The sequence below is a fragment of the Pseudonaja textilis genome, chromosome 4, assembly GCF_049901715.1.
Source record: "Pseudonaja textilis isolate UNSWEBS1 chromosome 4, rPseTex1.2, whole genome shotgun sequence".
NCBI classification, from domain to species: Eukaryota; Metazoa; Chordata; class Lepidosauria; order Squamata; family Elapidae; genus Pseudonaja; species Pseudonaja textilis.
In genome coordinates, this window is record NC_141993.1 from 23,044,181 (window position 1) to 23,187,953 (window position 143,773).

Genomic DNA, 143,773 nt, shown 5'->3' on the forward strand with positions numbered 1-143,773 from the left:
TACTGAGTGGCGGAGAGAGGGTTAGTCCAAAGCTTCTGCTTATTAGAAGTTTTAAGATCTGTATGAAATTTCTATGTGAAGTCATCTTGTTTATGTATATCTCAATACCTGCTCAACATTAGTAATGTTATCAAGATTTTGTCCCAGAGCCTGCTGGCTGTTTGAGGAGGCCCAGGAAAGACAAGACTGTATGGCTATATTCATGGTTCTTCAAATGGTTCTTTCGGTTCTCTTTCTTTAATTTTGAATGGAGTAGCACTTCCCCAAACAGAGTGGCTGCATATCTTGTTGAGGGCTAAGGAAGTCCTGTACTCAAAGAGCAGATGGCTGTGGTGACCAGAAGGGCTTCACACAGATCCGTTTGATGCATTAATTGTGTTTTGTACTGATCTGGAATTCCCTTCTCTTGATCACTTATGTCTTGGTCATCTCCCACCCGAATTCTTGAAATGTACTGACATAGAACTTTCTTTAAAGATCTTTGGAAGTCATTGAAGGTCCACAGTGTGCAAGAAATTATACATGTATTCCTATTGAACATATCTGCTACTTGAGCTGCATTGGTTACCAGTGAGCTTTCAAATACATTCAAAGGGTTGGCTATCACTTTTAAAGCCTTCATGGCAATAAGACCTGTCTCTCTCCCATTATTTTTCCATACCCATTAGGATAGGATAGGATAGGATAGGATAGGATAGGATAGGATAGGATAGGATTGGAAATAGAGCAGGAATCCCCAACCATGGACCAGCATGGGCCATAGCATGCCAGAAACCGGGCCATGCAAACCAACCAAACCCCTTGCAGGCAACACACAAAATTCCACCCCCTCCAGAAAAACTCCCCATGGAACCAGTCCGTGATACCCCAAAAGGCTGGAGGGAGAGTGCTGCTCTAGAGTTACAGATAGCTCCCACTCTTTAAATTATATCTGGAAATCTGTTTGTTTTTTTTCCCCAAAGCTTTGGGATTGGTTAGGGTTAGGGTTAGGGTTAAAATACTGTATCTGTTTTTAATCTGCCTGTTGCCTACGGTCAGTGTCAAACTGGACAGCCTTATAAATCTAAACTAAGCAAATAAGTGGCATAATTTGGATCTATATGAATTAAGTTATGGTTATTTTTGCTTCAGAGCCTCATGCATCACTATGCACTTATATTTGGCTTTAACTATTTCATGAAGTTTGAAAAGATCTTTCCATGCCGCTTTACAATCTAAATTTGGATTTTATAAGAACTTGGTGTCATCTAGAAGCATAGCAACTTCATTATTCACTCACAGTGTACTAAGGTCACTTTTCTGAATCCCTGGCCTTTAAAGGAGTTCTCACATTCAGAAACTACCAATAATTTTGCTGACCAATGCAGATTTTCCCAACCTGTTTTAAAGGTAAAGGTTCCCCTTGCACATACCTGCTACTCATTTCTGGCTCTAAGGGGTGGTGCTCATCTCCGTTACAAAGCAAAAGAGCCAACACTGTCCGAAGACATCTCTGTGGTCATATGGCCAGCATGACTAAACACTGAAAGTGCACGGAACGCTGTTATCTTCCCACCAAAGTGGTCCCTATTTTTCTACTTGCGTTTTTACATGCTTTTGAACTGCTAGGTTGGCAGAAGCTGGGACAAGTAACGGGAGCTCACTCCATTATGCAGTGTTAGTTGCTTTGCTCAAGAGTGTGATAGGCAACAGGCTTTTAAGGGGCTGCCAGAAAGAGGGGGGGGGCATGTATTTTTCAAAGCACCAGAAGGCAAATAAGAAGCAATGGATGGAAACTGAAGAAAGAGAGAAGCAAACTAAGACTAAGGAGAAACTTCCTGACAGTGAGAACATTTAACCAGTAGAACTGCTTGCCACCAGAAATTCTGGGTGCTCCAATAAGAAAAGACTGGACAGCCATTTCTCTGAAATGGTATAGGGTTCCCCACAAGGTCCCTTCTAAGAGTTACTCTGTTATTCTGACACCTTTCCCAGGACCTCCACTCAGAGTTTGGCATCCTTAGTTTTCCTGCCTGAAGAGGGGGTTGGACTAGAAGACCTTCAGGGTCCCTTTCAACTCTGTTAAACACAAATGTATTTATGCTCTGGACTATAGACATGTAAACCCTGAAAAATACCTGGGCAAAAGAAAGACAGTAACATCACTCTAGGTGTAGGGACAGTGTTAAATATTAATATATGATAAATAATGGAACAATTAAAAATAATAGCACAGAGTTTTCTCTCTCTCCACCCTTCCTTCCTATTTCCTTCTTTGTTTCTTTCTTTCTTCCTATTTCTTGTTCTTTCTTCATTTCTTTCTCTCCCTTTCTTTCTTTCTGTCTCTCTTTCTTTCTCTCCCTTCCTCTTTCTTTCTTGCTCTTTCTTTCTCTCCCTCTTTCTGTCTTGCTCTTTCTCTCTCTCTCCCTTTCTTCCATTCATTTTTCTCTCTCTCTTTGTTTCTCTCCCTTCCTCTTTCTTTCTTGCTCTTTCTTCTCTCTCTCTCTCTCTCTCTCTCTCTTTCTCTCTCTCTCTCTCTCTCTCTCTCTCACACACACACACACACCCTTCTAACCCTGCTATTCTATGATTCTCTAAGGGTCTCCTGCTGGAGCGGGGGATTGGACTCCGATGATCTCCGAGATCCCTTCCAGCCCTAGATTGCTATGCTGTTTCAGAGTCTTCTGAAGCCAGGGTTTGTGTTCTTCCTTCCTCTCCTTTTTTTCTCTCTCCCTTCCTCCCTCCCTCCCTCCCTCCATGCATCTATCCATCCATATATAGTTTATTTTATTTTGGCATGATGTAGTGTTTTATAATATAACTTTGCATTTGTACCAAGCTGCTTTTTCTTCTTTAAGAAGCTTTGATTAAATCATTAAACCTACCTGTTATTAAATCATTCTAACCTTTAAAAAAAATCAAGATGAAATTTTCACAGTTGCTAGAATCATATATATGGATGCAAATTTAATAGAAATGGCTATATGTCTTTAAAATCTGTTTTTTAAAAGTTGTGTTTTTTCCCCATGTCTTCCAGGATTCCAAGAAAACAAAACCAACATTAAGGAGTAAATTATACCTATTTATCATTGAATCAATTATGCAATTTTCACTTTTGAATGTATTTAAGTATAGTTTGTTTGTTTTGAGACAGAATGTAATAAAATTTCTGGTGAACATGACAGTAATGAAATATCTATACAAAGTTACAGATAGAAAGTTTAAGGGTTTGGGGGGTTTTCTTTCTTTTAGCCACTTTGTTTATTTATTATTTCATAATACAAAATCCCAAAATACCAAAGAAAATAGTAGGAAAATAAGGGAGGGAAAAGGGAAAGTGTAAGGCAAAGGGAAAAAAGAAAGGAAAGGCATTGGCTTCCAACTCCCTTTGGTGCAGTAGAACAAAATAATAACTTCAAACCTCGACTTTTTACTTTTACATAATAATATCAACTAGCCCTTTCTAGAACAAGGGTTTTTTTATTTATTTTTTTCATTCAAAGAGAATGGGTTGTGAGAAGGAATAATTGTGCTTTTTAAAAAAAAATGTGATAGAGCTGAGTATAAGCCAGGGGCAGGAGCAAAGAAGATGTGAAGAGAACAATATACTCATCTTCCCATAAGAATAGAATAGAATTCTTTATTGGCCAAGTGTGATTGGACACACAAGGAATTGGTCTTCGGTGCATAAGCTCTCAGTGTACCTAAAAGCTATAAATGCTAAAACACGATCATAATCATAAAAATACATTTGTCATAAATCATAACATATAACACTTAGTGGTAGTCATAGAATACTAAATAAGCAATCAACATAAATCATATTAGGAAACTAAATAAAAGAATATAAATTGCAAAAATATAAGCAACAAAGTTATAGTCGTAAGTAGAAAAGGAGATCGGTAAATAGGAAATATGAGAAGAATAATAGTAATAAAGCCTTACTAAATAGTTGGACAGTGTTGCGGGAATGGCTTGTGGGGAAAACTGTCCTTGTGTTTAGTTCTGGTGTGAAATGCCTTATAATGTCATTTTGAGAGTATGGAAGGCAGGTTGGTAGCATTTTTTATTTTTTTTTGCAGTTCTAATTATCCTTTGAAATCTGCATCTGTCTTGTTTGGTTGTAGAGTCAAACCAGACAGTTATATAGTTATTATGTCAGGAAAAGAAATAAAACAGCCACAAAACTTATTTCCAAATTTAAAGACACATTATAAGAATCAGTGAAATAAGTAGGTAAAGAATTTTATTACTGGATCTTTGGAATTTTTCAGGAATTTTATTACATGATAAGTTCATGGTGTGATTGAAGCAACTGGAGTTTGTCTTCAAGGTCAACTTTGGTTTGAGGATACATATGTCAGTCATCAAATATATTTTAGCTTGCTAGTGAATACCCGAAAACATTTTTTTAACAAGAAAATTATCTATTTTGGCACTTAAGACCACTCTCCATCTCGCCTCAAGTCAGTTAGAATCCATACTAAGTTTTCCCACTTCATTCTGGTTGCCAAGTCAAGACACAACCGAGCAAAATCCCTACAAGAAATAATTGCTCCTGAATTCAGAAATCAGTAACTGAAAAATTCAAGCAATATCCACAGAGCAATTAAGTTGATTAAGCATTTAACGCTGCTTCAAATGAATCCAATTAGGTTGATTAAGCAAAGAGAAACTATGCATTTATCAGAGTCAGCATGATGGTTAAATCTTACATCGTGTCACTCCGTCACTGTTCCTTTCATTTTCTCTCACCTCGGGTGTCTGTGGGAGAGAAGGGATTTTGCCCCGGTTATTCCCATGTATCCTTAATTTTAGTTTTGGGTTTTAATTTATTAATGTTTTAATGTAGATGTATATTTTTATGACTGTAAGCTACCAGAGTTACCTTATGGTAAGAGGAGCAACGAATAAATTTTATAAATCTATAGTTAGTTGCCAGTTTAAGAACAAGTTCTATTACTAAGATCTATCCTTACCTAGGATGTTTATGTAAGCTAGAATAGTATTGTTATATAACACAGTATATCCTTATCTTCTCATCTTTTAGATATAACCCTTATTTTTATTGTGATTTTATATTTATTATGTATGGTTTTACTTTGATGCTGTAAGCCTTGGTCACCTTGCATTGAGATCAGAGGTGGTATTCAGCAGGTTCTGACTAGTTCTGGAACCGGTAGTGGAAATTTTGAGTAGTTCGGAGAACCTGTGAATACCACCTCTGACTGGCCCCGCCCCATCTATTCTCTGCCTCCCGAGTCCCAGCTGATCGGCTGGGTCTTTTTTGTTGCCCTGCATAGGAGAATGGAGCTGGAAAGCAGGTTAGTGGAGTGAGGAGGGAATGGAGATTTTACAGTATATCCTTCCCCTGCTACGTCCACCAAGCCACGCCATGCCCACAGAATTGGTAGTAAAAAAAATTGAATCCCACCACTGAGTGAAATGGATGGCAAACAAATTTGATAGATAGATAGATAGATAGATAGATAGATAGATAGATAGATAGATAGATAGATAGATAGATAGATAGATTAGATTAATAGATAGATTAGATAGATTGAGTGAGTGAGTGAGTTATGTAATGAACTTAAACCATTGTGTATTTAACTTGAGTTATTGTATATTTTACTCATATTTTTCTATTAAAGGCTCTGTTTTTAACTATGGGTCCTCCTTAAACCAGGGTGTTCTTAACCCAAGGACTTGCTATATTCACATTCAACATTTATTTTTCATAATCCAGTGAGGATGAGCAAAGTGCTAGATTGCCACTGTCTTCTATTTCACATCCAAATAAAAACAATGATTTTCTGGCTCGTTGATCGTAATTATCTGGGAAAGTGATTCATATATAACACTCTAATGGAAAAGCTAAAAAAAGAACACACCTTGATGATGGCAGAGCATGAAATGCATAAGTCTGGTGCAGTGAAGTCTGGACTGGAGTGGATCTGTCTGCTCAAAGGGCTCCAGATGGAAATGTAGAATTTTGGAGTAGGTCATCTAAGAATATAACCAGAAAGCCATATTTCATTAGTGAACTTACAATTAACTAATGAAGAATAGGGGACAGGGACAATTTCACATTGAGCAAATCCACAGAGATTCTTTTGTTTCAGCACAAGGACAGCACATCAACCATCTCCATCTTTATTTCAGGGGGTGCAAGGTTCGAGTGAAATTTCTTTAGGGGTGCAGGGCAAACAAAAGGTTGGGAACTACTGCCTTAAGGGAACAGCTCACAATTGTTATCTAACTATCCAATTCCCATACACTGGCTGGACCGTACACCACCATCTATCTGTCTTTCATTTTGGCCTACAATTACAGCAGCCTCAGGATGTCTTGAGGTACACCATCATCTGGAGGTGTGAAAACAAGGTGTTTCTCTTTTACCCCACCTCCAGAGGAATATGGGCAGACAATGAAGGGCTTGAAGTTATCAGAATGCTTTATTTAAAAAGTTAAATAATCAATGGTACAGTGGAAAAGCGGAAAAAAGTGTATGGAGTTAACCACAACCCTGGGCATGGCAATTGGAAGAAATTTTCACAGGACACAGATGGAATTGCAGCCAAAGCAACTTCCAATCATGGCCCTTATGGTGTAGCACACTAATGGTGTATGGAATATGAGAGCAATACACTTCTATACAGGGGTGGGCTGCTGGGTGCTTGCTCTCCTGGGCTCAGACAGCCCCCAATAACCTCAAAAAGACAAGCAGCAATTAAGCCTCTTAATAAGCTTAATTGGACTTCTGGGCATTTAGCCAAGAGCATTTCACACCTCGTAAAAGTGTTGCAAGCTAGATAAACAATCCACTCAGCGCTTGCGAGGGAGAGCCATTGAGAAAATCAGATAACATAGCCACCAGCTGCCAAAGGGATTAATTTGCAAATAATAAGAATCATGTAACTCACCAGAAACTCCACTAAGATCCCGCTCACAGTCACTACTATTAAGCATGGTTTCACCCAGTTTTTTATTTAAGTATTAAATGTATGAAATAATAAACAATTTTTTGGTGTATATCTTTTTTGAGGTAATTAGGGCACAGAAGCGAGTTGGCCGCACCCACCCAGTCACATGACCACCCAGACACATCCACCCAGCCAGTTATTAGGGCAGAGAGCTCCTTGCTAAAAAAATTTGAAGCCCACCCCTGCATCTATAAGAGATACCACAATAAGAGTGGAGTATGGGGATTGGATTTAGGGTAGCATGTTTTCCTGCCAGTTCCAGGAGGAGAAGGGAAAGCATATGTGAGACAATGGGGCCAAAGACAGATAGAAGAGTGATTTCAACTTGGCAATTTGAATATGTGTGGATGTCAACTCTCTGAATTTCCCAGCCAGAATGCTGGTTGTTGGGGAATTCTGGGAGAGCTAAAATCCATATATCTTCAAGCTGCCAAGGTGGAGAAACATGGAGATAGATCGCTTTGGGTTGAAAATAATTTTTCCTTCCCATTTTACTAATTCTTCCCAAATCCTGATAACCGTGAAAGCATAGAACTATATCTCCATAAAATATATAAGGTGCTAGAAGCACATATAATCATTTACAAAAGAGAGTAAATAGAAAGAGATTCTCCTTTATTCCCTGATTATTCTGATCATTGAGGTTCACAATAAAATACAAATTCTTACAGAATGACCTAAAAAACCAAGAGTTGTAGACACAGGATAGGTATGCAAGTACAGTTGGCCTCGACTTACAAGCCCAAAATTTCTGTCTCTAAGTGAGACTTTCGTTAAGCCAGTTTTGTCCCATTTTGGGACATTTCTTGCCACATTTATTAAGTGAATCACTGCAGTTGTTAAGTAGGTAATATAAGCATATGATGAATCTGGCTTCTCCATTGACTTTGCTTGTCAGAAGGTCACAAAAGGTGATCACGTGACCCTGGGACACTCCAACCGTCATAAATCTGAGTCAGTTGCCATCACCTGAATTTTGATCACATGACCATGGGGATGCCACAGTGGTCATAAGTGCGAAAAACGGTCCTAACTCACTTTTTTCAGTGCCACTGTAACTTTGAGCAGTCATTAAACAAATCATTGCAAGTCGAGAACTACCTGTATTAACAAAAAGCAACAATGACTCATATATGCCAGTTACACCTTTTGGGAAAAGCAGCAATGAAGATATAGAGAATAGAATAAAATAGAATTTTTTATTGGCCAAGTGTGATTGGACACACAAGGAATTTGTCTTTGTTGCATATGCTCTCAGTGTACATAAAAGAAAAGATACATTCGTCAAGAGTCAAGAATCATAAGATACAACACTTAATGATAGTCATAGAGTACAATAAGCAATCAAATCATACTGAGGAAACAGTATAAATCATAAGGATACAAATGACAAAGTTCCATTATACAGTCACAAGTGGGAGAGGATGGGTGATGAGAAGATTAACCATAATAGTAGTGCAGACCTTGGTTGGACAATGTTGAAGGAATTATTTGTTTAGCAGAGTGATGGCATTCAGGAAAAAAACTGTCCTTGTGTCTAGTTGTTCTTGTGTGCAGAGCTCTATAGCATTGTTTTGAGGGAAGGAGTTGAAACAGTTTATGTCCGGGATGTGAGGGGTCTCTACAAAGCCCTTCTTAAAAGAGAATTCAGAAGGACCCTCCTTAAAATCCATAGAAAGTAAGTTTCCCAGTTATGGAGCCACTGAGAAAACCTTATTCTCTCTGCATACGTATTTCCTATTTTCATTATATCAAGCAACTCTTTGAATTTTAGTTTCTTATACAGTATGAGAGGGGTTCCCCCCCCCCACTCCTTGGTTTATGTTGCTTTGGGGACTGTGTCAATTTTCATTTTAAAGAGCACAGACACCATGAAGTCAAAATAGCTCAGAGTCCCAGGAGGAAGGCTTATGAGTTCTAAGTACTATCTTTTTTCTCTTTGGGTTGCAAATTGAAGCACCAGTTTGATGCAGTCTACCCAGAAGAAAGGAGATGGTCAAATCCAGATACAATTACAAAAATCCTTCAAGTTACCACTAGTTTTCATCCTGATCACCACACAGTCTCAAAATAACAGATTAACAGAATTGAAAGGGACCTTGAAAGTCTTCTAGCCCAACCCCTTGCTCAAGAAGGAGACACTATACCAGGGGTCTCCAACCTTGTCAACTTTAAGACTTGTGGACTTCAACTCCCAGAATTCCTCAGACAGCTGGCTGAGGAATTCTGGGAGTTGAAGTCCACAAGTCTTAAAGTTAACAAGGTTGGATACCACTGCTCTATACCATTTCAGACAGGTGGCTATCTAATCTCTTCTTGAAAACCTTCAGCGATGGGAGTACCCGAAGGCAAGCCATTCCAATGATTTATTGTTTTCACTGTTTCTCCTTTCTCCTTAGTTCTAGATTGCTTCTCTCCTTGATTAGTTTCCATCCACTGTTTCTTTTCCTGCCTTCTGCTACTTTGGAAAATAGGTTGATAAAGGGAAGGAAGGAATGCTGCATCTAGCTACTTGTAGGAAGTAGGAAAGAATATAAATAAATATATACACCAAAGGAGAGTTAGGAAGAGGGCGGGGGATGATTTTAATTTGAAATAAAGATTATAAAACTGAAGAATGCTGCTGCCCTTACAGTTTCAAATTTCCTTTATGCTACTTGGTGCAGATTGCAGGGGCTAAATTTCAGTGATATTATTATAGTGATTATTCCTTGTGAATGCTTAAAACTGTTAAGGAGGCTCCAAAATTAAATCCTTCTGCATTTGTGCACTATAGGTAGTCATCAACATACAACCACAATCGAGCCCAAAGTTTCTATTGCTAAGTAAGACATTTGTTAAGTGAGTTGTGCTCCATTTAAGCCCTTTCTTGCCACAGTTGTTAAATGAATCACTAAGTTGTTGAATTAGTAACACAGTTGTTAAGTGAATCTGGCTTGTCAGAAGGTCACAAAAGGAAATTACATGATCCTAGGACCCTGTCACAAGTATGAGTCGGTTGCCCAGTGGCTGAATTTTGATCATGTGGGGCTGCTGTGGCAAGTATGAAAAACAGCCATAAGTCCCTTTTTTCACTGCTGTTGCTGCTTCGAACGATCACTAAACGAGCTGTTGTAAGTCAAGGGCTACTTGTATACTTGGAACAATTCTTGGAGCCCTGTGACAAGGTTGGGGAAATTGTGGTCTTGAAGATGTTGCACCGCAGCTCCTGCCATTAGCCTTGATGACTAGGCCTGAGCTAGAAAAAGAAACATACTCACGGAGATATAAATCTACAGTGCTTATCAAAAACGCTTTTGTACAATACTAAGGTGGGTGGGATTCTTCCCTTTTAACCCGCCTAGTTAAAACTGTCTTTTGAAATCTTGGTTCATCAAATCCCAAAGGTGCTTTTTTCAGGAGGCAACTGGACTTCCTTGTTTTTTTCTTTGACGACATTTCGCTTCTCATCCAAGAAGCTTCTTCAGCTCTGACAGGATAGTGGGGAATGGAAGGATTTGTATTCCTTGTAGACAGCTGGTCATTTTCATCCTTTTAGAGGGTCGTTGAAGCACTTAGAGGTTTATCTGTGAGGTTTATTTAACAGCTCTGACAGGATTTCCCTACTGCCAGATCTCTACAGGCTTTTTGGTTCATCAAGCAAAACTAAATATCAAAATATAACAATGGAAACGAATTACAAAAGTAACTCTTAGGTAGAATGATACATAACCAACTTCATTCACCATGTCTATCTCAAAAATTTTCCCAGGAAATCTCTCTGGACTCTTTTCAAGCACTTTTTCTTATCCCAGCCAGACATCCACAGTTCTGCTAGGATCTTGGAAAATGATTGAGGAGTTAAGCAATATTTAACCCTCCCTTGATTTCTCCGGCCTTTCCCGCCCTCCAACTTGCATTCTCCCAGCAAATGTGTGTCTGGCAACTTGCACATGTGTTGGGCCCATCCTTCAGGGAGGGAGGCAATGAAGAAAGTCATTTGAGAACAGCAGCCCTTAAACATTTGCCAAAAACAAACGGAGAAGAGGCAAGGAAACATATTTAAAAAATGTTCAGTGGGCTATTTAAAGAAGGGTTATTTTAAAAGAAAATGAAATATCCTGGGAAAAACAGAATCCGTCCTTCAGCAATGGGTAGGAAGCATTTTTAATTATTATTATTTTTATTTAAAAAAAAACCTTTACCTACCCATAGAAAATCATTTCCCTGCATGTTGAATGTTTTAAAACCCTCCAATCAAAATATTTTAAAACTCAGCTCTTGAGATTTCTTGGGCCTCCTCCAGGAAATGTTGAACATAAAATAATGAACTATTTTGGTGCTGGAAGCCAGTTTAGCCTCCTCTCACCCCTCCTCTCCCAAATAGAGAGGTGACGAGAAAGCGACCCCAAAGGGAAAGAAATGTGGTGCTTTGTATTAAATGTTGCTGAAGAAAAACAAATAAAAGGAAAACAGTACCCTCTGGTGGGCAAAAGCTTTTCGTTATCCTGTAAGAAACTTGTCCAGTTTCCCAGGACAGAAAACTAAAATGAACCTTGGTGAAAGCTTTTTGGCAGGGTAACAATTTAAAGTCATGCTTAGCCTGGTTTCTCAGCTTATAGGCCAACCTGCTATTTTAATGGATATTTCCAGAGAAAGTAACGATTTACAGTAGAATGAATTGGAAAAAAAGGAGAAAGAGAATGAAAAGGCAAGATGTTTATAGAGGCAGTTCTCGACTTACAACAGTTCATTTAGTGACCGTTCAAAGTGACAACAGCACTTTAAAAAAAAGTGACTGGTGACCATTGTTCCACACTTACGATGTTACGGCACCCCCATGGGCACGTGATCAAAATTCAGTTGCTTGGCAAGAGGTTCGTATTTATGGGGTCGTACGATCAGCTTTTGCAACCTTCTGACAAGCAAATTCAACGTGGAGTCCAGATTCAGAATCAGAATAGAGCTGGAAGGAGACCTTGGAGGTCTTCTAGTCCAGGCCTCTGCTCAAGCAGGAGATTCACTTAACAACCACATTACTGACTTAAGAAAGGCAACGATTCACTTAACAACTGTGGCAAGAAAAGTCGTAAAGTGGGGAAAACTCACTTAAAAAATGTTTCACTCAGCCACATAAATTTTGGGCTCAATTGTGGTCGTAACTTGAGGACTATCTGTATTTAGATCTGTATTTGTGGTTAGCTGGCAGCAGGTGCGGACGGCTGAGGAGAGCAAGGACTCAGATGAGGGGCCAGGACCATTAGGGCGTGGACTGCTGCCTTCAGAGATTGTGGGTGCTGGCAGCAGCAATGAGGAGGTTCCTCAGGAGCCTGTGCCAAGTACGGGTGCTCACAGGGCTGCTCTCAGGAAAGAGCAGCTGCAGCAGTACGGGCAACTCTGGAGTAAGGCTGCAAGGTAATGGCCCCTCCTTCAAGAAGATAGAAGCCTGCTGTGAACGAATGTACTTTGCAGAAGGCAAAGACATTTTGAAACTACAGCCTCGTGAACATTCCAGTATCCTGGGTTTGTACATTTGAACATTTTTGTCTTGTAAATTATTTCTTGTCTGTTATCTTTTGGCAAGACTCGCACAATTTGGTAAGGCTTGTGCTTATCACAGCTAATTATTTAAAAGCATTACAAGGTTTTTGTTCCTTTTGGATTGTGTTTGATTTGTCAGAAAAGAGTGTGGGTCAGAACACACTGGGGCTAATCAGCCCAAACTTTTTGTGATGACAAGAGTTAGAGTTGTAACGGTTGACCAAATATTTGTAGCTCCAGAACGAACGAAAACTCCTATCTACACAATTTTAGTGGAAGAGCACAAGCAAGTAGATACAACCTTCCACAAAGAGATGCAAGTTAAGCTCCAATAGAAGAAAAGATCAAACAAATTCAAAAATAAAGAATGCTTCAAAAGGAAAAAAAAGTCCACACTAGCAGAGGGAATATTTGTGCTCTCACAGGTTGATAATCTACAGTGGCCATAATCCATCACTGGATTGTTAAAAGATAAGCAATATCTGGATGTTCATTTCATCTAAGATAGGCTCTTGAGATTCATCTTTGGGGACATTTGGGATGGTTGAATTTTGAAGATTGATTCGATGATAAAGAGATAAACATGTCACAATAACCGACCAGCAGCAACTATGTTAGGGGCAGAAAACAGTTTTGAAGCCAAGAGACTTTTTAAAAAGTAATAAATTTGTTTTTCAATGTCTGAGGTACACAGGAGACATGAAAGTGATGCAGAGATGTAACTGGAGGAACTTGACAGAATTTGCAGCTTCTGCATTTTTTTGAAATGGAGGGAAACTTTAATAATAATAAAAAGATGGATCTATTGGAGACTTAATGAACCTATCTCTTACTATTCTTTTTAACCCCCGCCCCAAACATATGCACAAAATGCCATTTTAATTCAAGTTATTTACCACCAAATTTCATATAATTTGGGGTGGCTGGCTGTGGAATTAAGAGGACAAAAGGTTTTGGGGCAGGGGTCTCCAACCTTAGCAACTTTAAGACTTGTGGACTTCAACTTCCAGAATTCTTCAGCCAGCTTCTGGGAGTTGAAGTCCACAAGTCTTAAAGTTGCCCAGGTTGGAGACCCCTGTTTTGGGGAATCTAATGGGTGCTTTGATTCCCCGAAATTAGGGGTGACATGGTAGCAGTGTTCCAACAATTCAGGAGGGGTTGTCCCAAAGAAGAAGGAGCCAAGCTATTCTCCAAAGCACCAGAAGGCAGGACAAGGAGAAGTGGATGGAACCAATCAAGGGGAGAAGCAACCTAGAATTAAGAAGAAATTTCCTACAGTTAGAACAATTGTTCAGTGGAACAACTTGTCTCCAGAAATTGTGAATGCTCCAACACTGGAAGTTTTTAAGAAGAGATTGGACAACCGTTTGTCTGAAATGGTATAGGGTTTCCTGAGCAGTGGGTTTCCTGAGCAGGGAGTTAGATAAGAAGACCTGCAAATTCCCCTATCCTGTTATTCTGCTTCCCCTACTCTCAGTAGTGGTGGAGCTCCAGATCAATTTCTTCAGATTGTTCAACATTCTGTGCAGGGAACAGATATAATCTTTATGCCACAGAGGAAGTCCGGTATGACTAATCAGATGTAATCAATCATTTTAAAAAAAACATTAAAACAAATGGCTGGGGTGTTGTTCTAAAGCTTAAGATCAGTTTTTTGATCAAAAATAAATAATGCTGCTTTTGTAACAACATTTTTTAAAAATCTGTGTAAAATGAGGGGAGGTAATTTTTTTGGTCTCCATCCTTATAGAATCCTTTGCCATTCTATTTACATTTTACTGATGCTTGGGGACTATAATGTTCTGAGTTGAAATTCCCAGAGTATCACATGCATTTTTAATAGTTTTCAACCATCTGCTATTATATCAAGCTTACCTTTTATGGTATATCACTTACAGGCCACTAACGTCCAATCCTAACCATAACATTTTGAAGGAATGCTGCAGAATTGGCAAGGCTATGTAATAATTATTTTCATGAAGATGAAGATTGCAACCCTGTACATGGTTTGTAAATCAATTGTGAATAAATAGGTTAAAGCCTATGCATAGTCTTCGGGTTGTAAGTCTTCTTCTTTTTTAATAGATTTTTATTATGTTTTCCATCAATACAACTCAAATAATAATCACATTTTCAACAGGTGTTTTCACATCTACACATAATATTATCTTATAAGTTTAATACATTTAATATACATCTATCAATAACTATTATCTATTATCTATTATCTTTATCAATAATTGGTTCTATCTTATATTCTTATATACTTTACATATTTACATATTTACAGATCACTTTCTTAAGGTCTCTTGCAATTAATCTTTACCTCTTATTTCTTGTATCTATTCGCTATCCATTCATACCATTTGTGCCAAATTGAATAATACTCGGAATCCTCTTTCTCTTTCATTTTTAACATAAGCATGTCCATTTCTGCGCATTCCATTAACCTTTGTTGGACTAATTCCTCACTGGGGGTGTTGGTTTTCCACATTTCTGCGGAAGCTATCCTGGCCGCAGTTAAAATATTAAAATTATATATTTTATTTTCTTTCGGTATTGATCTTTAATAATTCCTAATAGGAAGAGTTCTGGTTTGGATTCAGTTTGGTAGCCTGTAATTTCCTGTAACCAGTTTTTATTTTTAGTCCAATAAGTGCCTTGGTCTCAGGGCATAGCCACCACATATGATAGAAGGTACCATCATTGTTGGCATTTCCAACATTTTAGACTTGGATTGGGATATATTTTAGCCAATCTTGTTGGGGCCAGATACCATCAATAAAACATTTTACACAAGTTTTCTTTGTATGATGAGGATGTTGCTAATTTATAGTTTACACTCCATAATTTCTCCCATTCTTTTAGATCTATATTGTATCCAAAGTTCTGTGCCCAGGCTATCATGGCACTCTTCACCATCTCTTTTTCTATTTTAAATTAGAGGTTTTCAGCCGTCTGCTGTTATATCAAGCTTACCTTTTATGGTGTATCACTTACAGGCCACTAACATCCAATCCTAATCACTTCGTTCTGGATCAAATAAATAATTTATTTTCATTTTTTTAATGTAAGCAATTGGAATATATTACCCAACATGAGATGTCGACAAAATAATTTTAAAATAAAGCTAATGTAAAATTATTTTAAACTCCGGTGACTGCAATAAAGCTTTATTTATCATCTTTCTATGATTTTAAATACTTCTTTCATCTGTTGTCTTCTAGGTCCAACTGGGAAATTCAGCTGTGCTCCTGCATACTCTGTAAGACAAGAACAAGTGATATTTGGAACACAATATATTTCCAGTATCTGTTTACTATTCCTAATTGATGCAGATTGGCATATACAACATAACCTCACACATGTTTGCCTGGAAATAAATCCAGTTTCTTTCAGGACAATCTAGAGTAAAAGTAAAATGAGTTATGGTGGAACTTGGGTTTTTATTTTATCTAAGGTCAGACTGGCAATTTCATTGGTACTTTAGAATAATTGCAAGTGGTAAAGATATGGTTTTATTGAGCATTTGTGTAAGGAGGAAAAAATAAACTTTTCATTAAATTAAGGCCATCATCTAAAAAAATATCACTATCCTTTGCATGTTTTGGACTATAAATCTCACAATATTTTGTCTGTACTTTGTTGTTGTTAGTTGCAAAGTCATGTCTGACCCATCGCGACCCCATGGACAACGTTGCTCCAGGCCTTCCTGTCCTCTACCATCTTCTGGAATCCATTTAAGCTCATTTTTCTATATTAGCTGAGAGTTAAAGACCAAAACATGTGGAGAGGCTAGGTTCATTGGTTATGTAGATCAGGGCTGTCCAACTCCTGGCCCATAGGCTGGATGCGTCATGCACTGGCCCTGCCCATGCCTGATTTAGCAAATGGGAATAAAGTCCCAATACATCACGTGATGCCGCCATGATGCCATGAGTTTGACACCCCTGATGTAGATCACCTTTCCCCCAATTTCTTCAACTTCTCTCAAAAGTGCCTTCTGATAGAATATATAGTTCTGTAAGTAGACTTAATAGCATTGGTCATTGTAGGAGAAAAACTACAGGTGAAACTTGAAAAATTAGAATATTGTGCAAAAGTTCATTTATTTCAGTAATGCAACTCAAAAGGTGAGACTAATATATGAGATAGACTCATTACATACAGAGCAAGATAATTCAAACCGTGATTTGTCATAATTGAGATGATTATGGCTTATAGCTCATGAAAACCCCAAATCCACAATCTCAGAAAATTAGAATATTGTGAAAAGATTCAATATTCTAGGCTCAAAGTGTCCCATTCTAATCAGCTAATTAAGCCATAACACCTGCAAAGGGTTCCTGAGACTTTAAATGGTCTCTCAGTCTGGTTCAGAAGGAGTCACAATCATGGGAAAGACTGCTGACCTGACAGTTGTGCAGAAAACCATCACTGACACCCTCCGTAAGGAGGAAAGCCTCAAAAGGTAATTGCAAAAGAACTTAGATGTTCCCAAGTGCTGTATCAAAGCATACTAATACAAAGTTATGTGGAAGGGAAAAGTGTGGGGAAAAAAGGTGCACAAACAGCAGGGATAACCGCAGCCTGGAGAGGATTGTCAGGAAAAGGCCATTCAAAAGTGTTGGGGACTTTTACAAGGAGTGGACTGAGGCTGGAGTCAGTGCATCAAGAGCCACCATACACAGACGGATCCTGTACATGGGCTTCAAATGTCATATTCCTCTTGTCAAGCCGCTCCTGAACAATAAACAACGTCAGAAGTGTCTTGCCTGGGCTAAAGAAAAACAGAACTGGTCTGTTGTCCAAAGTCCTCTTTTCTGATGAGAGCAACTTTTGCATCTCATTTGGAAACCAAGGACCCAGAGTCTGGAGGAAGAATGGAGAGGCACACACTGCAAGATACTTGAAGTCCAGTGTGAAGTTTCCACAGTCTGTGTTGATTTGGGGAGTCATGTCATCTGCTGGTGTTGGTCCACTGTGCTTCATTAAGTTCAGGGTCAACGCAGCTGTCTACCAGGAGATTTTGGAGCACTTCATGCTTCCTTCCACAGACGAGCAGTATGTGGGTGCTGACTTCATTTTCCAGCAGAACTTGGCACCTGCCCACACTGCCAAAAGCACCAAAACCTGGTTCAATGACTGTGGGATTACTGTGCTTGATTGGCCAGCAAACTCCCCTGACTTGAACCCCATAGAGAATCTATGGGGCATTGCCAAGAGAAAGATGAGAGACATGAGACCGAACAATGCAGAAGAGCTGAAGGCCACTATTGAAGCATCCTGGTCTTTCATAACACCTCAGCAGTGCCACAGGCTGATAGCTTCCATGACACGCCGCATTGAGGCAGTAATTGCTGCAAAAGGGGCCCAAACTAAGTACTGAGTACATATGTATGCTTATATGTTTCAGAGATCCAATATTGTTCTATGTACAATCCTTGTTTTATTGATGGCATGTAATATTCTAATTTTCTGAGATAGTGGATTTGGGGTTTTCATGAGCTCTAAGCCATAATCATCACAATTATGACAAATCATGGCTTGAACTATTTTGCTTTGCATGCAATGAGTCTATCTCATATATAGTTTCACCTTTTAAATTGCATTACTGAAATAAATGAATTTTTGCATGATATTCTAATTTTTCGAGTTTCACCTGTATGTTAGTCTATGATAGCCCAAAATCAGGATGCATCTGGTAGCATCTTTTCAAAAATTTATTAAAAAGCATAAACTGTCACACACTACAGCTGATTTGGTTAATTAGTTTGAAAAGATGCTACCAGATTCCTGATGTTTAATATTGGTAAGAACGTAAGAAGCCTTTCAATATGAATTATTTGGCCTGAGTGTTATAACTTTTCCATAATCATGGCTGGTTCCTATAGCAACCATGATTTCTTTCTTAATAGCATTCTAAAGCTAAATTTTAAAATTCTAAAACATAGAATTTACTGAGTCTGAGCCATTTATCCAGCAATGGTGGCCGGAAACATTTTTTCTAGGACGTAATTGTGCAGTAATGAATCAGCCTCAGATGGTCTTGGCATATGCCAGATCTCACGTAGGCAATGTCTTTGATACGTGCCAGGCCTCACATAGGCTGAAAGCAGGTATCAGGAACAAAGAAAGTCACCCAGGTAAAACAGGTATCAGGAACAAAAGAACGACACCAGAAGCTACTAACTGGACTACAGGCGCTGATTGGTTACTTTGTATCCATTAAACACTGTGATTGGATGTTACAATGTATCCACTAAAACTTTTACTCTTATGTTATGTTGATGAAATGAAACTTTCTCCTTTGTGACGTATCCCCATGTGTATTCAATAAAAGAGCTTCCCCGAGCACGTGGTCGGGGCAGCTCACCCGAGATAGAACCAGCCTGGTGTCTTTCTTGATGCATTCGATGATTCAGTGAGAAGCCCTCCAAATGCGGAGAAAAGCCACATAATTGGTACACTCTACATTGGTAAAGAGAAACCTCTTGTTCTAAGTGGGAACTGTACTTTACCAATAAATTACAGCAAAGATCCAAGAAATTTGAAAATGTCATTGCCATCTCATGAATTCTATCTTGCCCTACTAACGTTAATGAATGTTTGACTTAGTTTGGTGAAGCAACCATAAAGACATTATTTTAGGACCTATGGGACCCAATATTTCATTTCTGATTGCTGTTTAGGGAATGGCTTTTCCTATCTAAATAATACATCACTACCTTCACAATTTTCCTTTTACATTTGGCATCCTGGGTCATGAGTCATACTAACTGCAGCGTAGAGATTGCTTGCTTTAAGAACATTATATTCCAGGTTGTGCAGCATTTCAGATTTGATTCCTAAAAAGTACATCATGGTGTGATCATATCACTGGCCTGCAACTCTTTGAAGTTGCCCTGCAATGCAAGCTGGATTGCACACTGACATTTTTTTAGCAAACTGTTGCCTGAAATGGACTTTGGAAAAAGCCAAGGTCTTGCATCTAAGCCAACTCAATTGCACTACTTTCTGCAGTACTACTTTGCAAGATGGATGGATGGATGGATGGATGGATGGATGGATGGATAGACAGACAGACAACAGATGATAGGCAGACATTGCCCTCTGTTTATTTTGTTTTGTCCATTTTATCAAACTTTGGCAAGTGTTTAAAAATATATAATAAAAACCGGGAGTAAATGCAGAATAAATACAGGTCATCTTTGATTTATGACCACAATTGAGGCCAAGATTTATGTTGCTAAATGAGAAATTTGTTGTGAGTTTTGCCCCATTTTACAACCTGTCTTGCCACCTTTGCTGTTAAGTGAATCACTGCAGTTGTTAAGTTAATAACATGGTTATTAAATGAATCTGGCTTCCCCATTGACTTTGCTCATCACAAGGTCGCAAAAGCTGATCACATGATCCTGCAACAGTCATAAATATGAATGTAAGTAGCATCTGAATGTAGTCAAGCATCTGAATGTAAAGCATGAGACCATGAGGGATGCTGCAACAGTTGTAAATGTGAAAAATAGTCATAAGTCACTTTTTTCAATGCTGTCGTAACTTTGAATAGTTACTAAATGAACTGTCATACATCAAAAACTATCTGAAAATAATAAATAAATAAGCCAACCATGTGCATAATACATAAGTCAGAAAAGGACTTTGCGATTCCTATAGTTGATGTCAACATTCAAAGGTTCAATGGAAACATCAAGAAAGTAAATATCTTTACTAAAGTGAACCAAGTATAATAGGATAGAAACCTCCTTCAGTGTCTTTTAAACATGACCTAATTTCAAGTAGGAAAATCTATGATAAACTCAAGCTGATTGTATGCTGGTAGCATGTTCCCTATTTTCTCCAAAAGAATAGAAATTTAATTTAAGTAACATTTAGTTTAGTGTTTAATGTTTTTAGTGTAGCTTACTTCACTTCATTTCGCTTCACTACTTGACTTGACTTGACTTGACTTGATTTGACTTGACTTGACTTGAGTTTGATTTTTGGTTCACTGTTGACTTCAGGCAACTGTCTGGACCAGACACTGCAGTTGTCTTGAGAACATTTTCAGAAGTGTCTTTCCTTTGCTATCTTCCTAGGTCTGAGAAAGAGTGAGCGGTCCCAGGTCACTCAACTGACTTTGTGCTTAAGGCAGAACTAGAACCCCCAGACTCCCAGTTTCCAATCTTCTCTCTTTAATCATTATACCAGACTGGCTTTCTGCATTCTTGATAATAGCCTTCTAAAAACAAAACAAAGTCCAACACCATCTGCTATTTATATTTGTCATCCTTGTTCCTATTTGTCTATCTTTGCGATGACTTACAAGTGTAATCTCGTATAAATTGAGTGATTTAAAATGTCACTCAGGAAGAAGTGATGACAGGTTTTATGCCGAGCAAATGAACACTTAGGCATAATGTGGCTTAGTCTTGCTTTCTCCCTCTCCCTCTCCCCCCCACTCTCTCTCTCAAACAAACAAACAAACAAAACCCAATATTTATTGCATTAAAAATGTGACTAGTAAACAGTCAAGGCACTTTCATACATTTTAAAATTGAGTGGAATTTGCTGAAATTTGTACTCTCCATGTGTGTGCATTGAGATAAGCACATACACACATATTTTATTGCTAGAGCTAAATTTGGCTGCATTTAAGTGGCACTGAGATGAAGATGATCGTGCCAAGACAGTTGATGTCAAATACTTTCCTACAATAAACTTTCTCATGCACCATAACATTCAGTAGCTTTGATAGATTTATGAATGCAAGATAACATACCAGAAAAATACTCATATGTCCTGAGCTATCATAAAATATATTTCCAGTCATTAAAATAAAATAATAAATAAAATAATAATGATTGACACAGATGGTTTGTGCTAAGTTGGAAACAGGACTCAGTCACACAGTTTCTAGCCTGTGCCTTTAATCACTACACCAAAATGGTTTTCTAATTTAAAATAGCACTCTGTCCCACAAAATAATAGACAGGAACTACTTATCCATTGTCATTACCATATTCTCAAGAATATAAGATAGCCATCATACTTCAAAGAAAAAGAAAGTTTCTTTAAAATATATGGCTATCGTGTTCCTTTTAGGTAAATACAGTGTGACATCTTGATATCATTTTAAAACATTTTTTAAAAATGGCCTATCAACTTTCTAGCTGGTTAATACATTACCAATAGGATAAAAAAATTCAGAGTTTTTTTCAGAGTTGTCCAGATTCTATAAACAATTCCAGGTATTTGAAGAGCAAATTCTAATCCTTTCTCCCCTGCTTGTGGCATTTCAAAATCAGAATAGAAATGTGGGATACAGTGCACAGGAAACTTACTTATTTCATGAAAATATTTTCCTATAAGTTATGTTTCCTATTTGGTATATTGGAAATGTTGAGAACAGGACTTCTACATAAGCAAGTAGAAGTATGGATCTCTATGATATTTTGCTCTGGTGCTAAGTACTGAGTTAAATTCATATATACTCCTATGTTTCATTATTTCAATATTGTTACCAAATTAAGATCAATCATATGCATTTGGGTCCTTGAATTTTAATCTCTCTCAGGCTCTGGAAACTCTGGAAATATACAAAGGATGCTCAAGACACTTTCCTTCATGTCCTTATCCTATTCATGTTCCTAAAATCTTGGAAGCTTTTTTTTTTCAATCTTCAGAAGCTGCACATTCAATGTTTCAACTTTCAAACATTAAGAACATCTCTTGAGGTGAATTACCTGACTCAATAGCAGTAACCGCAAGATGGATCGTGGACTTCTAGTGCAGGGGTCACCAACCTTTTGGACCTCAGGGACCACCAAATTCATAATTTTAAATCCCACAGACCAGAGACCCTGGGAAAATCCCAAAATAAGTCTGCAGGGAAATTTCCCATCCCGTTTTCCTACCGATCGATCATTCTTTATTTGGGATCGCAGGATACCATCTCCGGTTCCATTCTCAGGGGGAGAGAGAGAAACCTTTGGCTTCATGCAAGGAAAGCACTAGAAGAAGCAGAGTTTTTTTTTTCTCTTCCCCCAAACTCCACCAGAATGGTGCAGCCTCTTGGAGCAGGATGCCTTGCCAGGTCCCAAAGATTCATTTCTGGCGGAGTTTGGGGGAGAGAAAGAAAGACTTTTGCTGCTTCCCTTGTGTGCAGCCAAAAGCAGAAGAAGAAAGAAGCAGTCTGGTGGCCGGGTGAGGCGAGTGGGGCAAGTGGCCTTTCTCCCCTCCCCTTCACCACCTCTTATGCACAATGCAAGCAATGCAAGCCTCGTGTTCCCACAAGCCATGTGGGGCAGTGCAGCCTTGTTAATTAATCCACCCAGCCTGGATTAATTGCTTCAGGGGGTGCTTTGGGGGTGACATTTCTCTGTGGACCTCTGAAATTTTCTTGCGGACCACCAGTGGTCCCCAGCCCACAAGTTGGCGACCACTGTTCTAGTGGACAATCTCTTAAAAATGAGCCAGCGGTGTGCTGCAGCTGCCAAAAAAGCCAACACAGTCCTATGCTGCATTAATAGAAAGATAAAATCCAGATCACATGAAGGGTTAATACCACTTTATAATGCCTTGGTAAGAACACACTTGAAATATTGCTTCCAGTTTTGGTTGCCACACTCTAAAAAAGGTGTTGAGACTCTAGAAAGAGTGCAGAGGAGAGCAACAAAGATGATTAGGGGACTGGAGGTTAAAACATACGAAGAACGGTTGCTGGAATTGGGTATGTCTAGTCTAATGAAAAGAAGGACTACTGGTGACATGATAGCAGTACTCCAAAAAAGAGAGGGTCAACCTATTCTCCAAAACACCTGAAGGTAGGTCAAGAAGCAATGGATGGAAATTAAACAAAGAGAGAACCAACATAGAACTACGGATAAATTTTCTGACAGTTAGAAGAATTAATCAGTGGAATAAATTGCCTCCAGAAGGTGTGGGTACTCTAACTCTGGAGGTTTTTAAGAAGAGACCATTTATCTGAGCAGGGGATTAGACTAGAAGACATTCAAGATCCCTTCCAAATCTGTTACAGGTTGTCCTGGACTTATGAATATAATGGAGCCCAAAATTTATGTTGCTAAGTGAGAAATTTGTTAAGTGATTTGTGCCCCATTTTATTACATTTCTGGGCACATTTGTTAACTGCATCACTGCAGCTGTTAAATTAGCAAAACAGTTGTTAAGTGGATCTGCCTTCTCCAAAGATGGTCACATGACCCCAGGACACAGCAACAGTCATAAATAGGAACCAGTTGCCAAGTCTCTGAATTTTGATCACATGGCCATGGGGATGTGGCAACATTTGTAACTGTGAAAAAAAGGTCATAAATCACATTTTTCAGTGCCATTGTAACTTCAAATGGTCACTAAATGAACAGTTGTAAGTGGAGAAGTACCTGTATTCTGTTCTGTTCTAGAACAAAGTACGATATTGGTTCTTGATGGACTATTAAGACTGACTAACTTCATGCCTGACGCTCCAATTTGGATTGTAAGATGCATTTTTTTGCATATATTGTTTTTGGCACATTTGTAATTAATGCTGACTTATTTTGTAGATAATTTTTCTAACTTGCTGTTCTTTTTGTCTCCCTTTATCTAAACATGAAAACCAGTCTGGTATAATAGTTAAATCTATAGTAGAGATCAGAAGACCCTGAGTTCTGGTCCTGCCTTAGGCACAAAACCAACTGTGTGACCTGGGACCATCACTTTCTCTCAGCCCTGTGAGGAACTTCTGAAAAACTTTGCCAAGAATACTGCAGGGACTTGTCCAGCCAGTGTCCGAGAATGGGACATGAATGGAATGGAATGGAATAGAATAGAATAGAATAGAATAGAATAGAATAGAATAGAATAGAATAGAATAGAATAGAGAAAGAATGGAATGGAATGGAATGGAATGGAATGCAATAGAATAGAATAGAATAGAATAGAATAGAATAGAATAGAATAGAATAGAATAGAATAGAATAGAATAGAATAGAAAATAAGCATAACATTTCTTCAAATCATTTTTAAGTTAGAAAACTGCTTGAAAAATCTGGGAATGCTTTGTTATTTAATTTAGTTCCCCTATTGGTTGAATATTTATTTTTATTTATTAATTTTATTTTTATTTATTAATTTTTTTTATTTATTTATTTTGATTTGTCAATCACTTATAAGATAATTGGTATAAGTATATACATAGATATGAATACATGAAATGGGTACATATAAGAAAAATAAAAGAAACAATAGGACAGGGACGGTAGGCACATTGGTGCACTTATGCATGCCCCCTACAGACCTCTTAGGAAAGGGGTGAGGTCAATAGTAGACAGTCTAAGGTTAAAGTTTTGGGGGTTTGGGGAAGAAGTATATGTGCAAAGTAGATAAGTCTGTCTGAAAAGGCAAACAGAAGCCAACTCTGTTCCATTTTATCATGTTCCTTTATTCTTCCTCCTGATCATAAAAATAGCCTGGGGCATAATAATGTATTTTCAGAGAAGCTGTACACAGGTTATGCTTAGAAGTTCCATGTCTGAGGTGCCTACGGCAATTATGGAGAGTTACAGATCCAAGAGCACCAGGATATCTTCTCAGTGCATATGAGAGGACTGAGAGCCTACCTGTCTGTCACTATCTGAGACTGCAGAGAAGAGAAATCAAACACTTGCCGGAAGAAGTGGAGCCTTGATTTCCCATTCAAAATTCCCTCTGAAAAAATAAAGGGAGATCACTTTACAAGACAGAAGCATTTAGACATTACTCATGCTGTAGCTGCAGTTATCCATTTATGAACCATGCCAGGAAATCTTTTATGTAGCTTCAGCTAAACGTTCAAAATACTTCGGGCAGGGAAAGGTGTGATGGTTGGAATCAATGAACTGGTCCACAGAGAATTCTATTTCCTTTAAATTATCTCCCATGTCCCAAAATACTTACTATTTCTGCTAACCTGCCATGCATATGGCGGTATTAAGTCTGTGCAGAACTTGGATTTGAAGGAAGCGATGAACAGAATTATCTGTCTGAAACTTAAAGCAATTGTTTCTTCTCCTGGGATTGTACAGCTGCCTCAAAGTCTTGGAAAATATCATAAACATTTCTTAAAACTATCTCCAGAGATTCCAGAAATGCTTTGATGCCTAGTTGGCATTTAACTATTGTGTGATTTGAAAAACAATCTATTTTGTTCATGTTTAATTTTGGCAGCACTATCAATGGGCATAAAACAGAAATACACAAAACCCACTCTGAATCAGGATTCTATTTATTTATGTATTTAAACTTTATTTATTCAATTTGTATACCTGCTCATCTCACATGTGTGACTCTGAATGGTTCACCTCATTAAAAACAATCAAACAGCATAACCAATAAACAAAATGCAACAATCAACAAAAAAAACCACCCAATCACCCCTATAAACCTAAAATAAAACCAAAATGCACCGGCCAGGGCAAGTCATGCATCCATCAATAAAGCCATTTGGCTGGGTCCAAATTAAACATTTAAGGGAGTGCAAATAGGTTTACATGGACTAGAAAGTTTTCCAGGATTTCAGGCTTGGTTATGATTCTCCTGCAAGAGTATATGCTGCAATCTGTGTTTCAAAAGTTTTTGAGACTGGAAAAATCAGAAGGAATGAGATACCATACAACTGAAAAACGGAAAGGAAGAAGAGAAATGAAAGAGCCAAGGTGAGTGAGAAGTAAATGTGAAAAAAATACATTTTTACATGTACATAATCCTGATTTAGTTTGGAGAGCTAAGTCACAAATTTCACACAAAACTAAAGACAAGTTGAACATGGTAACAAAGGTAAAACATTCAAAGACTGTGATTTAGATCCATAAAGTAGCAACGACCTAAGCTGGCAGGTTCTCCAAAGGTTTCTGCCAACTCAAACAAAACCTCAAAAGAGTCTTGTAATACAAAATGCAGAATTACAAAAGATGAACCTTGTCCCCTTCTAGTATTAGTCACTCAATGACTTTGGAGGCTATCAATGAGGCATTTTTAGCTGAAATTTCAAAGTAACCTAATGACACCGATGGCACCAAAGAGGCGAGGTTGATGTCCTGAAACCCCTTTTTTCTTTAAAAACCAATTTGCCATTTACTCTGATGGCAAATTGGCAAACTATTTGAATTTAAACATTTGAATTAATTTGAGTTGGAAAAAAAAGAATGGCTCAGAACATTTCCTGTATAAAATATAAGTTAGGAAAGTATACCCTCTTTGACAAGTTTGACGGCCAATGTAAACCAAATGATGCCATTGTTGCGTAGGTGATTATCAAAGACAGAACATTGACGCTCCTGGATCGTGGTTTCATGTTGAGGCCAGAGTGGATAGAAGTGGTTCTTTGATTTCATTTTTGCTCTTTTTATTTCTCAGAAGACTGTTGATTGGTCACTCAAAATATATAGATTTTCCTCTTACAGCACCCCTTCAAGTGACAGTTGCCAAGATTTGGCTGCCACTAAAAGGCAGCTTGTACAGAAAGCAACATAAATGGCTTTTAATGAGGATAAGGTTGCCTAACCTTGAGGACAATATATGTAGGAAGAGAAGTGGAGGAGGGATAGGAATTGGACAATATGGTTTTAATAATGAGCCTACCTCAGAAATATTTTTTAAAAACAGTAAATTATTTGGCTCACAAAAGGCTTACTGAGCACCTAGCAACAAGCCTTTTTGTATTGGAATAATAATAATAAAAACTCTGAATAAAACTGCTTTTAATAATCACTGTTCTATGTATGATATTTCTTGGACATTCTTTTCACTGACAGAAATTCAGATTTGCACCAACCATGAAGATTCCAAGTGCCTTTGATCATCTTCTACTTATTAAGGCAGGTCTAATTCTCTCCCTTTCCTCCCCAAATAACACCTGTAGGTACAAGGGCCTCTGTATAAGTCTCACAGTAATTTTAGCAAGCTTTGGTGAACTGCGCTTCATGAAATGGGCATGAAAGACTTACTTATGAAAACAGTCATTTTTAAATCAAGGTGCTTCTCCAAATCCCACCGCAAGCTCTTTCAGTGGAATTCAGTAGCTGGCATGTTGCAAATTGCAGTCTGGCTTTAGAGGAATGGAAACACGGCTAACAAGCTTCAAGTCAAGTGAATGTTTGGGTATTCCTAAGAATTACGTTACGTGGGATATCAGGGTTAGAAAATGGGAAACATGACCAACTGAGCTTTCATCAACAATATTTCATTTAACATTTGTTTTTTTACATTTTATGCCATCCATTAAGCCCATTAAAACCAGGTTCCCAGGTTTTAAAATGAATTGCTTTGGGCTAAATGACATGGAAGAGTTGACTCTTTTCTTTAAAAAAAAAAACACAATATGAATGACAGTATAGTAATTGGGTAAGGACCAAATTTTCTTTCTTCTTTCTAGGTTTTTTTTTTTTTTAATTTGGGGGAATTATTTTTCACTCATCAATTTGTCCGTTTGGAGAAAAGCCATGGAGAAAAATATGGATTTTTGCTGTGGAAATAGGGAAATTTTTGCAAAGGGCCTTGGTGACTTTGTGGTGTAGATTTTTCCAAATGGTCTTCTTCTTCCTATATTGCATATATGTTGGGGCCCCAGCTCCTGTGAAGTTGGAGAACTGTAGTTCCAACCCAGCAAGAAGGTTGCACTTTAGGAAAGCCTACTTCAGCCTATTACATTTAAGATATGCAATACAGGGTCTTGCTACTTCATCACTGATGGACGTACATCCTAAACTTAAATCTTCTGTAGTGAAGCAGAAGATGCTATCCTCTGTTTCACCAGAAGTTTTTGGTTAGCTGAAATATGTTTCTTTGTGTCACTCCTATGTCACTCCTGCTCATCAAAATGATGGATTTCTATAGTCTTTCCATTTATAACTGATGTTATTTCAGTTAGAAATTAGGAAAATGTGACACATTCCACATTTGTAACTTCCAGTTTTTAGCCTTTGGAATTGGAAGAAAATAGTGCAACTTGGTAAAGTAAATGAACTTTACCAATTGGGCAATTTTGCTAATATTTTTTGACCAGTTTTTGCCTGGTCAACAGAGGCTGTTAACCTCTTTGCACTTGAGCCAGGAAATATATACTTCAGATCTATTCTGGTGGCATTGCTCATTCTCAGAAAGTTTTCAGTGGAACATTGGTGCCTAGAATTTTAAAATAATATAGAGTATATTTTGTATTATAAGGAGTGCAGTATTTGGTTATTTCATTGTTTCTGTAAGTCCTAGAACAAATGCATGATACAAACTACCATGCTGATACTGAAGACCAAACACAGCTCATACCTATAAGTTGTTTTTCAATGAATTGCTTTGATGCAAAAGTCTTTTTTATAAAATGAGACACCTGGAGGTTGTTTATAAGAAGAGGGTGTTAAAATTATACCAAAGCTTTATTATTTCATAATTTCTCTTATCTAGATTTAGAATAGAAGTTCTTGTTATAACTGGGTGATGTGAAGAACTTTGTAAGGATATCTGTGTGGAACCTTTCCAATTCAAACTTTATAGAGTAGAATCAGAGAGCGCTCCATCTGCCAAAACTCAGCTGGAGCTCCAAAATCAAATAAAGACAAAAATGCTGCTGAGTTTTAGACATATTTCAGGCAAGCTCTCAGTTCAAAGAAAGCAAACCTAGCAGGCAGTAAGGGGGAAAATCCTATACTTATAGATCTCCTCAAAAGTATTCAGTCCCCTTTTCTTAGTGTATAGTGAATGCTGAAAAGGATATTATTAGACGTGATAGATTGCAAGAATGTAACTTTTCAATGCTTGCATTGTGTTACTCTGGCAGCATTTACAAATGAAGATGAAGCAATTCTGGAAAATGAGCAGCTTCATGTGAAAACAGAAACTGATATAAATCTTTCAGTGTTAGGCATCCATGTTGCACTATGCACTGATCAAATACAAAGAGTTATAGCTGCATTTGGTTGTAAAATTATTAAATATGCAAGTTTATTTATATATTTCAAATGTTGTATGGTTCTTCGAAGTTTATAAAATGGCAAAGCTGCTCAATACTACAAACTCATTAAAATAGAATAATCCAAACAGCATCTTTGGTACTTTACTTCCAAATCCTGAGAGTGATACAAGCTTCTAAAATCTGAATAGATAATAAAAGATTTAAGAAAAAGGCCATGTCTTCCAATTTTCTTTGCAGCAAATATAACTATGGTTATAAATTTCTGTCTTATTCCATGATTACACACAAATAACCCCTTACTTTTGCCTATTATTCAAAAAATAATCATCATCAAAACTAAAAGTCAAAAGTACATTTGTTTCTGTTTCATGCAAAAAAAAATCTATCGAGATTCTAATCAGCCAGAAATGGAAATATTGTCTTTTTTTCTTTGATCAAAGGTATGAATTAAACCAACTCTGGAACTTCCATCATTGTTCATCCATTGTTAGTAATTTTCACTTTTGAGGCTATAATACTCTCACTGCAGCTGTCATACATAAAACTATGAATTCTTCCTAGTTGTTTATCCAAAAAAAAAAGTCTCTGGTTTAATTCTACCTTAGTCTTTAATATCTTCTGAATAAATTAATATATTTTTATACCTTTTTTTTTTTACTTTCTTACATGTTCCCCAATCATATGGTTCACATTTCCCAGAAAGATTCAAAATACCTTTATACATTCTAGTCAATTTTTCTGGTGAGAAATATCAAGGAAATATCATTTTATAAAAATTCTATGCTAGAACGTAATATAAATTTCAGCCTTTTCAACAACATATTTTCTTGTTGTTCCATTTGTATATTATAGCCAAAAGGTTTAGGCCATTTGATCATACATTCTTTCATACACTTGATCTTCTTCAGTCTCATATTTCAGCAAATGTTTTTATATTTTACCAATAATATGTTTGTCATTCGTACCCAATTCTGTTTCAAACTCAATCTTACTTTATTCAAAACTGTAAAAGAATATCCCCTTAAACAATTGTCCATAAGAAAACAATTGACAAGTATATCCTTCTGTTGTCAAAACAATGATGGAAGTTCCACTCTTGTTTTCATTTTGCAATCAAGTGAAAGAATCAAAAAATATAGTTGGAAAACTCTTTTCAGGTCTTACTCCCTTTAAGCAAATTGTATCTGGCAAAGGTGGTTTGTAATCAGAATATAAGTATAAAGTTTGTTTTTTAATTAAAAAATAAACCTAAGAGTCAGAAATACCCTTTGTGTATAGATCAGAGGAATAAGGCATAACCACAGATTAAATACATATAAACTTCAAAAGTAGCTGAAAGGGAATGACAACTTGTTTTATATAAGGGGTTAGATCCAGATTTAGTTAGACCAGACTCAATCAAATCAATGAAACTTGTCCCGGAGTTAGTCATGAAATTAGCCATAGTTAATTTCAGCACACTCTTTAGAACTAAACATCTTCCAATTCCAATTTCAGTACTAATTCTATACTTTTCTGACAATTATTTCTAATGAAGAAATAAAGAAAAAAAATATTTGCTTGTATGTAGCTCTCTTCTCTTGGCTGGTTTAGGTTCTTTCCATCAGTTCCACGATAATTCAGCTCTCCTTCCTTCCTTCCCTCCTTCCCTCCTTTCTTCCCAGAACAACCTCATGGGGATTTCACTATGTCCACAAAAAGAAGAAAATACAAGCTTAGCATTTCTATAGAGTGAAGGTGCCATAGCAATTGACTCTTGACTTTAAAGAGATGCAATTATTCTTACGGAAATTAGAAATTCCATAGCTTAAGTATCTCCCACGATCAAAAACTATGATTAAGATTTCAAAAATAATGCACACGACATTTTCTGAAATATGAGCAATTTTTAGTTTTCAATCATGGAACCATTAGAAAGTCACTCATTCTCCTGGGGTTCAGAAAGCTCTTAAGACCTGGCTGTATTCCCAGACCTGAAATTAATTTGTTTGTGGAGCCCTTGTTGTCTTTCTATTGTTAGCACTGTTTTTATTTCAATGTGTCTGTTTTCTTCCATATTTATAATTGTTTTTACTCTATTTTTTAATTTTGTAAGATCCCAACAACAATCTGTGAAGAGAGTGACCATAACAAATTATTATTATTATTATTATTATTATTATTATTATTATTATTATTATTATTATTATTATTATTATTTCTTCTTCTTCTTCTTCTTCTTCTTCTTCTTCTTCTTCTTCTTCTTCTTCTTCTTCTTCTTCTTCTTCTTCTTCTTCTTCTTCTTCCTCCTCCTCCTTTTTTCTTCCTCTTCCCTTGCTCTTAGGAAATTTATATAAATGTGTGTGTGTGGGGGGGGGGGGACGAGCGGTCTGCCACCTCCAAGTGGTGTCCCCTGGATGCGCGAAGCCGTCAAACGCTGACCGTAACTGAGAGCAGCCCCTCCGACGACAGGCCCACGCGACAGGCCGGCTGGAGTACTCAAATGCCGCATCAACATGGTGGAAACGTCCACTACAAAACACACGTCCAATGCTACCGCGTTCGGGGGAACCGACGGGCGCAGACCATTGGCCTGCGCCAAAAATCAACGAAATGGTCCACGCGGAAAGCACGGCGCACCTGCACCGTGTGAGAAAGCTATGGCGACCGCGTCCGGGTCCGATGCGCATGGAGACTACCCGATCCGTGTGAAAAAACGCAAGCGGGGAACAGAGGACTGCCAGACGCTCAAGGTGGCCACCTGGAACGTGGATTCGCTGACTGGACGCTCGACCGAGATCGTCAGGGCCATGCGGGACAGGAAGCTGGACATCTGCTGCCTCCAGGAAACTCGCTGGAAGGGCAACAAGGCTATGACTATAGACGGCTACAAGATCATATACACCAGCTGTAAGGAAAACCGCGGCGGTGTAGCTGTGGTTGTCAGTCCAAGCTGGCAAAGTTCCGTCGCAGAAGTTAAGCGCCTCACAGAACGACTGATGATAATCGTCATAGCGACCGAGAGGCAGCGCCTACACATCTTGTCCGCCTACGCCCCTCAGACCGGATGTCACGAGGAGGAGAAGGATACCTTCTGGGAACTGCTCGACATCCAACTCAGGCAGATCCCACACGAAGATGACATCATCATCTCGGGCGACCTGAATGGTCATGTAGGGCGGGACAAAAACGGACACCAGTGCCACGGCGGGCACGGCACAGGCGATACGAATGAGAATGGCCAGAGGATCCTGGACTTTGCCGACTCCCATGATATGACCATCACGAATACCTGCTTCATTAGGCGAGAATCTCAACTCCTCACCTACCATAGCAGAAACGGGAGCCACCACACACAGATCGACTACATCATCGTACGACGAAGAGCCGCTAAAAACGTGCTCAACGCCAAGGCGTACCCGCATTTAATCGAGCAGTCAGCACAGGCCGCTGATGGCGAAGATCAGGATCAGCAAGCCCAAGACCAGGATTGACAAAAGGAATGCAGACCAGCCACGAATCAAGTGGTGGAACCAGAAGAAGATGGCGGGACCCCTCATCAAACCGGAGCAGTTCCTGCAGATGGTCGACGGGCCACAGGAAGCGTGGTCCATGCTGAAGAGCACTGTTCACACTGCCGGCTGCCAACAGCTTGGTTGCACCAAGCCAGGATGGAGACGCATCGAACGAGATACATGGCTCTGGACACCGGAAGTACAAGATGCCGTACACCTGAAGAAACGGCTCTACAAGGCCTTTCTTCAGGACAAGACCAGCGAGAAGCTCTGCGAATACAAGGCGGCCAAAAAGGCAGCCAAGAAAGCAGTAGCGACAGCCAGAAGCTCCCACTACGATGACATCTACGAGAAGCTGAACACGCGAGAAGGCGAGAATGAGATCTACCGCCTAGCCAAAAGCAGACACAGGAAGACCCTGGACATTGACCAGTTTCATGGGATCAACGACGAAAGGGGAAATTTGATCGTCAACCCCAGAGACGCTGCGGAGAGGTGGCGGCAATACTTCGAGAAGATCTCCACCGAGGAGTTCCCACACCCACGAACCCCGCGAGGTGACCCAGTTGAAGGCCCAGTCTCAGGCATTTATGCCAGCGAGGTCGCCGACGCCATCAAGGCCATGAAAACGGTAAGGCAACAGGACCAGACGACATCCCTGCCGACTTCTGGAAAAAGGCACTACCGGGCTCGGCATTGTGGCTGTGCGAGCTGTTCAACAACATCGTCTCCACGGGAAAAGTGCCACACGACTGGTACCGCAGCACCACTGTTCCGATCTGGAAGGGAAAGGGCAGCCCAGCGGACTGCTCCAACTACAGACCGGTCAGGTTACTGTCACACACTATGAAGATCTTTGAACGCGCCCTTGATAAGCGCATTCGGGACATCGTCGACATCAGCGTCAACCAGGCTGGATTCATCAAGAACTGCGGCACCACCGACGCCATCTTCGGTGTGCGGATGCTGATGGAGGCTCACAGAGAGAAGAAAATCCCACTCCACACCGCCTTCCTAGACTTGGAAAAGGCCTTCGACCGAGTCCCGCACGATCTCATCTGGTACGCACTGCGAGACCACGGCGTGCCTGAGCTGCTCGTACAATGGGTCCAACTCCTATACAGATGTCACAAAATCCGTAAAAGCGGCAGCTGGGATATCAGAGGAGTTTAATATTACCGTCGGCGTACACCAGGGCTCTGCTCTCTCACCACTGCTGTTCATTCTGGTGATGGACACAATTACACACGACCTGTACACGCCCGCCCCATGGACGCTGCTCTACGCCGATGATGTGTTCCTGGCCAACCTGTGCAAGGCTGAACTAGAGCACCGAGTCCAACAGTGGCACGACCGCCTCGAGCAGTTCGGGCTCGGCTGAACCTAAAGAAGTCCGAATACCTGACCACTGACAATGAAATGACAGGCTCCATCCACGTGAACGGGCAGGAGCTACCACGCGCCTCCACCTTCAAGTACCTGGGAACTACTCTTGGGGAAGAAGGCCTACTACAAACTGAGGTGGCAGCCAGGATCAATGCAGCGTGGGGCAAATGGAAGTCCGTCACGGGCGTCCTCTGTGACAAGAAGATGCCGATGCGCCTGAAGGCGAAAATCTATAACTCTGTGGTGCGCCCGTGGCCATATATGGCGCAGAGTGCTGGCCGACGACCAAAGAAGTCGAAAGCAGACTCCAGATAATGGAGATGCGAATGCTCCGATGGTCGGTAGGCCTCACCCTACTCGATCGCGTCAGGAACGAAGAAGTGCGTAGACGGTTCAACGTCGTGCCCATCCCCACGGTCATGAGGCAGTCCCGGCTATGATGGTTCGGCCACGTGAGCCGCGCCAAGGAAGAATCCATCATCAAATCTGTAATGAAGGTGACTGTCGGAGGAGCGAGACCGCGTGGTAGACCTAAACAACTCTGGATGGACACGATCAAGGCCGATCTAGAGATCGCGAAGGCAGACCCGACACACGTGGCAGACAGAGAGGTGTGGAAGCAGTACTCAAGGACATTAGCGGACCTCGCCCGAGCGCAAGACAAACGCTGAAGAAAAAGAAGAAGAAGAAGTGTGTGTGTGTGTGTGTGTATGGGTATATGTATATATTCTATATATATTCTTATGTTTTCGTAGGTATTTATATGTATGGTATTTAGGTTTCTTCGGGTATTTTCTCACATCTTAATATTTGTGCTTTTAAAATTATAGCGACGTTTCTACAGAATCTCATCTGCCATCCTCAGGCTTGTGTAAAACGTCACTATAATTGGAGTTTTTTGTTCTACTCCATGGGATCTACACATACATATGCATTTCTGAGACTATAATTAAATATTTAATTGGGGGGGAAAGCAAAAATCGTTGCCCAATAATTTTGCCTATCAGATGCTAAAATATCTGTCAGAGCCAGCTTCCTCAATCTTTATAAAAACTAAATGTCTATGGAGATTCTCAGTCATCCAGGTCAAAGATGCTTTTTTCAAGGGGCAATTGGACTTTCTTGTTTTTCTTTGAAGACATTTCGCTTCTCATCAAAAAAGCTTCCTCAGCTCTGATTGGATGGTGGGAAATGGAAGGATTTATACACCTTGCAGACAGCGGGTCATTTGCGTTCTTTTAGTGGGTTCTTAAGGTCACCTGGAAGTTTATTTGTGTTATAGGAATGTATTCAAAGAAAAAATAGAAAGTCCAGTTGTCTCTTGAGAAAAGCATCTTTGGGACTTCTAAAAACTATTTTCTAGATGGATTTTATAGGAAATGAGATTCTGAATGAACACAAGAAGTTTATTCAATGGTTGAATTAGCACTATTTCATAAGACGTTGAGGAAAGGGTTGGAAAAAATACAGACGTAGCTTGTTTTTTTAAGTAATTTTTTTTTAAAGGAAAGTTTGAAGATTTAAGTTTGTCTCTTTTTAAGTGGTTTGTTTTACAAGTCAAACACTTCAAAATAGTAGCATTTTCCAGACATCCTCAGACTATACCTAGATATAGGTATAGCCAGGGCAGTGGAAGCAAAATACCAATAATTCTAGAACTTGCATTAAAAGGTTAGAAAGGTCTTTTGATGTTATGAAGATTCAATAGTATTTCAGTGTCACCTAAACTGATGAACATTTTTAAAGCAAATATTGAGGTTGAAAGTATTAAAATAGAATCACCCTGGCCACACAAGAGGTGAGTTGCTCCATGTCTTGCCATATATTATGTCAAATAATTGCTATACCAGCAGCACAAGAACATGTCTAAAAATAATTATCACTGCTTTTGCCTCAAAGCCATTTTTTTACAATGAAGCTAAATCCAAAATAACAAATCAGTCATTCTCCTGAGCCAGTTGTTTAACCTGGATCACAGACAATTTCAGATCACATTGCCTTACTTCTATCAAAAGACCAAGACCTCCAGGTACTCTGTTCAATAATATTTGCTTCAATACCGTAAAAACATATAATCCTGAAATAAGCAGGTTATTAAAACCAAGGGATAAAATTGAACAAATAAAACTCTGCAAAATTCAAGAATCAGTCTTTTCTTTTTCCAGGAATATCCTCAAGACATTGCAACTTAAATCAATCACAAATATTTAGTAGTTCTTAATTCTTTGAATATGTGATACTTCTTCAGTCACTATTGAAAAAAAACAATGTAAAGCAGTACTCAGTATATTTTGTTTCAAAAAAAAATTAAAAATGAACAAGCCTAACAGCAGAGATAACTGTAGTAAATCAGAAGTAAACATTCTCTAAACCTGAAAACGTTCAAATCACATTCATGTCAGAAGCACAAAGTCACCTCTGGGTTGAAAGGATTAGCCAATGACATCACCATTGCCTGGGGGACACCCAGTTGGGGGCTCCATTCATGTTCCTGGCAGGCACTGGAGCAAAGAATGACAGCTTACCCCATCTCGTGGCAGCATTCAGGTCTCAAACACAGGCCTGCTAACTTCCAATCCAGTGTCGAAGCCATGCGAGCCAAGAGCTCCTTAACTTTCAAATTTTTAGGACAATATTACAACCATTTACAAAAAGAACACTGATTTTCCTATCTTGTGAAAGAACAAACATATAAGTATTACAATAAGTTTTCTGTAAGTTTTCTTTTTCCAAAACGTTTTTAAAATTTTTTTATTCTTACACATCTCTTCATGTGAGCAACATGAATCTGGATTATAACACTTGTACATAGTGATGCTTTCATTTCCATCAATCTTATATAATATAATCTCATATCATTATCCATTTCACTCATCTTTAAATAAGTTTCCATTTCATATTTCAATTCATTAATTCAATATCAATATCATTTCGTCCACACATACATTTTCAATTTTTTAACCCCTATTATTCCCATTTTCAGCTTACCATCTATTTTATTTTACATTCCACATCATTATGTTTTCTCTAAGTATGTTAATATATATGCATAACTTTTAATGTTAATATATAAAGTTAATATAAATGCATAACTTCAACCTTAAACTGTCTACCATGGACCTCACTCCATTCCTAAGAGGTCTGTAATGGGGCGTGCATAAGCGCACCCCCATGCCTACCGTCCCTGTACTACTGTTCCCATTTATTCGTACTCATTTATTATGTATATACTTATACCTGTTTATACATATATATTTATATGTTATGTTCCTATGTATACTTGTTTTCTCATACATGCTTAACAAAATAAATAAATAAATAATAAAAACTTATTCTATGTAAAAAATGCTACCTGCATTCAGATTCTTTATCTTATTTAGGGAAACAGTACTTGTAAAATCAGTCACTACTTCTTTTCCTTCGTTTTCCTTAATGAATTGAAATGTAAAAGAGAAACTTCTTAATGCAGTTACTAACATAGCAATGACAAGTGGGGAATATTTTTAGGGGAATAAATCTAATGTTAAACTTTCTCAGGAAAAATAATTTAGTCATCTGTGAATGTGAGTTTTGTGACTAGCTGCAATCGTCAAACGAAGCATCTTGTGAATAGTTGCAATAGGCGTACCAAATTAAATGAACCTACTTCTAACTACTGCAAAGGGCGAACATTAATCTAATCTTCTGTCACCTTCAGGAATTTACCCAGTCTTGAGCTGCTGTGTTTCAAACAGTTCCCTCCGCTCTGAAGCAAAAAATTGTTACTTGACCAAGTTAAATACTTTAAAACTGCTGAAGAGAAAAGAAATCTGTAGCTCTATGTGCACATTTGCCGAATTACAAATATCTTCAAACTGACAATGTTACCTAGTTAGGGTAATGAAACATCTGCACTAAAACAAGCAAGCTCAGAGAGCACAAAAGACCCCTTATTTCAACCCTGAGCCACAAATATTCTCCTTTATTGGTATCTCTAAAGTGTTTGCCTATATTACTGAAACTGATGAAAAAATAAACGATTTTACTTCGCTTCCATCATAATATTTTCCTCTACAATTCATACAATAATTACCCAATTTTGCATGTAACAGTCGATGGAGAGAATAATCACATGTTTGTTCCTAACTGTGCAATGCAAATCTGGCCTTGTACGTTTGTTCAGAAGCCAGTTCCACTGAATTTAGTGAGAAAGACACAGGTAATTTTTAGAAGATTGCCTTGTTTTCATACTCCACTACATCACTAATGACATGTCGATAAGTCTAAACAAATGGTATCAGTCAAGGAGGATCTTAACCAAACTGCAAATTAAAATACAAGACTTCATCCTATGCACAAATAGCTTTTTCCCCTCCAAGGAGTTGGAATAATAAGCAGTCTTGCAGGAAACTGGAAGAAAACTTTACGAATATCCTCTCAAAATTAACCTAATGAGAATTTGTCATTGTGTATAGTCATAGAATGCTAGATGCTTACTTGAAAGCTGACTGGAAGTTTAAATAGGAGCACTGTAGATAGTAATTCCTGAGCTTATTTCTTTTCTTTTCTTTCTTTCTTTTCCTTCCTTCTTTTCTTTCCTCTTCCTTCCTTCCTTCCTTCCTTCCTTCCTTCCTTTCCTTCTGATAAGAAGAATCAGTTTGGTGACAGTTCTTCCAATATTAGTCCAATAATCAGCTTGTTGTAAGTGAAAATGATAATAATAGTCATAATCCTGTGTAAACTCCACTTATCTATTGAATGCATGGACAAGTAGCTCTTCAACAATGGCCAAGCTCCAAGAGAACAAATGGATTTACAGGCCATATTGCTACCTTGACTCTTCCTGGCTAGCCATGAAGATAGACTTTCTCCTCATATAAAGAAGTGAAGGAGACCTGATTTGTTATCATACAGGCATTATGCAAGACACTCTAGATGTCTATGGAGATTCTCAGTCATCCAGGTCATGGTTGTCCCAAAGGTCCTTTTTCAAGAGGCAACTGGACTTTCTGGTTTTTCTTTGAATATGTTTGCTTCTCATCCAGGAAGCTTCTTCAGCTCTTCTTAAAAAAAGCACCTTAGGGAAGAGACTCAAGACTTATATTGCCACAGTTCTTTTTGTTCTTTCTAAGCAAACTGTTGTAAGTCAAGAACTACCTGTATTTGTCCTTGTTATGCAGATTTTTAATTGTAGGTTCCTCTTACTCCAGAGTGCATTTCAAGATTCAGGACCTTGCTTTTGTTCCCAACAGTGTAAGACCATACAAGAACTATAATCTTCTGTATGTAGTCCTGAACTTACAACAGTTCATTTACTGACTGCTCAGCGTTACAATGACATTGAAAAAAGTGACTTATGACCATTTTTCATACTTACAACTATTGCAGCACCCCCGTGGTCACGTGATCAAAATTCAGAAGTTTGGCAACTGACTCATATTTATGATGGTTGGAGTGTCCCGGGGTCATTGATCCCCTTTTGTGACCTTCTGACAAGCAAAGTCATTGGGGAAGCCATATTTATTTAACAACGATGTTACTAACCTAACAACTGCAGTGATTCATTTAACAACTGTGGCAAGAAAGGTCATAAAATGGGCAAAGCTCACATAACAAATGTTTCGCTTAGCACAGAAATTTTGGGCTCAGTTGTGGTCGTAAGTGGAGGACTATCTGTAATCCATAAAACCTTATACTTCAGGGTCATCTGACTAAGCTTATACAAAAACCTAGCAGCTATAGGCCCAAAATATTTATTTACCCATTGTTATCTGTCTTTTATATCATTGCAAAAGTAAAATAAGCCAATGAAACAAATAGCATCAACTTAAGATGCTAGACAACTCCTGGCCCTGGTGACAAATGAGTAAAACACAAATAAGTAAATAAAAATATTTGCAAAGTTCCAGATGTTCTTTCTCACATAGTTTTTAGTTAATTACACAAGGTCTATCAGAGGGTTTCCAGGCATCAGTCCAAATTCAGTCCAGTTAATAAGTGAATCCTACTCTATTTTAATAATTTTTAAATACAGAGGGTCCTCAGTTAATGAATGTTCGTTCATCAACCATTCAAACTTACAACGGTGCTGAACCAGTTCTTGAAGTTCTGGCGGTCCCAGCACCTCTGCAATCATCGGACCATGATTTGTGTCTATGAACCCCATGCCGATATTCAGCGGTGGGATTCAATTTTTTTATTACTGGTTCTGTGGGCATAGCTTAGTGGGCGTGGCTTGGGGGGGCATGGCAGGGGAAGGATATACTGCAAAATCCCCATTCCCTCCCCACCACACTAACCTGCTTTCCAGCTCCGTTCTCCTGTGCAGGGCAACAAAAGAAGACCCAGCCTATCAGCTGGGACTCAGGAGGCAGAGAATAGATGGGGGCAGGGCCAGACAGAGATAGTATTTGCCGGTTCTCCAAACTACTCAAAATTTCTGCTACTGGTTCTCCAGAACTGTCAGAACCTGCTGAATACCCACCTCTGCTGGTATTGATGTTCACTGTTCTTGAAAAGTCTGAGAATCACTAACTTTAAATCATCTTGCTCTAAAGGAAGCATTTATGAACCCTGTGTCCTGATAACTAATTAAGACTGTGTCCTGTTTAGAAAGCATAATATGAGACATGAACAAAAGAAATTAGATTGCTGTCCGAGAACAAAAATAGACGCTGCGCTCTTGGAGTTTCCATTATCTAATATCCCTACAGAAATTAGCCTATTTCTCTGAAACAGCTGAAATAGAAACTAGATGATAAGTCTTTATTCCAAGATACTGCTACTGATTATTACATTTCCCAATGTGGCAATTACCAGGCATTTTCTCCTATCTAAAATTTTACATTTTTGAAGTCTTATAATTAAAAAAAGGGGGAGGGGTAGAAGCTGGCATGTACCAACAGAGCAGCCTTCGGTGTGACCTTTATTTCCAAAAATACCTCTGAATCCAAATTAACTCCCAAATTTGTATTAGGGGGAAACAATAATATGAGTTTGGCTGTTTTGAAATATCCTCACATATGCAGGAAAAAAGGGCAAAGGTTGGGAGGGGAGCAGAGTTATCGAAGATGGAGGTAGTTAAAAAAAAAAAATCAAGATGGCGGTGGCTGCAATTGAAAAATTGAAGCTCTACCCATTCTGTTCTGTTCCAAAGAGATGAACCATCTCACCAAGCCTCTAAGCAAGGTAGAGATATTCAAGACAAAAAGAAGCTTTAAAAGAAGAGGGGCTTAGCCAAAGAAGAAAATATTGCTTTGCTCTAAATCAAGGGTGTCCAATCTTGGCAACTTTAAGACTCATGGATCATGCTGCCTGGGCAATTCTATCCACAGGTCTTAAAGTTACCAAGACTGGATGTTCCTTCTCTCACTGGTCTTGTTCATCATGTTGAAATTAAAACGTATAGTGGCTTAGCGGGGCGTTTCCATAGTGTAGCCAGTTTATTAAATGTGTTTAATCTGATTGGTTTCTGTTACTACAATAGCAGATTGTGTGTGTGTGTGTGTGTGTGTGTGTGTGTGTGTGTGTGTATTTGTGTGAGCACTGAGACCACATTTGTTGGAAGAATCGGTATAAAGAGATGATAAGTATTAGTGTTAGGAAACAAATTACTTTGATTCATTGAAAATGAAGTCCTTAAAACAATCCAATAGATATTTGTTAGCCACAATACTTTTTTTATGTGTATTGGATGGAAAGTACATATAAAACCAGTGCTTCACTCACATAGGCATAGGTGCCATCTTGCCTTTTTTCAATCTCCCTCCTCTCCAACATAATAGTTTCCTATGGGAGGGTATGTTGGAGAGAATGGCAATAAATCTGATTAATTATTATCCCTTAGGCCCACTGCCATTTGCAAATGGACAAGTCCTGCAACATTTATTTTGCATAAACCCCCAGATACGTCCCGAATTCCAAATGCTCTCACATTTCCTCAAAAGTTGTGGATTCCTGATTAATAATTAGTATGTATATTTATTTTTCTTTTCATTACCTTTTGAGTATAGGGTTATAGCTATGAATGTGTTCAATCATAAATATGCAATCACAAATTCCATATAATATTTTCCACTTCTGTAACCTAAAACATAGCCATGTATTGATGGATATTCATTTGAATAACTACATTAGTATTATTCTTGAACTTAAGAGCCATTCCTTGCTTTTTAAAATAATTATTTCAATGAATAGCAGATGTCAAAACAGGTTCATAATGTAATAGATGTATACTTTATAAACATACAGAAAACATAACCTTGCTAAAGATTTAAATCAATGGTGGGATTCAAAAAAAATTTCTACCGGTTCTGTAGACATGGCTTTGTGGGCGTGGCATGGCTTGGTGGGCATGGTTTGCTGGACGTGGCAAGGCAAGGTTACTGCAAAATCCCATTTTCCCCACCCCACCCAACTAACCTGCTTTCCAGCTCCGTTCTCCTGTGCAGGGCAACAATCAGCCAATCAGCTGGGACTCAGGAGGCAGAGAATAGTTGGGGGTGGGGCTAGTCAGAGGTGGTATTTGCCAGTTCTCTGAACTACTCAAAATTTCCACTAATAGTTCTCCAGAACTGGTCAGACCCTGCTGAATACCACCTCTGATTTAAATGGAATTCAAGTAATCTGGGAAGGATTATGATTTGCTTTGTATTTATTTAAAATACTAATATTTAAATATTTAAAACTGTCATATTGATGTTTAACATGGTTTTTCCCCCTAGGGGAAAGGTTTTTCATATTTTTCAGATAGATAGATAGATAGATAGATAGATAGATAGATAGATAGATAGATAGATAGATAGATAGATAGATAGATAGATAGGCAGGCAGGCAGGCAGATAGACAGATGGAGAGATAGAGAGATAAAGATAGAGATAATGATGATAGAAATCAAGGAGAGAAACAGAGAAAGAGACAGAAAGAGAGACAGAGAAAGAGAAGTAGTCTACTTTTCATGAGACAGAATAGCAAAGCTTTTAAAAAAGAAGGAAGAAATGTTGATTTTGGCAAAAGTAATTACCAAGGCTTCACAAATCTTTTGGAAGAAATGTTTTGTAATGTTTGGGAGTGTGTATAAGGCATCTCTCTTGGAAAACTCATTAAAGCAGCTGCATCTTTATCTCTTTATCCAGAGCTGGGTAATTGCTTCAGTAGTGTATTTGTAGTTATACACTATGTGCACTCATATGTGAAATGGCCCATGTGTTATGAATTGCTTCTTTTGAAGATTTTGCATAGCTTTACTAATGATCTACTATTACTCCAATGATCTACTAATCATTGGAGAATTGCTGTTTTTTTCTTCTGCAAAAATTTATTCACTTAACTTGACTGTACATAGAGTATAGAATTTTCAGTGAAAAATTTCATACTGGTCTAAAAATATTTTTTGTTACAGATTCATTTTTCTTTGAAATTATGCACTTCTGCTTATATTTCATATCCTTACCTATCAACACTGGCAAATGCCTCCTCACCATATGCCAATATGCGCCTTACTCCAAATTGTTACCTAGGATAAAATTGAGTTTACAAATTAGACATTATAATGATCTAGCTCCAGGGATTTTCCTGAAACTCTGAAGACAGTCCACAGGGAGCTATTCTACCAATAAGATAAAATTAGTTTGGGGTAAAGTTTTGTATCTGAACATTTTCCCAGGTAATCTAGCTGACCAATTTTAAAATGATATCCTTCTCACCTCATAGACATTTATTCAGGTCCACCATTAACTTCTGTCTTGTGGATTTTGTAAACAGTTTTTGTAGACAATGAGCAGGAGTGACCTAGCTATCTGGTCAAAGGGCTGCACAGAGTAGAAAGATAGGGCAGTTAAAGTTTAACTTATAGAACTGTAAACCAACTAGGGGTTTGCTGAACCTTTGGAGCTTCATATAATGATTAGAGAATAACCAGAGTGACACGTTGCAAGTTCGACATAATCAAGGAGAACTTTTCCAGGTGGTGGTCTCTGAAATTGTTCAGGTATGATGTATGCCATTTACCACCATAGGCTGGGGTGTTGGTGATAATAATAGTATGTAGCATTTTAGTTGATCAATGGATTGTACTGTCCACTACTAGAGTCAGTAAAGAAGATCTTGATATTACTTTTCTGAACTAGAAAGTTTTCAGATGTCAAAATCCAATTTTTGGAGTCTGTAGCTCCTAAGTTTATTATCAGTCACAACTGAAATGGGAATTTCCCCATGTATTGTTCTGTAAAGTTAGTATCACAGGCAATTCAATGTTATTTTTCCTCATTTTTCAAGGTGGGCAGTTGTTGAGAGGGTCATGGGATTCAGTTAGTAAATAACTACATTTCTGCTATTTAACTGGTTAGATTATTGTATTTTTACCTTTCTATCAGCAGAATGAAACATTTATAACAGGTTTATACGAACAGAAATTAAACAATCAGCCAACAATATATTGCTTTAAAAGAGGCTTTTAAAAAGAAAAGTTCTAATCATTCCTATTCTGATAATTTAGATTTGTTAAAGCACAACTTGCTTGGCTAATCATTATATGTGTCTTCATTTTTCCTTTACAAAACAGCCCTTCATTTTAATACGTTTTCAAATAGCAGCTTATTTGTTATTTAAAGTTTGGGTTTAGATTATTTTTCCAGAAAAGATTTTGAGGGGGCTGTTTTCAGATTTTGAAATACCTTGCTAAGTGTCATTGAACAGTAATAGCAATGAGATAAAAGAGTCCACATTAAATAATCTACGTGTCAGTATTTAATGTAAAACAGATTAATAACAGCCAATGTATGTGTACCAGTGTTCTCTTCATTCATTTTTAAAATATGAAATTTTGTAGGTGAGAAAATGGAAGATAATAAACTTTGTAGATTGCTCCCCTCTCCTTGTTCTTATCACAGTTTCCTCTATTCAGGATCTTCTCTGTCCAAAATACTATACAACCCAATTTTCCAGGGTTCTCAATGGCATGATAGACAACAGAGTCCTCATTGTGCATAGTAACACCCAAACTGAGAGAGCCTATTCGTAGTGTGTTGTCCCTATATAAGATGACACTCTTCCAAAATATGAATGCTTCACATTTCTGTGAGAATTATAGCAGGCAGATCATGGCAATGAACCATAAATTTATGTAATTGTTCAGCCAAAGCCATTTATTATCTAAATAAATTTTAAGAGTGTTTTCCACTAAATGAGAAAAAGTCACTTTTTGACAATGGTATTATCCTGTTTATGTTTGAGGTAAGGACTAAAAGTCAATAAAATATTTACACAGTGTAGGCAGAACCATTATAATAATAGTTGAAAGTTTGCTATATATTTGTATGTGAGAATGTGATGAAAGAATTCATATATTTTGTATTAATGTTGCTTTGTATACTATGGATTGTTTCTTGTCTCAACTCACCTACATTTCATTATAATGTTACCATCACTCATTTATGCTTAACCCTTTAAAAAAAAGGCTGTAGGTTGTTGCTTTGACTTCATTTTAAAAATTTGGTATTTTAGCCCTTTTGAAAAGAACATAGCACAAAAACTGAAGTGCCTGGAACTGTAAACTATAGTGTTTTTTCCCTTCATTCGGTAATTTTAGGTTGTTTTCAAATACAGGGTTTACCAATTCAATATGGCTTTGTTTTAGGTGTCTCTGGTAATGCAGTACTTTCCAGTGAGTTGCTCTATTGATCCGCAAAAAACAAACAGCATTTTTTTCTTATCTTATTCATGTAAACAGTAACTAAGCTTCAAGAGAGTGCTGCTAACAGGCAACCTCAGAAGGCAAAGCACAGATGGTGGGAAAGTAATCCAGTAGCAACCTGTGTTTCCATCAGATTAAGAAATTCCAGGTTTTTGTTCTTTGCAATGAAAAGGAAGACAAATGTGTCAGCAAAGATGGCAGTGAGATGTCAGGGAGGAGGAGGGGTTGAAGATAGATTTATTTGGTATAAGAAAGTGAATATTGTAAAAATTCTCAAAGTGGTGGAAAGCAGTTATCAAAATGAAAATGTGTTGTTAACCAATTACATGTTCATAGGTAAGAGTTTCAGGGATCAGGATGTTAGAGTAAATAAATATATATTTAAATATTTCCTATTATTGTATTTATTTATTTAGCATATGGGTCCTATTATTGTACAACATCGCAGCCCAATTATTTTTACAAGAAAATAACCATAAGAAAACTCTGTTATGTCCACAATCACTTTTACAATATCCTTAAAAAACATCTCCCTGTTAGTGTCAAGAAAATCTACCTACTGCCAATCAGAAGGAACTACTGGTAGTTCTCAATTTACAATCATAATGGAACCTGTCCATTACAGTCCTAAGCTGTGACAGTCGTAAAACAGATTATCACATGGCCAAATTTTATGATTTGTTTTTGTGGTGGCCATTAAGCAAACCCATTGATTACTGGGAGGCCTTTTTGCCAAAAAACAAAAGTAAGGCCTGGTTTTAGATAAAAATGTTGTAAATTGCTGAGCAGTCAAAATGCAGTCAAGTGACCATGGGGGACATGGACCATGGGGGACATGGACCATGGGGTCCATTGTAACTTCAAGTGGTTTCCAAGCAACCAATTGTAACTTCCAAACTAATTTACTACACTGAATTTAAGAGGCATCATTTTTAAATTTTATTTTGGATAGTGTTTCATATTGGAATATGACACTGCACTCAACTGAGTGATGTTTATAGATCAAAAAGGTCTTTCTCTTTGCAGTCTTGAAATTTACTTTAGACTTTATATGGAAGAGAGAAGATACCTCAGTTTCATAGAGAAAGGGCAAGATAAAAATAAGCAAACAAGACAAAATAAAAAATTATATCCCATTCTCTTTAAGTCAGGAATTCAAGAACTGTGCAAAACAGTCCTCCACATAAGAACATATTGTAATGTGAAAACTGTACATTAAATAGCACTTAATATTTAAATAATTAATATGTACTCCACCTTTTATTGTTTTTACAAATAACTCAGGGCAATAAACATATCCAATACATCTCCCTCCTATTTTCTCCACAGCAACAACCCTGTGAGGTGAGTTCCTGACCCAGCTGCTTTCATGGCTGAGTTGGGAATGGGACTCAAACTCTTTCTACCCTTAACCAATAGACCAAACTGGCTTTGAAATAATAATGCATATAGAAGAACTAATTAAATCTGGCAACATAGATCTTTGAAGGATTTCTTTCCTTCAAGGAGCAAGCCAAGATCGGAGTCCTTCAAAGGGAGCCAAGATTGGAGTCCTAAGCAGAAATATACAGCATGAAAAATGAGTCTTACTCTCTATTTCAGTATTTCTCAACCTTGGCAGTTTTAAGATATGGAACTTCAACTCCCTGAATTCCCCAAACAGCAGATCCCCAGAGTTGGAGCTCACACATCTTAAAGCTGCCAAAATTGGGAAATACTACTCTATTTGAAAAGACAGTTTTTGTAAGATGTTGGGTTGTTGTTCGTTCATTAAAAAAGGGCTCTAGTGATCAGATTTAGGGAAATTATTCTTCAGATGATTTAAGAGAGTCTGTAAGGCGCCTCTTTCTCTTGCTGATCCAAAGATGCTAAATTTGCAATGTCATTTTGACATTGCCGAGGATTATCTGATTTCCCACTGCTGTTTAAAACTCGTACATTTTTAGCAAATGAAATTGAATGGCCTTCTAGAGACTAAGACAGCTTCTATTCTACTTATTTTTTTTAAAAAAAATCTTGTTTTCTGTAAAGTGTTTATGTTTACATCAAAACTATATTTAAAAGGAAAATGTAAAAGTCTAGATCAAAAGACCTAGTACTGAAAGTCTACATTTTGAAACTGCTTTTGATTGGGAATGGAAATAAGATGCAAATTGAACTGACAATATACTTATTTTGAAAAAGTACAGAGAAGAGCAAACAGGATGATTAGGGGACTGGAGACTAAAACATATGAAGAACAGTTACAGGAACTGGGCATGGCTGGTCTAGGAGAAGGACCAGGGGAGAGAAGGACCAGGGGAGACATGATAGCAGTCTTCCAATATTTGAGGGGCTGCCACAGAGAGGAAGGGGTCAATCTATTTTCTAAAGCGCCTGTAGGCCAGACAAGGAATAATGGATGGAAACTGAACAAGGAGAGATTCAATCTGGAAATAAATAGAAACTTTCTGACAGTGAGAACAATCAACCAATGGAACAGCTTGCCCTTGGAAGTTGTGGGAGTGCCATCACTTGAGGCTTTCAAGAAGAGATTGGACTGCCATTTGTCAGAAATGGTGTAGGGTCTCTGGCATGGGCGGGGGGTTGGACTAGATGACCTATAAGGTCCCTTCCAACTCTGATTATCAGTTATCTGTGATTTCCTTTTTCTTTTTGAAATGGTACTGATAGTTCCATGCCATAATAGAATTAGGAAATAAGATCCTTGCAGTATTCTGATAGTAGATAATACTTATTGTGAAATGAGATCCCTCTCCAAATTTAACTATATTAGAAGCAAATATATCTTTTTTCCCCTATAGTCTTCTGCAATCTTATAGTAAGGGTATAATCCTACAGCATATTAGTTTGGGTCCAAAAATTTGTAGGTTTTGTGGGATTGCCATTTGATTCCTTCCAATGTTTAGAAGCCCTTGCAGAAAGGTCCACCAAGAGGGATGAGCCTTCCATGTGTAGAATTGGAAAGATCTTCATTTGTCTACTTTCAGAAAGTTTCTCAAAAATTATACCTGATAGTACAGACTAATAGTTTTGCCTATGATGGTCTCATCTGCTTGTCACAAAGGTGCTTTTTCAAAAGGCAACTGGGCTTTGTATATTCTTGAAGATATTTCACTTCTCATCCAAGAAGCTTCTTCAGTTCTGACTAAATGGTGGAGGATGGAAGGATTTACAATCTTTATAGCCATCTCGTCTTGGATGAGAAGCAAAATGACTTCAAGGAAAAACCAAGTCCTGTTGCCTTTTGACAAAAGCACCTTTGGGACAACCATGACTTGAATGACTGAGAATCTTCATAAATGTATCATCTTCTGCTTCATTGGAGTTTATAACATGACCTAGTTTGCATATATGAACAATGAAATTTCTAGTGAGAGCTTGGAAATATAGGTAGGCCTTATTTAGCAACCGCAATTGAGACCAGCAACAGCGAAACTGTAACTGCACTTATGATCTTGCTTCAGTTTTTCTTTGCTTTACAAATTCACAAAGATAATCAATGTGAGGATTGGTCATAAAGTTATTTCTTCATCACCATTATAATTTATAACTGGAAATGTCCCTAAATAAAAACTAGCTGTAATCCAACTCTGCTGCTAGAAATAATGCCAAAATGGAGTAGATTATTTCAGAGAATATAATTAGAATAGAATAGAATAGAATAGAATAGAATAGAATAGAATAGAATAGAATAGAATAGAATAGAATAGAAGAACAGAGCTGGAAGGGACCTTGGAGGTCTTCTAGTCCAATCCCCTGCTTAGGCAGGAAACACTATACCATTTCAGATAAATGGTTATCCAATCTCTTCTTAAAAATTTCCAGTGTTGGAGCATTCACAACTTCTGGAGGCAAGTCATCCCACTGATTAATTGTTCTAACTGTCAGGAAATTTCTCCTTAGTTCTGGGTTGCTTCCTGCCCTCAGGTGCTTTGGAAAATAGCTTGACTCTCTCTTCTTTGTGGCAGCCCCTGAGATATTGGAGCACTGCTATCATGTCACCCCTAGTCCTTCTTTTCATCAAATTGGACATACCTAATTCCAGCAATCGTTCTTTATATGTTTTGATTCGAAAGACAAGTTGAAAGACAATTATGAAATGAGAATGTCCTTCCTGCAGAATCACACATACCGTGATTCTGCTAGAGTGAAAAGCCTACCACTATTTTTCTGCCAGTTCTCTCAGTTTTGCCTTGTTTAGTTTTGTGGGGAAAGGAGGTGCAGAGAATCCTGGTCAAAAAAGACCACCATGGAACAGAAAGCAAAGTTAATTGATTACTCATTGTCAAACATGAGCCTCAACTATGTAATTTGGTTTAGGATTCAAACCAGCAATTTGGAAACTGGCTGAATTCACTTTGATTAGGGAGACCAATCTCAGTTTGGTATAAGTGGAAGCAGATACGAGGCTAATTTTGAAATGGGTGCAGATAGCCAATTATTAATCCTGCCAATGATGAAATGAATAGGCACAATGGTTCTGGTCTATTTTTTATTTCATTAAACATTCTTCCCATTTAAAGGTGTTACTGAAATCTACCTTGGAATATACATAGATAAGCACCTCATTTACTGCTTCAAATTAATCAAAGCAGGAGGATTTGTGCAAGAATAAAAATCTAAATTTCAGATGTTTAAAAATGAATGCATGTATTTTAGTGGACAGTGGTTATAAAAATGGCATACAGATTAAAAATGGTTATGAAGATGGCCAAAATAAAATAACCTGAGAATGTTCAGACAGATAGTATCAGGAAAGTCGTTTGCTTCTCCCTCTTTCTCCACTTGGCAATTTAGAAGAAAATGATGGACATCATAATATCCTTCTAGACCAGAAACCTAAAAAAAGAAAAATCAGTTCCTTTAATGAATGGCAGACAGGTGCTGTGCTCAGGTGAGGCTGAATGCAATGGCGAACAGGTGTGAAATGCAATTATCAATTGTGAGGCACCTGTAAAGCAAACTGTGCTCTTTCAGGAACACTTTCAAAAGTAAACACAACTGTGAATATTTAAAAACAGGGGTTCATCAGGCTGGAAATCCACTCACCGCTTACCTTCTACACATTCTATACTTATAAAAATGATACAATGCCCTTTTGCAACATTTTCAAACCAGTGTACTAATCGATAAATCAAAAGAGACTCCCCGCCCGCCCGCTTTCTAAATAAGAGCTAAGTTGGAAAACAATCGCTTTTATGACCAAGGTTGAAGAAGGGGTGAAAACTTCATTCAGAGTTGTAATGCTCATTGCAAAAGCGGGTAAACTTACATCATATCTGAAAAGTCAGCTGTCAAGTTAATGACAGGGAAAGGTCAGCACAAGCTATTCACAGAATTGTCTGGTTGAATAGCACTGGGCAGCATTGTATGCAGCCTATATTAGACTCTGTAGACTTGCAGTTACTATCATGCGCACGCTAGGAAATATTTTGCAGTACAACTGGAAAAAGAAACGGATGTTTAAGAAGAGATTAGGCAGCCATTTTTCCAGAATGGTATAGTTCAGGGGTGTCAAACTCAATTTCATTGAGGACCGCATCAGGGTTGTGTTTGACTTCAGGGAGCCATATTGGGCATGGCCAGGGTGGGTGTGGTCAGCTCGACGTCACTTGTGTTGGGGGCACCTGTGGAGGCCCGAGCATCCTGCCAGTGAAAATGGGCTGGCGAGCTCTGTTTTCAGCTGTGACAGTCTCCTGCAACCCTCTGCCAGTGAAAACAGAGCTCAGGAGGGCTCCATTTTCATGGGCAGAGGCATCGTGTGCCTGTCCTTCACTGTTTCCAGAGCAGCCCTGTCAGCACTTTGTGGGCTGGATCTGGCCCCCGGGCCTTGAGTTTGACACCCCTAGTATAGTGTCTCCTGCTTGAACAGGGGGTTTGACTAAAACAACAACCCCCCCCAACCTCTTAGGGACCAGGGACCAGTTCCGTGGAGAGAGGTTTTTTCCACAGTGGGGACGTGGTTTTGTATGCTCCCTCCATCCGGTGGATGGAGCTTCATTTTTGTTTGCGTGGATTGGTTTCTGGCATGCCGTGGACCAGTCCACGGATTGGAGGTTGGGGACCCCCTGGACTAGAAAACTTCCAACTCTGTTATTCTGTTATTCATAAAGCATGAATCAACTTCTTTGAAAAAGATACAGAATGTGAGACGTAATCTTGAAAGAATCTGTCTTGTTGATCCCTGAAAAGCCAAGACCTCAATAAAACAACATTTTACTCCATACTATGAAGGACTATGGTGGCACAGTGGTTAGAATGTAGTATTGCAGACTAATTCTGCTGACTGCCAACAGCTTCATTCTCACCAGCTCAAGGTTGATTCATCCTTCCCTCATTCTGAGGTCAGTGAAATGATTATTGGGGGAAATATGCTGACTCTGTAAACCACTTAGAGTTTAAAGCACTATAAAACAGTATATAAAGCTAAGTGCTATTGCTATTTGGTTAATGACGATTTGATGGACTATGAAATAGATAGGAAAGATGAGCTGGGAGAAACACTGAGGAAGCACCAGTTATGGATACAATAAGGAAGTTGCTACTATCCCCTTGAAAGAAGTTGCCAAGTTTGAAAAAACACTAATATAAAATATGCTTTCTTCATTCAACCCAGAAGCAAGTTGTAAAACTATAATCGTGGTCATCATGCAGCCCTGGACCAATTTTTCAGTGTATTATGTCAAGAAATGAACAGAAAGTAAAAAGATTAGTAACTAAGATCATTAGCCATGCAGGCCCAAAGATAGCCAGGAAACGGGCCCCTTGTCGTTAAAAGAAGTGCTGAATTGCCACCAGTTTATCAGATACTTAGGAACTGGTGGGTTGGCAGCACAAGGAAACAACAGCCAATGACCAACCATCAACACACCAATCAGCCAATAGGAAGGCACCGCATAAACACAACTCACAGAACAGCCCAAAGCACAGATTCCAGTAAAGAAATTCTCTGAGGATGGGCTTCAGCATAAGTCTGAAAGCTCAGAAGCAGTGGTGTATCAACCATTAAACAGACAAAGCACGTGCTTAGGGCACCAGGCCCAAAGGAGGCACCACATAGTTAAGAATATGGCTTCGTTTGTACAGTATGTACAAAGGAGTGGGGCACTAAGATTCGTCAGTGCTTAGGACACCAGTGAGTCTAATTCTGCCACTCCTCAGAAGAGTAAATGTCTGGTCCCAGTGACCAATCCAAATTCAATTTTGCGATAAAAATATTGTGTTTCTATTTGGAAATAGAGTAAATGAAGGAGAAAAGTCCTCATGAGACTTTTCAAGCTGAGGAAAGAGATAATTTTTTACAGCAACAAGGCAAATAAAGGCACTTTGTATGCTTTCAAGTGGCTTGATGAAATCTCTTACCCTAGTGATATATTCAGTGCTCTGAGTAGCTTCTACTTTCACTTCGGGTTTATAATAACTTTTTTATGCAAGATGTGATTTCAGCATTTTTCTTCAGAAGTATGAATTAAGAACAGACGTGGTTTGTCCAACAATGATTTGATTTTTTTCCCTCTCCATTTGTGATGATTTATTTCATTATTATTCAGAAAACATCAATTAACTTTTATTTAACATTTATTAAACATTCAAAATCCACTCCCATGCTGCAGAAGATAATTAAGGAATATGGGATATTAGGAATGTTAAATAATATTAGAATATTAGATAAAGAATAGAGAATATTAAGAAAGGAATGCTTTTGAGTCTATTCATCAGTGTCTCTCAAGCTAAATCCTTTGATCTTCCCACTCATAATACAATACTGTAGGCTTGATAATTTAGCCTTGGACAGAGTTCTGAAAGTCATCTTCAATAAGAAATCCCTTTTAAATTTCTGGCTTTGCATACATGTTGAATAACTAGGATTTTTCAACACTACTGTCAGATGCCTATTGCCAATTCTTCTATTTATAAATATTTCATATCTAATAGAAATGAAGAAGAATAAAAGGAACTATGAGTGGGAAATCTGACAAAGTTCAAACTATCAGATATTAAGACAAATATCAATCTCTTATTCATATTTAGTAATATTTCTGCTTGAGAGAGGGGGGGTTGCACTTATAATTGCTGCAAAGACTATCAGTAGCCACCTCTTTTCTATTTTTTCTTTCCTTTCTACTTTTCTTCAACTTTTTTTCTTTTTTACACTTTTTTTCTTTCATTTTTTTATTTTTTCTTACTTTATGTCAGTCTGTTTTAGTTTTCATCTTCTTGTTTAAACTTTTTAACGAATGTTATGTACAAGAAAGAGAAATATCAATCTCTTGATCTGAGCTAAAAACATCTCTTTGGCTGATATGAAATATTCACTACTTGAAGATTTTTGCTAAAGAGCATTTTTGACCAATAATTTTGTGCTGAGAACTATTTTTATAACATGGTATGGAGTAAATTAAAATTTTCAAGTACTAAATAAATATTTGATTGATTGATTGATTGATGATGATGATGATGACGATCCATAAAGGCAGCATTAACTTTTATCAATCACACAGAAACATCCTGAAGATGATGTGTCCCAGTCCATTTCTTCAGATCTAGCAACTCTGGTGCTGGTTATTCTTTTCTCCTCTTTCTTTCATCATTCCCAGCCTTATTGCTTTCTCTAGAGAGCTAGATCATCACATAATATGTCTAAATCATGATAATTTGAGTCTGGTCATGTGTAGATCATCTGGTTTAATTTATTCAATTTATATGTTCATTTGTTTTCTTGGCTATCTGTGGTATTCTCAGGAGTCTTCTCCAGTGCCAAAATTCAAACATTTCAATATTCTTTTTAGACTGTTTCTTCAAAGACCAACTTTCATTTCTGTTGATTGTCACAAGAAAAAACAAAAATGCATTGTGTCCCTTGGCTTTTTGAAATGGCATTCCATGCAGGTTTCTAACCTGTTTTGGATGATCTAACAAGTTTTTGCTAGCGTGTGACATTAAGGATACTGGACAATAGTTTTCACACTCTGTTAAGTGTTTTCACACTCTGTTACCAACTACCTTTGGTAGACTCTTCCAACTTGTTGGCTAATATGTCTGTCCAGATTTGCAGGCATATTCAAGTAGAATCTGCACTTCTTTTGTTGTTTTCCATATTCCTGTCCATTTGTGTAGCCTTCCAGTTTGGTAGTGATCAGAGTGCCAATCTAACTTCATCTTCTACTCCTAGAGTTTCTTGTAAGTTTCGGCTGCAAAATTTAAAAGGCCTATTTTAAAATAAGGATGGGAGAACCTACATAGAGGCAAACAACATTACTCGCAAAAAAAGTAAATTCATGTGACAATTAAAGAACACTTAAGAAAAATGTGTATAAGGAAAACATTGAGTACAATCCGCTTCTCATTTTATATATTCACTGAATTTCTGAAGATGACCTGAACTGAAAGTGTAGATTTGGTTTTTGTGCAGTCAGTTCTTCCATGGGTATTAGAATAGAAATCCTTTGCTCAGCAACTATCTAAATATTTAAAAAATAAGGGGTATTTCATACATGTGTTAGATAATTTAAGGTACTTTTTAAATATCGTGTTTAAGTGTGCAGCAAGTGAAATGGCTTGAAATGAAGTTCCCATACATTTGGAGTACCTGTGAAGTCAAGCTTAATTCCTGGTGTCTACATTTTGATAGATCTCATAACCATATTTTTTTCATTCTTCAGTCAGGGTGGATAATGATGATACTGTTTACTTGGTCGATGTTTAGGCCTGCAACAGAAAAAGAGGCTTGGGTTCAATAGTGGTCTGTGAGAATAACCTTGAGAGATAAGGGAAGAGGCTGTCCCACAAAAGACACCACAGCCTACAAAAGAAAAAGGGGCATGGGAAGCATCTCAGAAGAAACTCTCCCTAGTTTTTTGGAGAGTAAAGTAAAGGGAGGGGGAGAAATGGTTTCAGACTTGCAAGATTCTGTTACTGTAATTTTACGATAAAGATAGCATTAGTATTCATGGTTTGTGCCTCTTTTCTAGACTACCTTGAAGGACAAAAAGGGTCTGGTTAAGTACAGTGATCCATAATATTGAAGTGGGTAAGAAACATTGCCCACAAAAGAGTGATGAGTTTCACTCAGGATGTTTGAAAATCATTTAAAGCAGGGGTGTCAAATTCATTCATTGAGGGCTGCATCAGGGTTGTATTTGGTCTTGGGAGGCCAGAGTGGATGTGGTCAGGGAGGGCATGGTCAGCTTGACATCACTCATGTCAGGGACACCTGTGGTGGCCTGAGCGCTCTGCCAGTGAAAACAGACTCCCGAGCTCCGTTTTCAGCTGCGACAGCTTCCTGCAACCCTCTGCCAGTGAAAACAGAATTCGGGAGGGCCATCTGTGGTCCTCCTGAGCTCTGTTTTTGCTGGCAGAGGCACCATGGGCCAGTCCTTTGCTGTTTCCAGAGCAGCCCTGCGGGCCAGATCTAAGCACCCAGGGGTGGGATTCAAATTTTTTAACAATTGGTTCTGTGGGTGTGGCTTAGTTCATGGGTGTGGCTTAGTGGTCATGTGACTGGCTGGGCATAGCCAACTCAATATCACTCACACTGAGGCACGCATCTCCTCGCTTGGCCTCTCATGACTGTTGGGATGCTGCAACATTCATAAGTGTGAAAAATGGTCATAAGTCACTTTTTACAGTGCCATTGTAACTTTGAATGTTCACTCGACACAGGCAAAGTACCAGCAAAGGAGGAAAAAAAACCTCCAGAGAAGTTCCAGAGATAGGAAGTCTAGTCCTGTCAAGAATGTAATAAGGGTTAACGGAGAAGCAGTTTCTATAAGCAACACCAGAATGTTTCCTTCCTGCCTTCCTTACAGGATTAGGCCAGTAATTTCTTCTAACAACCGGTTCTCCGAACTCAGTTCTAGAGAATAGGTGCGAACCTGTAGAATCCCACTACTGTAAATACCCCACAAGCTAGATTCGGCCCCCGGGCCTTGAGTTTGACATCCCTGGTTTAAAGGAATACAGGCCATTTCAAATACCTAGCTAAAGCCAGGCATTGCTTTACATGAAAGCTTTATACCAGGGGTGTCCAACCTTGGCAATTTTAAGACTTGTGGACTTCAACTCCCAGAATTCCTCAGCAGCTGGCTGAGGAATTCTGGGAGTTGAAGTCCACAAGTCTTAAAGTTGCCAAGGTTGGACACCCCTGCTTTATACCAAGGGTCCCCAACTCCCGGTCCCTGGACCAGCACTAGGATGTGGCATGCCAGAGACTAGGCATGCAAACAAGTGAAGCCACATCTGCTGGATGCAGGCAGCACATAAAACCATGCCCACTCTGGTCTGCGGAAAAAACTCTCTCCACAGAATCAGTCCCTGTTGCCCAAAAGGTTGGAGGCCGCTTGCTTTATACATTATTTTGGCGTGGACATCTGAACAATTTCTTGCCTCAAAGTCCTCACAAATCTTCTGGAATAAGACGACTCTTAGCCTGATTCTCTGTCCTTTCTGAAGGTGTTGGATTTCCAGTTCTGTTTTCTAATTACTCAGACCTTCCTCGTTACTGTGATGGAAATTTCCTTTACAGAACTATTTTAATTTACTTAATTTATCTTAAATTTGATTGCAGTGAGTACTCCTAATTAACCTGATTTTTTGGTGGTAATCACACACAATGGAATCAAATAAAAAATCCGGGGATGGATTGACCGGCACGCAGAAAGAAGCTGCCCTACGCACTTTAATTCAGCGCACAGGATATAGTTTGATTCAGGTAGGAACTTCCCTGTCACATAAAAACAACTTTTAGGTTGCTAATTTGAAAGTAAAACAAGGAGATGGATGTCTACTGCACTTCCCAATGGCTTTTACCAGAAGTTCTTCCCTAATATCTTTTGTTCCTTAAGGAGGATCAGATGCTACGTGGATTTTCCAGTGCCAGTGGTTTCCATTTTGATAATCTTGTGGCCAGAGTGTTTCCATGAACTGTCAATTCACATTGTAGCCCTGCATTCAACGTAACAATATGAACTGAGGATTCAGCAGAGGGACAACGAGGTCATTGATGATTGGTCTCAGATTTTTTTTCCAATCAGCTGCTCATTCTCTTACCTTCCATGTAGGTTTATGACTTTAAACTCCATGCACACAAAATTGAATATGTTCTCATGCACTTTTTTCCTAAATATACTGTATGCATGGGCTTATATATTTCCTTAGACTATGCTTTTTACATAATACACCTAGATTTCTAGGCAGCTTCCTCTAATAATGCATTGCAACCTAACATAATGAGATGCAAATATACACACAGAGAGACACAAACACGCACACACACACATTTAATTTACCATGATGCAGAAAGTATATATTTGCAATTTAAATGAGACAATGAAATACAAAATGAACCAAGTTCTTCGTCATTCTTGCACAATTCCAGTCATCTTTATATCCTCTTTCCTTATGACTAGGTAAGTTCCTTAATCACTTGAGATGTAAACAGAGGTTCTAAAACAGATCTAATGGAGTCAAGACAGGACCAGGAGCAAATAAAAAGAGGTTAAAGTTTAAGTGAAAAAGATGTAACTACAGGAAGACAATTCAGTAATATGACTAGGGATATCAGCAATGTTGAAATTCATACAATTCCAAATTTTGTTCTTCTTTCATTAAGGAAAACGGTCAACGAAAATATGGAGGGCCACCACCAGATTGGAATGGGCTGCCACCAGAACGAGGCTGTGAGATTTTCATTGGAAAACTTCCCCGAGATCTCTTTGAAGATGAACTCATTCCATTATGTGAAAAAGTAATGATATCATTTAGTACGTTTTCTTTTCTTTTGTGTATATTCAAGGAATGATGTTATTGGCAGGACTCGTATCTAAAACATGTAACGTTTCTGTGTGGTGCCTGGATTTAACAGGAGAAATTGGAGATCATGAATGTATTTTTGTGGATGTGTGGATGCAACACATTTCTTCGGATATATTTTTTTCTAGAACAGCACTGCATGTTAGACAGAGAGTCTGCCATAGCAACTCAGATGTTACATTTTCTAACATCTCATAGCTCATAGTCAAACCATTGTTGGGCTCTCCAGAGCAGTTGGTTGCCAGGTGTAAATCTTATCCTTCAATTTATCCATTGTTGACACAGCCCTGCTCTGTCTCTGTCTCATTCACTTTTAATAATTGCACAAAATATAACCCAATTTAAATATTGACTGGAGGTAGCCAATTTGCAATTCCCAGTTAGGCATCCTGTTTTGTAAGTCCATGTGTAATCTACAAAAGTGATTTTACAAGGGCTACTTGTAAAATCACTTTTATAGATTACACATGGACTCAAATATCTTTGTGGCTGCCTCTATCATTTCTAAATATTGTCCTGGAGACATAATAATCTTCAAGATGACACAGGATGTAGTGCTGTTCTTAGACAAAGATGTCTACTATTTTGTAACTTACCTATATTTCAGAGGTGGTATTCAGCAAGTTCTGACCAGTTCTGGTGAACCAGTAGCGGAAATTTTGAGTAGTTCAGAGAAACAGCAAATACCAGCTCTGAGTGGAGATTTTACAGGATCCTTCCCCTGCCACTCCCACCAGGCCATGCCCACAGAACCGGTAGTAAAAAAAATTTGAAACTCATCACTGCTATATTCCCCAAAGCCTTTTAGAAACTCTTGAAGTGGTTAAAATATTACAATGACTAATCCACATCTATTTAGAAACTGGTAATTCCTAACTAAAATGGTACGCACCAAAGCAGATCCAACTAAGGAAACATATCAGAAATAACTAAAAATCCATATTTTTGGGATCCTTTGTAACAAGTATAGTGATCACATGACCCTGGGACACTGCAACCTATCATAAATAGGTGCCAATTGCCAAGCATCCAAATTTTGATTGTATGACCACAGAAAGGCTGCAAGAGTTGGGTTTTTTCAGTGTCATTGTAACTTTGAATGGACACTAAATGAATGGTTGTAAGTCAAAGACTGCTTGTAGAACAGTCATCTACCTCCTGAATTTATTAATTATTTTGGTACTTTTATCCTATGTGATATTTCTCATATAATTTACCTTACATATAATAAGACATATAAAGAGGGTTTCTGTAGGCCCTGGGAAATTGGTGTTTTTAAACCTCACTTTTCTGTGTAAGATAAATGCTGTCAGAATGGAAACAACACCCAGGATACTTGATATCTAATGTGGAATTCTTATATCCAGAAAATGTTTTCAAAACTCAGTACTTTTATCTGTAAATTCATATGGAGAAGATTCTTCATTTCCAAGAAGACATTGATATTCCTTTTTTATTTTCTTTGATGTTTCTCCTTCAGCCTATCAGTTTAAATTGTAACATATTTAAAAGCTAAAGACTGAAGATATTTTACTTTCACTTAGTGTATTTTACAAGATGAACCTACGAGCCAACACCCTTGTGTTCAATGGAATGCATTCCAACAGAGGTGGTATTCACCAGGTTCTGACCAGTTCTGGAGAAGCAGAAATGTTGAGTAGTTCGGAGACCGGCAAATACCACCTCTGACTGGCCCTGCCCCCATCTATTCTCTGCCTCCCGAGTCCCAGCTGATCGGCTGGGTCTTCTTTGGTTGCCCTGCACAGGAGAACGGAGCTGGAAATCAGGTTAGTGGGGTGTGGAGGGAATGGGGATTTTACAAGTATCCTTCCCATGCCACGCCCATCAAGCCACATCAACCAAGCTGTGCCAATCCCACCAAACCACGCCCACAGAACCCATAGTAAAAAAATTTGAATCCCACCACTGCATTCCCAGCTTACACAAAATTTGCAATTCTACTGTAGAATATATATTTCATTTGCAATTGGTGACTTTTTTCTTTTACAAATGTTTCCTTGCTTGGCTTTATTTTTAAAAATTAGTCTATTCTTCCGTGAATCATTATTCCATTAGTAGATTTGCCACAGTTCCAGTTCCAATCACTGCTTGGACTGAGTATCTCATATATGATTCTTCCTTGCATGTCCTGCAATTGATTTCAATGCTACAGGCTCTGAAATTATGTGCTCTTTTAACTCTGTTCTGAAAGAACATTCTTACAGCTTTCATTTGCATCACTGCTGCCACTCACATCTGTAAAATTATTTGCGACTGCAACAATTACAAAGGAAATTTTGATGTCAGGGGTCAAAAGCAAGGAGAAAAAAGATAAAAATCAACAGTGATCAAATGTCCATGGAGCAAAGATCACAAGCCTTTGAAAACTGTGCGATATATATGTTTAATTGATTAGCATGATTGAGACGGCTGTCTGTGAGAGAAGGAGAGAATAAGATCTGCATGTTATAAGGTACTTACAGGTCAGACTTACAACCACAGTGGAGCCTAAAATTTCAGTTGCTAAGCAAGACAAATGAGTTTTGCCCCATTTTACCACCTTTCTTGCCTCCGTTGTTAAGTGAATCACTGCAGTTGCTAAGTTAGCAACCCGGTTGTGAAAGTGAATCCGGCATCCCCATTGACTTCGCTTGTCAGGAGGTCACAAAAGGGGATCAAATGACCTTGGGATGCAGAAACAGCCGAAAAAATGAACGCCTGAATTTTGATCACATGATTATGGGGATGCTACAAAGGTCATAACTGCTGAACTGAACATAAGTCATATTTTCAGTGCCACTGTAACTTTGATTGGCCACCAAATGAACTGTTGTAAGTCGAGGCCTACCTGTAGCAGTATCATTAGTCTTAGTCTCATATAACGGAACAGCTCTTTACATTATCCCATGCCCGACTTAATGGAATCAAAATAGCAGCAGTAACTCACAGGATGATATTTACAATATAGGACAGGGGCATCAAACCCAGATCCGGCCCGCGAGGTGCTTAGATATGGCCCATGGGGCCAGCCTGGAAATATCAAAGGACTGGCCCACAGGGCCTCTGCCAGCCAAAATGGGCTATGGGAGGGCCGTGCATGATCTCCACATGGCCTGTTTTTAGCCTCCACGGCCTCCTGCAGCACCATTTTGGCTGGCAGGGTGCTACAGGATGCATCTGTCCTGTCTTTCCCCTACTCCACTCCCCCCCCCGCCCCCCGGTCCATGGAGAAGAACTAAGGTGCTGATCCAACCCTTGAAGAAATCCAGTTTGGAAGGGGGCAGGGTGTAATTTTTTTCCCCTCAGAATTCCTCCTACATTAGGGGTGTCAAAGACTGAAGTGAGCTAAGAGTATGGTGGTCTGAGCATCTTGATAAGAATGAAATTCAATCTTAATGTTGTTTGGGAGCAAAATGGAAAACTGGGAAGGAAGGAAAATGGAGTAAAAACAAAAAGAAGGCTAAGCAGAAACATTGCAACTGCATCATTTTGGACACAGGGACCATGTGTCCAACTGCCTTTTAATATCCGGAACAACTTTGCAGATTCCAAGACATGGAAAAATTTTCATAGTTTGTAGCTGTTGGTTGCCTCTGGTTCATAATTTGATAGGAGTGTGTTTGTAGGGTAATCACTAGAGATGGTTGATCTGTATTATTATATTGCCTGCTGTTGCTAGAGCTTTGCGCTAATCAAAACTCTGGCTGTCTTTAGGATTGGAAGCATTCATAAACCTTGAAAAGAAGAGTTATAATCAGGGCCTACCAAGCTGAGCTGCAATCATCTCTGTGACCATTAGATGACAGCAAAACGTTAAGAGTTTTGAATCTACTTGGTGCCATCTAGAAGTTATTTAGATTTAGGCATCAGGAATATAAGCAAAGGCTTGGATCACAAACAACAGAAACCCCTCACTTGGTGGCAGTGGACAGAAGGCTTGCATACATATAGTGTGGATCAAAAGATCTATCAGGTCCATCCTTGTGTGTAAGGCAAAAAATTGACTAGCCATATCTTCATAGCCTGTGAGGTCAATATTCCATCTGTCTCTTTCCACCCCAATAACTTCCACCCCAATAACTTTAATCACCATGGCCACCGGCCACTGCTGGCTGGGGAATATGGGGAAGCACCAAAGCACCAGAAGGCAAGACAAGAAACAAAGGATGGAAACTAATCAAGGAGAGAAGCAAGCTAGAACGAAGGAGAAATTTCCTAATGATGAGGATAATTAACCAGTGGACCGTCTTGCCTTCAGAAGTTGTGGATGCTCCATCACTGGAGGTTTTTAAGAAAAGACTGGACAGCCACCCATCTGAAAGGGTATAGGATATCCTGCTTGAGCAGGAGGTTGGACTAGAAGACCTTCAAGGTCCCTTCCAGCCAGTGGTGGGATTCAAAAATTGTTACTATCGGTTCTGTGGGCATGGCTTGGTGGGCAGGGGAAGGATATGTAAAATCCCATTCCCTCCCCACCCCGCTAACCTGCTTTCCAGCTCCGTTCTCTTGTGCAGGGCAACAAAAGAAGACCCAGCCAATCAGCTGGGACTCGGGAGGCAGAGAATAGATGGGGGTAGGGCCAATCAGAGGTGGTAATTGATGGTTCTCCGAACTACTCAAAATTTCTGCTTCTCCAGAACTGGTCAGAACCTGCTGAATACCACCTCTACTTCCAGCTCTGTTCTGATTGATTGGAACTGAAAGCAAACATATCTGGAACATAACAATTCTGAGAAAATTGGTCTTCAATGTCTCAGTGTAGTCTATATATACAAAAGCAGCCACCTGTCTATTTTACTTAGGCGCATATGTCAATTCATTCATAACCAACTTTAAATGGACTATTTAATGGGGAGTTTTAGTTGTTAATGTGGAAATACCCAAAAAATTTCATGCTTGTACTGCATTGACTAGGGAGCTGTTTTTCTGCTATTATTGTCCTGAAGTATTTTTCTCAATGTAACAATATTAACCATACATTTTATAATATATTCATAATCAAAATTTAGTATTGATTTTTAACATTTATTATTACAATTTACATTAAAAACCAAGAAGAAACATATTGATTCAAGATAATATGACAAATTTAAATCAGTGTTTCTTATGGTAGGGAGGTCTCCCCATTCTTTCAGGAGCCCTCAAAAATCAAAATTATTTGCCATAGAAAAATAATACCATATTACCAACCACGATAAATGGTAGTGGCAGCAAATGTGTTCATTTTAATTTTTAATATGATAAATATCAAATAATACAACCCATACCAAAAAAAAAGTTCTTTTGGGGTCCTTTGTAATTTTTAAAAGTGGGAAAGAGGCGTGAGAAAAAAGTTTAAGAAACACAGAGATTTCCTGAAACAAGTCTATTATTATTGGAATGGGTTAATAAAGGTTTTTACTAACTTCCTGGAGTTTCAGTATATGCCTCTTGGATTTGTTTTATTGTTTGTTTCAAATGTATACGTGGGTCAGAAAATAGATCTCAAATAAAATAGATCTCAAATAAAGTCTATTGTAAGGTAACCTGCCCAAACAGGTAATGAAACAGGCATACAGTCAGAATTGTAAGGACCTTGATAAACTATAATGCAGGCAATAATTCCTTTTCTTTAAAAAAACCAAAAACTATGGAATTTTGTGCTTGACTTTTCTAGTTTGGTAAAATCTATGAGATGCGGATGATGATGGATTTCAGTGGAAATAACAGGGGATATGCTTTTGTGACATTCTGCAACAAACAAGAGGCAAAGAATGCAATCAAGCAACTGAACAATTATGAAATTCGGTAAGCTGACTTAAGCTAATTTTTATTTAACGGATTGGCATTTTGCCTTCAAAGGCTATAACATTTAATGAATAGTGTAAAAGTCAATGCCTGGAAACACACACAAAAAAAACACAAAATAAAGCAACATTTGTTTAAAAAAAATGGACGGATGAAACAAGGCTATATCTTTCTTCAAATAAGACTTTGTAAGTCTGATATCTTACTACAACCTGCTGCTGAAAATGACAAAATTGGAAGACTTTTACAGAATTCCAAATATTAGACAGACTGTCCTACATAAACAAAAGCTGGAGTTAGTATTGAGTTTACTTGTCTTTTCTTCGTTCTTGGTTCCTCCCAGTCGTTTGTTATTTTTCCACAAACAAGAAGGGTTGACTGTGTACACCTAAGCTGAAACCACATTTTTGGACTTACTTTTTCTTATACCACATAACTGATTCGTGAGAAGCATGCAACTTATATTAAAGTCAGTGTTATTAGCAAAGCCACTTGTCATCTTCATTTCTAAAACAACATACAAAGGAACAAATTTACAGTAAAGATCAATAAGTAAAAATCTCCAGATCAAGTCCTGAAGTCTACAGATTTCAAGAAAACAATATGAGCGTGGCTGGGACGAGCTATTATTTGTGAGAAAGAGATTTTGAGAAGTCAAGGGTAGAGATTGACTTTTTTCATACTCAAGAATTTAACATTTTGTTCCCTACCTATTTTAAATAATTTTAGACAGAGAAAGATTGTCAACTGTCCAACTAATGAATCCAAAACAAGGAAATATTCTCAGGAGCTTTGAATTCCCCAAAGTGAAACTTTATTGGATACACCATTTTGGTACTGAACAATCAAAACCAGCTCTGGTTTTCATGCACAATTGCTTGCCTGAAGAGGGTAAAACTTGCCTTTTCAACCTTCTTACGTTACCTACCATTAATTCCACCTTTTTTAAATTTACACAATAAATATATTTAAAGAGAGGATGTTGGAATTATGCTCCTAGATGTCTCCTAGTGATGGCACTATAAACCATCTATCTAGAAATTATCTTAATTTAACAAAGGAGGAGTAAAATAAGCTTCTGTATAAAACTATCTTGCCATTTATCCATTTGTATGAATATGTTTTTGTTAGGGATACACCCCTAGCAAGATCTGCAGGGCAGTCAGGCAGGCAGGCAAAATATGTGTGAGATAAACGTTGTGTAGCTTACACACAGTAAACCAGATACACAGTGCCTATTAAATAGTTTTATTCCAGCAAGAGTTAAAGCATAGTCAAAACAGTCCATATATCATTCACTTAGTTCAGTCCGTCCAGGGATTATTCATTTGCAAATTCCAGTGTCGAAAAAGAGAGGTCAGTACACTTACAAATATCAGTCCGGTGATATATCTTCTCGCAGTAGAGAGATATGAAGAAAAAACTCCTCTCTTCTGTCAGCAATTCTTCAGCAGGGGAAAGACACAGCTAACAAACCATCAACGTAATCCAATCCAGTAATTGTCAGTAATTGCCAGCAAACTGTCAGCGAATCGTCAGCAATCAATCAGGGTTCTTGCTCCCTCTTATGGTGGTTTCACACCACACCCAAAATTACATGCTTTGCAGTTAAAGTGACACACACTTAACCTAACAATCATAGCTTATATATATTATTTTACCCAAACTACGTTAGGTGACTTATGTTATACCTAACAGTTTTCATTAAGCTAGAGCTAAAATAGTCATTTCTCCCATAAAAACTGCATTGTTAATGAAACATTTAGTAAACTATTGATCACTTGTCCCAAAGGTGCTTTTTTCTTGGGTTTTTTTTTGTCCTTGAAAACATTTCACTTCTCATCCCAGTAGTTTCTTCAGTTCTAGAATTGAAGTTCAATTCAGAACTGAAGAAGCTTCTGGGATGAGAAATGAAATATTTTCAAAGAAAAAAATATCCCAAGAAATTCCAGTTGCCTTTTGAAATATATATATATATATATGTGGATCTTTGGTTGTTCGGGTTTTCTCCCGCGTAAGATTCGAAGTATCTAGGCAACGTTTCGATGAAGTCTCATTCATCATCTTCAGGCTTTTGTCTCCGGCTCTGTGCTTCTCAGAGTAATGTGAGATTGCAGCTGCTTCCTCCTTTTAACTGCCAGTGGGGGTGGGACTTGATTGGGTGGGGGCTTGGCTGTGTTCTCATTGGTAGGGGGTTGGCTGTGTTCTGATTGGTTGGGGGGTTAGCCGTGTTCTGATTGGTTGGAGGCGTGTTCTGTTCAGGTGGGGGCTTGGTTGTGCTCAGGTTAGTCTTAGTTGCTGGGGGATTTGAGCTGGTGAGTTGTGATCTTGCTGTTTGGCTTCTAGTACGTGGTCCTGCTGCATCTTCATAGTGGGTGTCGGTTTGCTTCATGTATGGCTCAGAGGGGTTTGAAGTGGGTAGTGATGCAGCTGCAGTGCAGCTTCTGGTCCATGGTCGTGTCTCATTTTCTGAATGGGTGGGAGTCTGTTTTCTATATGGAAGTGTGATGGTGGTATCTTGTGTGGCTCTCATGGGTGTGGGTCTGGTGTCCTTCTTCATGTTAGGTACTCGTCTGTTCATGAGGGCAGGTTTCCAAATGGCTGGAAGGCGGGAGGTGTCATCTCGTTTGTTCATGCTGTGTGGGCGTTTTTCTATCTCTATGGCTTCTCGGATTATTCTGCTGTTGAAGTGTTCGGTTTTGGCGATGGTTCTGGTATTTTTAAAATCAATTTCATGTCCTGTGGCTTTGAGGTGTTGGACCAGGGAAGAGGTCGTTTCTTCTTTTTTGATTGAGTTCTTATGTTCTTCAATGCGTGCACTTATTCTTCTGTTAGTTTGTCCAATGTATGTGGTAGGGCAGGCAGTGCAGGGGATTTCGTATACTCCTTGGTTTTCTAATTCGATTTTGTCTTTGGGGTTTCTTAGTATGGTGGATATTTTTCTGTTTGTGCAGAATGCTGTTTTGATGTTGTGTTTTTGGAGGATCTTGCTAATTTTGTCTGTAGTGCCTTTTATATATGGGAGGAGGGCTTTGCCGTTTTCTTGTTCTCTGTCTTGGATTTTGGTTGGGGTTTCTTTTTGGATTAGGTGGGTAATCTTCTTTCTTTGGAATCCATTGGCTGTAAGTACGTTGGTGAGAGTGTGTAGTTCGGTTTTTGGTGTTGTTCATCGGCTAAGCATTTTGTTCTGGAGATGAGTGTCTTGGCTACGGAATTGATCTGTGCTGGGTGGTGGTGTGAGAGTGCATGTAGATAGAGGTTAGTATGTGTTTTCTTCTGGTAGATGGTGTGTCCTAGGGAGCCATTGGATCTTTTGTATACCAAGACATCTAGGAAGGGAAGTTGATTGTTGGCTTCTGTTTCCATGGTGAATTGTATTTTGGGGTGTAGGCTGTTGAGGTATGTGAGGAAGTTGTTCAGTTTTTCTTTCCCGTGTGGCCAGATTATGAAGGTGTCATCTACGTATCTGAGCCAGAGTTTGGGTTTGTGGTCGTATTTTTCTAGAGCTTGTGTTTCAAAGTGTTCCATGTAGAGGTTTGCGATGACAGGTGAGAGGGGTGATCCCATGGGTGCTCCTTCTAGAAAAATACGACCACAAACCCAAACTCTGGCTCAGATACGTAGATGACACCTTCATAATCTGGCCACACGGGAAAGAAAAACTGAACAACTTCCTCACATACCTCAACAGCCTACACCCCAAAATACAATTCACCATGGAAACAGAAGCCAACAATCAACTTCCCTTCCTAGATGTCTTGGTATACAAAAGATCCAATGGCTCCCTAGGACACACCATCTACCAGAAGAAAACACATACTAACCGCTATCTACATGCACTCTCACACCACCACCCAGCACAGATCAATTCCGTAGCCAAGACACTCATCTCCAGAACAAAATGCTTAGCCGATGAACAACACCAAAAAACCGAACTACACACTCTCACCAACGTACTTACAGCCAATGGATTCCAAAGAAAGAAGATTACCCACCTAATCCAAAAAGAAACCCCAACCAAAATCCAAGACAGAGAACAAGAAAACGGCAAAGCCCTCCTCCCATATATAAAAGGCACTACAGACAAAATTAGCAAGATCCTCCAAAAACACAACATCAAAACAGCATTCTGCACAAACAGAAAAATATCCACCATACTAAGAAACCCCAAAGACAAAATCGAATTAGAAAACCAAGGAGTATACGAAATCCCCTGCACTGCCTGCCCTACCACATACATTGGACAAACTAACAGAAGAATAAGTGCACGCATTGAAGAACATAAGAACTCAATCAAAAAGAAGAAACGACCTCTTCCCTGGTCCAACACCTCAAAGCCACAGGACATGAAATTGATTTTAAAAATACCAGAACCATCGCCAAAACCGAACACTTCAACAGCAGAATAATCCGAGAAGCCATAGAGATAGAAAACGCCCACACAGCATGAACAAACGAGATGACACCTCCCGCCTTCCAGCCATTTGGAAACCTGCCCTCATGAACAGACGAGTACCTAACATGAAGAAGGACACCAGACCCACACCCATGAGAGCCACACAAGATACCACCATCACACTTCCATATAGAAAACAGACTCCCACCCATTCAGAAAATGAGACACGACCATGGACCAGAAGCTGCACTGCAGCTGCATCACTACCCACTTCAAACCCCTCTGAGCCATACATGAAGCAAACCGACACCCACTATGAAGATGCAGCAGGACCACGTACTAGAAGCCAAACAGCAAGATCACAACTCACCAGCTCAAATCCCCAGCAACTAAGACTAACCTGAGCACAACCAAGCCCCCACCTGAACAGAACACGCCTCCAACCAATCAGAACACGGCTAACCCCCAACCAATCAGAACACAGCCAACCCCTACCAATGAGAACACAGCCAAGCCCCCACCCAATCAAGTCCCACCCCACTGGCAGTTAAAAGGAGGAAGCAGCTGCAATCTCACATTACTCTGAGAAGCACAGAGCCGGAGACAAAAGCCTGAAGATGATGAATGAGACTTCATCGAAACGTTGCCTAGATACTTCGAATCTTCGCGGGAGAAAACCCGAACAACCAAAGATCCACATACAAATACCCGGAGAACCTCAGAAAACAAATATATACATACATATATATATATATATATATATATATATATATATATATATATATATATATATATATATGTGTGTGTGTGTGTGTGTGTGTGTGTGTGTGTGTGTGTGTGTGTATATATATATATATATATATATATATATATATATATATATATATATGTATATATGTATATGTATATGTATATATATATATATGGCATTCAGCTTTGTTCGATATTTTCCACGTCATTGTAGTTGTGCTTTTAAAGTTGTAGCTACAACTTTAAAGTTGTAACTTTAAAGCTACAACTTTTAAAGTTGCTACAACTTTAAAAGCACAACTACAATGACGTGGAAAATACCCAACAAAGCTGAATGCCATACATGTAAGTACCCTGAAAACTTAAAAAACACACACACACAATATATATATATATATATATATATATATATATATATATATATATATATATATATATATATATATATATATATAAATAATCTCCATAGACATTTACTGATCATTTGGTTATTCGTGCCGCTCACACCATTTGCAAAACAACATAGGTTCTACATCATATTCCCAGCTAAGATTTTCTAAGGAGTTTCACCCCCTCAATGAAATTCTCTTTCCACATAGGAACGGTCGGTTACTCGGTGTTTGTGCCAGTGTGGACAACTGCCGCTTATTTGTAGGAGGAATTCCAAAAGCCAAGAAGAGGGAAGAAATTTTAACCGAGATGCGGAAAGTGACAGAAGGTGTGGTTGATGTCATTGTGTACCCCAGTGCAGCTGATAAAGCCAAAAACCGGGGATTTGCATTTGTGGAATATGAAAGCCATCGAGCAGCAGCTATGGCAAGAAGAAAACTGCTCCCAGGTAGGACCCAAAAAAATTCCCTAATATGTAGCCAAACCTAATCTCAAGCTGCAATTAGGAGAGAGGGGGTCATGAAAAAGCAGCAAATTGCTACGTGTTGATTTTACTAAAGGGTCTGTGGGCTTATCCTCAATACCAGTATTCACTATAAAAATAAAAATCCCAAAGATTGCTCTCCAGTTCAATGCAGTAACACTGGATATCATTCCTAATACTTTTGTCAAGTTTCATGCAAGAAACATGAGCCAGAGGTCACAGAGTTATCCTTACTCCTTTATCTTCCTTCTCAGTGTACAGAACTCTCTACACCAAGGGTGTTGAACTCAAGGCCTGGGGATCGGATCCGGCCTGTGGGGTACTTAGATCTGGCCAGCGGGGCCACCCTGAAATAGCAAAGAACAGGCCCACAATGCTTCTGCCAGAAAAAAAGAGCTCCATGTCAGGTTCCAGGAGATGAAACCATCATCAAACAAACTCCAAGGCATTATGATTCCTCAAAGAATAAATTTATTGGATTACACATCTTTGCACTAACTTGTGGAAAGTCAGTACTGAACATTTCCTAGCTTTCCACGGCACTATAACTAGAATTCTTTCATTTTTCCAAAACAATATGTCACATTCTCCAACCAGGATGTGAAACAGTTTCCTGGCAACTTCACTCCTCCTTCCCCTGGCCGAGCAACTGTTGGAGCTCATTGTCCAGCTATATTGTTTTGGCTGGAGCTCCATCCACCTCAATTCTCCCCGCTTCCAGTTCTCAAGTGTCAAGATGAATTTGTATGAGTCCACCACCTAACTGAATTCAGGCTTGACACTCTGTTCTCACTGGCAGAGGGTTGCAGGAGGCTGTGGCAGCCGAAAACGGAGCTCAGGAGCCTATTTTTGCTGGCAGAGCGCTCGGTCCACCACAGGCACCCCAACATGAGTGACTTGAGTTGGCCACGCCCACCCTGGCCCCCAGAGGTCAAACACAATCCTGATGTGGCCTTCAATGAAATGGAGTTTGACACCCCTGCTCTACACTGACCACATTAGTTTGGCACCTGAGGCAGTGGAGAAAAACCTCACATGCTTTGAACAGTGGAAAACCTCTCTCCCTCCATCCCTCTTTTCAATATGGCCTGGCAGCTTGCTAGCTGTTTTGCATCTTTGGCTGCCTCTGGGGAAGTGTGTAAATCTGTGTGGGTTTTAAGAAAAGAGGAGAGAAATTGACCAGAATAGACACTAAGGACAGGACAAGCATTATTAAAATGGTTAAGAAACTAGAAAGATTGAGTTTACTCTACATCACTGTTTCTCAATCTTTGTAACTTGAAGTTGTGTGGGCTTTAACTCCCAGAATTCCCCAGTCAGATTGGGGAATCTGGGAGTTGAAGTCCACACATTTTCACATTGCCTAGATCAGGGGTCTCCAACCTTGACAACTTGAAGACTTGTGGACTTCAACCCTCAGAGTTCCTCAGCCAGCTTTGCTGGCTGAGGAACTCTGGGAGTTGAAGTCCACAAGTCTTCAAGTTGCCAAGGTTGGAGACCCCTGGCCTAGAGTGAATGATACTGTTCTATGTAGTAAACTTGAGCAGGCATTCGGAAGGTCACGAGTTCTAAACAGTCTTCTGATACTTTGGAGATCCCCAGCAGGATGTCCAGGAACCACAAATTGGAAAACAGATTAATTTTTCAGTTTGTTTATGTTATTGTTGTTACTGAGGTATGGGTGAGAATGACATTTGGAACCTCTTTGAGGCTAACTCTTCCCAACCAATCTGTAAAACATCTAGCCCTGATAACAGCTTGAAATCATCCTGTCAAAATTCACCCATATTTTCCCACTGAATGTTGGTATCTCAGTGAGGGGGGGAAAAACTGGATGCTAAATCTGATTCAAGGAAATCACACTTTCCTTTAATGTAAGATGCGAAGCTAATTATAATAGCAACACACTAACAAAATCCAGTTCATAAGGTGAAGAGTCACAGAAATGTATGTTGCTAATTGAGACATTAAGTGAGTTGTGCTCCATTTGATAACCTTTCTTGACACAGTTGTTAAGTGAATCACTGCAGTTGTTAAATTAGTAACATGGTTGTTACGTGAATCTAGCTTCCTCATTGACTTCGCTGGTCAGAAGGTTGCAAAAAGTGATTACATGACCCAAGGACATTGCAACCATCATAAATATATTCCAAGAGTCTAAATTTTGATCAAATGACCATGGAGATGCTGTAATGGTTGTAAGTATGAAAAATGGTCATGTCACTTTTTTCAGTGCCATTATAGCACCTAGCAAGAGCATTTAAACTTATATACTGCCCCCTATTGCTTTACAGCACTCTCTGGGCAATTTACAATGTCAGCATATCATCCCCAACAATCTGGTTCCTCATTTTACTGACCTCAGAAGGATGAAAGGTTGAATCACCCTAGAGCCAGTGAGAATCGAACTGCTGGCATTCGGCAGAATTAGCCTGCCATACTGCATTCGAACCACTGTGCTGCTACGGCTCTTATCAACTTGAATGGGCACTAAACAAATGGTTGTAAGTCAAGGATTGCCTGTATGAATTCCAGGAAGATTCAGATTGATGGTTAAACTATGAACTATAGTGAATGTAAAAAAATAATTAAATCCTAACCTGCTTTTTCCTTGTCCTTTTCAGTCAACATTATCTTTTACAACAGCATATATTCAGTTTACCATGCATCTCTTCAACAAAAACCTTCTTACCTCCTTCTATAAAGTTACCTTCACTTTTTACATTTATTTTCATTCCAATTACATGGCAGGACGGATACAATTGTGGGGACATCCGATTGCTGTAGATTGGGCAGAGCCAGAAGTTGAGGTTGATGAAGATACAATGTCATCCGTTAAAATCCTCTACGTGAGAAATCTTATGTTAACTACTACTGAAGAAACAATTGAAAAAGAATTCAACAACATTAAGCCAGGTAAAAAAAAAAACTAGCTTGGCCAATAGTTTAGTAAGTTCAAAAGTTTAACAAACGAATCCACCATTTATCTAGAAAAACACTAATTCCAACTGAAATATGTTTAATTTGTACGAATGTCAAAAAACTAAAAGTAAGAAAAAAACTTTTATTATCCACAACCAATATTTGTGTTGAAATAAATTACACCTTTAGTTGAACAGGCTGACATATTTGGATTAAATTAATAATAATAATAATAATAATAATAATAATAATAATAATAATAATAACAACAACAACAACAACAACAACATAATATATATTGCATAATAATATTACATAATAATATTATGTTACATAATACATATTACATATGTTACATTAATATGCTACATTAATATGTTACATATTACATAATAATAGCTAATACAGTCAAACATATTTGGATTAAACCAGGGTCAGAATGTAGTTAACATGGATCTAAAACAGCACTAAGGTTTGCTCAAATGAACATCAAGACCAATTTTTAAGTGATGCATTTCAGAATTCTTAAATAAACCTGTTCTTTAAGACTAGCCAACCATAATTTTACTATGAAAAACTGAGGTTCATTAACCAGCCACAGCACCAAGGAAATTATGTGCATGATTTACCCTTTCAAATCCTCACTCGCTGGGAGATGTCAACCCCAGATAAACTCCTAGTCTAACCAACTTCATAGACATGCTGTATGGATTTTTAAAAAGTGCACTGTTTTGATATTCATGCAAGAACAATAGATAATCAAGCTGTCAATCAATACGCATTATTGTAAATTCCCCAAATCCTTAACAATTATGGTCCAAGTCATATTGTGGAACATTTGCTGCCCCAACAAAAGTGTAGTGATAAATCACAGGATCAAGCTGAATTGTGCTCCTCACTGATTGAAATAGCAGAGCCAGAGGCATGCCACTTCAAACAATTTGGAAATGTCCTTATGCTAGAGAATTTGTATGTACAGATACACTTTCCAAAAACCAAGTCCTTTATTTGTGAATCTTTTTTTTTACAGTTGCTCACATATCCAGTGAAACCCTGGATAGTGAACTAAATAAAAACAACCAGTCATGAAACCCTTCAAAAGAAACCCAAAGAAATAAGTCAAGCCTCCACCCACCCACCTCAAAAAATCTCAGATCACATAGAATGTGCATTCACACAAACCAGAACACCCATAATTAACATTATGGCATCAAAGCCTGAGGGAAGATCCAGGGTTTCCCGGACTTCCCAAAAGCCAACAGGATTGAGGCCTCCGTATTTCTGGAGGGCAGGTGCCTGCTGCTTCCTGGGACTCAGCAGGTAACACTGTTTCACCTGGGGATGCAACAACCAGAAAGATGGATAGAGACCATCAGGGATAATTGGTCCCTCAGGTAACCTGACTCCCTACCATGTGGGCTTCACATCTGAAAACGTACATCTTGAATTGCATCCAGAAGCATGTAAAGTTCAGCTTCCACAATGCCAAAGTTTACAAGAGTGAACAACAGTGTACTCAATAGTGGAGACTGCACAAACTTAGACTTCGATGGAAATATGTCTTTCTTTTAGCATTTTTTGGATTTAAATAGGAGCCAACAGTGTGCAGCCGCCACCAATGAAATCCTAAAGGAATAGAATCAAGATTACGTGAAGTGTTAGTACCACTTTACAAAGCCTTAGTAAGACCATGCATGGAATACTGAATCTAGTTCTGCTTACTATAATATATAAAAAACGTTGAAACTCTGGGAAAAGGTGCAGAGAAGAGCAGGAAAGATGATTAGGGCTCTGGAAGCTAAAACATAGGAAGAATGATTGCAGAAATTGGGTGTGTCTATTCTAGTAAAAAGAAGGACTAAGGGAGATAAGATAGCACCTGTTCTAATATTTGAGGGGCTGCCACAAATTTGAGGGGGGCAAACTATTTTCCAAAGCATCAAAAGGCAGGAAACTAATTAAGGAAAAAAGCAACCCAGAGCTAAGGAGAAATTTCCTAACAGTGAAAACAATCAAGCAGCGGAATGGCTTCCCTTCAGAAGTTGTGCGCGCCCCATCAATGGATGCTTTTAAGTAGAGACTGGACAGCCATTTGTCTGAAATGGTATAGGGTCTCCTGCTCGAGCTGGGGGTTGGACTAGATGACCTTGAGATTTTCAAGAAGAGATTGGACTGCCATTTGTCAGAAATGGTGTAGGGTCTCCACCGCTTGGGCGGGGGGTTGGACTAGATGACCTATAAGGTCCCTTCCAACTCTGATTATCTGTATCTGTACCTCCTACGTCTCTTTCAACTCTGTTATTCCATGTTCAATGTATCTGCAGTTAAATTTCAAGCCGGTTCCCCATAATAACCACTGTCTGTATAGCAACTTAATCCTGAGGCCTGCATTCACTCTCAGAGTTCAGAAGCACAAAAGCGTTTTGTCCACACGGCCATATAATGTCTGAAACCATATTGTTGTGTTTCGAAGGAAAGGAGAGGCTAGACCAGGGCATACGGTTAACAATGTTTATTTGATGAACCGGTGGTTGTCGCGTCTGCCGGTGACGGGCAGACTGGCGTGCGAACAACGGCTGGCTTGGCTTGACAGCCGGCTTTTTATATGCCGGCTGTCAAACGGCGCCAGCCAATAGGAACGGTTGTTGAATCTGCATAAAGAGCGGACCCGGTTGGAGCCCCAACCGGTTCCCAAGACATAACACCCCTTCCCCTAGATGGGAACACATATAGTCTTTGAGATACGCCGGTGGTCTGTGTTGGCGACCCGAGCGACGTAACTCAGGAGGGTCATTGGGCGAAGACAAGTTCGCGGACCCCTGGTCCGGGTACGTAGGGGGCGAATAGGGCTCGGTGCAGGAACTGGAGCCAGGGAAAAGTCTCTGCCTTCGCTGGGGATAAACGGTGGCGCTCCCGGCTGGCAGTCCCGGTCTACTGCCTGCTCCCTCTGCTCCGTTGGAGAAGGTTGGTCCCTCTGGGGATCCCCAGCTGGATCTTGGTGTGGAGCCCGCGGCTCATCTGGTGGAGACGGGTCTGGGCCGGTCAGGCTGCTCCGTCATCCCCGCAGCTGGTCCAGGTGCCTTCGCCACACACGCCCGTCTTCAAGTTGGACCCGATAAGATCTCGGACCTGTGACGGCCACGACCTTCCCGGACAGTGGGTCCCCCGCGTAGTTCCTAGCAAACACTAGGTCCTGAACTGCGAAATTCCTGGCCAGACTGTCGGACCCCAAAGGGGTGTCTGGACAGTAGTGGGGTGCAGCCTGTCTAAGGCAGTCCTCAGGCGTCTCCCCATCAGCAGCTCAGCCGGGGATTTGTTCGTAACTGTGCACGGTGTGGTATGCTGGCTTAGGAGGAATTGAGACAGTTTAGAATGCCAACCCACTGGGCCGAATCTGGCTAACGCCTCCTTGGCTGATCTGACTGCCCGCTCCGCCAACCCGTTGCTGGCGGGGTGGAAAGGGGCCGTGAGGACGTGTCTGATGCCTAGATTTGTGACATACCTACTAAATTCGTTCGAGGTGAACTGGGGGCCATTATCGGATACCAGTGTGTCAGGGAGTCCGTGAGTTACAAAAAGGTGAGTCAAGGCTTTAACAACTGCCTGTGTGGTGGTCGTGTGAAGTAAGGCCACATCTATCCATTTTGAATAGGCGTCCACGACCACCAAGAAGGTCTTGCCGTGCATTGGCCCGGCCAGGTCGATGTGAAGCCGTGACCACGGGGCATTGGCACTTTCCCACTTTGTGGGTGTGGCGGTTGGCGGGCTGCCCTAGATTCTTGACAGGGTCGACACGAGCTTACCCACTTGGCGATCTGATCGTCCATCCCGGGCCACCAGACGTAGCTTCGAGCTAACGCCTTCATCCGCACGATTCCTGGATGGCCCTCGTGCAGCATCTTCAAGACGGGTATGCGAAGGGTGGTTGGTATGACCACTCTGGTACCCCACAATAGGCATCCCTGCAACTTAGAGAGCTCTAGCTGGCGAGTTTTAAATGGGGCGAAATCAACTGAATAGTTAGTTTCCGGCCACCCCTCCCTACCCAGTCCAGAACCTGGGCGATTGTTCTGTCCTTCTTGGAATGTGATGCTATGTCGCCTGCAGTCACCGGCAGCTTGAGTTCGTTTACATCAAAATGGCATGCACAGGAGCTGGGTCCTCGACTGGGGCTGGCAAGGGGCAGCGGCTGAGGGTATCAGCGTGGTTTAGATTTTTACCGGGACGATAGACCAGTTTATGCACGAGTAAGCCGCCAGGAATAAGGTCCATCTGGTCATTCTAGGCGACAATATCTGCGGGTTTGCTTTTCCCTGATAATAATCCTAAAAGCGGCTTGTGATCAGTAATAAGTTCGAATTGGTGTCCGAATAGAAATTCGTGGAATTTTTGACTGCTGCTACTGCAGCCAAGGCCTCCTTATCAACCTGGCTGTAATTACGCTCAGTCGCTGAAAGGGTTCTTGAAAAGAAGGCAATTGGTGCCTCGGAGCCATTGGGGAGCCTGTGACTTAAGACAGCTCCTATCCCAAAAGGGGATGCGTCTGCGGCTAGGACCAAAGGAAGGCGTTGGTCAAATTGTATTAAGACAGCCTCAGAGGTGAGTAGAGATTTGACTGCCACAAATGCTTGGTTTTCTTTGGGTCCCCAGTGCCATGGTGTGTTTCTGTCTAAGAGCCTGTGCAATGGCTCAGCAACTGACGCCTTGTGTGGGAGAAATGAAGCGTAGAAGTTCAATAACCCCAGGAAGGCTTGTAACTCGGTTTTGTTGGTAGGCGTGGGCACTTCGTGGATGGCCTTGACTTTCGATTCCACCGGGTGGATGCCTGAGGCGTCTAGCCTGTAGCCTAGAAAGTCCACCTGTCTAGTGGCGATGGTACACTTCTCCCGTTTTAGTTTGAGGCCATGCTGCCTGAACTTCTCTAATACTGCCCTGACTCTCTGGATGAGTTGGGGTCTGTCCCTGGCTGTGACTAAGATGTCATCGAAATATGGCACTACGCCGGGGAGACCTTAGAGGATTCGCTCCATCAGTGATTGGAAAATACCTGGGGCTACACTTACGCCAAACTGGAGACGCTTACATCTGAATGCCCCTCTGTGTGTAACTATGGTCTGTAAGTCAGCTGTTTGGTTATCCACGGGAACTGTTGGTATGCCTGTGACATGTCCAGTTTGGCGAAAATGGTGCCAGGTTCGAATGTGTGTAACAGGTGCTGGATGACTGGGACTGGATATGCGCTAACCTGTAGATAACGGTTGATTGACGTCTTGTAGTCAGCACAAATTCTTAGATTACCGTCTTTTTTAGCGGGTGACTATTGGGGTCTCCCACTTAGCGAAATCTGTGGGTTCTATCACCCCTTGTTTTAGTAGTTTGTCTAGTTCCGCGTCCAATTTGGGGCGGATGGCGAAAGGTACTCTACGTGGTTTTAAGCGAACGGGGACTGCCTGTGGGTCTACTGAGAAGGAGATGGGAGTGCCCTTATAGCAGCCTAACTCACTACTAAAAACGTCAGAGAAGTCTGTAAATAAGGAGTCAACATCAGAAGTTGAGACAGCATGGACTCCTTTTATACTAAGGCCGAGAGAGGGGAACCAATCCAACCCCAAAAGACTAGGGAGGGCACCATTAACAACCACTAAAGGCAAATGGCCTTTAAAGGTTTGGAATTTCACGAGAAACTTGCCTTTCCCGAGGACGGGGATGTTCTTTCCTTGGTAGTCTCTCAAGGTGAGATGGCACTTTTGAAGCTGGTTCTTTGTCAGTCTGGGCTGGATCTTCTTAAGCGTGTCCCAAGATATGATTGAGAGCGCTGACCCCGTGTCTACCTCCATGCGGCAGGGATTACCTTCTAGTAAGACAGAAAGTGTAATTTTATTGGGGTGTAAAGTGTGTGGTTGGCTTGGTAACAAGTATGGCATTTTTCTACTTGCCTTCGGGAACAGGAGAGGAAAGAGATCTTTGTGGAGAGGTGCGCGCTGCCTGGCAGACTCTTGCGAGGTGACCCTTCTTGTGGCAATTGTGGCAGGTGGCGTTTCTGAACCTGCAAGATGCCCGGGAATGGGAACCTCCACAGGTCAGGCATAAAAGAGTTTGTTTTGGGCCACTGTTGTTTCTTGGCCTCGCTCCTACCTGCGGCTGTCTCGTTGGCTTGAGGCGATGCACATCAGCGTATTCTGCAGGGTCATCCTCACTTACCGCTTCTTCAGAGTGTACGGAGGAAGTGCTGGGTCTGGAAGCGGTGCCCTGGATCTCAGCTGCGGACTGTGCTGCAAGTTCTGCAGCTAAGGCTTCTTCAACTGCCTGGGGGAGGTTGAGGTCTCTTCTAGCCAGCAAACGCCTCTGGAGTTTTAGATCCCTCACCCCACAGACGAGTTGGTCGAGCAGCATGTCGTCCAAATAGTTTTTGAACTCACATTGTAGAGCTGCTGTCCTCAGGGCTGCCATATATTGATTTATGGATTCCCCCTCGGCTTGCTTCCTCATCCTAAAGGCGAAGCGCCTAGCAATCTGAGACGGTTTTGGTGAGTAGTGGTTGGATAGCATTTCCACCAGCTCTGCCCATGGGACATTCCCTATTTCTCGTGGGGCCAGGAGTGCTGTGGCAGTGTCATATACTACAGCCCCACAGTAGCTGAGGAAGTAGGATTTCTTCCTCTGCTCTGAAGCTTCAGCCAGTCCAATAGCATCGATAAAGTGGTTGAAGCGATTCTTATATGAATCCCACTTTTCCTCATCAGGTTTGAAAGGGGGGAATACTGAATTGACATTCATTTTGGGTCCCTCAGTCTCTTGGTAGACTGGTCTGCCTCACTGGGTGCTCGTGGTCTTGGATTGATGCTGCTTGAGAGCGCTGGCGGCTGTGGCTACAGTGCCCTAGTCTCACTCAATGACTTCGGCTTTCCTGAGGCGCTTGAATTTTCGCGCTCTTTTGCGAGCGTTAGGCGGCTGTGGCTGCGGTGCTGTACTGACAGCGCTTTAAAATTCGAGCCTTTTTTATTATTATTATTATTTTTTGGGGGGGGGTGGAGCGGCTGAGGCGCTCTCAATTTCACTTGGTGGCTTCTGTAGTGACCTCTATTGTAATTTGCGCCCTTTTTGTAATTGAGGCGGCTGAGGCTCTCAGCGCCGTAGCTTGCTCTAGTGGCTGCAGCTCAATGACAGCCGTTAGAATTTTTGCGCCCTTTTTCTGCGTGCGCGGGCGGCTGCGGCTTCAGCGCCCGACTCTCACTATCTGTGGTGCTCTAACCTTTGTAACTTTTACTGACAGCACCCAGCCTTCGCTAACCGCGGCAGATCTAACCTGAGCGGCTCTAGCACTTTCACTTCTGAGCCCGATGCTCGGTAATCCAAGCGGCTGCGGCTTGCTCGGTAAATCAAACGGCTGCGGCTTCCGTTCCTTGAGGAAATGCTCCTGACTAGCCTTCCGATCCCATCCTCGTCGCCAGTGTTGTGTTTCGAAGGAAAGGAGAGGCTAGACCAGGGCATACGGTTAACAATGTTTATTTGATGAACCGGTGGTTGTCGCGTCTGCCGGTGACGGGCAGACTGGCGTGCGAACAACGGCTGGCTTGGCTTGACAGCCGGCTTTTTATATGCCGGCTGTCAAACGGCGCCAGCCAATAGGAACGGTTGTTGAATCTGCATAAAGAGCGGACCCGGTTGGAGCCCCAACCGGTTCCCAAGACATAACACATATAATTCAAAAACTTCAAGTAAGAAATTTCCTTATATTCACACATTTAAAGAACACCGACAAATCAGCAGTTAAGAGCATTTGAAATTTTTAAGATCCGATGTCAATACTTTTCAAGGACTTCTTAATAAATGGTTGGCACCAGCGTCCTTTTGAATAAAAGTCAACAAACAAGTAAAGTGCCCATTTTTGCTGGCAAGCGTAAATTGCCTGCAAATTGGTTGTTACTCAAAAAGTAAAAACAAAAAGCAACAGAATAAGCCAGCAATTATAAGGTAGTTATGTTGGGTGATTTTTGCTTATCCCTTGGACTATTGTTATATAGAGTTCAGATCTATGCACACCATGCTGTTTAATAATCTACAGGAACGGCCGAAACGTTCTCAGATGGAGATTCAAACTTCATTGCCATCAATATATGGATTGCATCAACCTCTAACCTCTTCTGTCCATCACTTGCCAGGAAAGCTCTGACATTTCCAAACTACCTAAGAAATCAATAAAGCTTTCCTACTACTCAAGTTTCTCTCAAATAAAGGGCTCCTAGTGTTATCAAAAAGCTGCCATGTATAACTACAGGAGGCCTTCTTTCCACCTTTATTAGATGTTTTTCTGGAAATAAAAATGACCCAAAAAGTGATGAGAAAATTTCCAAACAGAATACAACAGTTTATGGCGCCCTAATATCAAGTGAATCAGTGGTGGAATTCAATTTTTTTTACTACCGGTTCTCTGGGCGTGGCTTGGTGGGTGTGGCAGGGGAGGATACGGTAAAATCTCCAGTCAGAGGTGGGATTTCCCAGTTCTCCGAACTACTCAAAATTTCCACTACCGGTTCTCCAGAACCGGTCAGAACCTGCTGAATGCCACCTCTGGCGTGAATGACACAAAACAATTGACTATCCTAATAGGCACAACACAGCCTGGTACCAATGACTTTTCAAGGACCACAGGTATTCCCCAACTTATGACCAACCCTGAGCCCAAAATTTATGTTGCTAAGTGAGACATTTCTCAAATGAGTTTTGCCCCATTTTACAACTTTTCTCACCACCATTGTTAAATGAATCACTGCAATTGTTCAATTAGTAACATGGTTGTTAAATGAATCTGGCTTCCCCATGGACTTGCTTGTCAGAAGGTCACAAAAGGGGATCATATGACGCTGGTACACTGCAACCGTTATAAATATGAGTCAGTTGCCAAGCGTTTGAATTTTGATCACGTGACCATGAGGATGGTGCAGTGGTTGTAAGTCTGAAAAATGATCATAAGTCAATCTTTTCAGTGCCATTGTAACTTGAACACTCACCAAGCAAACTGTTGTAAGTTGAGGACCACCTGTACTAAGCTTTAGCACTGTTCCCTAATGCATCCTTGGGGGGAAAAAAGATTGTCATCCCCATCATTTTTTAATTTTGTTTTGGTGCATTATATATTAATATAATATATTAATATTATAATATTCACTAAAATATTTATTTATTTATTTTATTTGTCAATTGCTTACAAGATAATAGGTATAAGTATATACATAGTTATGAATGGGTACATATAAGAAAAATAAAAGAAACAATAGGACAGGGATGGTAGGCACATTGGTGGGCTTATGCACTCCCCCTACAGACATCTTAGGAAAGGGGTGAGGTCAATAGTAGACAGTCTAAGGTTAAAGTTTTGGGGGTTTGGGGAAGAAACCACAGAGTCAGGTAGAGTATCTCAAACATTGACCACTCTGTTGCTGAAGTCGTATTTCCTGCAATCAAGTTTGGTGCGATTAATCTTGAGTTTGTATCTATTGTTTGCTCTTGTATTGTTATGGTTGAAGCTGAAGTATTCGTTGACAGGTAAGTCATTGAAATGTATGATTTTATATACTATACTTAGATCGGACCTAAGGCGGTGTAGTTCTAGATTTTCTAGGTCTAGAGTTTCAAGTCTGGTGGCATAAGGTATTCTGCAATGAGTAGAGGAGCGGAGAACTCTTCTTGTGAAATATTTACATACATTTCTCATCCTAAAACCACAAAAATAATGAACAATGCTGTAAAAAGGAGTTTCCTAGTTAGAATTAGTCCATTGAAAAGGCAAAGGTTAGCAGAGGTCCTGGATGCAAAATCTAATAAAACACACCCTTTGTCAGGGCTCCAATAAATCCACCCTCAATCAAATCAAAAGTCTCTAGTTGCATCTCAGAGAAAAGAAAATTGATTTATTAAAAGTTGCCATGTTGGCGTGTGGCTTACAACATACATTTCCCCTTTGATCCTGTCTTTCCACCATTCCCTGGATGTGACTTCTCCAATGGGACACATTCATCTCCAAGAGTCATCCATCATGCTCTCCAGTAACCTACCCTACACCACCAGGCTTGAGATTTTGGGCTTGAACAACCTTGAACTACGGTGCCTATGGTTAGATTTAAGTGTAGCACACAAAATTATCTGCTACAATGTCCTACCAGTCAATGACTACTTCAGTTTCAACCACAACAATACAAGAGCACACAGCAGATACAAACTCAATGTAAACCGCTTCAAACCTGATTGCAGAAAGTATGACTTCAGCAGCAGAGTGGTCGATGCCTGGAATGCACTACCTGACTCTGTTGTTACATCTTCTAACCCGCACTCCTTTAACCTCAAACTAACCACTATTGACCTCACCCCATTCCTAAGAGGCATGCATAAGTACACCATCGTGCCTCCCGTCCCTGTCCTATTGTCCCCATTTATTCATACCTATTTCCTGTATTCTTACTCATGTTTATACTTATACCTATTATCTTATAAGCATTTGACAAATCAAATAAATCAAATAAAAAAATAAAACCTTTTTATGCTCTGACAACTTTCAGCTGTCAGGGTGATTATCTAGGCATTTAAGGAATGCCTTGTTTTCCCCCACTCCCTTTTTCTGGGAGCTAAAAAGACCAAAGGAGTATCTTTTTAGTTTACACCATTGCTGAATCATCCTGAAGGCAGGTCATTCTATAAAACAGGTGTCATCCTTGGGAGGGCCTTGCTTCCATTTCATCGCCTACCAGCAATCTGCAGGTTACATCTGGAACAGCAGCATTTTCCTGCCACCAATAACAGTAAATGCTCAATGAATGATGTAACCAGAGATCTATTTGCTTTTGAACTCTTTTCCTACTTTCTCTCTTTTTTTTAATATTATTATGTGCGTGTAGGATGGTGTAACTTATTTCCCTATTTGCACAAGCCTCATTAAACCAAGCTTTTAAATATGTTAAATAAACCTATGAACAGTCAAATTAACCTAAGTGCTGCATGGATGAAAAACTATATTTTTCTGGGGGAATAAGACCAGTACTTCAACTGGCATGTTAAAAGATGGTAGTCTCCAAAATAATCTCATTAAACCATTTAATAAAATATTAATCAGTGACCAACCATTGTACTTGGTCATTAAAAAGGAGCACAGCTGTTCGCTGCAGCAAATTCAGACTACAAATTCTCTGGCAACATCACAGTCCCAGAGCCGAAACAGAGAAGCAGAAATACAGGGAGGCTTAAAAAAAAAAAAAAGCTACACATTGGGCTTAAATGTATAGTAGCTTCTCTCAAAAGGTTTTGGTTTTATCTTTAGTTTTTCCAAAGATGCATGCACAATTGTTCAGTGCAAAATTGTTATTTCTATGACTTGCTAACTCTATCACAGAATAACAGAGTTGGAAAAGAGTTGTATAGGCAAGAAATCCTGTACCATTTCAGACAAATGGTTGTCCAATTTCTTCTTACAAACTTCCGTTTTGGCGCTTCTACAACTTCTGGAGGCAATTGTTTTAATGGCAGAAAATTCCTCCTTAGGCCTATTTTGGTTCTCTCCTTGATTAGTTTCCATCCATTGCTTCTTATCCTGACTTCAGGTGCTTTAGAGAATAGATTGACTTCCTCTTCTTTAGGGCAACCCCCTTAGATATTGGAATACTGCTATCATGTCACTTGTAGTCCTTTTTATCATTTAATTACTAGACACACTCAATTCCAGCAACCCTTCAGAGGTGATATTCAGCCGGTTCACACCGCATTGGGCAAACCGGTAGCAAGAATTTGGCGTGGGTCGCTGAACCAGTAGTAACTTCTGGCTGGCCACGCCCCCGACCCAGTTGCCCTCCCGCCCAATGCTCGCTCACCCCGCCCACCCGATGTTCGCCTAAGGTAATTCTTCCTTTTTTTTCCCTCCTGACAATCAGCTGTAAATAGATCAGCTGTGCCAGGATGCCCCTTGCTGAGGCCCAGGAAGGCAAAAAATGGCTGAGCCCCCCTCTCCATTTTTTGCCTTCCTGAGCTTCAGAGGAGCCTTAGGGGAGCAACCCCCCCCCCCCAAGGTTCTTCTGAGTCCCAGAAGGCCCCCAAAACAGGTGGGGGCTGCAAAAAAGCAAAGCAAAAAAAAAAAGCCACGCCCACCCAGTCACATGGCCACGCCCACCAAGCCATGCCCACAGAACCGGTAGTAAAAAAGTTTGAATCCCACCACTGCAACCCTTCATATGTTTTAGCCTCCAATGCCCTAATCCAGCCAATAATTAATTCTGGGCTTGTATCAAGAATATATCATTAGGCATCCATTGAAATAACTTCTCAGCACTCTTCTGCAAAGCTTCAAGTCCCCATATCATGTTTCTTTTCCTTTTATCCTGTAATTTGGGTAACTATTAAAATGTTTATCAGTTAGATTGAATGCTTTTTTAAAAAAAACATTAAGTCCTGGCCTTCTTTAAGTCTCAGATCACTATGAGTGACTGAAGCCAATGAAGGCAGCCAGAGCGTACCTCCATGGGCATCCATAGACTCCAGACTTCAAAATGGACCAGGCTGAACATTTTTGACTGGGGAATTTGTTTTGGAGATGCTACAGGCCTTTTAAGACTTGCAAAGGATTAAGGCATTAGAAAAACCATTGAACAGCCACCCGTTCTCCTAAAACGGCATTATTTATGCATTTGGACAGAGATGTTTACAGAGGGAAACAATCCCTATTGGACATTTTTATTTTTAATACATACAACAATTTAAAAAAAATGAAAAAAAGAGGTCAAAGATTTGCACTCAGCTTACTCCAGTTATGTCACAACTCTGTGAGCTGTTTTTCCTTAACAAAAACAGGAAATGGAAATTTCACAAGAAAAAAAGGTTGCCCATCCATGACATGTACAGAAATTGCTGATATAGCAATAGCACTTAGACTTATATACCACTTCACAGAGCTTTACAGCCCTCTCTAAGTGGTTTACAGAGTCAGCATATTGCCCCCAACAATCTGGGTCCTCATTTTACCCACCTCAGAAGGATGGAAGGCTGAGTCAACCTTGAGCCTGGTGGGATTCGATCTGCCAAATTGTAGGCAGCTGGCTGCAGAAGTAGCTTGCAGTACTACACTCTAACCACTGCGCCACGGAGGCTCCTCATATACTTTACATGCCCAGGTAGTCCTCGACTTATGCCCAAACTTTCCTCTGCTAACCAAAGCAATTGTTAAGTGAATTTGACTCCATGTTACGACCTTTCCTGCCACAGTTGTTAAGTGAATCACTGCAGTTGTTAAATTGGCAATACAGTTGTTAAGTGAATCTGGCTTTCCCATTGACTTTGCTTTTCAGGAAGTCGCAAAAGGGGATCATATGACCCTGTGGACACTGCAACTGTCATAACTACGGGCCAGTTGGCAGGCATCCAAATATTGATCATGTGACAATGGTGATGCTGCATAAGTCATAAAAAGGTCATAAGTCACTTTTTTCAGTGCCGTTGTAACTTTGAACGGTAAATGAATGGTTGTAAGTCAAGGACTACCTGTAACAGGATTCACATGATGGCATGCTGCTTCTTGCTATGCAGAACAGGACACACAGAAGGAAATTCCTTTCTGGAGGCAGCTACTGCTAAATACACTAAAGGGGGAAAATATGTACAATACCTCTACACTAGTAGAGATTCAAACAACGCAATTATGGTTTATATTATCAGGATTTAATGCAGCACAAAAACCATAATTTAAAATTAAAGTGCGAGATCTAAACTTAAAATAGAATAGAATAGAATTACACAATAGAGTAGAGTAGAGTAGAGAAGAGTAGAGAAGAGTAGAGTAGAGTAGGTATAGGAATAGGAATAGAATAGGAAAATAGAATAGAATAGAATTACAGAATAGAATAGAATAGAATAGAATAGAATAGAATAGAATAGAATAGAATAGAATAGAATAGAATAAGAATTCTTTATTGGCCAAGTGTGATTGGACACACAAGGAATTTGTCTTGGTGCAAATGCTCTTAGTGTACATAAAAGAAAAGGTACATTTGTCAAGAGTCAAGAATCATCAGTTACAACACTTAATAATAAAAGCGGAGCATCGGGATATGCCTTTTATTGTACAAAATATGCACTCTATTTATCCTCCAAATCTCTTCCACAGGTTCAGTGGAACGGGTAAAGAAAATTAGAGACTATGCATTTGTGCACTTTAATAATCGAGAAGATGCAGTGGAAGCCATGAAAATCTTAAATGGGAAGGTAATGATGGATTAGTTCTGCACTTTCTGGGAGGCAAACAGAGAGTTGCATGCATGTTGCATAATATGATTCATAATGTTGGTTCTAATACTGGTAATGTTTCTGTTGGAGTAGGGTGGGGGTATGTACGTGTCAAATAATGTGCACTATAAAAGGCTTGGCAGAGAGTTTGAAGGGAATTGCTTCATTTTGCTCTCCAGCAGTTTTTCTACTATGAAATATGTGGTTCATTGTTGTTTGGATTTTGAGCTGCCTGATAAATCATCAGTCAACCCAAAGCAACTGTATTATTTATAATCCCATAAATAAGCAAAACAAGCAAAATACCAGTCTAAACTCGTCCTTTTTAATGGTGTGCAATTTGCTTTCAAAAATACCAAGTGGGCTGTATGTGCGTGTGTGTGTGTGTCTGTTTGTGTCTGTGTGTGATGACCTGAGGCATGGCACAAAGGCAACACAGTCAGATAATCAATAAGAATCCCTTTATTATCTCCAACTTTGCCCCCAATGTCCAGGTTACCTTCTGGCTGGAGAAAAACTCTCCCAGGAACAGCCTTTAACTTCAGAAAATTAATAAATTGGTCAACACAAACTGTAATTTAAAGTCCAATCAAGCCAAACTGAAGAAATTAGTTTGGCAGGGCAGGAGCAAGATAAAATCATGTTTGCTCCCAGCAGCCTGCCACACGCAGCCTGCCTCTCTTATAAACTGTCTTCTCAGCTGTGGCTAATGAAGGGAATCAGGGCCCTTTTCTCCCCCATAAGCCATGAAACCCATGTTGCTTTCTTCTCTGTTCCTCCCTGCGTGCCCTAGGATGAAGAGGGGGTGGGCTTGGGTCTTCCTCTGAACTCCCTCTCCCTTGTTCTATCTCTCCCCTGCTCTGCCCAGCCAGACTTTGCCCCTTCCCAATTTCCTCCACAGCCAACAGATCCACACTCCCACTCCCTGTCAGCTGTTCATCTTCCTCCTTAGATTCAGATTCTGACAGAGACATGACACTGTGTCTCTGTGTCTGTGTGTTTTGATGTACCTCTCCTGCTGGTCTTCAAACATCTCTGAAAGTCTTGTCCCACTTGTAGACAATTTTCATACAGGGATGCCAAGACGGTATGCCAGCAAATTCAGATTTACAGTACCGGTAACCCTCGATTTATAATAGTTTGCTTAATGACTATTTGAAGTTACAATGGCACAAAAAGTGATTTATGACCATTTTTAATACTTAACTCTTGCAGCATCCCCATGGTCATGTGATCAAAATTCAGACACTTGGCAACTGACTCACATTTATGACAGTTGCAGTGTCTCAGAGTCGTGTGATTCCCCTTTTGAGACTTTCTGACAAACAACATCAATGGAAAAGCCAGATTTGCTTAATAACCAGGTTACTAACTTAACAACTGCAGTGACTCACTTCACAACGGTGACAAGAAAGGTCATTAAATGCGGCAAAACTTACCTACCAAATGTCTCCCTTAGCAATAGAAAATTTGGGCTCAATTGAGGTCATAAGGTTTTCAGAAACTATCATTGCGAATGAGCTACTCCCCCAAAGAGACATTTCTTTAATTCCTGTGATCCGTTGGTATAGGTGTTCTGACCCAACCGGGTTCCCAAAGAGCAAACACAGACAAAGGCAGCAGCCCCCACCTTTCAAGGTTTAATAACGAATTCTGTTCTGAAGGCTGCTTTCCACTAATTAGCTCCGACAAGAAAGAGCCAAGTTGCTTGTCAAGGCTGCCAAAAACCCAGAGATAAGAAGATTTCTCCAAACATGAACTAAGATGTCCACCAGTTGAGCTTAAGAGCTTCTTTGCCCTCTGCAAAGAACGCTTTTCCAAACCCAGCTTTTATCCTCTTGAGGGAGGGGCCATTACCTTGCAGCCTTACTCCTGAGTCACCTGTGCTGCTGTAATTGTTCTTTCCTCCGAGTAATCCTTCGTGCACGTGCACTTGGCACAGGCTCCTTGGGAACCTCCTCATCACTGCTGCCAGCCCTCACAATCTCTGAAGGCAGCAGTCCACTCCCTGATGGTCCTGGCCCCTCATCAGAGTCCTCTCTCTCCTCAACCATCTGCACCTGCTACCGGCTAACCACAACAATAGGTGTGCATGTATGGCTTAGTACCTAGTATTTTCTAAATTATTTATTTTTCTCGTCCTATATCTCATTTATAGGATGAGACATAGGCTCAATTGGCAAAAGAAAGCTCAAGACTGTATTGGTTGGAAATATGCAGAAGAGGCCTTCACCTTGCAATGGATAGACAATGGCAAGGAGGAGGAGGAGGAGGAGGAGGAGGAGGAGGAGGAGGAGGAGGAGGAGGAGAAAGAAGAAGAATGGTATCTCATATATATTCCTTGTGTTCTCTTCCGCCCTCAAGGTGTTGGATGGCTCTCCCATTGAAGTCACCTTAGCAAAGCCAGTTGACAAAGACAGTTATGTGAGATACACCAGAGGTACAGGAGGACGAGGAGCAGCGTTGCCAGAATTTACTTACACCTTTGGCCATGTCTACGATCCTGCCACAGCTTACCTAGGAGCTCCAGTTTTCTATGCACCACAAGCCTATGCTGCCATTCCCGGCCTTCATTTCCCTGCTGCTAAAGGCCACCTCACCAACAGAGGCATTATTAGACCTTCGACCATTAGAGGTAATTCTATTGAGCAATGCAGAATATATCAATGTTCTTACTTGGCTGGACTGTCCTTTATTATTATTTTTCTTTTGGACAGGTCTCTTCTGATATGGAATGGGTCACTTTAATAAATACCCATGTTCTCTTACCCATTTTAATTAAAGATCTTTAATGAAACCTGCATTACTCTTCAAAATAAAATTAGCCCAACCCATTGGCTTTTATGAGAATGAAATATCCAACCAAAAGAATCTTAGGTGATATGATTATGACTTTTCTCAAATCTAGTATATTTAAACTATATTAGAATATAGCTCCCAAATTTCTAGTCAATATGCCAGTGTCAAATGGCTGTTATAAAAGGTTGTAGTTCAGTATATTTGAAAGGCACAATGGCACAAATTATAGAGAGAAGGCTAAAATGTGTGGTTGAAATTTAATTTAAAAAGCTTATTTCAGTCAACATTCAGCGTATAAGTTAACTTGTTTACAGAGATATTGAATGAAAATCTGGTCCATGAAGAATTCATAACAGAATTCTTTTGCAACTCTACAAGCAAGCAGTATTGAGCAAGAGCATTTAGGCCCTTTTCATTACTCTCTGGAAATAATGTTGAAGCATTATTTGCATATTGACCCCAGCTCTCTGAATCCCCATTTTGCTGACCTCAGAGGAATAGAAGAGTGAATCAACCTTGAGCCACATCAGGACTGAACTTCAGGTTGCGGGCAGAGTTTGCCTGCAATATTACATTTTAACCACTGCCCCGCCAGGGCTCCTTCTTAGATTTGGGACATTTGATAGAGCATGAAGCTTTGTTTAAATAAAGGAATGGAACAGACTGTTCAGTTTTGAACTAGAGATTCTCAGTAGCTCAGTAGTTTTATAGTTCAGTAGTTTTGAACTACTGATTTGCCTTTGACAGAAACCTTGAGGAACTAAAAAATGCCCATAGTTTGAAACCAACTATGCCTATAGTTGGTTTCACAAGTGCAGCATTCAAATGTGGTAGTTTTCAGCAGACACATCTCTTTCTGCAAACTAATAAATTCAGCAAGGAAATATCAAAAGTGAAATACTTACATGCATGTGTGAACCATCCTAAATGTTTAGAGAAATGAGCTAATTCCAATGTGTGATTGGGATGACTTATATCGTGTCAAAATTACACACCAAAACTGAAAAGCTTAATCTTAAATCTCTAAAAAAAAAAATCAGTCTGTATAGCAATTGTGGCTTTGGAGCCCCTGCTCTTTACCTATAAATGATAATCCTCTTAGAATTGGCATCAAAAATTGAATTAGAATTGAAAATAATAACTGCAGAGAAAAAAGGAGATAAGAAAGTGATTTAGTGCAAGATATTCAGTCAGTGAGTCTTGGGGCATTTAATGAAATGGAAACTGGAAAGGCCCGTGTTACATGAATAATGACATAATTAGAATGCAATGTAGAAAATGTACAATGTATAAAATAATATTTTGATTGCTCCTTGCAGCAGATTGCAATTCCCACATTCAGTGGTGTGTGTGTGTGTGTGTGTGTGTGTGTGTGTGTGTATGTGAGAGAGAGAGAGAGAAACATGTTTAAGTAGAAACCTAGAAAGCCCAATATCTGTGAGGTGAACTTACAAATACTAAAAATAATTAGAAGCTCACAGGATACCTCCCAGATCACAATAAAATCTTATTGGTAGCTGTGCACATAGCTGAGAATTATCACTCTTCATTTCAAAGGCAATAAACAGAGGTTGTGCTTTGGGTACTGCTACTACTTCCCAAGGAAGTATATTCTATTAACATGGCTAAAGAAATGTTAATGTCAGGAGTTGAAACCCTCAGTGTTGTAGTAGATGAAGAAACTAATGTAATACCTATTTGTTTGGAACTAAAACTCTGCTGTGTTCTGCAGAATTTTGCTCTCTTGAAGTATGCATCAGATTGTATCTCAATTGTGTCAACTTTAAGATGGATGGATTTCAACTCTCATAATTCCCTTGGAGAATTCTGGGACTTGAAGTCCACACATGTTAAAGTTGGCATGATAGAGAAACACTGGTCTAAAGAGCTGAAGAAGCTCCTTGGATGAGAAGTGAAATGTCTTCAAGGAAAAAACAAAGTCCAGTTGCCTTTTCAAAAAGCACCTTTGGGACAACCATGACCTGGATGACTGAGAATCTCCATTGACACTGGTCTAAATAGTTTATAGATCTACTACCTAATGTTGCAGATATTTGGTTCTTCCCCTTACCTCTTTGAGACTCAGTAAAAAGTGACCCATAGGGGTGGGATTCTAACGATTCAGACCAGTACTATAGAACTGGTTGTTATGATTCTGCACAGTTCGGAGAACCGGCAAATTGTGCCCCTGGCTGGCCCCGCCCCTCTCCACCCTCCCCTCCCTGTCCAGTCAGTTCTAAAGGAGGGCTGCATCCTCCCCCACCCAGTCACTCCTTAAGGTATTTCCCCCCTTCCAACGATCAGCTGTTCCAATGATCAGCTGTGTTGGGATGCCCCTTGCTGTCTTACTGCTTCACCCAGGAGGCTTCCCTGAAGTCCAGGAGGCAAAAGGGGGCAGAGGGGTGCTGCTCCCCCCATGCTCCATTTTTTTTTGCCTTCCTGGGCCCCAGGGAAGCCTTCTGGGAGCAAAAATGCCCCCCAGGGGGCTTCCCTGAGACCCAGGGGGCAAAAAAACATGGGGGGTATTGCTGCAAAAAAAGAAGCCACTCCCACTCAGTCACATGGCCACACCCACCTAGCCACGCCCATCTAGCCATGCCCACAGAACCGGTTGTTACCAAATTTGAATCCCACCCCTGGTGACCCACTTTTCATTCTCACATCAAAACTCCACTTTAAGCCTGTGTGTGCAATCAAGCCTTCCCATACTGTAAGAATCAGGAAGATTTTCCTGTGATTTGATTCAGTTCAATGCCTTCTTACATTCCTAGAAATTTACATGAATGTACCTGTAGGGGCTGCTGGAATTAGAGGAGTAGGAGGTCGAGGCTACTTGGCTAACCCTGCCCTGGGTCGCGGATACCAGCTTAAAGGAGAAAAAAGAGGGGAGGACAAACTCTACGATCTTTTGCCTGGAATGGAGCTTACGCCAATTAACCACGTCAGTTTAAAGCCACAAGGAATTAAACTTGCTCCACAGGTGGGTAAAACAGATCTAAAGGAAACATTTCAGCTCTTGATTACTGCCTTCCCTGTTTCTATAATAAATCCTTGCAGACTGGACATTTGTTGTTGTTGTTGTTGTTGTTTATTCTGTTTGGTTTCACTCCACACAGTTTTGACACGAAACAGCATTCCTACAGTAGTAATATCTTTTCACAGCTCCCTTCATGAACTGGTGCCACAATGAGATTATGCTGGATTTACTGTCGGATTATAGGAAGTCATCTGTGAAAACGCATCGTTTTCTGTACACACAATGCCATGTCGTTAGCTGAGAACCCAAATAACTTGCAGGAAATTATAGTTTGTACAGATCTGAAAACTCTTTACCAAGAGTCAAGATATTTGTGCTTGGCAGAGAAAATGGAGCAAATGTTTATAAGGTTTTTGTTTCATTTTGTTCATTGAATCGATTTTGAATCCAAGTGAATTTATGGAACAGTCCATGCACTTTTCTTGCCAAGATTGCAATGGTGGCTTTGCTACTGCGTTGCCTTCTTCCAACTTGCTTTCTGATTTCCCAGTTTAATGTTGAAACAGAGTGATTGGCCTAGGTCATCCTGTTGGTTTCCATGCCTTATGGAAACATTGGAACTGGAGTCTTTCTCCCCCAATCCAGCATCTTAACCGCAACAGTCTAGCTCTTAAGATTAAGCAAGTGTCTTTAACGCAAATGATGTGTTTTAATTGTATTTTTAAAATGTGTTTATTGTAAGCCACCTACAGTCACTTTACTGTGAGATGGGCAACTATATAAATATGATATATTAAATAAAATAGGCAAAGTTGTGTATCTTGATAGAATATTTTATTAAAGATGAGAAAATGGATGGAGGATTGATAGGCTGCAGATAGTATGTAGCCTTCTGTATGTAAGGAATGCTTATACGGCTAGGAATAAAAGTATGCTTCTACCCCCTTTGTTATATGGAAGTGAATCTTGAGTGTATCAGGAGAAGTGAGATGGGAATAGGATCTTAGGAAACATATGTGATAAAACAAAATGAGGTCCCAAATGAATGGGAGCTAAATGAAAGTACACGGAATACAGAAGAGAATAATCAATACAAGAGAAGTAGGTTGAAATAGTTTGGACCAGAAAATGATTGAGGCTTGAATTTCCAAGCAAATATATGGAGGAATCAGAATTTATTAGAGCTGGAAAGCAATGTAGGAATCAATGTATGGATGAGATGGAAGAAGAGTAGCTTGCATCTCAACATATAGTCATGCTGGCCACATGGATCATGTCCTTGGACAATGCTGGCTCCCCCAGCTAAGAAATGGAGATCAGCACCATTCCCTAGAGTTGGATGAAACTGGACAGGGAAAATCTTTACCTTTACCATTATCTCCTGCCTGGCATGTCTATGGCTCCGTACTTCTGTGATCTGCATACTGTCAGTCTGTAAGTGATGATTATACATGTATGGAAATATCATTAGATTCATTTTATCATTATAGATATTAGAAGAAATCTGCCAGAAGAATAACTGGGGACAACCTGTTTATCAACTTTATTCTGCCGTTGGACAGAACCAAAGACAACTCTTCTTGTATAAAATCACTATACCTGCCCTTGTCACTCAAAATCCTACAATGTAAGTAGCCACGGGGCTTCACTGGGGTTGAGGGGCCTTTCTAAGTAAGCCATTACAATACCTGGATAATTTGAAATTGCAGAAGAATTAGAAGGATGTGGTAGAGCAGCTACAGCATCCTCTATATTGAAATTCCATGAAAAAAAAAAACCCAAAGATTTAAGATGTTTAGGTTTCAAAATAAATAAAAATGAATTTTGGCACATCGAGGCACATACATGCATCTACAATATTGTATGTATGTGTACAAACACACATGTAGTCTTGGACAAGAATATAAATGACATTTAAACATAAACCAGATAGGGTGTGCCTTTTAATAGCCCAACCAGCATGGCCAAAGATGAACGATTCTGGGTCCTACATCTCACCAATATCTGGAGGTCCATATGTTCTTCATAAAATCTAAAACCTACACAGCCAAATGGCTTCTCAATGAGCCAAGAATCCTACCATGCTAAATTAATTCTTAACAGTTTGATATCTGTGCCTTGTAGCCAGATAAAGTGAGGCATATGGATTCTCCAAGGCTATTGATGTAGAAATAATAGCTTAGTCTAAGACTCCTGTCTGAATGGGAAAGTTTTCTCATCATTGTTGGGATTCTGGCACCTAATCTTATATTGTATCTAATTTTACTGTTCAGTGCAATTCCTAATCCCACTAAATGCTACTTTTATGATTAAAATACCGTACAATGAACTCTACAAGCAGATTCAGAAGCCACAGAGGATGAAAAATAAGCTCTGACATACTATCCCATTCCCACTAACTCTTTTCTCTGGTGAAATTAAGGATTAACAAAAAGCCACAACAAAAAGGCTTTGAAAGCAGCAAACACTGAGAAGAGAAACACTTACTAGAAGTGCCAGTGTTGACTCAAATCCAATCTTCCTTTCCTTAGTGACATTCCAAAAGTGTACATAAAAATATACAAGATTACATTTAAATTTTATGGTGAAATAATTTACAAATTGATATCTGTATCACTTCTTTTGCTGGTACGATTGATTAATATAGGATTATATTAAACTAGCTCTATACCCTTGCTTCACTACGAAATTATGTGAGTGGGCTTAGTTTTGGGGGAGGAAAATAACGGAGGGGAGCATCCATCAGTATTTATCTGGTTTGCATCCTGTCAGTGTGTGGGAGAGCTCAGTGCTGTTTGGAAACTGAAACAATATTTGCTGTGTGAGCAAGAAGGAGACAGCAAGGAGCCTGGGCGTGGCTTAGCTGAACTGTTCTGTACTAAAGCTGGTTGCTGCTGTGAAACTAAATCTGAAACTGCTCTCCTCTGTTTGTGTTTGCATTTGGAATAGGTTTCTTTTCAGGTGGGGAGGGGGAGTAGAACTCCTCAGCATCAGAGCGTGTTAATAATAATATAGGAAATACTAATGCTCTGATGGTCATTTTGAAAAATCCTTTCTTAGTGAGCATCTAGAAGCCAAGAGGAACATACGTGCCAGATTTCAAGTTTGTAGGCTTTACAGTTCTGGAGATTTTGTGATGATGTGTGAGTGGATTTCGCTTTTATATATATATATAGATTACATTTACATTTCATGATGAAATAATTTACAAATTGATATCTCTATCACTTCTTTTGCTGGTACAGTTGATTAATATAGGATTATACTGAACTATTAAATTATTTTACAGGCTTCCCTTCACACCACCAAAGCTAAGTGCATATGTAGATGAAGCCAAAACATATGCAGCAGAACATACTCTTCAGACACTGGGGATTCCCACTGAAGGAGCAGAAAACTCTGCCACTAATGTACCATTTCCTGGTATGTAATGGTTGTATTATGCATCGGACTAACTTAAATGAAACTAACACAGTTTAGCAAAGAAGCCTCTGCATAAAATCCTCTGAAATTCTGGTGACTCCTGAATATTACAGCATGGTGGGGCATGAAGAAAGGAATTGATGCTAAAGTTTCTTTTTGTGACATGTAACAATCCAAACATTTCCCCTTCAAGGATAACTAAATGTGATCCTATAAATTGTTTATTCATCAGAAAATTCAAAGGAATTTGCTTTTAGAAGAATGGGTACAAGTTTGCAGTCAGAATACGTATTTAAAGGTAGCAAAATCACAGTCACGTTGAATTCTTGCACCTTTGCAAGTCTTTAGCTGCTTCTCATTACAATAGTTCAGTTTTTTTAAAAGAAATGTTTCTTTTGCCAATTAACAGCTTAGCCAGACTGCTGTGTACTTAGCTACAAATAGAAGTAACTGCACATAATCAAAATAAGTCTTGACGGGAGAAATGTATACAACTTCTCTGAAATGCAGAGCTTGAATTAACAGTTTTGGTTTATTCCAGTAAATGGCCTTTTTGCTATTACACATAATTTTTTTTCTTTACATTTTGGCAACCAGTGGCAATAACACCTACAAAGTGTGGGAGTGGGTTTTTTTTGGGGGGAGGGGGGTTGAATCGATTGACTCATTCTCCAGTTTTGCAAGTCACCATTACACATCACAAATAAGAATGAGTGCTGATATGCAAACAACGGGTTTCAGTGTTGGGGTACTATTTTTTTCAGAGTGAATTCCTTACCCTGCTTCGGTGATTTCAATGAAGCCTGAGAAATATAACAGAGGAACATGGATAAACGCAAAGCTTTGAGTCATTTACAATTTTGAACAATTACTGGAAAGCTAGCTAGAGACTTGGAGGAAGGAGGAATCTTATTTCAAAATACGAAATACCCAGCAGTCCCCCACAGCAGTGGCCTCCAACCTTTTGGGCACCAGGGACTGGCTTCATGGAGAAAGTTTTTTTCTGCGGACTGGAGGGGGCATGGCATTGTATGCTGCCTGCATTCCACGGATGGGGCTTCACTTGTTTGTGTGGCTCAGTTGCTGACATGCCACAGACCGGTGTTAGTCCATGGACCAGGGATTGAGAACTCCTGCCCTACAGCCATAGACATGCAAAGATACATACACACATTAATCAGGGCAAAATGATAGTTTTAATCAGTAATGGGAGTTCAAAACATTTACTATAGGTTCTGTGGGCATGGCTTGGTGGTTGTAGTCTGGCTTGGTGGGCGTGGCTTGGTGGGTGTGGCAGGGGAAGGATACTGTAAAATCTCCATTCCACTAACCTGCTTTCCAGCTCTGTTACTCTGTGTAGGCAGGAGTGGGATGCTACTGGTTCTGCCCGGTTCTAAAGAACCAGTAACTCTGAAGAGCAGCAGACACCAAACCAGTTCAGTGTCTGCTGCTGTTTGGCCCACCCGCCCACCTAGGCTCTTACCTGTCCTTTATTTCCTGCTTTTTCAACCTCAGCTGCTTTGCGCGGCACAGCTGAGGTTGAAAAAGCAGGGGAAAAAAGAGGCTTTTCAACCCACACGCAGTGCTTTTCACCTGTCCAGGTGACACAGCTGATGTTTTTTTTTACACACATGCACAGCAAAACGTAGTCACTGAATCGGTAGTAACACTGGTTACACGCCTGTGTGCAGGGCAACAAAAGAAGACCCATCCAATCAGCTGGGACCCAGGAGGCAGAGAATAGATGGGGGCGGGGCCAGTCAGAGGCGGTATTTGCCAGTTCTCCGAACTGCTCAAAATTTCCGCTACCGGTTCTCCAGAACTGGTTCTAATGCTAATATATAACTACAGGTAGTTCTCAACTTACAATCACAATTGAGCCCAACATTTCTGTGGCTAAGCAAGACAGTTGTTCAGTGAGTTTTGCTCCATTTTACAACTTTCCTTGCCATAGCTGTTAAGTGAATCCCTGCAGTTGTTAAAGTTAGTAATATGGTTGTGAAGTGAATTTGGCTTTCCCGTTGACTTTGCTAGTCAGAAGGTGGTAAAAGGGGATTGTGTGACTCCAGGACACTGCAACGGTCATGAATATGAGTCAGTTGCCAAGCATCTGAATTTTGGTTGCATGACCATGGGAGTACTGCAAAAGTTGCAAGTGTGAAAAATGGTCGTAAATCACTTTTTTTCAGTGCCGTTGTAACTTCAAACAGTCACTAAATGAACTTTTGTAAGTCGGGGACTACCTGTAATCCTCAGGTGGTTATTGAGCAGTAGTATGGGGAGGCAGGGAAGGTGGATAGCCAAGATGACAGCTTTCATCAAAGAGCCAAGGCTGCCATCATGATTTTTTAAACCCTCCCAGATGTTGGGATCTGGTCCTTTATGTTACTTTCTAAAAGACCTGGAATGATTTGATGGGGAAGAGACATGCAGAGAAAATTATTGTACAGTTAAAGTTACCTTGCAGTTATGTTGACTATGATAAAGAGTACAAGGTAATGTAGAAAACCAATTGCTAAATTCATTATTATTTATTTTGTTTATACTATTTAATACATACGTGCACTTAATGAGAACCAAAAAAGGGACACAGTGGCTTAGTGGCTAAGACGCTGAGCTTGCTGATCAGAAAGGTCGGCAGTTTGACAGTTCAAATCCCTAGCGCTGCATAATGGAGTGAGCTCCCATTACTTGTCCCAGCTTCTGCCAACCTAGCAGTTCAAAAGCATGTTAAAAATGCAAGTAGAAAAATAAGGGCCACTTTGGTGGGAAGGTAACAGCATTCTGTGTGCCTTTGGTATTTAGTCATGCTGGCCACATGACCATGGAGACGTCTTCGGACAGCACTGGCTCTTCAGTTTTGTAATGGAGATGAGCACCACCCCCTAGAGCCAGAAACGACTAGCACGTATGTGCGAGAGGAACCTTTACCTTTACCTTTAATAAGAACCAAAACTTTCTGGATTTCACTTATAGACAGTATATCTTTCACATTAAATTGCCCTCCCTCCCTCCCTCTCTCTCTCTCTCTCTCTCTCTTTCTCTCTCTCTCTCTTTTTCTTTTTTACATTACTGGAAACACAGTATACATATCAGTCAGTTCTTTTGATTAATACCTGTAAGGAATCATTCAGAAGCATCAGGGCTTTTAAAAAAATTTAAAATCCATCCCGTTTCCTGCCACAAAGAAAAATCAATTTGTCTAGGCTTATTCGAGCTTCCGCATTATGTAAGATACACTGATGTTTTATTGAACTCAGCACCATTTACTGCTTAATTACAATGACCTTCCACTGTCATTGTTCATTTAGTTGGAAAGCTTTGAAACATTTTATCCTTTCAATCCAGGTGAACCTTATAGTCCAATAAAAATGGTATCTGTTAGGCTCATCAAAGCTGATATAAAATGCATCATTATGAACTACCTCACTCTCTCCAGCTGCCCTTGAATAGGAGAGTGTCTAGGCAAAATAAAAGACATTTGTAGAAGGGAAAGACATGTAACAGAATAACAGAAAAACAGAGTTGGAAAGATCTTAGAAGTCTTCTAGTCCAGGGGTCTCCAACCTTGGCAACTTTAAGACTTGTGGACTTCAACTCCCAGAATTCCTCAGCCAACAAAGCTGAGGAATTCTGGGAGTTGAAGTCCACAAGTCTTAAAGTTGCCAAGGTTGGAGACCCCTGTTCTAGTCCAATGCCCAGCTCTAGCAGGAAATCCTACGCCAGGGATGTCAAACATGATTTCATTGAGGGCTGCATCAGGATTGTGTTTGACCTTGAAGGCACCGGGGGGGGGGGCATGGCCAGCTTAATGTCATTCATGTCGGGGGTGCCTGTGGTGGCCCGAGCATTCTGCCAGCGAAAATGGGCTCCCGATCTCCATTTTCAGCTGCAATGACTCCTACAACCCTCTGCCAGAGAAAATGGAGCTCACAAGGGCTGCACATGGCCCTCCCAAGCTCCATTTTTGGCTGAGATAAACCTCTTGCAACCCTTTGCCAGCAAAAATGGAGCTCATGAGGGCCGCACACGGCCATCCCAAGCTCCATTTTTGGTGGCAGAGGCACCGTGGGCTGGTCCTTTGTTGTTTCAAGGGTAGCCCCACAGGCCAGATCCAGCCTGTGGGCCTTGAGTTTGACACCCCTGCCCTATGCCATTTCAGTTGCTATATGAGGCAGTCAGTAAGTGTGGGCTATCTGTGCATATATAGCATTGGATGATATTGGCATTGCTGATTAAAAATGCTGGAACTTGTTGAAGAAAAGGCATAACAGTTCTGTGTGTATCAATCACTGCAGTTGATCACTAGTCAGCAAACACCAGTCAATATTGCACATTGCTGTAGATCAGTGGCCCCCAACCTTTTTTGTGCCACGGCCTGGTACCGGCATCACAAAATGATCCGCGGCCCGGTACCGGCATCAGCACGCATGACAAGGCAAGCCAAGCCAAGCGACCGGCCAGCCAGCCATCCCCTGCTTCTCCACGCCACCTTCAACTCCTCCTTTGTACCTTTTTTGTGCTTTTTTGATCTCCTCCGCCATCGGGACGGCTCTTCGTTCGAAGCCGCCGCCCCCCTTTTGATGAAACTAAGGCGCGAGGATTCCTACAGGACCCAAACGCCGCTTTCCAACCAGAAAAGCTCACCCGGAATCACTTTCTGTCAAAACAAGATGGTGGCACCCAGCAAACTGGCAGCCCGGTAGAAAATGATCCACGGACCGGTACCAGTCCAGGGCCTGGTGGTTGGGGACCCTTGCTGTAGATAACGTAGGAGTTGTAAATAGGACTGACAAACTAGGCTAGAAAAATCCAGATGACCACTAGATGGCCAGAAAAAGATCTTTGCTGCCAACTAGTGGGCATCTGAATGTTTGCATCCCAGTCTGATATTGTAATGATTTACTTCCTTTACTAATTAGCCAAGAAGGGCCAAATCCATGCATTCTGTTTTAAAAGCGCACTTAGGAAACAATGTTTTGGTGTGAATATTATTGTAGACTAAAATTATGCATAAAGGATTTTGTCAATCTCCTCCGTTCTGGTAAAAATAGTTTTCTTTCTGAATTTTTCTCCAGGATATATTGCTAACACAGCTGCCACTGTCGCAGCTACCCAGCTAAAGCAAGCAGTGAATCTAGGACACGATTTGGGAACCTACACAGCTTATGAAGCTTATCCAGCCTTTGCGGTAGCTACTCGTAATGATGGTTATGGAGCCTTTTAAATATATATATATAATATCTATATATTTAAATATATATTTACATGTACGTGCATATGGTACATACCTCCAGCTTTATTTAAATATCTCTTTTTTTATTTCTTAAGCTGTGACTGGAATAGGAGCTATTCCAGGTTAATTATAAGTCACCCTTAATTATTCTCAATTAATGGTAAGGCATAATTCGATATGGCAAGAATTCTTTGCTTTAGTTTAGCAAGGTAAACAGTGATTGACAATGTTGTACTTTTTTAAAAAGTGGGGGGGAATTATCATAACTAGAAAGGAAAGAAAACTTTTTCAGAGGGCATGTTTGTCTCTCTGGGTGCATTTATATGTATCCTTGATGGCAATTTTCAACAATTACCACTTTCAATAATACTTTTAGTAGTATTATTGAAAGTAATAGCTTGTAATAGCTTCATAACTTCAAAGGTCTTTACACTTTTAGGAGTGGAAAGATCTTTGAAGTGATGAAGCTATTACATTTCTGCTTTTCTTGTCATAAAACATTTTGTACAGCTACAAAATTGGAATAGCCGGATTGCCACAACTCTAGGAGAACATGGTAGAAAATATATGAATGCATTTACAACCTTGCTGCCAGTGTTAGGCTGGTCTTGGGCAAGGTGTCCTGTATAGTGAAGACAGGGACACACAAACACAGTTTCAGGCACTTCTTTAATTGTTTCTTTCCATTTTCCTCTCCTAGCACCATTTTTCTCTTATTTCTCATTCAGTATAATGCATGTGCATATGTACTGGTAAAAGAGTAGTACATTTTTACTAAAAGAACACCCCCCTTGCAAAAAATGAATTCAATTTCCTTTATCCACGTGCTTTGCAATTATCCCTCTTCTATAATTTTCCTTTTTAAAGAAATATATTATGTGCAAAAACATAGTTAAGGTCACTTAAAGTTTGACTCTTAGCAGTTAATCTAACTTCTGTTGATAAAACTGTGCTTGTAGCCATCTGCATTTGTCACAACCAATGACAAAGAGTACAGTCCTATACATATATTTGCAGATATTCATCCTATTTAATTCAAAAAGGCATGCTCAATATCAATGCATTGAAATTAGGGTTTTTAAGTGCAATTAACTTTGAGTTGGGTTGGTACCACTCTTGATTAGCAAATTATAAGTTCTCACCTAAAAATAAGCTGCGGTGAATTCAGTTGGACCTATTTCTAAGTAGACATATCTAAAAAACAGTTTCTAAGATGTAGTGGTAAACTCAGCCATTACAAAGTATAGTTTTCTGTCTGAGTTTTGAAACTATTTTTTTTTAATCTAAAAATAATGTTTCTGCCATTATCTTAAAACAAAAAAAATATCTGAGCTTACAATATGACAACAGAACTGAAGACAAATTGATTCTAAATATTCATAATTATGTTTTGGACTAAACCAAAAAATATTTTGGAATCATAGTTTGAAATTTCTAAGGAGGTGACACAAGTGCATTTTTATTCCAAAGCAAATCCCAAGTAATCAGTTATAGTTACTAGAAAGGAATTATATCAAATTTCCATTTAGATTGCCATTACAAGTTATCTTTTGGTTCAGTTTTGGAGTATGTGTTTCATTTTAATATTATAGTAAACCAGATGAAAATATTTCATCAACTAAACTGCATATCTGATATAAAATAGTTCTATTTTCAATCTCATTTAGCTACCGGTATTTTATTTGCATATGGATTTCAAGGAAAGTAAAAATTTCTGTATTCCTCAGAGAAAACCAAAGCAGATCTGAAAAAATACCAATACATATGAAATTAAGGTTGAATTTTGATGTGAATTATAACAAACATGATTCATACATACAACCGACACCTTTCCAAATTTAATACCTAATTTGGCTCTTTTTTCTTTGTTCATAAAATATATTCATGAAAAGTTGCAGATTATAAAATTTATTCCTTTCTGATGTTATTGCGAATCATATGAGAATAGAACTTGATGGGTTCTTAGCAACTCTGCTATGTCAAAGTGATTTTTCTAATCAAAGCTCCAGCAATGCTCTTTATTGCTTGTTTGGCACATATTCCCAAGTTCTTGGCTCATTTCAGTTTCTCATCTTGTAAATGATTCTTCTTTATGATTGAGTTTGAAGTGTATCTCTCTCCCTTCCAGATGTGTGGGTTACAACTATTATCAAGCTAATTGGGGAATCTGAACTTGTATCTCGACCTTCTCAAATCAAAGGTCAACATTAACAACTACTGATACATAAATATAGTTTAGGCTAGGGATATCCAACTTTAACAACTTTAAGACTTGTGGACTTCAACTCCCAGAATTCTCCAACCAGCATGGCTGGCTGAGGAACTCTGGGAATTGAAGTCGACGGGTCTTAAAGTTGCCAAGGTTGAACACCTCTGGTTTAGGCTGTTTACTATTGGACAATAGCTTTAATTAAAATGGACCACGAGATAACTAGCTATTGTGAATATTCATTTAATGTGGGTGACGAACCATCGCAGGTGCCTGTTCTAAGTGTGACGATGCCAAAAGGATGAAATGTGTATCATAACATTGCAACACATTTCATAATTGCTTTGCAACATCTCATGCAAATAGATAAGGATGGGCATATCACAATATTATAATGACCATTTCATTACTAGCACACCACTACCAAGACATAACACCCCAGTCAGCATCTTGTAATGAGATCTAGTCTTCAGGTTCCTGTTGTCTCTATATTGTAAAATACTGACATTCTAGCCAATAGGGTTCAAAAGAGCTTTTATTGTCCTTCTATAGAAGAACACAAGAACTGAGAATTTAACTGGCTTTCAAATACATCCAGTTTCTGAGCCAGAAGCATACTAGTAGAGAACAAATGGCATGAAAAGCACAGTATGCTGTGCTAGCTCATTTGATTTCGTATTGTCTGCATTTATAAACTGTGATTCTCGGAGGTGTCACTACCTGGTTATGGCCAGGAATTGAAAAGCACAAACTTTCCTGTTCCTACATCTCTACGAGAGCTTTATTCAAGAGATGCCAGGATTCCCTACATCTAACTGTGTCAGAGTACATTTTAATCAGGAGGAGCTTCTGTCACACTCCAAAGTAAATAAGGGCTGCTGCCTGCAGTGTATTTTGATGGCTTGCAACTGTTAAGGCCACAAAACAAAATCATTTTTCAATTAAAAAGACATTGTCTTAGCCACAACATGAGACAATTTTAAAATGCCCCATTTCCTAACTACAGAGAATCTGTTAGATATACTGATCATACTGAGCAAATCAAGTCTTGGAAGACTTGAGTTATTTGAATTTCTTCCCACAGGAATATGAAGCCCATTATAGAAATTTTTCTAGTATAAATTTCACAAATAAGCTTATGAATCCGTGGAGGAATGGCCAATAAAACATGAGTCATGCTAGGACATACTAGACTGATGTGGGAAAAAGAAGTTCCATTCATCTAGCATGCTTCTTTGCTACACAGGTAGTCCTTGAGTTATGACCTTGAGTTAAGTGAAACATTTGTTAAGTGAGTTTTGCCCCATTTTACGACCTTTCTTGCAACAGTTGCTACGTGAATCATTGCAGTTATTGTTAGTAACCCAGTTGTTAAGTGAATCTGGCTTCCTCATTAACTTTGCTCATGAGAACTTTGCAACAGCTGATCATATGACCCCAGGACAATACAACCGTCATAAATATGAGCCAATTGCCAAGCATCTGAATTTTGATCATGTGACCAATGGGGATTCTGCAATGGTCCTAAGTGTGGAAAAATGGTAATAAGTCACTTTTTTCACTTTTTTTGAATGGTCACTAAACAAATTGTTGTAAGTCGAAGACTACCTGCACTCATCTGCTACAATCTTTAATCTGCTCTTGTCCAGATCTCTTCTGATTATAAAACCCAAATTTTCCAGGCTGGCTTATCTGGATCCCTTCTCAGCTTGACATTATATCTGCAATTGACTTTTTTAAAATGTATGCACAGGTAACCTTTAGATATTGCATATAAGAGCTCAATATAAACAAAAGGGGGGGAAAGATAAATGGCAGGTCTTCAGCAATTCCTAAATACAGTAAATAACTCAATAAATATTGCATTTAGAAGTAAGCCTTTCATTTGTAATGGAATAAAGGGAATGTTGTGCAGTGTAGAGCAGTGGTCGCTAACCAGTGGGCCGGGGACCACTGGTGGTCCATGAGAAAATTTTGGTGGTCCGCAGAGAAATGTCACCCCCAAAGCAATTAATCTAGGCTGTGTGGGAACACAAGGCTGCGCCATCCACATGGACCAGAGGAACACAAGGCTTGCGTCGCTTGCATTGAGCACAGCATGAGGTAGTGAGGGGAGGGAGGAAAGAGTGGAGGGGGGAACTTGCCCCACTCGCCCCACCCACCTCGCCTGGCCACTGGGCTGCTTCTTTCCGCTTCTTTCTTCTGCTTTTGGCTGCACGCAAGGAAAGCAGCAAAAGTCTTTCTTTCTCTCCCCCAAACTCCACCAGAAATGAATCTTTGGGACATGCAAGGCCTCCTGCTCCAAGAGGCTGTGCCAGCGTGACAAGTCTTGCAAAGACTCATTTCTGGCACAGTTTGGGGGAGAGAAAGAAAGACTTCTGCTGCTTCTGCTGCTTTCCTTGCATGAAGCCAAAAGTCTCTCTCTCTTTCCCCATGAAAACGGAGCTGGAGACAGTAATTTGGGGAAATTTTCCTGCAGACTCTTTTTAGGGATTTTCCCAGGGTGTCTGGTCCACGGGATTTAAAATTATGAGTTTGGTGGTCCCTGAGGTTCAAAAGGTTGGCAACCCCTCGCATAGAGTATAAAGATATATTTTAGAACCAAAATGTAAGCAATGGTGAAGTTCTTGCAAGTGATGTGATATCTCTCTCTCAATACGTATTCTTGGTGCAAGCAGAAATTGGCCTCAAATATATGACTGCCATTGGTTGTATTATCAGTGTTATCCCAGTGCTGTAAAAATTACGGCTTACTGGTTCCTTGTTCATGCTTTAAAAATATGCTCACTCAATGTGCATGACTATGCTTAGTTGCATTGATTAAATTTAATGATTTAACATTCCTTTTCTGGTTCCTGGTTCCAATGTGGAAAAATCTGTGATTTTATATTTGCACAACAGACAACAGAGGGACAAATGTTCAATATGACACCAATATGTTGAATGGCTTCAACTGCATATTTTATTTTGCTTTAATCTTGCTCTCAAGGCAACCTTGAGCTATGATGGTGCAGTGGTGAGAATGCAGTGCTGCAGGCTAATTCTGCTGACTGCCAGGAGTTCAGTCCTCACTGGCTCAAGGCTGACTGAGCCTTCCATTCTTCCAAGATCGGGAAAATGAGGATTCAGATTGTTGGGGACAATATGCTGACTCTGTAAACCGCTTAAGAGCCTTGGTGGCGCAGTGGTTAGAGTGCTGTACTGCAGACCACTTCTGCTGACTATCGGCTGCCTGCAATTTGGCAGTCAAATCCCACCAGGCTCAAGATTGACTCAGCCTTCCATCCTTCTGAGGTGGGTAAAATGAGGACCCAGATTGTTGGGGACAATATGCTGACTCTGTAAACCGCTTAAGAGCCTCGGTGGCGCAGTGGTTAGAGTGCTGTACTGCAGGCCACTTCTGCTGACTATCGGCTGCCTGCAATTTGGCAGTCAAATCCCACCAGGCTCAAGATTGACTCAGCCTTCCATCCTTCTGAGGTGGGTAAAATGAGGACCCAGATTGTTGGGGACAATATGCTGACTCTGTAAACCGCTTAAGAGCCTCGGTGGCGCAGTGGTTAGAGTGCTGTACTGCAGGCCACTTCTGCTGATTATCGGCTGCCTGCAATTTGGCAGTCAAATCCCACCAGGCTCAAGATTGACTCAGCCTTCCATCCTTCCGAGGTGGGTAAACTGAGGACCCAGATTGTTGGGGACAATATGCTGACTCTGTAAAACCGCTTAGAGGGGCTGGAAAGCTGTATGTAAGTTTAAGTGCTATTGCTATTGCTTAAAGAGGGCTATAAAGCACTGTGAAGCGGTATATAAGTCTAAGTACTATTGTAAGTGCTAGTGCTCTCTCTTATCAGTTCTTAACATGTCAACTTTTCAAGTCATGCCAATGCTGCCCTTGCAAATGACAATGGTTTTTGTAGCTCTCAGATAAGAGGGTTCTTTTTTTTTTTTGAACCAGTCCATGGTTTAGAAACCTTTTATCCCCAAAAAGGAAGAGTACCAGTGATGTATTTCAGATCTTAACCTTTCCTATATTGATATGAGACATTATGAGCATGAGAAAATGGTCATGATCATAATGACTCGTGCGTGACAAAACTGTCTAACCTGGTTGGTGATTCATCAATGGTAGGTTGCCATTCTGTCTCCACATGTATTTGCGGTATGGAGCATTTATAGCGGTCTGAAGAACATTTCCCCCAGCTATTACAACACATCAGTGTATGGACAAAATGCAATGTGGATCAATCTCAAAGTTGTTTTAAATCAGTCTTACTAATTATACACTTATCAAAGCTTCCAAGGATTACTGAATTCTCACATCTGATGTGTAAACATGAAATAGTTTTATTGAATTAAAATTGCTTCTTACTTCTGTGAACTATATTATTCATCAGTTTCCCCATGCACATTATTTATATGCAGTAAGATAAAGCTGATACCAACAACATAGAAACAGTATTAAAAAGTGTATATGTAAAAGCACTTATATTTTCATATTTGTATTACAGTCTTTGTATAGAACTATAACACTGTAAAACCATACATAATTACTTTGATTTGACATAACAAGTTGTTTTAAAAACAGTTCACAAGTTACATGTTGAAGTGTAAATAATTAAGAAAAAAAACCTGGTCAAATTACAATCTATTACTTTTTTGTTTATCAAATGGATGTTAAGAAATGATTAAACATTCTTATGTAGAAGTGTTAAACTCTTTTATACTGTGTGATTAGAATAATATTTCAGTATTATCATCCTTGATGCTCTTCCTATAGATGGATAATCAATCTATATCTGGTCCATGACAATTTCTTGTATATTTATTATTTCATTCTCATAAATTTTTTGTTCCAGTCTACATTTGTTAAATCTAGCCATGCATTCACACACACCCATTTCTTTAACCCATGCATTTAGAACACAAAATTATATAACCTTTTTTCTGTATACACATTTTGCCAGTTTGTGCATATTTTGTTCACAGGTTTTCTTAATTTATACGTTTTAATCAGGGGTAGGATTCAAATTTTTAACAACCAGTCCTGTGGGCGTGGCTTAGTTGGTGGGCATGGCTTGGTGATCATGTGACTGGCTGGGCATGGTCAACTCAACATCACTCACATCGAGGCATGCATCTCCTCGCCTGGCCTCTCATGACTGTGGGGATGCTGCAACAGTCATAAGTGTGAAAAATAGTCATAAGTCACTTTTTTCAGTGCCTTGAATGTCACTCCACACAAGCAAAGTACCAGCAAAGGACGGGAAAAAACCCCCAAAGATGTTCCAGAGACAGGAAATCTAGTCCTGCCAAGAACGTAATACGGGTTAACGGAGAGGCAGTTTCTGTAAGCAACACCAGAATGTTTCCTTCCTGCCTTCCTTACAGGATTAGGCCAGTAATCTCTTCTAACAACCAGTTCTCCAAACTGCTTAGAATGTTAACAAGTGGTTCTAGCAAATAGGTGCGAACCTGTAGAATCCCGTCCCTGGTTTTAATGCAATTTTCAACAGGTCCATACTGCAAGATTTGGAAAGGATGCAAACTATAGAATAAGAAGTTCTGATCTGCATATTCTAACATTATTGTGTTAGCTTATTTAAATCAAATCCTTCACCTCTCTAACCTCAACCATATTTAATCTGTAACATCAAACTTTAGCATTTAGTGTTGTCTCTTCTACTTCCATGGAAACCATTTGTTCATCTGCATATAAACTAGGATTTCTTTTCTGACACTTGAAACCATGCCAGCCAACATTTGACAGAAGAAAACAGGAACTCTTATTTATTAATAATGTACTCATCTTAGATCAAAGATCACAACCAAGCTTTGTTCTTTCTCCATTATTACCTAGTGCTAAAGAGATTCTGGCTACTTAGGCTGAATTCATTTACAGTAGTCTATTCCATTTTGGCTTTTAAAACACATATGCTACTAAAACGTCTTCTTTATAAACATAAAAAAGAGAAAGGAAGCATACTTTTTGGAAGGCTTAATACAGAACTAATTTAGATCTCACTTGCTAGAGCAGAGCTGCCATTTTAAAATATTTGAATTTCCAATAGAATCTTAATACATAAACAAAGGGGGCCTGTATAGAAAATGTTTTATCTGATACATGCCTTTTAGCTGTTCTTGTTCATTTGATTTAGGTTAGAGCAGCGACCCGTGACAAAAACGATCCAGATATAGCCACATATTCTCAGTGGAAAAATGCATAGCATTTTCTGACGTAAGTTGGAAAAGAGAAGCTTTGGAGGCTGGATTATGATTCTTTCTGATCAGAGTGGGCAGCATTTCAATTCTGGCTGAATTCAGTTTTGCATCCCTAGTTCATATGAATTAGTCCTGGTCTTCAACCTTCAGTCCTACCAAGAAACTAGAGTTTGTATTTCATAGATTGGTATACCTAAAATTGAATTATAAGCCAATCAAATCTACCTAGCTTGGAAACCTCATGGAAAAATACATATAGTGGTAACATTATAGTCCACAGGGATGAAAACATGGTTACCGTATTAGTATATAGTGCCTACACAACTCCACAATCTGGTGCATAAAAATCCAGGAGATCTCTAGTCCAGTTAAGCTTTCATGTGGTGCTTCAAGAGAAGAGCTTGTTGCACAAAGAACTCCAAACAGTGAAAGCCTTCACATGAAACACAAGAGCTACTTCACAAAATTATTTAACTACAAAAGGGTGTGGTATTTTTTTTGCATTACTTGCTTGAACCAAGTATCAATACCCTTTAGTAGTTTAAATGGTCTCCTAAAGCAGAACTTTAGTAGGTCCAATATTTCATGGGAAAGTTATTACTGTATGGAGTCCTTTGTGCAAATGGCTCTTCTCTTGAATGACCGCATGAAACTGTTGGGTGACCAGTAGCAGTTGGGAATCAGAAAAGAGTGTATTGTCTTTTCAACCCCAGTTAGCCTTGTCTGCTGTATTCTACTGTGGTCTCACTAGAAAACAAAACATAGCAATCCTATATAGTGCTGTATCAAAACTGCACAATAGTATTAAACCACACCTCTAGCAGTACTGTGTTTTATTTCAGTGCAAGGCTGGACTAGAGTTACAGTAGATTGATTAGATAAATTCTTTCCCTGCCTCTTGAATAGTGCATGTAAGAATTTGGAAGTTGGCATTTGTTCTTGTTAGAAATTCTGTTTATATAAAGCACCACACAGTGCAAAAAAAGTACAGTCACCATGTGCTTTACTGCTCAACTATTTAACTGTAACAGGAAACAAGAACTCTACTCAGAACAAAAGACCACATAGAGTATATACCATGGATCCAAACTGCCATTTGATGGCTCAATAGTGCTGTAGTTGTTGAATAGAAATACATTCCAACAATGAATCCCAACTGTTATATATGAAAAGGGAAGGGAAGGGAAAGGAAGGAGAGGGGAGTGTCAGGCTATGGGCCTGACAGGGAGGGGAGGGAAGGGAAGGGAGACAAAATTCTAAATAAATGCTACTTCTGACTCACCTCTCCTCATGGCTCTACATTCTTTTATTTTTTTTATCTTTGCTTATCTTGGACCATGACAAAATGTATGGGATGCATGTTAAAGAGACTAGAGTTGGCAGACTCCTGCATCCAAACCCGCTTCATTCCTGCAGCAATGTTGTGGCTGGGGAGGGGGGTGTTTTATCTGCCAGTTGATCACATGTTGAAGATGAAGTGTAGCAAATACAGAGGAATTGTTCACTGAGCTTTCTGAATACAGTACCCGCTCTATATGGGTATAGTCTGGAAGCACCATTTCACTGTGAGTGGGACCAAAAGGACAGCAAGGATTGGCAATGAGGACAGCCCATTTTATTCTGGTATAATTTTTTTGCCACTTCAAAAAGATGGGATAACTGTTCAGCAGTATGGAAAGGGTCTAAAATATAACCCTTTAACAAATAGCATGGGATAGTTAGGTAAGCAGCAGCCCATACCTCCTATATATGATAACTTTCTGCCAAACCTTTGAAAAGCCTACTTTAGCATGAAAGCAAGTTGGATCAAAGTGGGATTTCATAGAATCATGGAAGTGACTTCAGAGGTCTTCAAGTCCAACCTGCCTTATACCATCCCAGTCAAATGGTTGTCCAGGATATTTTTGAAAATGTCCACAACCTTAGGAGGTAAGCGATTCCATTGATGAATTGCTCTCACTGTCAGAAAGTTTCTCCTTACTTTTAAGGTTGGATCTCTGACAAACTTCTACCCATGATTTCTTGTCTTACCATCTGGTGCCGTAGAGAATAGGTCAATCAATCCCTTCTTTAAAAGGCTACCATTTAGCTTGGTTTTGACCTGTACATTCCCTTCATGTTGTATTCCACTTTAAATGCCAAGGAGCATGATTCACTTTAGACTTTGTAATATAAAAACAATCTTAACCGCCTCTGCTTACCGTCAAGGCTTCTTCAAAGCGTGAGAAAATTGTGTTAGAATTCTACCCAGCTCTGACCTCTTTATGAACCTGGAGTACAAGAAACCTCTCTTAATATACTGTTTGGCTTTTCATGAATAACCAAATAACATAACTGTGGTGTTTTCTAAGGTTTCCCCGCACCCCCCCCCCGCAAAACTCTTTCTAACTCAGCCATCCAACCTTCTTTGTGTAGCTCAGACAATAGACTAACAATAAGATAAGATAACCTTTAGTGTCACTTTTTTCTGTGAACACACGGGCACACGTTAAAAAATGAAATTCTGATGCCTGCTCTCAAAAGAAAATACACACAGAGAGAGACACACACACATTAATCACAGTCCATTTTGAATACCTAGAGTCTTGCAAGTTAACAAGGTTTTATTTATTTATTTATTTATTTAATTTATTTGATTTGTCAATCCCTTACAAGATAATAGGTATAAGTATAAACATGAGTAAGAATACAGGAAATAGGTACGAATAAATGGGGACAATAGGACAGGGACGGGAGGCACGGTGGTGCACTTATTGATACTATATGGTACTAAGCTATTACAGAATCAAGTGGTTCTGCTTCAGCTATTGCAAAGCTTCCTCCCAGAAGGTAAGAAAGAAAACTGGTCAAGGAGAGGATATGTACTGTCCCTGACAATACTGCAGACCCTGGTCAAGCATCACTTATATGCAATGTCCTGGATAGAAGGACATGAATTTTCAGTAATATTTTCTGTCATCCTCACCACTCTCTGCAAAGCTTTCCTGTCTGAAACAGTAATATTTCCAAACCACACAGTAATACAATACGACAAGGTGTTTTCAATGGTTCCTCTATAGCAGGGATGTCATACTTATGTCATTGCAGTGGCATCATGTGATGTATCGGGACTTTTCCCTTTCATTAAACTGGGCGTGGGATGCATCTGGCCCACAGGCCACGAGTTTCACAGCCCTGCTCTATAGAAAGTGGTAAGGACAGAGGAAGCAAGATGTGCTCTTCTCATACGATGCAGAAAATGCAGGTGCATTTTGAAGAGTAAACATTTTAATAGTTTAAACATTAGCTAAAAATAATGTATACATCGCCACCATCATCATCATTTTAGCCGTTGTCTATTTATTGCAAGATGAAGTTCTCTTCCTGCATTTTTCCAAATCAATAAAGTCCTGAGTTTTCCTTTGCCAACTGGGCCCAAAAGTTATGTATTAAGATAGCTTAAATAAATGAACACAAATTTATTAGGCTAATACTGTCCAGATTTGTTAGTCTATAACAGGGGTCCCCAAGCTTGGCAACTTTAAGACTTGTGGAGTTGAAGTCCACAAGTCTTAAAGTTGCCAAGCTTGGGGACCTCTGGTCTATAAGTATTTTACAATAAAGACTGGATAAATGGAAAGGGATCTGAAGGCCACCAGAATAAGGAAACTTCCAAAAGCTGGACCAGATATGTACAAAAATAAATATCAAAATAGACAACCTCACCACTCAAATCCTAAATGTTTTATTTTAAACTCAAACTGATATGTAGCTTGTATAAGCTTATGTTTTTCATCAAAAAAAAAAAAAAAAAATCCCAGAAAAGCTTGCTAATAAGCAAGAAGAAAACAGTCCCACTCCAGGGTCCCTAAAGTGACATGATACAACAAGGAGGGGGAAAAAGTATGCCAGGAAAGAAGGAAAAGCCAAATCAGACACCAATTCAATTCTTAGAAAGTTCAGCTACGAATAATTCAGAAAGGAGGCATCAAATTGAAGTTTAAGTAGTTTTGTTAATATATCTAACTCAGCTTTATCCTATGAAAACGGGGCACGAGGGGAATGTGTGCGCCCCCCCCATGCCCCATTTTGGCCAGCCGGCCTGCAGAGGTTGATCCAGTCCCCAAAGACATCTGGCTGCTCTGACCTCAAAGAAATCCAGTTTGACACCTCTGCTGCAGACAGATGTCTTTATACCTGATACACATGAATTCCACTTAAAACTTTCTCGGCATGTGGCCCCTCCTTGTGGAAAAGTTCATTAAGTCTTATTTCAACATGCTTTAAAAATATCCTCATTTAAAGGGCCATCTGAAAGGCACAAGAAATAAAAGAGGACAAGAATGGTCCTAAACAATAGAGAGGCAGCTGATGAAAGCTTGCACCACCAGTTTTATATTTCTACTCTTGATAGGATAAGTAAATTTTTTATGTGGAATCAGCCCATTGATTTATCATATCCCTCACTGGCTATGCTAACTGGCAGCAGCTCTTTAAAAGAAGAGTTCTTTGCTAGCATGCTACTCAAGAGACATTAATTGAAAAAGTTCCATATTGATTCTGGTCCTTCTTTGGCTCAAAGAATTAATAATAAGTTATGGTACCTCAAGAAGGTGCAAGTGTGACCTGCAACCAAATATCACAGATTTATCCTCATCTTCTAACTGTAATCTTCCATTCAAGGTTCCAGACAGTCTAAATTGTTAACTCTCTTTTTTTTTATAGTACTATGTTTTCTTTCTGGGAAATACATTAAAACAAACTTGAATACAAGAGCTTGTGTAATAATAAAGTAACAATGGAGCCTTTAAAAGTCTCCTTTGAGCTGCGCTCAACTCCTATGGATTGTATGGATTTGTTTATGCAGGCCAACAGTGGTGGTTTGGCATTCACTGGGATTTTCTGATGCTCTCTATCGAAGTACTAACCAAGCCTGATCTTGCTGAGCAGCAGGTAGCATAACATATTCCAAAAAGGAAAAATCTTCTAAAAGGCTGACCTAAAAAAAAAACTCCTACCCCCACCCCCAAAAGCAGAATGCATTTCTGGTATCTCCAAGCTATTTTCAGGTGCAGCCAGTTTGCACAGATCTCAGCAAATTTCTCAAACTTGAGTATTCTTTGGTGAAGGCAAGATGTCTCATGGATCAGGGTGTTTTGGAGCCCAAATATTTACTAGATGTTTAGAAAGATAGCGGCAGTCATTTGTATATGCTGAAGCAACAAAGGTGACAGATTTAAAAGTTAGTTTTGCCTGTAGTTCCATGGTATAAATGATGTGCCTCACCCCAATGGGATTGGCCCACCGCACTCATTCCATTGGATAAGGCTTGCTAAGGACCTAGCTGTCAAGGATCTTCAGCTGGCAGGGTTGAGGAGAAGAGCCATTTCTGCTGTGGCCCCCACCAGGTTTGGGCTGCTACTGGTTCTCCCCGTAGCTAATTTTATGGCTGGTTCAACAAACCAGCAAATCTGCCCAGCCTGCCCAGCCCCTCCCAAGAGTCTCCACGTGGCCCATTTTGGATGCGAGGTAAATGCAGGGCCTGCGCGGAGGCTCAGGGAGGGCGAAAAACGGGCCTTCTGAAGGTTCCGGAAGGCTGGAAGCAGGTCCATTTCCAGCCTCCAGAGGGCCTTCGGAGCCTGAGGGAAGTTGTTTTTGCCCTCCCAGAGGCTCGAGAAAAGCCTCCAGAGCCCAGTGAAAGTGATAAATGGGCTCCTGGAAGTTCCAGAAGGCCTCCGGAGCCCAGGGAGGGCAAAAATGCACCCCCACTTAGTGCAGGAGGCCGACTAGGCCATGCTCACCATGGCCACGCCCACCCAGCAACTGGGCAGAGAACCGGTTGCTAAAATTTTTGAAGCCCACCCCTGGCCCCCACCCTGGGGAATGTTCTGCCATCAGAGGTGAGATCTGCCCCCATCTTTTTTGGCCTTCCAAAAGGGGCTTAAAACCTGGTTTTGCTGGCCAGGTTGGGACTCTTATGGGGATACTCTTTGGTCGAGGAAGTTATCAGGGTAATAGAGAAGATCCCATCGGCATGTCACTCATCCCTTTGGTTTTTAGTTCTTTAAGTCTACCGATTTTAACTTTCTATATTAATCTTTTTACTATTTTGTAAACCACCTAGAGTGACTTTAGAGGTGACATGAGCGGCATATAAATGAAATAAATAAATACATTTTTAAAATGTTGTATAGTTGAATTTCTCCTGTGTTTTTAGTTATCCCAAATAGAGGAAGCTATATGGTTTCTACCAATCAGGCAATCCAGTAGGTGTGTTCAAATCAAGCACCCTTCATAGAGAAAGTTCTACAGAGCTAAGGTGTAATATTACAGGATTTCAGGTTTCATGCATGGTGGCCTAGTGGTTAAGAAGCTGGGTTTGTCAACCTGAAGGCTAGTAGTTCGAGACCCAAGTACCACATGAGAGAATGGGCTTCCATTCTTGCCCCAGGTCCTGTCAATCTCACAGTTTGAAAGCATGCAAATGCAAGTAGATAAATAGGTACCATTTTGGTGGGAAGATAACAGCATTCTCTGCACTTTGGCATATACTCATGCCAGCCACATGACCACAGAAGTGTTATCGGATGACACTGGCTCTCTCGACTAGAAAATGGAGATGACTTCTGCGCTCTAGAGTTGGATGACACAACTGAATGGGGGAAATCTTTACCTTTTAAAGGATGAATTCATTTACTATAGCCTACACCAGCAAATAACAATGAATATTCGGGAATACAATACATAATAAAGCCCCGGTCTTAACCTTAGCATGAAATCAGTAAGAGATTTTACACTACAACTTGGGAAAGAGCAGGATTAACACTTTTGCTAACAGCTTCTGATTATAACTCTCTATGCCACACATTTCTTTTGAAAAAGTATCTCTGTTCAGAGAAGGGGGGAGGCTATGGGAAACAATTCAGAAGGGACCCTCCCTAGTTTTCCAGGGAGTAAAAGGAAATGGGGGGGGGGAGAAACACTTTCAGTTTTGCAAGTATATTTTAATATATCTTTACAATAAAGAGTTTGTACCTCTGTGACTTCCTTCCTTCTGTCCCCCAAGGTCATTCCCACATATTATTACAAATAGTTTGATGACAGGATGCACACAAAAGCAAAAGAACATTAAATTACCTACAGCTATCTCTATGCAATCGATACTGCAGTTTCTACATTTCAGACATGGAGTGCTATTTCTAACTATTTGGTCTTGCCCTGGATCTTCCAGTTATTTGAGACTTCAAGCAAAGAAATTTTGTCTTCTGATCATTAGTCGGACAACTGTGATCACTGAACTAAAGAGCAAGGGAACTTCACTGTTCTCCTGAGACTAACAGCTCATCTACATTAGGAACAATTAATGAACTATTTATTGGTTTGATTACATATTTATTATTTATGTATTATCTATGCTGCCCGACTCCCCTACAAGGTGACTCTGGGTGGCTTATGAATTATAGAGATCAGTGAAAAATAATTCAAAGATTAAAACTAACCAACATTAAAATATTAAAAGCTGTGTTAAAACCACACCTGCAAGAGCAAAGAGATGGATCAGATGAGGATATATCTTCTACCCTGTCAGCCACCTCCAGCAGTGAGCTCCCCCGACCCCAGGGCCTCAGGTCAATCAGCAAAATCAGGTTTTGAAGGCCAAAACTGGGGGGGCAATTCTCACCTCCACAGGTAGAATATTCCATAAAGATGGGGCCACAGCAGAAAAGGCTCTTCTCCTTGATCCCACCTGCTTCAACACCTTAGCTTTTTCCAGGTATTTAAGATCAGTGAGTGTTCAAACCAGTGATGGTTTTCAAATAATTTAACAACTGGTTTGCCCAGGGTCAAGTTGGCTGGTGTGGGAGGCGTGGCCCATTCCCATCCTCCAGCTCTGCCACACGTGCAGAATGAGCCTCCCGCCATGGGCAACCTGACCCTGGGCAACCGGTTGATAAATTCCCACCACCACCCCCGCTATCAAAGTGGACCCTGGGTGGGGCTGCGCTGCAATGGAGAAACAGGAAATGGAACAGCTGGCACAAGGGAAGGAGAAGGAGCAGGGAGAAGAAAGAGGGAAAGTGGCCTTCTCCTTCCCTCGCGCTGGCCACTCCGTTGCCCATTTCTCCATTGCGCAGCGCCCAGGATCCACTTTGATAGCGTGGGGAAGGATAATTTAACAACTGGTTTGGCCAAACCGGTATGAACTGACTGAATCGCATTGCTGGTTCAAACCATATATAATAAAAATTGAAAAGCGAAAGGCCTTATCAACAGCTCTGCCTAATTCTTTTCCAAGTTGGTACTATTTGTAAGTAATTCTATTGGGCTGCATCTTACCTAGACAATTTTTGCATATATCTTATACATATGGATAGGAACAGATGTATACCTATCTGAAGAACCCTAGAGCATCTCACACAAGGTTTCTCTGGAGTTCCAATCAAAGCTATGTTTTAGATAAATTGGATAAGTGCTATCTATAGCACTCATTAGGGATTACTACGACTTTCAACCATATGTTATAAAGCTGGGCAGGCCAAGGTAGAATGTCCAACTCTGAAGACCGCTTGTTTCTCAGCCAGAAAGCTCTTCTGCTCCAATCCATCCCAAAGTTTCTAAAACAGATGCAAAACATCATTCTCTTATAAAACTCTCAAGAATTTTATGAGGCAGTAATTAGCAGAATCCACCTTATTGCCTTTGGAAAACAAGGATAACAGCTAATGAGCACCATTTTACGGATGGAGGTGAAAAGCAAACCCAATTTTTGCCTTATTTAGCATAGCTGAAATGTAAAAATAGAGGGTTTTGCCAGCCAATTTATTAGGTTTTGAAGCTTGGAAAGTGAAACAACTTGGCATTCAAACAAATGACCCTTAAATACATTTGTGGTCATCATGGACTCATTTAGGTAGCAGTTTCAAAAATCTGCTGTGGTAGATAGGCAACTGGACAAGCTTCTTAGGGACTCCTTGCAACAGTTACAATAGAGGATAATTAGGACTGCAGAAAAAACAATTACTACTAACCTGCCTTCAATCGAGGACCTGTATACTGCAAGTCAAAAGGAGGGCTGTGAAAATATTTACATACCCCTCACATTCCTGACATAAACTGTTTCAACTCCTTCCCTCAAAACGATGCTATAGAGCAGTGGCCCCCAACCTTTTTTGTCCCACGGACCGGTACCGGCATCACAAAATGATCCACGGACCGGTACCGGCATCAGTCCGCACGACCAAGGTGAGCCGAGTGACCGGCCAGCCAGCCGTCCCCCGCTTCTCCCCGCCACCTTCAACTCCTCCTTTGTACGTTTGTTGATGGGCTTTTGGGGCTCTTTCTTAATCTCCTCCTAACGCGAGACTCCACCGCCATCGGGTCGGCTCTTCGTTCGAAGCCGCCCCCCCTCGACGAAACTAAGGCGCAAGGATTCAGCACCCAAACGCTGCTTTCCAACCGACGGCCGACAAGCTCACCTGGAAGCACTTTCTCAAGTGCCGTCAAAACAAGATGGTGGTGCCCACTTCTTTGCGCCCTGGTAAAAAATGCTCCATGGACCGGTACCAGTCCGGGGCTCGGTGGTTGGGGACAACTGCTATACAGCACTGCATACCAAAACAATTAGACACAAGAACAGTTTTTTTCTGAAAGCCCTCCCTCTGCTAAACAAATAATTCCCTCAACACTGTTCAACTATTACAAAATCCGCACCGCTATTACTGTTAATCTTCTCATCACTCCTTATCATCCACCCCCTCCCACTTGTAACTGTATGACTGTAATTTTGTCGCTTGTATACTTACGATTTATATTAACTGTTACCTAGTATGATTTGATTGCTTATTGTACCCTATGACAATCACTAAGTGTTGTGCCTTATGATTCTTGACGAATGTATTTTTCTTTTATGTATATTGAGAGTATTTGCACCAAGACAAATTCCTTCTGTATCCAACCACACTTGGCCAATAAAGAATTCTATTCTATTCTATTCCAACAAAGAAGAGCAGAAACCTCAGAATTGCAGGAGCAATTAAAAATACTGACAATTGGAACAAGGAGCTTTAGATGCTACTGAGTATATAATAGGCATCTTAACAGCACTTATACTGCAGATTTAACTTCTGTATCTGAGCACAGAAAAGTGAGCTCTCACGCAGGTGGTTGGTATATCTGTTGGTTGTCTCCTAATGAGTAATGCCCCAATTAATACCAAGGTAAACAGATGGACCAAGGAGGTTCCTCAAAGATTTGCCTTAGCTAGAATTAGTGTTAGAGGAATCTTAATGTCTTTGCTTAATTGCATCCTAACTTTTATTATACTGAACCAATAGAGATTGAGTGAGGAATGCATGTTATTGTTTTTAGGAAGTTTGATTAGAGTTACAGGTAGTCTTCGACTATTGATCACAACTGACCCCCAAATTTTTGTTGCTAAATGAAACAGTTTTGCCCCATTTTATGACCTTTCTTGACACAGTTGTTAAGTGAATCACTGAAGTTATCAAATTAGCAATAATCTCTTGTTTAATGAAAAGGATTGCGGTTGACAGTGTAGTGTTAGCAGTGTTCCAAAATCTCAGGGGTTACCACAAACAAGCTATTCTTCAAAACACCTGAAGGCAGGACAAGAAGCAATGGATGGAAACTAATCAAGGAAAGAAGCAACCTAGAACTAAGGAGAAATTTCCTTACAGTTAGAACAATTAATCATGGAAAGAATGGCCTCCAGAAGTTGCTAATGTTCTAACACAGAAGAGATTGGACAATTATTTGTCTGAAATAGCACAGGGTTTCTGTCTGAGCAGGGGGAAAACTTCCAAAGTCTCTTCCAACTCCTATTCTATTCTATTCTATTCTATTCTATTCTATTCTATTCTATTCTATTCTATTCTATTCTATTCTATTCTATTCCATTCTAATTCTAATTCTAATTCTAATTCTAATTCTAATTCTTTGTTAAGTGAATCTGGCTTCCCCATCAATTTTGCTTGTCAGAAGCTCATAAAAGGTAGCCACATGACCCCAGGACTGTGATGGCAAACCTATGGCATGCCATTTGTGCAAGCACATGAGTCCCAGCCAAACTTACCTGCACTGTGCATGCATGCACCTCCCAGCTGATTTTCGGCCCAGTTGAGGCCTTTTTCACACTCCTGGAGGCTCGAGGGAAGCCCCTGCAGCCTTTGGAGGCCAAAAAATGGGCCTGCTTCAGCACTTCCGGTATTTCCGGAAATACCGGAAGTGCTGAAACCAGAAGTGCCGAAACAGGCCCATTTTTTGGCCTCCAAAGGCTGCAGGGGCTTCCCTCGAGCCCCTGGGAGGGCAAAAACAGCCTTCCCCAGGCTCCACAGGCCCTCTGGAAGCTGAAAATGGGCATTTCCAGTATTTCTGGAAGGCCCGTTTTTTGGCTTCCCAAGACTACAGACACTTCCCTCAAGCCTTCGGAAGGCGGAAAAACGCCTCAAACAGGCTGAAAATCAGCTGGGAGGTGCACACATCCGCAGTGCAGGTAAGGGGTGAGGGGTTGCGTGTGCATGCGCAGGGGGGGTGGGATGCATTGCATTGTGGGTGCTGGCATGCGCGCACTTTTGGCACACCACAACAGAAAGGTTCATCATCACTGCCCCAGGACATTGCAACCGTGATAAATAGGAGTCAGTTGCCATGCATCTGAATTTTGACTACATGACCATGGTGATGTTGCAACAATTGTTTAAGTGTGAAAAACAGTCATGTCGCTTTTTTCAGTGCCGTTGTAACTTTGAACAGTCACTAAACTAACTGTTGTAAGTGGAGGACTACCTTTACACACCTGAGAACCATATAGCATTGCATCTGAAATGTTGGCTTTACGACTTGGGAGCTATGAATGATTGGAAATGGGATTTGTGTATGACAGCAGGCAGACCTGCTACATAACAAGTCAACCCTGGGAGTCCAGAGATAATATGCCAGAATAAGGGCTGAGACTTTGGTCTTAACTACTTCATTGCTAATATGTTCATCTCTCTTTTCAAACTTTAGGAGATATATAGATGTTCTTTTCATTTTTAGGAGTTCTGGGGGAATGACAACAACTAACCTTAAAAGCTTTGCTGGAACTAATCACAGAGTTCTGAGGTAGCAGCTCTTTTATTTAAATCTATGCAGATACAACTGTCTGGTGTTTTCATTTGTATTAATTAGGTACTCCTATAACCTCCAAATCATATTATAATGGTCTATAACTGAATTTCCTAGTGCAGACCAAAAAAATTAATTCCCAAACTGTCAGAAATTCAGACAAATGGAACAGATAATATATCTGGATACTCGCTCACTCCATTTAACCCACCCAACTCCAGCTGCCATCCCAATAACAAGCTGAAACAGATTTGACACAGATTTATCTCTTGGGAGAGACTAAAAGATTATTCCTGTCTTGACTTATGCCCACTTCTAATCAACTAGGTGAATTTCTGAACAGTAACATACCTGCAAATAATCAATGACAAACATTTATGAACCTGACTCACAAGTAAATTCCATAGAACGGCCATTTTGAGTTGCTCCAGTATAGAAGAATATACAGGTTAAAAGTTTTTTATCATTAGGAAATACAGAACAAGTAAGAATTGTTGAAACACAATCTCATTCTTTGGCCTAGTACAGACATTTTGCTGCTTAGCTGGTTTAGATGATTAGTTTATTACCAGTGTATTTTTTCAGATCATGCCATGTTTGCTTAATTTGCAACCATACACACTGTGGAGAAGTGTGTGTGTGCGTGTGTGTGTGTGTGTGTGTGTGTGTGTGTGTGTGTGTGATGTTTAGACTTATTTAGACCCACCACTGCCCAGTGGGCATGTCAGAAATACATTAAGTACATCTACTTGGAAGCAAACACATCCAGTGTACCATTTATTCTGTTATCTGTGTTACTAAGCACAGTATTTAGTTTTGAACAGTATCCATCAAGATTTATCTTATTGATTATCCATGTTTCTGATGGGAAACAAAACATTATGGTTTATTAAATAGTTAATAAAGGCAATCTCTAACGGATCTATCAATTATTGTAGAGCCGATAACTTCCAACTCTGGAAGGTGCTTTTCAGCTGCTCAACCAATGATACTCCATGAGCTGAAGGAGCAAATAGATCAAGACTATAAACCTCACCCTAAATAATGTTGTTTGTTACAGAACTCAGCTGTATGCCCGATTTGCAAGGGAATGCATAGGAGAGCAAGAAACGTTCTTGGGAAACATTATAACATGATAAATTGCTAGCAAAGAGAGCCCATTTAGGTACTTAGTTGATGGGACAATGTGCAGATAGGAGCTCTGCAGAAAAGTAGAACGTCAGTGCATTTTGTTCCCAAAGAGAAGAAAACGCCCAGGGAGTAGTTTTAGATCCACGCAGGGGAATCAACAAAACTGCAAAACAACTCCCAGTTCTACTCTCTCTGTTCTTTATAAGGTACAGAACCTCTGTGGTGTGATCAATGCAATCCAAACTGTACCCCCTTGCAGGTGTCCTAATGCAGCCATTTACTGATATTCCCTAATGGAAGAAAATAGGACAAAGACTATTCTAACCTACCTGAATATTTATAATTTCCCATCTTGCCTTAATTCCAAATTCTACAGAGATCCATGCTGTACTTCTATCTCTCCAGAGGGAGGAAAATATATCATGAAAATGTAGGTTTTGGCTGCCTCCCTAATGAGATATTTTTATTTATAGTAGATACATATATCGTTCTCTGTCAAATAGGGAGACTCCAGTCACGTCTACCAATTCTCTGATTGGGAGACTTTAAAAAGCAGAAAAACTGGGGAGAAAAACAAGCAAGGACCTACTGTTTCCAACGGGCAGAATGAAATGTGTCTATTTATTTAAAATGTACCTATAGACACATATCTTAAAGCCAAATTCTGGGTGCCTTCCAACCCAAATATTCCTGCCTCAGCAGCTAGAAACTAGGAAGTTATTTAATTTATTTCAACAGTATTTTGTTAGACGGGATTGGGTTCTTGGGGGATTTTTTGACTAAAACAACCTGATAAATTAACTGGTTTAGAAACACTTGATTTTTAGGGTCTAGATATCATGCCTTTTCCTTAGGACTTCAGGTGGCTACCGTGAAATTCTTCTTTCCTTTTTCTCCATTTGAAAAATGTCGGGCTAAGAGAAATCACTCTTATAAATCACGTAGGCCTCAAAATCACTCCATGAGCTGCCACATCTGTGGTAAAATTGACTGTGCAAAGTTACAACAGCAACTTTGCCGTTGTAACTTTGAAAAAAGTGACATGACCATTTTTTCACACTTATGACCATTGTAGTATTCCCCCATGGTCACATGATCAAAATTAAGATGCTTGGCAACTATCTCATATTTGTGACGGTTGCAGGATCCTAGGGTCATAGGATCCCCTTTTGTGAGCTTCTGACAAGCAAAATCAATAGGGAAGCCAAACTCATTCAACAATCCTGTAACTCACTTAACAACTGCCATGATTTGCTAAACAACTGTGGCAAGAAAGGTTGTAAATTGGGGCAAAACTCACTTAACATCTGCCTCATTTATCAACAAAATTTTTGGACTCAATTGTAATCGTAAGTCAAGGACTACCTGCATTGGGAAAAGCTGTTTGCTGTTTTATTTCAGGTAGCAACTTCCTTCTCTGAAATGTTCTCCAGACTTTGGTCCTAACTTGAAATAACTAATATGGGATGGCCATAAATCTATACAATTTGGCATGATATTTCCTGGAAATGCTTATAATAAAATCACTGGGACTAAAATGTCTCCTGCCTATTTCTCTTTCAACTGCATGACGATCTCCTGGTGTGGGAAGAGATGTCTCTGAAAGCAATTCAATGGAGAGAAAAGTAAGGCTTTACACTTAGGCAAGGAAAACCAAATGTACATATGCAGAAATCTGGCTCAAGAGCAGTAAGTGTGAGAGGGATCTTGGAGTCTTAGTGGACAACTAAGTGGACATTTAAATATGAGCCAGTGGACATTTAAATATGAGCCAGCAGTGGGCAGGAGTAGACCAAAAAAGCCAATGCAATCCTAAATTGCATTAACAGAGGGATAGAATCAAGATCAATGAAGTACTAGTACCACTTTATAAAGCCTTAGTAAGACCATAGATAGAATACTTCATCCAGTTTCAGTCACCATATTATAAAAAAGATATTGAGACTCTAGAAAGAGTGCAGAAAGGAGCAACAAAGATGATTAGAGGACTGGAAGCTAAAAGATATGAAGAATGGTTGCAGGAATTGGATTGTCTGGTTTAGTGAAAGGAAGAACTAGGACTGACAGAAGAGCAGTATTTCAATATTTGAGGGGCTGCCACAAAGAGCAAGAGGTCATCCTATTCTCCAAAACACCTGAAGGCAGAAGAATGGATGGAAACTAATCAAGGAGAGAACCAACCTAGAACTAAGGAGTAATTTCCTAACAGGGAGAATAATCAACCAGTGGAACATCTTGCCTTCAGAAGTTGTGGGTGCTCCATCACTGGAGGCTTTTAAGAAGAAACAGGACAGCCACTTGTCTGGAATGGGTCTCCTGCATGAACAGGGGGTTGGACTAGAAGATTTCCAAGGTTCCTTCCAATGCTGTCAAGGTAGCAGTAGAGTTCTGTCAAACTGAAACTTGACAATCTAATTGAGAGAAATCTTAAGACACTACTCAGCAGAATGACTAGCCAGTTTACCATATTTATAAGGAAAGGAAGGGAAGGGAAGGGAAGGGAAAGGAAAGGAAAGGAAAGGAAAGGAAAGGAAAGGAAAGGAAAGGAAAGGAAGGGAAAGGACACATTTTCATTCTCCCCTTTTAGCATATAGTCTACTGGCCTAAAAACAACACTAAACTGGAGCCATATCCTTGCATAGTCTCTTTTTAGTTTAATAGGTCTTGTACTAAAACCTTTTCCAGTAGACCATCTACAGTATTTAGTATTTACCCTGTTTCTCCAACAATATGGCCTCCCCCAATAGGAAGTCCTAGCATGTTTTATAGGCATGAAATGAAATTAAGCCCCCCAAATTAAGGCCTATATTAAAACATGTGAAATGGGGGGGGGGAATGGTGGGGGGGGCTTGCAGTTAGGAAGTACTTTTGTTGCACACCCAAATATGGTGCTGCCTGCGTTGACCCCAATATGAAGTGCCCCACCAACACTGAGGTCAACATCCAAGCCATCACTGCCCACCCGCCCGAAGATGCAAGGGGGGAATTAAGTCACCCCCAAAAAGACAGCCTAGCCATTTTTTCGGGTCCCCCCAAAAAATAAGACCCGGCCTTATTATATGCAAAACACGGTAGTATTTATTTGATTTGTCAATCGCTTACAAGATACATGTATAAGAATAAATATAGGTTTGAATACATGAGATACATACTTATAAGAAAAATAAAAAACAATCGGACAGGGATGGGAGGCACAATTGGTGCGCTTATGCACGCCCCCTACAGACCTCTTAGGAAAGGGGTGAGGTCAATAGTAGACAGTCTAAGGTTAAAGTTTTGGGGGTTTGGGGAAGAAACCACAGAGTCAGGTAGAGTATTCCAGACATTGACCGCTCTGTTGCTGAAGTCGTATTTTCTGCAATCAAGTTTGGTGCGGTTAACCTTGAGTTGTATCTATTGTGTGCTCTTGTATTGTTATGATTGAAGCTGAAGTATTCATTTGCAGGTAGGACATTGCAATGTATGATTTTATATACTATATTTAGATTGGACCGGAGGCAGCGTAATTCTAGGTTTTCTAGGTCTAGAGTTTCAAGTCTGGTGGCATAAGGTATTCTGCAATGAGTAGAGGAGCAGAGAACTCTTCTTATGAAATATTTCTGGACTTTTTCAATTGTGTTAATATCAGATACATGATATGGGTTCCAGACTGATGAGCTGTATTCAAGTATAGGTCTAGCAAATGTTTTGTATGCTCTAGTTAGTACTGTGATATTACCAGAGAAGAAGGTACATAGGATTAGATTAACAACTCTTAATGCCTTTTTGGCTATGTAGTTACAGTGGGCTCTAGCACTTAGATCATTTGAGATGTGTACTCCAAGGTCCTTGACAAAGTTTGGATCCTCAACAAGGTCTTGACTATTTAGTTTGCATTTTATTTTCTTATTTTTTTCTGCCAATATGTAGGACAGAGCATTTATTTGTTGAGATTTGAAGTTGCTATTTGATTGACCATCCTGATACATAGTCAAGGTCTTTTTGGAAGGTAGTAGTATTGTCTGTGGTTTTGAATAGCTTTATATCATCAGTGAAGAGAATGCAGTTGCTCTTAATATGATCACAGAAGTCATTTATGTAGAGTATGAAGAGAGTTAGTCCTAAAACACTGCCTTGGAGGACACCAAAGTACAGAATTTGATAGGATGTATTTTACCATTATTGTATAAGTAAATGCATTCAGGGTTTAGAAAATTAATGGGAAAGCTCAAGATGTGTGACTTTGCTTTGCTAATAATTTGTTTTGTCATTTCTTATGTTCTGCCGCATTTAACACTGATCTTCTGTAGTAATGCATTTAACGAAGAAAAAAATATATGGTTCGCAGTTCAGTGCTATAGCTTCCTTTTCATTTGTGATAACATAAAATATGGTATATGAGTCAAAAGTCCCAAATTCAAATGTAACTGAAGCTAGAAACTTCAGTAAGTCTCTCCTAATGTCACCTAACTAGGACAATATGGCGAATCAACACTGATAAAGCACCCCAGCCTTAACAATTGACAATAAGAAAGATGGGAAGACATAATAAGTGGATAAAAAGGCCAAATCCAGCCTAGATATCTGGTTGGCCATATGACCAACCATAATATAAACAAGAATAGATTAGTATGTATGTTGGGTATAACATTGATACACCAACTAAGTTTGGGTGAATAAATATATAAAACCAAGGTTTGGGTGTTTGTAACTTGTAGCTTTAAGCACCAAACTGCTTGTAATTAACTAATTAAGGGTGCGGTTACAAACGGCAATAAAAGGCAGTAAGAGAAACGTAACCTCTCTCTGCTTGTTTTGTCTGCTTGCTACTGTTTGTTTGCTACTGTTTGCTACAACTGTTTGAATACCTGAACGAAAGGACTATTTCATTGATGTGCTGATATCCTGTGAATACTCAGCGTTGTCTTCAAAAGGAAAGGTATCAGAGGAGAAGATATCTTTACAAGCAGATAAGGATATAGAACTGACTAGTGAATGAACTAAGTTACTGAATGGATATATTTGTGAATGACATATGGACTGATTGACAATGTTTAAACTCTAATTGGATTAAACAACTATTTAAACTACAAAAACAGTGTTTGTCATCAGTGTGTGTAAACTCTAGGGCCCTTCCTCTCTCATTTGGCTGCCTGGCTTGACTGCTGCTGCACATTCTGTTTGGGGGTTTGTCCCAATCACTAACATTGGTTATGGGCCCAGTGCGCACAGTCTAACTAACGAGGATATAGCAGTGAGAGTTGGTGTGAGTTGCACATTACTGTAAAAACAAACTGTTTTTTTTTTCAGTAGTTTTTTAAATAGCTACATATCTGAAGAGCAATGGCACAAGTAAATTTGCCAAATCTGTCCATGATATCCAGACTAGATGGAACGAACTATGTTTCATGGTCAATGAAATGTAGTTTACTTCTACGAAGAGAAGGTTTGTGGGACATAATAACAAACCCACCAGATGTGACTAACTTAGATCCTAATGTTGAAGAGGATGACAAAAAGATACAAGACTATAAACGAAAGAATGAGCAGGCTTTATGCATCATAGGACTGACTCTCTCTGACCAGCAACTTATCCATATCCGTGGAGAGGAAAATGCTGCAAACTGCTGGGAGAACCTCAGGAAGATATATGTTCGGGACAGTGTAGGAGCTCATATATATCTTACACGCAAACTATTTCGAACACATCTTCAGAAGAATGGAGACATGTTAACTCATTTAAATTGTATGAAGAGCATTTTTCAGGAATTACAAGAAAAAGAGCTTATATTTAATGAGTTGCAACAAGTATACATCATACTGTCTTCATTAGATCAAAGCTATGATGATTATGTGACTGCTTTAGAAGTATTGCCAAAAGATAGTTTATCATTAACCGAGATTACCGGCTGGCTATTAGAAGAAGCCAGAAGAAGGTGTGAACGTGACCAGCTGAGAGAAGATAAACCTAATAAAGAAGAGAAATTATCTTCAAAGCTTGAAAGAAACCAACTAAGTAAATTAAAGCACCGGAAGAAGAGAATTTATCTTCGACGGCATACACAATAAAAAAGTGTTTTAATTGTGGAGGCAGAGGACATTTGGCAAGATTCTGCAGAAAAGAAAAAACCAGAATGTAAAAAAGCCAAAGAAATTTTTGAACTAGCCACGTTTAGCAACTGTGATGTGAAGAATGATTTATGGGTGGTGGACAGTGGTGCATCCCACTGCATCACGAGAGATAAGAAAAAATTTATAAAACTGTCTACAAGCTCTCAACATATATCACTTGCTAATGGCTGGAACCTCAAGGCCAAGGGAGAAGGTATTGCATACTGTCCATGCTTAAACCAGGATATAAAAATGTTGTATGTACCACAGTTAAAGGTGAACTTGCTTTCTGTAAGGGTATTAGACAAACTAGGTTATGTAATTACATTTAAGGATAATAATTGCATAATTGAAAAAGATAACAAAAGAGTAACTGCAGCTTTAAATGGAACATTGTATGTATTACATGATAGTAAGAAAGGGGAGGCACAGACTGTATTTAACAATATAAAGCCTCATAATGAATGTATCCATTTATTGCATAGGCGTTTGGGGCATGTAAATTTTAAAATGCTAAAACGTACAGTAGAGTTATCTGTTGGAATAAGGTGAAAACCTTGTGATAAATATTTGCGTTGTAATGTCTGCTGTGAAGATAAGAGTAAAATATTGCCTGCAAATAGGCTAAATTGTTTCAAAACTAAAGAACCTTTAGAAGTAGTATTTGCAGACATTATAGGTCCAAAGAAACCCAGTATGGGGGGTGCTCAATATATACTGAGCATTATGGACCATTATTCTAGATATGGGTTTTGCTACCTAATGAAAAGCAAAACTGAAACATATCAACATTTCTTCAACTGGTTAAAATTTGCAGAAAGAAAGACTAAACGGCAACTGATAACCCTGGTGACAGATAATGGTACGGAATTTGTTAACAGCAAATTCCAGAATAGATTAAAGGTAGCTGGAATAGAGCACAAGAAATCTGTACCATACAGACCACAACACAATGCATTTATTGAGAGAAGAGGCCAAACACTACAGGCAATGGTTAGAACAATGTTAACTGATTCTGGATTACCTGATTCTTTGTGGGGGGAGGCCACAATGTGTGCTAATAACATATTAAACAACGTTGTTAATACAACTACTGGTGAAATACCATTCACCATGTGGCATGGCAGGAAGCCTGATCTGAGTTACCTGCACACATTTGGTGCACCAGCATGGGTGCATATCCCTACACAACTCAGGCGTAAAGGGAAGAGCTAAACAATTATTCTTCGTTGGTTACCAAGCAAACCATAGGGCATATAGATTTTGGGAGAAAGGCACATCTAAGGTGTTATGTAGCGCCAATGCCCAATTTCTAGAGCACGTAGGATGGGATAAGTTAGAACAGGATAACAATAAAGAAGTAATTATTGAATCCTATAGAAATCCCATTAATTATCCCTGTAACTTTAAGAATAAAGTAAAGAGACAAATACAGGCAGAGATAGAGCCCATAAAGGAAGAAATAGTACCAATAGCTGAGCAAGCTGAGGAACATGAACAGGTAGTAATTCAAAAAAGTCCTCATACTAGCCCAGCAATTCCCAGAAGAACTACACGAATATCTAGACCGCCTGATAGATACCAGGCTAACACAGTGTGCCAGATTAATAAAGTTCCATATACTGTAGATGAAATAAACATGTATCCTACTAAAGATAAGGAAAGTTGGTATGCAGCAATGAATAAGGAATTGAAATCCTTAAAGGATATGAAAGTATATGAAAATGCGAGATTACCTGTTGATATAAAACCCATTGGCTGCAAATGGATTTTTAAGATAAAAACTGAAAAAAGATGGTAATATAATCCATAAGGCACGATTAGTAGCCCAAGGTTTTAGACAAGATGCCAATGACTATGATGAGGTATTTGCACCTAGCCTTAAAGCAGCAACATTAAGGGCAGCTTTAGTGTGGGCAGCAAGTAAGAAATATATAGTCAACCATCTAGATGTAGAAACTGCTTACTTGCACGCTCCACTAAGACATACTGTATACATGAAAAAACCTATTGGATTTAAAGGTGAAAATAATAATGATTATTGGTTGTTAAAAAAGAGCCTCTATGGTCTTAAACAATCAGGCTATGAATGGAACCAGTATATTGTAAAGGAACTAAACAATATAGGGTTTAAAGCTGGTTTAGCTGATCCATGTCTATTTAAAAGGGAGACAAATGGGAAAATATCATTATTACTATTATTCACAGATGATATTGCTTTGATTACAGAAACTAATGATGAAACCAATAAAATAATAGCATCATTAGCTAAGAAAATAAAAATCAAGCAATTAGGGGAGATAAAGAAATATCTAGGTGTGAATATACTGAAAACACAGAAAGGTTTTAAGATATCTCAGGAGGATAAGATATCTAAATTGCTAATAGATTATAAGATGGAACTTTGTAAGACTGCAAAGACTCCAATGAGTCAGGATATTTGCAAAATGGATACTCAAAGTCCCAAGTTTGATAAGGTAATATATCAATCTTTGATTGGTAGCTTATCATACATTAGCAATTGGTCAAGGCCAGATATTGCTTATGGTGTTAATCAACTGGCACGACATAATAATGATCCACTTCAATGTCATTGGAAGGCATTAAAGAGAATTTTAAGGTATCTTAAAGGAACATTACACCATGCACTGTATCTAGAACCAAAAGGTGATCTAATACTGAGTGCTTATGCAGATGCTAGTTTTGCATCAGAAAGAGACACAAGAAAGTCGACTTCAGGAACAGCCATAATGCTGGGTAAGACATTAATAGGTTGGAAGTCAATAAGACAACAGCATATAAGTTTGTCTACTATGGAAGCAGAATTCTCCTGTTTGTCGTTATTATGTACTGAATTAATCATGTATAAGCAGATGATGAATGACATGGGATTAACTGTAAATTATCCTATAATTGTACATGAAGATAATCAGGCAGCAATTCAAATGGCCACAAATATTGCAGTAAAAACTAGGAGCAAGCATACAGATTTAAGGTATTTAAACGTTAGACAATCTGTAAAGAGTAAAATGATACAGCTGGAGTACTGCATGTCGGAGGACAATATAGCTGATAACTTTACTAAAGCCCAAGGTGCCATTAAGCACCAAGAGAGTTGTGTAAAGTATGGTTTTAGATTGTAAGGGTATTGTATATTTATATCACCCAAAAGGGGAGAATGTTGGGTATAACATTGATACACCAACTAAGTTTGGGTGAATAAATATATAAAACCAAGGTTTGGGTGTTCGTAACTTGTAGCTTTAAGCACCAAACTGCTTGTAATTAACTAATTAAGGGTGCGGTTACAAACGGCAATAAAAGGCAGTAAGAGAAACGTAACCTCTCTCTGCTTGTTTTGTCTGTTTGCTACTGTTTGTTTGCTACTGTTTGCTACAACTGTTTGAATACCTGAACGAAAGGACTATTTCATTGATGTGCTGATATCCTGTGAATACTCAGCGTTGTCTTCAAAAGGAAAGGTATCAGAGGAGAAGATATCTTTACAAGCAGATAAGGATATAGAACTGACTAGTGAATGAACTAAGTTACTGAATGGATATATTTGTGAATGACATATGGACTGATTGACAATGTTTAAACTCTAATTGGATTAAACAACTATTTAAACTACAAAAAACAGTGTTTGTCATCAGTGTGTGTAAACTCTAGGGCCTTTATTCTCCAACTGATGCACCCTCTTGACTGCTGCTGCACATTCTGTTTTGGGGTTTGTCCCCAATCACTAACAATGTAGAAGATTGTATTAGCTGTTGCAGGCACATTTATTAGAGAATTATAGGCACCATGGAGCAGTTAAAAAAAAATACGTACATTAGATTGCATCATTTTATAATGTATGTGATGTGACTTATTCTTCTGTGCACGCATTGAAGAACACAAGAACTCAATCAAAAAAGAAGAACCAATCTCTTCCCTGGTCCAACACCTCAAAGCCACAGGACATGAGATTGACTTTAAAAATACCAGAACCGAACATCGAACCAAAACCGAACACTTCAACAACAGAATAATCAGAGAAGCCATAGAGATAGAAAAACGCCCACACAGCATGAATAAACGAGATGATACCTCCCGCCTACCAGCCATTTGGAAACCCGCCCTCATGAACAAACGAGCACCTAACATGAAGAATGACACCAGACCCACACGCACGAGGGCCACACAAGATGCTACCACGACACTTCCACATGGAAAGCAGACTCACACCCACACAAAAGATGAGATACACCCACGGACCAGAAGCCGTACTGCAGCTGCATCACTACCCACTTCAAACCCCTCCGACCCGTACATGAAGCGAACTGACGCCCACCATGAAGATGTGGCACGACCACGAACGCGAAGCCAAACAGCAGGATCACAGCTCACCAACTCAAATCCCCCAGCAACTAAGACTAACCTGAGCACAACCAAGCCCCCTCCTGAACAGAACACACTCCCGGCCAATCAGAAAACAGCCAAGCCCCCACCCAATCAAGTCACACCCCCACTAGCAGTTAAAAGGAAGAAGCAGCTGCAAGCTCACATTATTCTGAGAAGCACAAAGCCGAAGACACAAGCCTGAAGATGATGAATGAGACTTCATCAAAACGTCGCCTAGATACTTCTAATTTTACACGGGAGAAAACCCAAATAACCAAAGATCCACATACAAATACCCGCGAAAACCTCAGAAAACATATGTATGTATGTATGTATGTATGTATGTATGTATGTATGTATGGGATGATGATGATGATGATGATGATGGCAGATGAGATTCTGCCGAAACATTGCTACAACTTTAAAAGCACAACTATAATGACGTGGGAAAATACCCGAACAAAGCTGAAATGTATATGTATATGTATATGTATATGTATATGTATATATATCTGCATGGTCAAAATAGAGTTGTAATCCAATACATGCGAAGGAGGAATATTGCAGAATTTCAGTTCATTATTTTGTGATGTCCCATAACAATCATCATATTATTGTTGTGCCAAACTAAGCTTCCCCTCATTTATTCTGCTGTTATTTTTTTTCTGAGAATTTGAAGAAACTAGATAATAGATGGCTACATACACACACAACACACACAAAGCCTACCAAAAGCCAACAAAATATTTTAGCCTAATTTCCTGGTGGCATTTATTGACAACTAGAGAAAAAAGCAACAATCCTTAACACCCATCAGACTTTGGATTCTTACAATATGCTGTACCAGTGATTTTCAGGAAATTGCATGAATAAGACCAAAGAGAAATGGCTTTTCACAAGCTTTGCTTTTCTTCTTTACTGAGGACTAGCCTCTGCATGATTTGAAAAATTAATCATAAAAATAGCAGATACATTTTTGGTTAGCTAATCTTAAAGAAGTGGAATGAAGTTCTTTGAGGCTCCATCCCAAAACGGATGGAATTTATTTGTTTGTTTGTCAAACATGTACAAGGTAACAAGTATAGGTTATCTTGTTATGCCCACCATCTTTCTTGACCAAATCTGATAAACTGCATGTATATGGCTCCATGAGAGTGATAAAAGTAGTATTTCAACACCTTGGATAGGTACAACACACTTTTCTTCCTAAACTTTACATTCTAAATTTCTGATGTGCTAAAATTCAGGTAAGACTACACTAAAAAATTCCCCACACATGGACTATAACAGTGGTGACTAACCTTTTGGGGCTCCCGTGCCAAAAATTGTGCACACGCTCGCATGCCAGCACCCAGAAGGCAATTTGCCCCATCACCCCCCGAGCATGTGCGTGCAACAGCTCCCAAGCCTCCTTACCTGCGCTGCGCATGGAAGCACCTCCCAGCTGATTTTCAGCCGGTTTGAGGCCTTTTTCAGCCCCCCTGAGGCTCGAGAGAAGCCTCTGCAGCCTCCGGAGGCTGAAAAATGGGCCCGCTTCATCACTTCTGGTATTTCCGGAAGGCCCATTTTTCAGCCTCCAGAGGCTGCAGAGGCCTCAAACCAGCCGAAAATAAGGCGGGAGGCGCACGCATGTGCAGTGCAGGTAAGTTTAGCTGGGGCTCGTGTGCCTGCACAAATAGCTCTGCGTGCCACTTGTGGCATGTGTGCCATAGGTTCGCCATCATGGGACTATAAGAATGGTGTTGCAATCAGTGGTGAGATTCTACCAGTTTCCCTACCGATTTGTTGATTGTACACTTCGCGTGTGCGCGCAGCTTTCCACACACCAGCTGGGGCTCTGCCACGCCAATCCGCTGAGAGGATAAAGAACAGAAAAGCACCGTGGTCGTGGGAGAGCCAATTCTGCACTTTTCTCTTCCTTCTCCTCTAAGCTGATCGATGGAGGGTTTTTTTTACTACTGGTTCGGTTGAACCAGGCTGAACTGGTAGCATTTCACCACTAGTTGCAATGGTATCCTGTAGAAAAGTTGAGGTATTTATTCAAAAGTCCCAGCTTTTGGGATAGCCCTATTGTTTCCATGGACGAAATAGTTATATTTCTCTGAAATGATCAGCAGCAGAGTAGAAAAGAGTTTTTGACTCTAGTTAGCTAATGCTGGGAAATTTTGCCTCCCATTGCTTTTCCTGGGCTTCACATAAAAACACATAAGAAAAGTGGGCAGGAGGGAAGTGGTGGAAGGGAAAGAACAGACCTACAAACAAGTCACCATGAGGCTGATTATCAGGAAGACAGTAAAGCTGGCTGAGATTTGACATTCCATAGACGACTAGCGACATCTGCTGGCCATTCAGGTTCAATATAGCTATGAACATTGAAATACCCATCCTTTCCAAATCAGGGTGGTATTTGGAACTATTGTAGAATTTTTCCACGGCATCAGGAATTTTCTTCCTGGGGACCCATAATTGTTGACTTTTAAAAAGATAATAACAGAATAACAAAAGTTGGAAGGAGCCTTGGAAGAAATGGCGTAGGGCAGGGGTAGTCAACCTTTTTATACCTACCACCCACTTTTGTATCTCTGTTAGTAGTAAAATTTTCTGTAACCGCCCACCGGTTTCACAGTAATGGTGATTTATAAAGTAGGGGACAAAACCCCTCCCGCCCACCATGAAAGCTGGAACACCCACTAGTGGGCGGTAGGGACCAGGTTGACTACTACTGGTATAGGGTCTCCTGCTTGGGTGTGGGGTTGGACTAGATGACCAAAAGATCCCTTCCAACTCTGATTATCTGTTGAATCTGTTAAACCCACTGCTCAAGCAAGTGTCTGGGGTCCCCAAACTTTAAGACTTGTGGACTTCAAGTCCTAAAAGTTGCCAAGTTTGGAAACCTCTGCCCTAGACAATTCCAGACAACTGCCTGTCCAATCTCTTCTTTAAAATCTCCAGTAATGGAGCACCCACAACATCTGAAGGCAAGTGGTCAGGATATGTCACCTTAGTTCTAGTTTGGATCTCTCTTTAAAGACCTTCTGCTGGTTTATTTTTTGTCCTGCCCTTAGTTGCTTTGGAGAATAGGTTCACCTCCTCTTCCCTGTGACAGCACCTTAGATATTGGAAGACTGCAATCAAGTCATCCAGGATCATTCCATCCCAAATCTCGTCCATTTTTGCATTCCAGTTGAAATTTTCTTTCCTCTTCCTATCATGTGTGCACCTATGGTAGATATCAGGAATTTTCTTCCCAGGGACCTGAAATTGTTAATTTTTAGAAAGAGCATCCAGCATCCATTTCTAAGCCTGAAATTCTACTACAAATCTTATTTGGCATACCGTTCAAAGAAAAAGTTACCAGTAGGTTAGACTTCGCATAGGGGTGCTGATCTAGTCTCCTATCAGCCCTCGTTATATATTAACTACTGATTTCCTGGAGTGGAAATACATTTTCCAGCTATAGTAGAAATATGAGATGCCCATGAAGAGTTTTGTTTAGGAAAGGATATAGCACTCTAATGAAATTAAAAAAAATACGTATCTTCAGTTGAAGATGCTTAATACAGAGGTGGGGCACCATGGCCCCTTTATGACTTGTGGACCAGGATGGCTGGCTCAGAAATTCTGGGAGTTGAAGTCCACAAGTCATAAAAGAGACATAGTTCCCCACCCCTGGCTCTCAAAGTCAGCAAATTCTTCCTTCATTTGATTCTGAAACTCCCTCTTCAAAGCTTCTACCCATCAGAACTACTAAGAATTAGTGCCAAGCATCTTCCTTATGATAGCCCCTCAAGTATATGAAGACTGCTTTTATATCCCTTGCTTTTCTGCATAGCAGTAGCATTTAGACTTATATACCACTTTATAGGGCTTTACAACCTTACAACCTGCCTCCACCACACCCGGGGATGCGTGCCAACATCCAAATATGGGAAACGCCGGTCCTATCTGTCCCAGATCCAGCACCTCTCAACTGTGCATGCGAGCGCCATACTTCCGGCTTCGGCACCATTCCCATAGCTGCGGTCAGAGTTAGCGCCTCTCAGCTGTTCAGCACTGTTAAGGTGGCCACGGTTCCCGCGCTCAATGAGGGAAGGTAGGCATTTTCCTTGTAGTCTGACCACAGTGCCGAGCGGTTCCTCCATCCCCCAAAATGATTCAGTCCCGCGTGATTCAGGGCTGACACTCTAAGCAATTTACGGAGTCAGCATATTTTCCCCAACAATTTGGGTCCTCATTTTACCGACCTTGAGCTGTTCAGAATCAAACTTCTGGCAGTGAGTCAGTATGCAATACTACATTCTAACCACTGCGCGCTGACACGGCTCAGTAGGATATGGGCTCCCAGCAATGAGAGTGCTGTTCTTTGGGTTTCCACAGAGACCTTTATTATATAACAATTTTAACAAAATTATTTATTTCATATTTTCTACCTTAGCACTTAGGGACCCAGCTTAGTATAGTTTTTAAGGCACCAGGCTAGAAACCAGAAAACCAAGTTCTAGTTCTACCTTAAACACTATCTGGATAACTTTGGGACAGATATTCTTTCCCTAAGAAGATGGACTTCTGATAAACACTTCTAAGAGCTGCAAATTCTCAACTCCAGCACACTATACAAATCTTCCTCAATCTTCCTCCTGCACATCCACAATCTGGTTCTATCAATGTTTTTCCTTTCTTTTTTTAAATAAAGTTTTATTTGGGTTTTCACACATACAAAATACAAGTAAAACATATTTTCTGAAAATAGCATGGTCCCAGGTTGAACTTCTTTATACAGACACAAAACTCAATTTCATGCTCCTTTTTCTATTCTATTCCATATCTTATACTATTTTACATTTTCTATATAGTTTTCCCCTCTTTTAAATTTCTCAATTTTATTTTGATTATCTCATCTCAATTCAAATCATTATATTCATACTTTTGTCTGTTCTGTTTCAATTTCATATTATCTTTTCTCATTAAACAAATTTTCTCCTGTAGTTACTAATTGGAGTATGACACCTTTATATCTTTTAATTGCATCCATTCAACTCTTATTTAAACTTCAATATATACCTTAAGTTTATGGCCTTCAATATAATACATAATACATAACTTCCAATCGAATTCTGTTTGGTACATTCTTATAATACACACTATATTCTTTAAAAAAATAAAAGATTGTAGATATATGTAATTATAAACCCTCATTCCATTCCAGTTCAGTTCTATCATTAATAATCATTAAAATCTTAACATCTTGAATGCTTCTTTTCAATTAAATATCATACTTCCTTAAAACACATATAATCTCCATAATTATTTTTTCCCTTATTTCTCTTCACGTTTTATAAATCATTAAATATCTTTTGTTACATTTATTTATTGACAAGCATTCCACTGAATTATGATAGCTATTTTATCAGACATTTTAATCATACATTGTTTCATATTTTCTAATTTCTGCTACTAATATAACCATACTATCTTATGTACCTTTGCAGATTCCTTTTCCATTAAGTTTTCACCCATTATCTCTAAATAGGCCCTGTTTCTCTATATTTTGCTTCTGTCCTTTATAACTTCTTTTTGCCTTTCTTTCTTCCCTCTCATCTTCTCCTTCCCCCTTTTACCCCCTTGTCTCTCTACTTCTAATTCTCTCTTCTGCATTTCCCTCTTCTGTTGCTTTCTGATTTTATACTTATTTTTCACTCTATTTTTTTTTGGGGGGGGGGAGTTGTTTTTCCCCATCTTAAACTTCCCATTCTCTTTCCCCTCTTTCCTTTTTTCCCCCCATCTAAGATTACTTGTTCATTAAAGATGGCTTCTTCTTTGTCGCAATCTTCTTGTTCTGCAGGCATTTCTTGTTGTTTTTCATAATTCCAAATCTCCATTTCTAAAAACTGAAATACGAAGCCAAAAGAACCTCTCCCTTCTTGTGCATCTTTGCACTTTTTAACTTCCATTTTCAGTTCTTCTAAAAGTGGAGCCATTTTAAACAGTTTTAAACAACCACCCGATTGATTTTAGTCATTCAAAACAATAACCAAGAATCCAGAAATCATCAAGTAATCCAGATAGTCCTGAGTTATATCTTCTTATTTCTTTTTCGACTTTCTCTTCCTGAGGTTTTTGTTGCGATATTTCAGTTAGAATGTATCTTTTGGAAGTCTTTCTGAGATTTTGCTGTTCTTTTTTAATTCCAGGCAGTCTCCTCCCTTCTAGATCCTACACTTTTATTCTTTTTCTCTCCTTTCCTGTTTTCAAAAGCTTTTAATTACCCAGAAATCTTTATTATCCCTTTGACTTTTTATTTTCAGCATTAAATGCCTATTGATGTCAAAATGATTTTTTTCCAATTTCTTGCTTAAGTCTCTTAGCTGTCAGTATAGGAAAAGGAGAAAACCAAATCTTTTTCCTTTTCTCTCTCCTTCGCAGCTTAAAAATCTTCTTAGGGAACAATGTTATTGTTTTTTAACAGTTTCAATTCCAGGGTGCCTTATTTGTTGCTTTTGCTGTTTGACCCAGTCAATAAAAACTCTCTTATCTTCCTCCTGCACTTTCTTTTCTGGTAGAGTTCTTCTTTGTGGTGGCCATTTCTGACCACTGCTGCAACCGCCTTCGGGAAAGGGAGTAATGGCCAGCTGGGGAGGAGAGAGGCGGCTCTCCTCAACCCTGCAGGCAGTCTCCCCCCTTTTCACCACCTCTACGGGGTGGCTTAGCCCCGAGACCAGCCGGCTCGGGGTGCTCCAGCGGCAAGCATGGATCGAAGCCTCGCAGAGATGAGGTTTCGGTCTGTCGCTGAAGAAGCTCAAACCGGAAGACAATGTTTTTCCTTTTAAGATTGCACATGTAGGCTGCCTTAATGTCCCAAGGGAGAAACAGAGAAGGAATTGTTCACCCTGGGTACTTCAAGGCCTGCAATTCAAACACACACATAACCAGACAGAAATTAAATGACAAAGAGATCACTATTTTACTACAACACTCAGAGAGCAGCAGATGAAATATGGTTCAAGATCATGCGATGGAAACCACAATTTTCTAGAAACAAGTAGAAAACTAGGCTGTTTCTCATTAGTTCCCTGGTTGCGTATAAGTTGGCAATGCACCTACATGGTCTTGCATCTACATAGCTACTGAATCCAGCAATCTGGCCACAGTCTGAGAGCAGTTTGGTAGGTTTTCATCCAGCCTTCAGAAATAAAGAAGTGGCTAACAAGAGACTCTTTCAGTGGTTGACACCTTCGATAAAATGTCCTTTCCAGAAAAGCAAACCTGGATCTTTCTTCTTTGTTGCTTTTTACTTTGCCACTGACAATTGATCATGTTTAAAACTACTTTTAAAGTGCTGCGATGTACTGTTGTACTGTTTGGGTTTTTTAAATTTATTTACATTGACCATTGTGATGGAAAAGCATGTTCCACAACAATAACAATGATGGTTTATCAGTTCCAAAGCCAGAAATGAATCCCTCTGTCTCTTGCACCTAGATGAGCTAAGAGCAAGAGCAGCAAGTGACATTGAGTTTATGGAGCACGTTGAGATCAAACCGCAGCTCAAACGTGGACATGCATAGGCAATTGATAAGGAAATAAGACAGCTACAAAAAGAGACACGGCTACCCTTCATCACTACAGACACTTTCCTAGAAAGGACATAGAGCAGCTTTGATACTCACTTGAGTCAGATCTAAGCTGGTGACCTTGCACCTGCAGCTGGAAGAGATAAGAAAGCATGGAAATGCATATAGCCTTGAATCCTTTCTTAGCTTGTGTAATCCTCCATTTGTATATCTATGATTATACAGTAGAATTGATTCAACCCAAGTACTTTTTCTAAACTTTTCGTCTCAAAGAAAGGATGGATGCATTGTTTTAGAAATGAACTGTTAGGTTTCAGAGAAGGCTGTCTTGAGCTGCCCAGAAAGCACAACCAAAGTGAGATATTGCAATAACTGATCTTTTTGTATTGTGTAGCTTCCCGTGGGTTTTAGACATTGACTTTTAATTCTAGCATTTTTTTTCCTTCCTTTTTTTTGCCCCTTTCTTCACATCTTTATGTTTTTTTAATTATTATTTGGGTTTATTGATGGGGGTTCTGAGGTGGGAGACAAGGTGACGTCTGAGGCTGTGCTTTTGAATCCTTGCTTCTCTTCTTTCTATACAAGGCTTGTTTGCAGATGATTTTTCAGTGATAAAATACACTCTTTAAAAAGCAGGGGTTCGATTTGATTGTAAATGTCTTGACAGCAGCTAGAATTGTATTTGCTAAGAATTGGAAAAATGAAAAAATACCTATGCAGGAGGAAGTTATTAAGAAAATTATGGATTGTGCTGAAATGAGTAAATTGACATTTGAAATTAGAGAGCAAGAAGATAAGCAATTTTATATGATATGGGATTTGTTTTATCAATGGTTGGATAAAAAGACATGGTAATGTAATAGATTAGATAATTTTGTAATAGAAGTTCAATAGATTGATATAAAATATGATACAGACATATATAACCATTGGATGAAAGTACAATATAAATTTCAAAATAAAATTTGGAATATCTCGTATAAAATGATGGAATAGTTTAGTCATGGATGATTAATAACTGATAAATATATAAGCATATGTTAGTTTGACAATGTGAAAATCTATATAAACTGTGAGTAATGACTACGAAAGGATAGCACAAAAGATTTGTAACCAACTGACACACTGTATATATAAAATGGAAGATGGTTTTATGGTTTTATGTTTTGTTTGTATATGTTTGTCTTAAAAATAAAAACTTTTATATATATATAAAAAAAGAAATAAAAAAGCAGGTGTTCTGTAACACAATACTGAATACTCAATAGCAAACAATAAACAGGGTTGGGCAACATAACATTCTCGAGCTGTGATAGCGAACCTATGGCATGAATGCCAGAAGTGGCACACAGAGCCATTACTGCTGGCACGCGAGTCCTTGCCCAGGGCAGGTCTACTGTGTATGCGCCGCTCACCATCTGTCGGATATCTGGGGCACATGCGCAGGGGACGGGGAAGGTGCGTATGCATGCAGAGATGTGCGGTATGCCCAAAGGGGGTTGCATGTGCATGTGCAGTCATGCGGCACATTGGGGGGTCATGTGCGCATGCATGCACAGGGGGCACTATATGATCCCTAAGAATTTATATCAACACAAGAAATAACATGGTCTAATGGAAAAATCACAAGAAGCAACCAATGGGCTTTGAGCTCAAATGCAACATGATGCATTTTGTTGATAAGATTTGCTTGTGCAAATGTATCTCTTTCATCTTTTTTTTTACTTCTATATTTTTTTCTCTTTCCCTTAGATGTCTTTTTAAGAGAGGTGCAAACTAAGTTTAGCATTAAAATGGGGAAAGATATCAGAATAACTTTGTTTTTTCTTGAAGATGTTTCGCTTC

The 143,773-nt window shown here is 39.6% G+C and overlaps 1 protein-coding gene and 1 long non-coding RNA gene across 4 annotated transcripts; one reads left to right on the plus strand and one right to left on the minus strand.

The window, feature by feature from the left end:
* Positions 1-14,562: 14,562 nt before the first annotated feature.
* LOC148125771 (uncharacterized) lies at positions 14,563-44,062 on the minus strand. Its single transcript, XR_015743685.1, has 4 exons — positions 43,994-44,062; positions 43,741-43,803; positions 25,106-25,193; positions 14,563-15,745 (listed from the first exon to the last, which is right to left on the minus strand). It is a non-coding gene; the product is annotated as an uncharacterized LOC148125771 (long non-coding RNA).
* A 168-nt stretch (positions 44,063-44,230) lies between these two features.
* On the plus strand, positions 44,231-109,131 carry A1CF (APOBEC1 complementation factor). 3 transcript variants are annotated; one of them, XM_026719914.2, is made up of 12 exons: positions 44,231-44,277; positions 57,551-57,694; positions 58,595-58,729; positions 64,451-64,581; positions 70,327-70,565; positions 73,353-73,517; positions 87,664-87,761; positions 90,147-90,417; positions 93,353-93,561; positions 95,049-95,185; positions 96,848-96,981; positions 102,060-109,131. In XM_026719914.2, the coding sequence occupies exons 2-12, from the start codon at positions 57,596-57,598 to the stop codon at positions 102,206-102,208; spliced, it is 1,767 nt and encodes a 588-aa protein (XP_026575699.1). In that variant the 5' UTR covers positions 44,231-44,277; positions 57,551-57,595; the 3' UTR covers positions 102,209-109,131. The 3 variants fall into 3 exon arrangements, with proteins under 3 accessions (XP_026575699.1, XP_026575700.1, XP_087788485.1); XM_026719915.2 differs by having other exon boundaries at positions 93,377-93,561; XM_087932359.1 differs by lacking the exon at positions 57,551-57,694 and having other exon boundaries at positions 58,595-58,745.
* The last annotated feature ends 34,642 nt before the right edge of the window (positions 109,132-143,773 follow it).

Coding starts and splice junctions, on each gene's coding strand:
- A1CF (XM_026719914.2), top strand. CDS start 57,596: ATGGAATCAAATAAAAAATCCGGGGATGGATTGACCGGCACGCAGAAA. Junction 90,418..93,352: donor TAGACCTTCGACCATTAGAG/GTAATTCTATTG, acceptor TTACATTCCTAG/AAATTTACATGAATGTACCT. Junction 96,982..102,059: donor CACTAATGTACCATTTCCTG/GTATGTAATGGT, acceptor ATTTTTCTCCAG/GATATATTGCTAACACAGCT.